General features: G+C 46.3%; 12 protein-coding genes, 1 long non-coding RNA gene and 2 other non-coding genes across 17 annotated transcripts in view; 9 read left to right on the forward strand and 6 right to left on the reverse strand.

Annotated features, from left to right (window-relative positions):
• The window catches only part of LOC135815255 (uncharacterized), a 13,109-nt gene extending 5,796 nt beyond the window's left edge, over positions 1-7,313 (reverse strand). For both annotated transcript variants that reach the window (XR_010553275.1, XM_065328531.1), the window contains exons 1-6: positions 7,080-7,313; positions 4,632-4,687; positions 2,463-2,547; positions 2,139-2,210; positions 1,531-1,641; positions 1,024-1,126 (exon numbers count right to left, since the gene is read on the reverse strand). Coding sequence is in view for 1 of the 2 variants with exons in the window: in XM_065328531.1 (XP_065184603.1) it covers positions 1,024-1,126; positions 1,531-1,641; positions 2,139-2,210; positions 2,463-2,547; positions 4,632-4,687; positions 7,080-7,135 (483 nt within the window). In the remaining variant the exon portion in view is untranslated. The remainder of the gene's footprint in view (positions 1-1,023; positions 1,127-1,530; positions 1,642-2,138; positions 2,211-2,462; positions 2,548-4,631; positions 4,688-7,079) is intronic.
• A 213-nt stretch (positions 7,314-7,526) lies between these two features.
• On the forward strand, positions 7,527-11,253 carry LOC135815257 (COMM domain-containing protein 5-like). Its single transcript, XM_065328533.1, has 6 exons — positions 7,527-7,812; positions 8,822-8,979; positions 9,213-9,241; positions 9,755-9,805; positions 10,207-10,302; positions 10,478-11,253. The coding sequence occupies exons 1-6, from the start codon at positions 7,659-7,661 to the stop codon at positions 10,653-10,655; spliced, it is 666 nt and encodes a 221-aa protein (XP_065184605.1). The 5' UTR covers positions 7,527-7,658; the 3' UTR covers positions 10,656-11,253.
• Positions 11,254-12,161: 908 nt separating this feature from the next.
• LOC135815258 (soluble calcium-activated nucleotidase 1-like) lies at positions 12,162-19,613 on the forward strand. Its single transcript, XM_065328534.1, has 11 exons — positions 12,162-12,695; positions 14,011-14,043; positions 14,699-14,760; positions 14,936-15,034; positions 15,322-15,427; positions 16,071-16,228; positions 16,723-16,844; positions 17,151-17,231; positions 17,657-17,856; positions 18,100-18,163; positions 19,255-19,613. Exons 1-11 carry the CDS (start codon positions 12,539-12,541, stop codon positions 19,277-19,279), a joined length of 1,107 nt encoding a protein of 368 aa, XP_065184606.1. The 5' UTR covers positions 12,162-12,538; the 3' UTR covers positions 19,280-19,613.
• LOC135815259 (U2 small nuclear ribonucleoprotein A'-like) lies at positions 19,390-27,570 on the reverse strand. Its single transcript, XM_065328535.1, has 9 exons — positions 27,352-27,570; positions 27,232-27,272; positions 25,480-25,586; positions 24,027-24,105; positions 23,764-23,810; positions 23,301-23,403; positions 22,468-22,526; positions 22,088-22,184; positions 19,390-20,014 (listed from the first exon to the last, which is right to left on the reverse strand). Exons 1-9 carry the CDS (start codon positions 27,431-27,433, stop codon positions 19,847-19,849), a joined length of 783 nt encoding a protein of 260 aa, XP_065184607.1. The 5' UTR covers positions 27,434-27,570; the 3' UTR covers positions 19,390-19,846.
• A 429-nt stretch (positions 27,571-27,999) lies between these two features.
• Positions 28,000-28,072, reverse strand: Trnar-acg (transfer RNA arginine (anticodon ACG)). Its single transcript has one exon. It is a non-coding gene; the product is annotated as a tRNA-Arg (tRNA).
• Positions 28,073-38,470: 10,398 nt separating this feature from the next.
• LOC135815261 (NCK-interacting protein with SH3 domain-like) lies at positions 38,471-60,678 on the forward strand. Its single transcript, XM_065328536.1, has 18 exons — positions 38,471-39,563; positions 41,292-41,381; positions 42,181-42,340; positions 45,453-45,594; positions 45,930-46,011; positions 46,164-46,279; positions 46,496-46,572; positions 48,645-49,231; positions 50,840-50,979; positions 55,065-55,188; positions 55,509-55,676; positions 56,232-56,318; positions 56,745-56,883; positions 57,104-57,184; positions 57,642-57,770; positions 58,255-58,353; positions 58,860-59,026; positions 59,741-60,678. Exons 1-18 carry the CDS (start codon positions 39,390-39,392, stop codon positions 59,927-59,929), a joined length of 2,751 nt encoding a protein of 916 aa, XP_065184608.1. The 5' UTR covers positions 38,471-39,389; the 3' UTR covers positions 59,930-60,678.
• Positions 60,679-62,041: 1,363 nt separating this feature from the next.
• On the forward strand, positions 62,042-76,741 carry LOC135815262 (DEP domain-containing protein 1B-like). Of its 2 annotated transcripts, none has more exons than XM_065328537.1 (12): positions 62,042-62,493; positions 64,914-65,075; positions 65,522-66,084; positions 66,966-67,574; positions 68,753-69,003; positions 70,294-70,347; positions 70,936-71,085; positions 71,671-71,840; positions 72,659-72,772; positions 73,445-73,495; positions 73,768-73,926; positions 75,141-76,741. In XM_065328537.1, the coding sequence occupies exons 1-12, from the start codon at positions 62,446-62,448 to the stop codon at positions 75,342-75,344; spliced, it is 2,535 nt and encodes an 844-aa protein (XP_065184609.1). In that variant the 5' UTR covers positions 62,042-62,445; the 3' UTR covers positions 75,345-76,741. The 2 variants fall into 2 exon arrangements, with proteins under 2 accessions (XP_065184609.1, XP_065184610.1); XM_065328538.1 differs by having other exon boundaries at positions 66,996-67,574.
• Positions 76,742-77,670: 929 nt separating this feature from the next.
• Positions 77,671-85,439, reverse strand: LOC135815263 (serine/threonine-protein kinase PLK1-like). Its single transcript, XM_065328539.1, has 12 exons — positions 85,240-85,439; positions 85,037-85,144; positions 84,417-84,533; positions 83,793-84,010; positions 83,175-83,270; positions 82,575-82,852; positions 82,122-82,268; positions 81,509-81,601; positions 80,868-81,021; positions 80,381-80,510; positions 79,727-79,840; positions 77,671-78,500 (listed from the first exon to the last, which is right to left on the reverse strand). Exons 1-12 carry the CDS (start codon positions 85,321-85,323, stop codon positions 78,219-78,221), a joined length of 1,821 nt encoding a protein of 606 aa, XP_065184611.1. The 5' UTR covers positions 85,324-85,439; the 3' UTR covers positions 77,671-78,218.
• Positions 85,440-85,687: 248 nt separating this feature from the next.
• On the forward strand, positions 85,688-100,660 carry LOC135815264 (general transcription factor IIE subunit 1-like). The gene is made up of 14 exons (XM_065328541.1): positions 85,688-85,960; positions 86,886-86,988; positions 89,777-89,825; positions 91,375-91,421; positions 92,705-92,780; positions 92,977-93,042; positions 93,302-93,399; positions 94,321-94,398; positions 94,731-94,836; positions 95,454-95,515; positions 95,845-95,917; positions 97,621-97,762; positions 98,429-98,769; positions 99,925-100,660. The coding sequence occupies exons 1-14, from the start codon at positions 85,912-85,914 to the stop codon at positions 100,048-100,050; spliced, it is 1,416 nt and encodes a 471-aa protein (XP_065184613.1). The 5' UTR covers positions 85,688-85,911; the 3' UTR covers positions 100,051-100,660.
• Trnar-acg (transfer RNA arginine (anticodon ACG)) lies at positions 87,891-87,963 on the forward strand. Its single transcript has one exon. It is a non-coding gene; the product is annotated as a tRNA-Arg (tRNA).
• Positions 100,661-100,778: 118 nt separating the features above from the next.
• LOC135815265 (uncharacterized) lies at positions 100,779-104,379 on the reverse strand. Its single transcript, XR_010553276.1, has 2 exons — positions 104,053-104,379; positions 100,779-101,967 (listed from the first exon to the last, which is right to left on the reverse strand). It is a non-coding gene; the product is annotated as an uncharacterized LOC135815265 (long non-coding RNA).
• A 4,055-nt stretch (positions 104,380-108,434) lies between these two features.
• Positions 108,435-116,460, forward strand: LOC135815266 (protein Aster-B-like). Its single transcript, XM_065328542.1, has 8 exons — positions 108,435-109,243; positions 111,565-111,762; positions 112,011-112,391; positions 113,145-113,288; positions 113,565-113,669; positions 113,941-114,093; positions 114,652-114,852; positions 115,287-116,460. Exons 1-8 carry the CDS (start codon positions 108,782-108,784, stop codon positions 115,710-115,712), a joined length of 2,070 nt encoding a protein of 689 aa, XP_065184614.1. The 5' UTR covers positions 108,435-108,781; the 3' UTR covers positions 115,713-116,460.
• Positions 116,461-117,128: 668 nt separating this feature from the next.
• On the forward strand, positions 117,129-121,131 carry LOC135815267 (SNARE-associated protein Snapin-like). The gene is made up of 3 exons (XM_065328543.1): positions 117,129-117,405; positions 119,930-120,048; positions 120,506-121,131. Exons 1-3 carry the CDS (start codon positions 117,231-117,233, stop codon positions 120,584-120,586), a joined length of 375 nt encoding a protein of 124 aa, XP_065184615.1. The 5' UTR covers positions 117,129-117,230; the 3' UTR covers positions 120,587-121,131.
• On the reverse strand, positions 120,719-126,398 carry LOC135815268 (NADH dehydrogenase [ubiquinone] 1 alpha subcomplex subunit 7-like). Its single transcript, XM_065328544.1, has 4 exons — positions 126,053-126,398; positions 125,873-125,922; positions 122,969-123,112; positions 120,719-121,417 (listed from the first exon to the last, which is right to left on the reverse strand). The coding sequence occupies exons 1-4, from the start codon at positions 126,128-126,130 to the stop codon at positions 121,369-121,371; spliced, it is 321 nt and encodes a 106-aa protein (XP_065184616.1). The 5' UTR covers positions 126,131-126,398; the 3' UTR covers positions 120,719-121,368.
• A 2,368-nt stretch (positions 126,399-128,766) lies between these two features.
• LOC135813479 (SRSF protein kinase 1-like) overlaps positions 128,767-135,000 on the forward strand; it is a 9,464-nt gene continuing 3,230 nt past the window's right edge. Inside the window, exons 1-6 of the mRNA XM_065326572.1 lie at positions 128,767-128,845; positions 130,870-130,978; positions 133,153-133,240; positions 133,442-133,526; positions 133,904-134,010; positions 134,406-134,544. Coding sequence (XP_065182644.1) covers positions 128,767-128,845; positions 130,870-130,978; positions 133,153-133,240; positions 133,442-133,526; positions 133,904-134,010; positions 134,406-134,544 — 607 coding nt within the window. The remainder of the gene's footprint in view (positions 128,846-130,869; positions 130,979-133,152; positions 133,241-133,441; positions 133,527-133,903; positions 134,011-134,405; positions 134,545-135,000) is intronic.

A 135,000-nucleotide genomic window follows, 5' to 3' on the forward strand; every position in this document is an offset into this window, starting at 1 on the left:
CGACATGCATGGTATGTAGAAAGCTATACGCAGATACATTATTGACACCAAATACAACCATGGTCATGAAGGCTGTGAGCTGACAGGTATTGTGGGTTGACTTTGCCACCCCTGATCCATAACAACAACAACAGCAGCAGCAGCAGCACCCAATCACCGCAAATAACACCAAAGCCCGTCACACTACACACGCACCTGTGCACACCAGGCCAGCTGTAAAAAAGAGACAAACACCCTTACAAAACACTCTACTTCAGCACCTACCACCGACCCCGCCCGGTCGTCTTTGCATACAATGCTAACGTATGCCTAAATTCTAAACAGGATTAAAGTGTGCAAGCCACTATTTCCATGCAATACGAGTCCATATTTGAGAGAAAGCAGCACTAGTACACTGTACATGGTATATACACAGAAGCCTTGCTTGGTAGTTTAAAACATGTTTTTCGATTTCGACAGCATGTTACAAGGCGAGGGTTATGGTTGTAGTCAGGAGCACTACGCGTCCTCGCCTTGTAACATGCCGTCAGAATACACTGTACATGTACTACTGTCACAAGTATAGCATAGACTATTGATAGTGTTCACAAGTATAGCATAGACTATTGATAGTGTTCACAAGTATAGCCTAGACTATTGATAGTGTTCACAAGTATAGCATAGACTATTGATAGTGTTCACAAGTATAGCCTAGACTATTGATAGTGTTCACAAGTATAGCCTAGACTATTGATAGTGTTCACAAGTATAGCCTAGACTATTGATAGTGTTCACAAGTATAGCATAGACTATTGATAGTGTTCACAAGTATAGCCTAGACTATTGATAGTGTTCACAAGTATAGCATAGACTATTGATAGTGTTCACAAGTATAGCATAGACTATTGATAGTGCTCGCACACCACCAAGATGTTGAGAAAGAAAACAGACTGCATGCAGCTTCTATTCTTTTTAAACATCCTAGACTTCTTGCAGCATGCGTCCGAAACAGTGTGTGAAAGAGTGGCTGCAAATAGCACTAACCAGTTCATGGCCTAGAAGGCATGATGAGAGCCTGGCTTGCTCTACAACTAACCGGCACATCTCCTTGGCAGTGGGCGAGGTGTACAGGTCGGTTAAATCGTTCCTGAAGTGGACAGCAAGCAGCAGATACAAGGATGAATAATTATGCCAGACTTGATAGCACGGATATGCACATCAAAAAGCTGTTTCATAGCCACAGAAATGCAGTGATGCTAGTCAACATTCCAGCGCATTTGACTTGCGTGGATTGGTGCGTTCCGGACGACCAGCATAAGCCAGTCAACTGACACGTAGGTGCTGCACGACAAGCGGGCCCAATCTGCTCAACTCGCCATTGTTACGCCTTCAAGCGTCCCATGCCATGCATAACAATGCTATCACGAGTCGACCTCCATAAAGAAGAACACATGTCATCACCAGTGCCAGAAGAGTACATCGTATGAACCTACACATCACAGAGTTGTATGTAAGAGACCATATGGGGGTGTTCATTTGAAAAGTAATTACAATTCAACAGTTCCGTTTCCCTTGTCGGCCACAGGCTTCTTTCTCCTTCCAAGTTCAGAGGATTCCGGAAGTGGAAGCAATTGGTTGTAGCCAGCTGTGCTCATCGATATCCTGAAGAATAAAACGAAAGAGACCAAGACTAAACGTTTCTTCAGAATTCCCAAACTCCATTGCAGCGTATTTCTTGCACTTGAATATACCGCCATTCCGGCAACAGGCTCTCAGCTGCACCAAAACCAGGGTATACCCTGATGATGCCCAATGGGCGAAATATTGGCAAAGTTATTTATTTTTTTGGTGCAGCTGAGAGCCTGTTGCAGGAATGGCGGTATTTTCAAGTGCGAGTCCAAGACTATGTTAGAATAAGGTCTGTGGAGTAATGTCGTCATGACACCAACATGTCTGCAACTCCACGCGCAGGCATAGAACGCTCCCCACAGAAAATTCTATAGCATTTTTTCTCTGTTTTTTTCGGCTTCGCAAAGATGATCGACCAGTGCTTTCATGTGGTGGTGTAACTGACAAAAAAAAAAATGTACTAGTTCTTCACTGAATTGAAATAGGAACTCCATTAAAACTATATTCACTGCAGTAGCACAGGCACATACGTATCTAGTGCTTGTTGTTTCAGCATGTGCTGTGAAACGGCTTCGTCCAGGTCCAACTTCAACTGCTTGATCCTACAGACGGCGGGTAACAAACAACAGGCCAAAGCAGAGTAAAATGATAGCAAGCACATGTGCAAGTATGCTGACAGCCACAGTAAATGGCTGCAGAACTGGTCAAGGCAAGACAGTGCATGGGCATAGCACTGACACGCTCACATTCACTCTGCTTCCTTCCGTATCAACACTGGATTGCTGTACTGATAGGCATCTGGCAGAAGTCTGATCAGCAGGCCCAGCTGCTGCATTCGCGGGACAATGTCTCACCTTGACTGGCTAGCCTCAATCCCTTGCTTGATCTCGGCCTCGCCGAGTCCCTCCACTTCACTCTCCAGCTTTGCAATGGCCGTGTCTAGCAGGCATTGTTATCGTAGAGGTGCGCGCACGTGTACACACACACACACACACACACACACACACACACACACACACACACACACACACACACACACACACACACACACACATACAAACACACACACACACATGCATGTACACACACACACACACACACACACACACACACACACACACACACACACACACACACACACACACACACACATGCATGTAAGCACACATGCGCACGCACGCACGCATGCACACACACATAACTCTCTTAGGCTGTATTCGTTTTGTCTCCTTGGTAGAGTAGAACAGATTATGGAAAAAAAGAAAGACAGTAGGCGGATGTTCTCGAACGCAGATTCACACATTTCGGTACATCAACGATGCAATGACCGTATTATACAGAATATCAACCATCTTTGCAACAATTTCAGTACGGTATACGACATTTTGATGAAAGCAGCTGTCGTGGTCATGCACGTACAAAACACTGTCCTTTACCAATTTCTACCGACTTTTACCAGCCTCAAACCTGGTAGAGTCGGCAGAGGAAAAGTAGAATCTGCCGTTTGGGGTAGAAAAAAAAGGAACACATCAACCGAAAGAAGTGGATTCGGTCAAAACCTGTACAGTCCATTCATAAAAAGATGGACTTCTAGCTTTTAGCCATAAACGGGTCAAACTTTGAGGATTTTTAGAATTTTTTCTGCAATTCCCTCTGGAATCCTCTTCCAATTATGTTTCTGAAGTCTTTTTCTCCAAAAAAGCAAGTCCTAGCCAGAATAAGATTTCGGGCAGGTTTTGCCCCAAAAAAGCACTGAATTGGGGGAAACCATCAAAAGTCCAGGCCGTTTGACCCGGCCTGCAACATGTGCATTGTGTAGTTCGAACCCGCCCAGTCCAGGTACCCTTTTTGGACTCTTTTTCAAATTTCGGAGAACTGCACTGTGTACGCCAAAATCGCAGAAAATCGCCAGCTCGCCAGAGCCAGGGGGCGTTCGCTTTTGATCTACAATCCATTCATAAAAAGATGGGAATGTTGCTGCATTACTGCGCTAATTCGCAGCACCCCTTTCGTTTGTGCCTTACCCGTTTGGGCACCCATTGCGTCCCCTCCGTAAAGAGGACGATACTACGCTTTTCCTTACACGTACGACTCACTTTGCACACCTTTCTCATAATCACACGACTCCCGGAAGTAATTCTGAGCTTGTGTCTGTTACGAGGGTTGTGAACCGGAGCACTGAGATCTCACCGAAACAGGTGCAATTGAAGTTCGTGTGGGCTATTATTTATTATTTGTTGTTGTATTTTGTTAATCCATACCTGCTGCAGGGTTTGCGCTGTCCTGGTCAATTTGCAACAGCCTCTTATCAAAGAAGTTGCTTCTACTTTGCTGTACCAGTCACGAACTGTTGACCCCGCTACGGCCGAGCCTGTTGCTACCCCTCATTGGTCTCTGGTTGAAGAAGAGCACAAGGACGAGTCAGAAACTTGTACCGCTCTGTCAGCGACTGAAGACAATCATGAAAATGAGTCTTCACCCCGTCGCTCCTCTACTGAAGCAGACCGCAAGAGATGTAAGTTGGATCCTACCGGTCAGCCAGCGACTAAATGCAGTTGTGAGGACAAGTCAACAGTTCGACCCTACCGCTCGTCGACTGAAGGCCAACACCATGATTACATTTACTCATCGACAGGTGACGGGCCAGGTCCGTAGTGTGTTACCTTACTCCACCGCCATTCGTGCCAGTCATTCATCAACGGCAGGCTACAGAGCAATGCGTGCACTGTTATCTCCGCTCTGAATGTCCTATATTATCTATTCACGGCTTCTGACTTCCCTGGCAGCTCATCTTCTGGCGCTGTGCCTGATTCAATGATCCGGAGTTTCCTCGAAGGTATCCTAGCTGGCAATGAGGTGTATGATAAAGCAGGTGTAGGGAATGAATTATTGTCGGTGTACGTAGTGGTACCATTGTTGTCATCTATCCTGGTACAAATGTGAGCTCGGTCACATCATTTAGCGAGGTTGAATTTGATAATGAAACCGTTTGTTCAGCTGCAACCACTTTCATTCATACTTACTGGCTTTGGCAGCAGTGCCTGCCTGCTGTATCCGTCGTTTCAGCCATTGATGGTGCCTGCAATTCCATATTCAAGCACCAAAAAATCAGAGTGAAACAATCTTTGCCTGCTTTAGCATAGTGTGCAAACTCAATGCAAACTCCACTCCACTGCTCTCAATAAGATTTTTTCAAAGCATCTCAGGGAAGGGGGGGGGGAGACACTCAGCGATACGCGAAGACCAGGCATATGAGAAACACCGTTTCAGCTGTCCAGATCCAGATCTCGTATCATGTCCTATAAGGCTATTGAATAAGCATGTAGGCTAATCGCATTGCTGCATTTCCGCCAGTAAATCTAGCAACAGTCAACATAAATCCTACAGATGCGCTCACTGAAACCCAGCCCAAAGTGAAGAACTGGCACCCTGGACCACTTCCGATTACATCACTTTACTTGCACATGGGTACGTCCAGCCGCATTCGTACCACGCTCAGGGCTTCACGGGCCGTGCAAGTCGAGGGCGCCAAATACGGCAAATATCCACTTTTGGTCAGACTTCACCGAGCACAACTGTACTAAAGTGGTACAGTAGAAGTCCGTAAATAAGTACGTACTTACTTTCGAATTTAGTGGTTACGCCCGTACTAACTTTCGGGCGGGGTACTGACTTTCGGGCACGAACTAATTTTCGGACCTGACTTGCGTGTAGTGCTGTAGAGAAGTCATTTTCCATGCAGATGTACGTGCTACACGCTGCTAGTGCGAACCGTAACGGTACTTATTTCGGGCAGTATGCTTATCGGGCTTGACTCGACTTCAACAGACAGAGTCGAAAGAATGAAGGGGGTATTTGTTTCGGGCGGGTACTTATTCGGCGGCGTCCATTTTACTTTCTTCTTTCGGGTACTTTAATATTTACGGACTTTTTACGGTGTTCCGTAAATCCAACGATTATTTACATTTCCTGACCCACAACTCGGATTCTGAAACCTGAAACACATGAGCAGGATCGGTGGCAGCAGTTTTGATTCGTCCGACCGTGGTTTTTGTTGTTGTATTTCGTGTGCGACAGCATAGATATCCTTGGTCGAAAGTTAGTCCGCCATGGCCCGACTAGCCGGACTGCTCCCCGGGCCTGATCGTCGAGGTGTCATACTATTACCGTAAAGTACTGTTGATCCGCCCCCTCTCTAATTCCCGCCCTCTGTCGATTTTCTACCTGTGAAGCGACTTCGGCGTATACAACGAAATACGATGTTGAACCGACGCATGCACTGCTGTACACAATGCCTGCCAATCCAGCACATCGAGTCTGATCCTCTACGCTGTTGTACATCGTACTGCACTTGACAGCCTTGATCTAATTCCCGCCCCCTGCCGAAAACCCAGCTGGGAAGCGAAATGGCGTGGGGGGGCGGATCAACGGTACTTTACGGTGAATGAAGTACTAGTGCCACAGGCGCGTGCCCCGTATGGGTTCCTGGGTGCCCGGAACCCCCCCCCCCCTTTTTTCCGCTCAAAATGCAGGATTTTGCTTCATTTTTTTGAAAATTTTCCCGGGGGGGGGGGGAGGGCCCCGGACCCCCCCCCCCCCTTGAAGGGCACTGGCGCACGCGCCTGTGCCAATACAGAAAAAAAACGGTAATTAGGCTGTGTTTACATGAGAGGTTTCGACCCGGGTCAGATTTCAACCCGCCATGTGCACAAAATGAATGGCGCGTTTACATGACACATTGAGCTCGACCCGGGTTGATTTCAACCCTCCCCCTAAGGGGAGGGTTGAAATCAACCCGGGTCAAAAATTGTACAAACGTACTTCTGTGCGTATCTCGCGCTAGGTTTGAACGGCACTGCAGATGCAAATTTTGCGCGAACGGATTCACGTGAACATACAGGACTGTAGAAGTGGACTTTTTGATGCATACAGTGGTCCCTCTATAATCCGGCACCATTTGTGCCACGGAAATTCTGCTGGATTAGGGAGGGTGCTGGATTAACAAATCGGATTTACTGCTGCAATGTGCATGATGCGGACATTTTGGCTACTGAAAATCAGTGTGCTGGTTTATCGAGGGTGCTGGATTATAAAGTGCTGGATTAGTGAGGGACGACTGTATCAGTATTCGACCCGGGTCAACTGACTTCATGTAAACGCTCACCTCTTTTGTCTATCGTACAGACTTTCAACCCGGGCTGAACTCGACCCGGGTTGAAATTTCTCATGTAAACACAGCCTTAGTACATGATAGTACTACTAGTACATTGTACTACAATGCAATTATGCTCACAAACTTGAGTTCTTTCACCGTTCTCCTTTCTGACTTCTTTCTGAACAAGACCAGTATGGTCAAAAGCGTTAATTTATTTGTTATCAGTTCTGTCTCCCTGTGGAATGGTCAAGTAACGCCCCTTTTGTATAGCAGTTCTTTCATGTATTGTTAGACCTGAATTCAAATGAGTACCCACCTTTCCAATTCCTCTATTGAAAATTCCTCGAAATTCACGTTGCGTCCTTCGTCCATATTCTCTGTTGTTGTGACTATCGCAAACCTATTGACTAGGAAGCATTAGCAGCCGCCATTAGTTGAGTTAAAGGGAATTCAAATAACGTTGAGTGACATGCTGAGTTCGAGTTTGGGAGAAGTGGAGCAAACCGAATGCAGTGTATACCTAGCTGCTACTTGCCCAGTGGCAATTTAAATTTTGTACGATTTGGTCATCGTGGTGTGTTCTCGCGTAGAACACCGAAAAAGGAATGGAGACCAGGTACGTTTTCATGCATAAATCTAATGTGATGTGCATGAATTGTGGTCTCTATTTCGGAAAACTACCTGCTAACCAGGGGGTTTACCAAAAGCGGCTAAACGTTTACCCACAATCGGGTGACATTTTCGGAGGAGTTCGATCGATATCCAAACATGAAAAAATAAGTCGTTTCGAATTTTGCGTTTCTTCCTTCAGCATCAGAAATCTGGAAAGAGAATCTGTGTGATCAGGAAGACCCCATTCCCTGGCCTGTCCCCTGGAGCACCAGAGAGCAGAACCATGTCGATGGTCCAAGTCATGTCCCAAACCCAATCGGGTGGGCCACGAGCTGACAGGACTCCTTTCTACGGAATGAGAATTCCTGAGGACCTGAAGAAAATGATCAAGCCTGCCAATAATTTGGACAAGGCTGTATTCCGGCAGCTTCTGCAGAGTAAGAGAGGCTCTAAGACTAGTTCTAATATTGAGAATTCCTTTCATGCCCACTATCTGTTCGTCTCGGCCTCGCTGAGCCTTGGTATTAAAAACATCCTTTTTTAAATCGTCAGTGGATTCCAACGCAGCCATTTACACATTGCTCACAACTCCCCCCCCCCCCCCCCCCCCCCTCTCTCTCTCTCTCTCTCTCTCTCTCTCCCTCCCCCCCCCCCCAAAATTCTCGTTGAGAACAGCTGGCTTTTCGAAGTTTTCATGTCACGGGTGAAATGCGAAGTCGGTTCTCAGTAAAGTGAAACAAAGAAAGGGAGAAAGAGAAAGAAGAAGAAAAATATGAGCCATACTGAGTATTCCCTGTAAGCTATGCTCACGTGACATTCACGATAGCATGACAGTGCTGGATGCTAAGGGTTGAGAGTGACTAAAGCCGTTAATGGGCCGGCTTGGTATTACTAAGTACGTGTACGATCGATCGGCTTGCAGAAGGCTTGGCTTACGTGCGAATGCCATCCGCCCATCCACAGTGAATGGATGCAAAAGGCTGCGTGGACAGCCGAATCGGAAATGCTTTCAAGCGCTAAGCTAAGCAAGGGGATTTGGGATGAAACCGGATACTAGTGACTGACGGCGAAGCCAGGACATTCCAGACCCCATGGCAGACATTGCGCGGATTGAACACTGGGAAATGTGCGGACGTTTTACATGCCGACACAGCCAGAATAATCACAGCTGGCCCACATGTGCAATGCACACACAGACCAGTGCGATTACGCAGGAGTTAGGCGGGCTATGGATGTTAATGTTCCAACACTGAACTGCATAGATCTTGTTTGAGTAATCCACTCTGCGTTATTCATATCCACACACACACACACACACAGAATTCCAATGGCCACGCCCTGTGTATTTGGAATACTTGTGCACAGTGTACCAGTATTTGCACTGTGAGTGTGCATTCACTGTATTGTTGGATAGTCATCGGTATGTGCTTTTTTTTTCTTCTGCAGTTGCTGTGAAGCATCTGGAAAGCGGTGAAGTCGCCGAGGAAGAGTTCCTATCTATATCTAGTGGTGCGGTTGCATTGGAAACACTCCGCTGTGTGTTCGCTGGGATCCTTACAGCCCTGAGGCTGGCAGTCCGGGCGCCATCATCACTCAAGTCTGATGTAAGTCTGATCATGGGGCACTGGAACAGAATGATGTTTATCCATGATAGTGATATTGCTGATCTGTGGAATTGTACTTCACGCATCCATGAGATGAGCTTACTGCGGGTTCCTATAGGATACAGATGGTTTTCTGGCTGCTTTGCCCGTGTGACTGCGTCCTGTTGTTCTATTCCAGCCATGATGATTGTTCCGCTATTTTCTTGTTGTCCTGCTTATTCGGTGTGCTTCAGGGATTCAAAGCTGATCTGCTTGAATTGAAGTAAGTTTGCTGATCAAGACATTGGCATGTGAATCTTGCCCGAGTTCCTAATGCCTCTAGTGTCAGCAATGTTATAGTGGGCATCTCTTCTTTTTCTTTCAAAATCAAGCAATGCCCCATGCTGACTTATTTACAGTCCACGGAAGACTCGCTTTACACGTGCATTCCAACAGCAGGTGCATGCATAGCAGATGAAATCTCAGATATGTATCAGGAGATGCCGTATACTGTAAATATACAAATTTTCGGCAGCTATTTAATTTCGGCTATATTCGGCACCGACCCAATACGCCTAAATTAAAATGCCGATGAAATTTTTCACAGCATCTGTCGCACTATACCATGCCCTCTACCCCACGCCGAAAATAAATGGCCGCCGAAATGTCAAAAATCGTGAAATGCCGAAATTTTGTATATTTACAGTACACTGTAGTAGGATAGGTTCTGAGCCATGCTGTGTGTTGCTGATTGTGTTGCTGATTGTGTTGCTGATTGTGTCCATCATGTGTACAGGCTGCTCCCAGAGCTATGCACAGACTTGGCCAAGGCAGCGTTTGGCTCAAGGTACGTACTACGGCACCACGCACACTGTGGGAGACTATTCTGATGATGCGTGAAAGCACCGATCGCAGTTGCTACCCGCGTATACTGGCTGGCAGTAACAGCACTTGGAATTCAGACTGCTAGCCAGTATAACACGCCTGAGCACATCGCTGTAGCTTCTACTGTACAGCACACACTCATACAGTGTGTGAGCTGTGTGCTGTATGGCCAGGGGGTGTGATACTAGTTTCCTGAAACTTTGAACATTGTATTGTCATGATACTTCATGAGGGCTATGGTTCACTCATTCATTCAGTATTAGTACATGAGGTGAGTTGCGGAAGTGAGAACACCTGCTGGAAATTAGGAATTGCAGTATCCACCATGCCATGCATACTCTTTTGTTTTATTGCTTCTATTAGACAAGAAGCCATCAACGAGAGTGCAGTGGCTTCTCGCGTTCGACTTCCGCATTTACGATCGCTCCGATGGCGCGTGGATGTGTCAATATCTACCAGGTGAGAAAGTCAGCGATCTCTTCACCTATTTATATTGGGCAAACGTTGTGTGTACACTGACATATCTATGTGTCGGGCCTGAGATGTCAGATCATCACTTATCCTATGGTGGCGTCTTTTCTGACAAAATTGGTGCTCGCTTGTGTACTAATTCTTGTTCTTTTTTTTCCTTTAGTGCACTAAATCGTATCATGGAACCAAGCATTCTGGCAGAGATGACGCTCAGTGATGGCAGTGTGAAGACATTTGAGGTGCCTGTGTCCAAGTTCCACGAGCTACGCTACAATGTGGCCTACGTGCTACGGGAAATGGACAATCTCGAGCAGCGGAACATCCTCAAGATCCAAGACTAGAACTGTCAGTGTGTGCGTGTGGTGTGTGTGTGTGTGTGTGTGTGTGTGTGTGTGTGTGTGTGTGTGTGTGTGTGTGTGTGTGTGTGTGTGTGTGTGTGTGGTGTGGTGTGTGTGTGTGTGTGTGTGGGTGTGTGTGTGTGTATGTGCATGTGTGTGTGTGCGTGCGTGTGTGTGTGTGTGTGTGTTTGTGTACATGTGTGCGGTTGTCTGTGTTGTCTGTCAATTTATCGTAAATCCTTCATATTCTACTTTGAAGTAGTTCATAAAACAAATCTTTCAAAGTTCCACACAAGTACCATTATCTTAAAGTGCTGTTTTTAAAAGTCAGAGGTTCATGAAAAATCATTTCCCCAACTACTCATCAGTCTTTTTCAATATTATCTTTATAGCGTGGACAATGTAGTCATCATTGAATAGAACCTCTTATACACATTGAACACATCAAATTAATATCTTTTGCTTATTTTTTTGTTATGGGCCGAGCATGGTTGATGTTAGGCATGCTCGCAATGCTTTGCCATTGGTTGATTCTAATGAACAAATTTGTTGAATTTTTAAGATAATAATTATGTCAGTGCTATAGTGCAGTGTCAGCGCAGTGTTGTCTTTGTTGATATTAATTTTGGGCAAAGGTACTGCCCTGTATGTGCGTGTGGTGTGCAGGTGAAGCCAATCAATTATGTGCTGCTGTGAACTCAAGTCTATGGTCGGGGAAACTACAGTGCTGCTCAATGAAATCCAGTCGTGTCATTCAAGTACGCGCCGGGCGTTGCGCAGCCCCAGACCTGCGAACACTGGGCTCCGAAATTGTGGAAGGCGCAAACTTGAGTGACGTTACTGGATTTCATTGAGCAGCACTGTACATTGTACTTGCTTGCGTCTGTCCTGCACTTCAGTGCACTGCACGCAAGACACTGCTCAACAGTCTATGCCTGATGAAAAGCTTGCTTGTCTTTGCAAGGCGTGGTGTTACATGTAGATCTACTGAGTCTGTCGGTTGCCAGTATGTAAGTGATCAGGTGTGGTGACTGTTTTAGTTAGTTTTGTAGTCATTGCAATGCTCAGTCTGATTTTCTGGTTTCCGCCATCCACTTATTGTAGTGACTTACTAGTATCTACTGACTGTGCATTGTCAAAGAGCTATGGTCCTTACAACAATACAAGTATGGATCCATGGAGCATGCATGATGCATACCTACAATTGTAGGCTATGTCCATGGATCCAGGGAGTTAGTATTTTTTGCATACGAGGATATTAGTAATGACTTCATACACCGACCGCGCCTCCACGTACGTGGATGCATGAATGGAGGGAGGGACTGCCATGACTACGACCTCGTGGCACTGACCTAGTACCTGGCCATGCATGCATGCGCAGTCTTCATGGTCTTGATCTTGCAGACTGACACTCAGATCAGATGCTGATAGTGTAGTGATACATCGCACCTGCACACTCGAACTCACACACGTAGACTACACATAATTATGCACAGTCGTCTTGATCGATTTGACTCCAAATCGACTCGATCGATTTCGACTTGTCCTTTGTCTTCATTAGTTTAGTTTTTCTTGTTTGATTTCAATGTTTAGCCATTGTATTTTGTAATCATCATCACGACACCAATTATTTTACTTTTCAGCTCGGAAAGGCTCCAGAGCATGCAGTGTGCATGGATCAATTCGTAGTCTAAAACACTAGTAATTTTGTTAACGTGGCATCTGTCATGTTTCAATGATATGAGTTTCTTGTATCATTGAATTCAAATTGAATTGAAACCAGTGCATGACCACTGGCCCTGACTGGGTCAGACCTGTAGACTGTTCTGGTCCAGAAAGGTATCCTGGCTTCGTTAAACATACGACCAGGGAGTGGGGACGCGACGATGAGGGATTCTTGGGCTGCAATAAAGCCTGTTGTTCGTCCAAATGGTGGTTATCAGCGCATACCGCCGAAGATTGGCGGCGCTCTCTTTCTGATGATGGCTGTAACACTGGTCTATTTGATCTTGCCCGACCATCAACGAACAGCACCTTCAGATGGTACGGCTGTTGCGTGCATGCTATGTGTGCTCTTGTTATACTTTTGGGGATATTATAATATGTATTCCCAAACGAACACGCTACACCCTAATGAGGCCACATACTGTAGTAGATGATTTTGACATTGTTGTATGACACGTGATAGCTTTATGCACCCAAACCTCTATGCAGCTATGAATTTGTTGTCGCATGGCATGCTTGTACGAACGGACAAGTGCGAAAATCACATAGTGCTATGTGGCCGGCCGATGCAAACACCACAGGCATGGCCATGCGGCTAATTAGAGATCAGTGTGGCCACTACAGTACCGGTGGGCGCCGAAGAACTGCGGGTCAGCCTCGTAGCCTAGGCCGTTCTTGTTTTCAAATACTAAAGGCAATGCACAGTCAAGTCACCATGTATACGGTATCGGTATGCTGTGCTTGGTGAAATCCTAGCCTGTTCGTTCTTCGGTACCCGACAGTACTATATTGCACAAAAAAAAGGCTTATGTACAGTGTCATGGCCCCACTCGGCAAATGGATCTGTGCCACCACCGATATGTGTGTGGTGAATGGTTTACTAGCGTTGGAAAGAGAAGAGCCTAAACTCCCCCGAAGCGAGATGCACAATATCACTTCTGCGACGCGGCAAGCGATGCGATCGAAGTTTTTTCTGCAAAATGTTGCATCGCATCGGTGTAACATATGGGCAGGAAGTTCAATTGGGCAAGGCAGTGTGTTGTACACTCGTGACAAAAGAAATCCGACCCACGTGCCACAAGCAGCACCAAGGCTCATGCGGTCCCTGCGGCCCTTGGATCGATTTTTGGAACATGCATTATGTATTGGCAAGAGTGTGCAACTCCACTATGGGTGCTGTCCCGACAGAATTTCAAGTTGACGTCATTTTGATGATGCAATGCACACTGTACACGGATTATCAGAAGAATCCGGAACCTGTGGTTGACCGAAGCCGATCGATCCTGTACAAATTATTGCAAAGAAAAACGTGTGATGCGTTGACACCCGTACACATGTTGTAAATCACTGCTGCAAGGAGCATTGCGTCATAAATAATGACGTAAACTTTAAATTCTGTCGGGACAAAAGGATATGTGGGAGTTGCACACTCTGGGGGGTTATGTACTCTCGGTATTGGAAATGGCAAAGCGGCGCTACTTTTGACCCGCAGTTCGGATTTCTTTGGCCACGACTGGAGTATTGTGAGGGGTTTGTTCATCTGGATTTACTTCAGGTACGTAGCTTCACGCGTACTTAGTCGCTATGTCTGTGTTGTGGTGTTGGCTGCTCATTGCACTTTGTGAACTGTTAGGTCATCCAAACTACCCACTGGTGTCCGGAAAACGTAAGTCTGGCTGTGCTGCTCAGGTGTCCGTAACCATGTTTTGCTGACATAGCTAATATAGAGTGTGATGGACTAGAACCTCCCTTGTACAGACATTCCAGCGACCAGATGCATTTTTCTGGTGAATGGAAACATCCTGATTGCAGGAATGCGTTCACATGACCGGTGACAAAAGCAGTATGTTGAAATATGGGACTGGGAAACATTGTCCTGAGTGTAGAGGTGCCTGTCGTAGATGGTAGCATCTTTGGAGGTTGTATTGCGTTTTAGCAGATCTCCTCACTCATTCTCTCTCCGCTGTCTCTGCCTGTCTCTCCGTCTCTCTCTCTCTCTCTCTTTCTCTCTCTCTCTCTCTCTCTCTCTCTCTCTCTCTCTCTCTCTCTCTCTCTCTCTCTCTCTGTCTCTCTGTCTCTCTCTCTGTCTCTCTCTGTCTCTCTCTGTCTCTGTCTCTCTCTCTGTCTCTGTCTGTCTGTCTGTCTCTCTATCTATCTCTATCTATCTATCTGTCTATTTACACTGCGGGAAAGCTGATTGCAATCTAGATTTACATGCCCAACCTTTGGTCATTGGGGCAGCGCACTGCAATACAAATTTCTCTAGCTTTACAGCTACATCATGGATAGCCTACTTTGTCCTGTTGCTTTCTTCTGACCAGGAACCAGTGACGGAGTCACGTTTCGCATTGCAACTGTTTCCGACTTGGACCAGCGATCCAAGGTAACTGGTAGCTCTGCACTGGCATCTGCGGACATTGTCTTGTTTAGCCGGGCAAGAAAGATCATTTGACCCATGTCTCTTTCGTTTCTGTATACAGTCCTGTGTAGGGTGCAAGTACACGAATGCCCTTAGGCCTTACACGTACCTGTGCGTGTCTTGCTGTATGTACATGTAGGTGGATGGCGACAAGAACTCCTGGGTTAGCTATTTGAAACTTGGTCAGCTGACACTGCTCAACACAGGAAAGGTGATCGTGGAGTTCGAAGATCAAGCGGTAAGCTACGCACTGCTTTGTAGACTTATGTCTTAGAATGACTTCTGCTCTCCTGTTTCTTGTCGGGGAGAAGGTCCTTTACTCTGCAGTGTTCTTCATTTTTGTGTTTTTGGCTGCTCTTACTGCTCCAAGTGGTAAGAAGTAAGACTGATCACTCTCCTATTCTTGATTGCTACTGTGGAGGACGTTGAAGTTTGTAAGCGGCAGCTCTCTTTACTTGCCGCACGTCACTCAGTAGTCGTTTGGGTGCTCTCTGTTTGTTTGTTGGTGGTATAATCATGATACAGGAGCGACTGGTGGGACACATATCTGAAAAGGGCCGTGCCATTGAGCTCTCCGAGCTGGTCCTGTTCAATCATCGTCTCTATACTGTTGATGACCGCACCGGCATTGGTACGTCTTTTTCTCTGTTGGTTGCTGTCACTTTGAATGCCTTTAAAAAGTCTGGTATAGAAGCAGCTGCTTTTCTGCTCTTTGTCATACCCATGACACGGTGTGACATGCCTTCTTATACATTGTATGCGTTGCTTACGGTAAGGCATGCTTGTGCAGCTATGTGAGACTACTGGTGTGCTGAATGGTAAAGTACATGCATCGCCACTGCTTCACCAGTAAGTCACTGCGTTAGTTCCCGTTCGAGCTCAGCAGCCCGTGCAGTATGAGTCACTAGTTCGCTTGCAGTTTTGACTTGTGCACATGTGAGAGTCCATGATCATGACTTTCGTGCTACCTTGGCAGTGTAGTCTCTCATGTTGAAGCTGCAGCTTCAACTCGTATTCAAAGGTGGCTTAAGTTATGTGCCATCCAAAGTGAAGTTTCTATCCAAGGTCGGCTGTTATACGAGACTTTATGGTATAAAACGTATGAATAATGTATATTTCAGATGCGCGAACACAGACGCGCACACGCGCGCGCGCAGGGTCGACGTATGACTTTGGAGACACCTTTTTAGTCCTTCTTGAGAACTGATACCTTTCAGAATGCTACCACAATGCATTAGTAGATTTTGTCATTGCTTTTTGTGTGTTATGTTCAGTGTATGAGATTGACAGTCAACACAATCTGGTTCCCTGGGTGATCTTGCGCAATGGCAATGGTCACTTGCCGGAAGCGTTTAAGGCCGAGTGGATGGCAGTGAAGGACGGTGACCTGTACGTGGGTGGCCTGGGAAAGGACTGGACCACTGGTGACGGGGTCAGTAGTTACCTCTGCTGTTGCCGCTGTCTGCAATGTTGGTCGCCTGTTGGCTGAAAACGTCGCTGTTATAGTGGCATGCTACTGACTAAGTTACATGTACTATGATGGTCGTCTTGTTCTTTCTTTGCATTGAAGTCCTTGTTCAAGTTGTTGCCTTCATGCGCTCTGGTGTTATGTAGTGGGTATCAAAACAGCGCACGTGTACGAATGGGGAAAGACATAAGAATACGGTAATTTACCAGGTATAAGTCGACCTTCTTTTACTTACTTGAAGTACATGTATAACCAAACTTCAATTTTTTTTATCCCCGTAAAACTGAGAAACCGAGTTCCCACGTTTGAGGAGGGTCGACTTATAACTGGTAAAATACAGTAGGTACTAGATATCCTGTCTCTGATTTGGTGGGATTATGTCAGAACTTTGAATTGATGCTCTCAAAGTGCACACGTGTAGGATGCGTAATCTGCATTTGCTTGTTCTTGTGTATCAGGTGCTACTCAACAAGAATCCTAAGTGGGTGAAGATTATCTCCCCGAATGGTGCAGTTCGCCATGAAAACTGGACGTTGCGCTACGAGGCACTTCAAGCTGCAGCTGGTATCCGCTGGCCGGGGTGAGGGATTGCTCTTTTTACATTGTAGCACCACCAGACTGTGTTAGATGCTCAAGCCAGGTTTCACCGGTCATCATTAAGAACAGGCGGTTGTTTTGCACACGTTCGGGTGGTGTCCACATGTATTGATGCAAGCATGGTTTGGTGCCTGTGCGAACATTCTCCAGAGATACGGTGTAGAGTTGCCATGGCACCTCGAGGTAGTGATGTTTTATGGCCAGCTATACTGACCTGTGTCCCATGGGTAGTTCGCAACAGGAGCGTATTGGAATGCCTGTGCTGTGTGCATTGTTGTGTGCATTGCAGCTATATCATCCATGAGTCTGCAGTGTGGAGTAAGATTCACCGCCGCTGGTACTTCTTGCCCAGGAGATCCAGCAATGAAAGGTACGAGTTGCCTATCCGTAAGACCCTGCAGATCATATCCCCTTCTGACCAGTCGTGTCTTGTGCTGAGCTATCACTTACTGACATACTGTGTCCATTGCTAGCCGCCAATTTGCTCTTGAGTTTGTTTGTTGATGAGGTACATCACTGATTTTCCTTCCTAATACCCTCTCTGTGTTGCTCAGGGCCTTTTCCATGAGAAAAATTACTCAATGAAGCCATGCACAATGTTTGAGAAGCTAGTTAAAACCATTAATTTAGTACACAATAGAACCTGAACTGATCATGCTTCCTACCTAATATCGTCTCCATGTATGTTGCTACTTGTAGTATTTCTAAGTGAACGTGAAGATATTTTAGGGTATAGCCAATGCACGTGTGTGTGTGGGTGCGTGGGTGTTTGTATGTTATGCTTTATGCTTACAGGTATAATGAAAAAGAGGATGAGCGTCGGGGCACCAATTTGATGATCTCGTGTCGGGATGACTTCACCGATATCCAGGTCAGCCATCTTGGTGACCTCAACCCAACGCATGGCTTCTCCTCCTTCAAGTTTGTACCCGGGACCCACGATGAAGTCATTGTTGCTCTGAAATCGGAGGAATTTGGTGAAACTCTAGCTTCCTGTATCCTTTCAGCCAAGTGCATTGTGTGTATTGTATTCGTGTTGAAAGTGAACTTCAACTTTTGCTGTCTTTCCGGGGGGGGGGGGGGGCTTTGTATGGGTATTGTTCTCTGCCTGGGGTACACATGAGCTGTAAGCAAGGGTAGCTGTGCATGGAGCATGAGATAGTGACTATTTTCAAAGTATTGTACATTGCACATGTCTTGTAGTTTGCAGGTGTTTCCTTGACGTTCCTTGGCACCAGATATCGTTGCATTCAACATCAATGGCAGGAAACTTATGCCCGAGAAAAAGTTTGCCGAAGCAAAGTAAGTGCTGATTCTCTGATCAGGCTCTATGGACACTGCAATTCTGGTGACGTTCTGTGACTGTTATCAATAGTGCGTAACTTCCAGCGTGTGCAACTGCCGATGGGTGGCTGCCACAGCGCATTTCCAGAATTCTGTCATTTCTCGTGTTGTAGTCGATTCTACCGAAAGAGTCCATAGCCCCAACCGTGTGTACTGTAAGACATGTATATATAACGAGAAAGCAAATCTAACGTTTTAACGGATGACATTTCTTCGTTATAATAAGATCCGTTGAGGCCGTACTGCTTCATATATGCTGTGTGTGGATATGGCAGAATACTGCAAGATCGTTAACATATCTTCTCGTTAACCTATGAATTTTGGACAATCGTTAAATTTGCGACTCGTTATAATAACATGTCTTACAGTAACTCTGATCTCCGAGCCATGGGTGCTCTTCGTTGGCGTGCTGCCTTCAGCACGCAGTGAAATGCCGATCAAGCAAACTGCCAGTGTGGAGTTGAGTTTCCGTACGGTTCAGGAGCATTGGTTTCATGCATACTGCGGGAGGCTGAAAAGCAATGCCTGTGCACGACGCACCACGTACAGCACTATCCGAAAGTCTCCAAGACAAACGTACACATGTACCGCCGGTACAGTACTTCGAAGCTAGGAACTGGAGCTGATTAATAATGATGGCTTTCCCCACCGCTATACGGGTACGGGGTTAGCCATACACGACCCGTACGCCAAGGGGGGGGGGGGGGGGGGGGGGAGAGTTTGGTGTTCGTTGTCTACTATATCCCTGCACGCTTGTCCAGTCCGTGTCCAATATTCAAAGGAAGACCAGTGCTGTCTTCGCTCCATCACCACGGAGTGATACCGAGTGCCTGGTTGCTCATCAGGGATCTTGTGCTTCTGTACAATGTGCAATTACTAATGTGCATACTTGCAATAAGTTAAGAACGCAGCCTCAGTCCAAGCCATTTCCCGACTCGCATCGAAAAAGCGTTGTGCGTAGTTTTGTACAAATGTAGGGATCACGATGTGGGGGCATTGCAAGGCAGTTACTAGTACCCTGATTATGATTGTTTCTGTGTTGCTTTCAGATTCGAGGGACTGGAGTTCTTATAGTACACGCATCATGCCTGCTGCCTGCCTGGCATTCGATCCCTTACTTCATTATTACAATTGCACATAGACCTTTTTTTAAAGATACTTATATCTTTTCAGACCACATGATGTAGCACCCAGACTCTGCTCATTTATTATTGTTTTTCTTCTTTTTTTAAAGCTTGAGTCTGAAACCTAACTTGAATAATACAAACATCAAATTATTGTACATATGTCAAAACTGAGGCGATGCATCAATAGCGCCTATTTGAGCTACAGCATAGACTCATGTCATGGAAATTTTGTACTAATTTATCTATTTCATAGGGCGATGAAAAATGCATTAAAACCAGAGTGTGGACTGCTTCTCCGAATGATCAGTAGTAGCCAGGGTGGGTCGTGCAAGTTAACAGAATTGACAAAGAAACTTGACAGCACGGAGAGAATAAAACACGTAAATGGAAAAGCACATACACGTCAGTATGCGGCTTGAAGAAAAGTCAACAGCACACTGCCACACGCACACACATCACACACACACACACACACACACACACACACATCGAGTCACGGAAGTGGACAAGAACATCATGATACTCCATTATGCGCATTCGTGTCCATGTCTTCATCTTCCTCCTCTTCGGCCTGTCCACGTCCCGATCTTTGCGTAGTGCCTTTGCCCGGCACGCCACCAGACTTGAGCAAAGCTTCTAAGCGCTGCATTTCATCAAGTGATGTCGCCTGAGCAATGGCAGCCTGAAAGAAACAAGAACGGACAAGTTGAAGTTGGCAGAACATCAGCAACATATACAAAATAGCAATTGTGATCCTGGACCAGTGCAGGGTGAGATGAACTGGTCTACATCACGCCATGCACTCAAATTTTAGTGGCGGCGAAAAGTGTTTTTTTGGAGATCGGCGAAAGTTTTTTACTGGCGAAAATTTGTTGATTTACAGTAATATTAAAATAGATTTATAAAAATAAATAAAAAGGACCCAGGATCTAGGAACTACACGTTAATACCAAGAGTCCATAAACAAGAGTATGCAACTGTGATCTCTTTTCTATGGGCCAGATGCGCGGCGCGCTGCCTTCATTACATCATGCAGCTGCAGTCCGCGCACTGCGGAAAATCAAACACCGCACTTTCCCTCTGGTTTGAAATGAACTTTCGTACAGAACTGGAGTTCACGCGCCAGAATTTAGAGATCGCGTAGGTACTGGAACGAATCGAGCAAAAACGGATGGGCTCGTACGAGAAATTATGAGTTTGAATTAGGGGTGAAACGAAGGTCTCAATTTGCCAAACAAACCTTCATGAAAACGAACGAAGGTGTCGAAGGATTCTTTTACCAGTTCACAGTTCCTCTTGAAGCACGCTCTGTGCATGTGCCCTACAAGTACATGACTGTGCACATGTTTGCTGTGCAGTCACCACAATTGGCACGCCCATAGCTTTTGCACTGCGCAGTTTGCACCCTAAACTGCCCAAGACTACTTCTGCACACCTTGGCCGTGAATGGCCACGCTCAAGCGCAGTCTGTGGCCTACTATGGACTTGCAGTGGCACCTACCGGGAGCCAAGTGGACACAAAACTAGTCGACTGTACAAACTACAGTACAGTACCTCCTGTATACAAGGAAGATCAGTGCATATATGTACAGAAATCGTGTGTTGACCTTCTTTTGAAGTGAAAACGAAGGTTTGTTTCAAATGAAAACGAAGGTTCTTCGAACCTTCGACACCTTTGTTTCACCCCTAGTTTGAATGCATGCTTTCAGAGCATGATGAAGGCAAGTTACGTAATGAAGGCAGCGCGCCGCGCACTGACCCATCACCACAGTTGCATACTCTTGTTTATGCACTCTTGACGTTACGCTATATTAGAGAGGTTCCGGGGTACGATTTTCCGTGCCAAAATCCGTATGGGTGCTACGGATTTTCGAGGCGTGCTGCATACGATTTTTCGGCACGGAGAATCCGTGTGGACTGGCTTTCATACGAACCATGTTTCGTACATCTAGATCGTATGGAGATTTTGAGTCATCGGGTGCAGAAAGATTTTTCGCGTGCAAATTTGGTACGAGAAACATCGATTTCGGTACAAATTTTCAAAATAAAAAGGCAGAGCGTGGGAATGTGACGTGTTTGCGATCGGAACCTAGGCAATGACGGCAAACACATAAGTTCCGTACTCCGGAACATTTCACTGCTCGAAAACGACGTATAAAATCCGTAGCGCCTCTACGGATTTTGGCACGAAAAAAAATCGTACTCCGGAACCTCTCTAATGTCCACTAACACCACCAGTTACTAAACAATCAGCTCATGCAATAACATTGCACGACACCGACCGACGGTACTGACGTTCTACAACTAACTGGCTAACAGTCTCGAGGACAGGGATATGTGCGTGCGCGCGCGAGGGTAACCGTGTGTAGTGTAGTCCGAGCATGTCTAAATATGTCTGAATCGCGAGTATATGTGGTGTCCAAACGTCTAATGTGATTATAGTTACGGCCACCACTGCCCGGCCTTGTAACGTTAACGTAGAAGTTTTAGGTTAATCATGTCAACCACGGCTCTGGGGCCTAACAGACGGGCCGCCGGGATACGACACATGCACACACACACACACACACACACACACATGCACCACACACACACACACACACACACACACACACACATGCACCACACACACACACACACACACACACACACACACACATGATGTACAGACACACATGCACAGACACACATGCACAGACACACATGAACAGACACACACGCACACAGTTACCAATCGAAGTTACTCGGCACCTACCCGAATGGCTTGAACATCTTTGTTCGGTGGAGGGGGTACAGCTGGTGCGGGTGCCTGGTCAAGCGCTCTTGCTGGTAGATTCTCACCAGGCTCAAACCTGAGGTGAAAAACACGCACACATCGTGAGTGACCACAAGCTGATCAACACATCTGTCAGGACATGGACGGCAGCTTTCGGCCAATGAATCCAACTTGTAAAGTAGTCTCCTTATCCGCCGAATGCCGAAGTGTTTACGACACTGATTGGGCTGTAATTTGCCCCTCGGACATAATTATATCGACTTAGAACACAGCTCTACATTATGAGAATGAGGGCAGGGAATGAGAACACTTCTGGGTATCTGTGCATTCCACATGTTGTCTACGAACAGATTACTTACGTGTTGCTTGTAGACGCTGCGTGCGAGTCTCCAAACATCTTTTGTGCCTCTTCTCTTTCCTAAAGAAACCCAAAGAGATCCAGAAATCAAGGTCCAAGACCACATGATCATAGTGACATTCTGAGCTGCATATTATGTAACCAAACAGTAGAAGTGACAAAAAGAGAGCACAGATGGAAATGTACAGAACAAAAGAACCAGTAGATTCCATGCAAAAGCTATTGCCAGTAGACCCACACTGCCCGGGCCTTACCAGGAATCTATGGCACGTTGCAACCCTAAAATGTACGCGAGCACACCATAAATCCCTTACACATTACAGTCGAGAGCCGATAATACGCACCCCTCGGGGAACAGGCTGTCTCGAGGAGATTCGGATGAGAAGAACGTTCGGATAAGGGAGCAGTCACACATCAATCTAAAACATGGATATTCCCGCATGTTTCATTTTTCATTCTTTTCGGCAGTACAACAGGAACTAGGCGCACTCCAGCCCCTCAAAACGACACTTATCGTTATACATTTTGACTCCAACCTGTTGTGATATCTTGTGCAACGCTTGAATGGTGCTCAGAGTGGAGAAAATCAGCAAAACCCTCGAAAAAGCTGCTTTTTTTGTATTGTCCAGGCGAACCGGATAATCGATCAACCGAATAGTTGACGTCTGGATAATTGGCGTTCTGCTGTACCAATTACGGCATACAACAGGTAGTACATGGAATGAGGTTACCTGCCAACATGGAACAAGCTTGCACCTTGCAGATAGACATGCACATTCTGTAACTTACGTTCGTTTCGTACTAAACACCAATCGTAAGAACAAGATGACGTACCTTCTCTTTGATCTTTCTGAAGTCCAATACTCGAAGCTGAGGAAGACGGCTGATGACGTACTGGCGGTAGCTGCTATTTGCTGCTACGGGGTTCTTGAGTAAACTGCAGATAAGGAAAGCCACAGTCGGGCCGTTACAAACGATCTATCCATAATATGAGCCCACAAAGGACGCTGTCCGCAGATTGAGTATCCATAATATTGAATGAAGGTGCACAAGAACATGTCGGGATGAGACAGTGAACCAGCTAACTGAAACATATTATGTCGCACTCAAAGGGCACAGGGGAAGTCTGCTCCAACTGAGCTTCAACTTGTTATGTAAGACTACCTGTGTGTATGTACAAGTATTTGTACACGAGCACTGCACCGCCCAAAGGATAATAGTGCCGCTGCAAGTAGCCCCACTACCCCACTACTACAGCGTCACACATACATGTACAGTCATGCACATGCACTCTTACCATAGTGTTGTTAATGTTTTGATTGTCTGCAAAGGATCAAGGTCAGTCTGAAGCAGCAAACACGCATACAAACAAAACACCGTGTAAGCACATAATATGCCTCGATCAGCAGTCAGGTATAATATACATGCCTCGCGCAATAGGATATATCATGCACGGGAAGAATGAAGAGTGTGGGCCATTCCTAAACATCGTTCTACACCCGTACCCTGTCTGGTCTGTAACACCCGCACCCACACACAAACATGCTGTAAATAACTCACAAGTTCTTGAAGGTTGTTATTCGTCAATATTAGCGTCTCAAGATGCGGCAGGTGGTGTTCAAGGTTGGACGCAATACGACTAGATGAAAAAAAGAAAAAGGAAACAGCACAGAAAACACAATGACACAAATCGCAAATACGAATACACATCACCGACAAATCACAGAACAAGTACAAGACTCCTACTTACTCATAGCACAAGAGGCAACACCGGGGCACAAACAAGCTCCGAGAAAACACGCCAAGAATCTTCGAAACGAGGAGGCAGAGCCCGGTTTTCGATGATAGTACAAACCCGACCCAACCAAGGAGTCCGCATACAAAGTTCCAACATCTGTACTAATAATTCCTTGTGTACAAGAATTGACTGGACATCAGACTGAAGAACAGAACTAGCTTCAGGCGTCTCACAAGCAACAGTTTCACACATTTCCACGAGTACTTTCATTGCTGTCTTGTCAGGTGAGTACAGGCAGAATAGCAACTGACCGGTACAATAACGAACATACAATGTAATGGTGATAAAAGCAGCAGTAAGAGGCATAGCAAGAACAAACACACAAAACACATGAAAAATGTTGATTTTCAAACATACCGGTACTGTAAGTCTACAAATTTTCAGCCCATTCAAATTTCGGCCTCCCAGGCCTAGCTAAAACACATTTCGGCCTGTATTGCAAAGCAAAATTTCGGCCAAAAATGCCCCGGCCGAAAATAGCCGAAAATAAATTTGCGCCGAATATTTGTTGACTTACAGTAGATAGACAAATAGCAAGACCTATAATCATGCACAAATAGTGCAGATGTGAAAAGGTCAGTGTAGGTGTGAATGATGCAATGTGTTTCTAGATCATTGCTTCTTAATCTTGTCACGTGAACATAATGCTAAGCTGTGGAGTGCTTTGAAACTATCTATTCACACAAAGAAGCCCAAACACACTAAACCTATGCAAACAGAACATTTTCACGCTTCGACTGATAGGTAGGACACCAACATATCGCTAGTTCTGTCCATTTGTTGTCTATTGTTATCACAATACTAGTACTGTATCACATCTACGCTGACCTCCTCAAAGTCTTTACACACACCACATGTGCACAAGTATAGGACTTGCTAAAATGTGTCTATTTCTACGTTTGAGAATCAACGCTTTCCATGTATTTATTCTTGCTCTTGCTCTATAATATCGCTGAAGTTGCTACCACCATTTCGTATTGCTCTTACCGCTGCTTTTATCACCGTCACATTGTATACTAGTTATTTTACTGGATACTTTCATTTCTGCTTGTATCCACCTGACGACAAGGCAATGAAACTATGTGAGTATCGGTGGCAATTTATTTGAAGTGTTGCTTGTGGGAAGCCTGAAGCTAGTTTGGTCCTGTAGTCTGCTTGCCGTGTTTTGTCTCTGCGAAAGATGATTTTTGCATCTGCGTGGGGAAAGCTACTTACAGAATCCTGTTGTTATTTAGCAAGATGCACTTCAGCCGAGGTAAGTGTGGGAATCCATCTATTTTTCGAATCTCGTTGTCCGACAGGTCGTAGGTGTCGAACTGATCCTGCAGATGTATGAACAGGCAAAACAAATCTCACTTTAAAAAATCTACAATATGCTGTATGTCCACAAATATTCAACTCGGATGGTGAGCCAATTAAATTATGGTGAAAAAGGAGAAGGAAAAAATGTTACAAGTTATGACTAACTGTCCACCAACGTTCGTTGCGCTTTCCTTCCCCTCTTGGACCTTTCCGAACTTGAGCCTTCCAAGTTGGAAGGTTGTTGGTTTGCGCCTTGGAGAAGTGTTGGAGCTAGGTGTCAGGTCTCCGAATGTCTCAGTACTCCTTGTCAGTTGTGTGCCATTTTGTCGCACTCGCTGACTGTATAAGATCTGGTTACGTTGGTGGACAGCTAGTCATAACTCGTAACATTTTTTCCTTCTCCTTGTCCACATATATCAATATCTTTTAGAGAAGATTTTCGTTCGTTTTTTTTTGGGGGGGGGGGGGGGGTGGTCTCTGTACGTCTCGACTTTGTTAAAAAAATATCGACCTCTAGATGTGGACGGGCAATGTATAAACTGACCCCCCCCCCCCCCCCCCGCATAAGCCTGTGTACGTTCGTTTTGAGGGGGGGGGGTCTGGGGAGAAATGAACAAATACCGTCTCGAAAAAATATCAGTAGTTACAGATGGCCCCTAACATGTAACTTTAGGTGTGTTACAATTTCAGTGACAGGGACCTGACAGGTTTCAATTGTAACGTAGAATTAGGTGATTCTGCATTCCCTTCACATCCGTGATTGTCGTTTAGGTGTAATCTAAATATAGGTGCCTGGTTTCTCTACAAACACCAAAATTAAACACCGAAAATAACGTGTTACACAGTACATGTATTGGTAGCAATCCTGGTGATAATTGTAGAAAAGGTCAGCTATTCCCCCCGAGCCTAAAGTGATCAAAAGTCCATACCCTATAGTACTGAAATACGTAACTGTGACCTCTATTCTATGGGCCAGCTGCGTGGCACACTGCCTTCATTGCACTGTGCAGCTGTTAAGCCTCTACCTGTATATGCGTGCCAAATATCACAATCTCCCATTTTCCTGTGGTTTGAAAGAGAGTTTCCGACGAAACTGAAGTTGGCAGACATCTACGATCTAGGGACCGTGTCGTGATTCGAACAAATCAAGCAAGACCAGGACTTTAAGTGCATGAGAATAGAGCGTGTTGGAGGCAATTTATGTAACGAACGCTGCACGCCACGCACTGACCCACGATCACAGTTTGCTGGTCTTGTTCAGAGCTTCAAGCACACCATGCAATCACCAGACAATATGGTGCATACTCCATTTCCGTGCCAGTGCTAAGAAGTAGCATTTGATCCTTTGGACCTAATCCAAATGGATCGCAAACGGGTGTTGGTATTAAATGGTGTGCAACTTTAAATTTTGTTTAAAATTAGGAGGGGGGGGGGGCTAAAAAAAGGATCGTGAGCAGAGAATGTAACAACACTGCACTGCTCACTGATCTCCACTGGGGCTGGGGTGATCCTCCACTATACATGTACATACTTTATGGAAAGAGAAGTGCCCTGGGTAGTTCGTGTACAGTCACTGTCCAAAAGGTTTGAGGGACATGAGAAGGGAAAAAGTCACCATGAAACGTCATTTTGAAACTATAAACACACAAATGGCTGAATACTAACCAAGGTAGCTCCCAAATTCTCAATCACGGGAATCTTGTTGCCTGAAAATGAGCACGAATACAATAGTTTAGAAATCGACTACATGTATGGGGGCCTACCCATCGTTCTCAGAGTGCGCACCTCGCAGGTCAATTTCACGATCTCCGAGAGCATTCACGAACTGTGCGGACGAAGCCACCAGATCAGCAGTGAGCTTGACCATTGCTTCAAAGAGTCGCAAGAGTCTTTCAAATCCAAACCTGAGCCATAAAACTCCTCCGAACACTCATTTACTAACTACTTCAGCAATTGTCCTAATTGCGAAGTACTTTTCCGAATCTCATAATCATTTTTCAGAGATATCTTTTGCAAACGAAACTGAAAAAAAGCAAAGTCGATCGTTCTTTTCTGCAAAATTTCTCTGGCGCCATATTGTCGACTTTTGCGCTTGCGTATTTTTTTATGCCAAAAATCATTCAAAGCCGCCGATCTTCCCGATCAAATCCGACTCACGGTTCTGTCACTGTCAGGCTAGCTGCGCGCAGTGCGCGGCCGGTGAGTGATGCCTGATGCATGATGGTCGAACCAGACTCTGCTGCCTTGACGTGACCTTCTACATGACCTGATGACTGTGATTGTATTCTGATAATAATAATAATAATAATATTATTATTATTATTGTAGTTCTTGGTCTTTGATACTGATAGTTTGAAAGAAGCAAAAATTAAATGCAAAGCAGATGCGAGAGTTGGAAGAGGGGAAGAAAATAAGTAGAGGAAAGAAAAAATTCGATCACGCCAGGATTCGAACCTGGAATCTCCTGATTCGTAGTCAGGCGCCTTATCCGTTGGGCCACGCGACCATCCGCAAAATCAGACGCTGGACTGGGTGATCATTACAATTGTAGACATTTGCAAAGGCCAAAGGAGGAGAAAAGAAAGGACAAAGTCGGAACTCGTGCCCCAGAGTCGTGGGTCGATCTTGTGTCCGGAAGTAACATTTAGAAAAGCGATCCTGTCAGCTTTTCTATTATTGTGTTCACATGGCAAGAAAAACGACATCGCTATGCTACGTAAGTTTCTACGTAAGGTGCTCGGTATTTCATTTAGGCTACGTAAGTCTCTACGTAAGGTGCTCGGTATTAGACCTACCAACGGGTGGTAGCCGCGTGCTGTGCACGTGCACGGCAGACATTGTGATGCAGTGCATGCAGTGCATTGTGATGCGTGTTCGGATGTGCATGCGCGAGGAACTTCCTCCTTTGGAACTGCTTCTTGTATGAGCTGTTTCGGATATTTCGTCTCCTGGCCTGGCTTGTTTCGTTTCGGCGCTGCTGAGACCTCCTTTCGCGGAATATTACTCAATGACAGGTGAGTTGACCAGTTCCCTTTGATTCTTTTGCTTGGGTTGACTCTTTCATTTACGAAAAGTGTGCTCATTTTGGGCGGAATGCAAGAAATAATGGAAAAGCTGACAGGATCTCTTTCTAAATTTAGCTTTTCCGCTGCCGAGGCCTCCTTTTACGGAATACTCGATGACAGGTGATCTCTGAGTTGACCGGTTTCCTTTGATTCATTTGCTTATGCTCACACTTTCATTTACGGAAACGTGTGCTGATTTTATTCGGATTTAGATCCATTTTTATCTCTTTGGCCTTGTCTACAGTGTGCGAAGAACGCGAGTTCACCTTCTTGACGGGAAGGCTTATGTTAGATGTGTTGTCGAAATACTCATATTCATTGTACATTGGTACGTTACAAGTAAGGCACTGGTCAGTGGCATACTATCGTTGGCTGTTCCCAATCTGGAGGGAAAGGTTCAAGGACCCCGGGCATTGACCGAGTTTGCAAAATAAATTCGCATATCAGGGAAAATCTCCATTGTGGAGAGGTTCAGTAAACTTGTTTGCTTCATACGAAACAAGTCAAAGGGTGCAGTCTCGTCTCGTGAAGATCTCGTACTTGTATGATTGGATTTGTTTACTCGAGTCTGGGCTGTTTGATTTATTATTTGTGAGTTCCGCCGAGATTGCACTGCCCCAAATGAAGTTTCGTGCCGCCAAAGCAAGAATTACGATCTGCAATCTGTTTGTAGTACCTGCAAGAATGTGCTGTGCATGTATCGTACTTTCTCTGTTGCTGTTTCAGTTGCCGTCATGTTGCTAAAGAAACGTTCAGTAGAGAGGTTCTGCAAAACGAAAATTCGAACGAAGTTTCGCGACAGTCCTTGCGAAAGTGTGTACGAATTTTTGCACGAACTTTGCGTTCTGCACATTTTCGTAGTTTGCGCGGGCCAAGTGCACGTACGTCATGACCCGATCTCACGAAAGTCAGGGCTCACAGTTGCGTAGAAAAGCGTCGATTAGATGGGGGCGGTGCACGTGCTCCAAAATGCCAGCTTGGCCAATCAGCAGTCAGCATTTCGTCGCATTTTTGCTCGAAGTAGGGGGTGTTTGAAGGAGTTAGCAGCACTTCAGCCTGGTTCTACGAAGCTGAGACTTGGCCCAGGCACAGTTGACAGGTGTTCCAAAAGATTTACCGAAACAAATTTTCATTACTCACACGGGTATGCCAGAGCATATGCGTAAACTTCGTGAGATATAGTACAGCATTCGAAAGGAATATCCAGAAACGTCTCGGTAAATTTCTTTGCCAGGGTCTCCTGAAAATTTTGAGCCATAGATTGTCCAAATCGACCAAGGGGGAGATGCTCTGTACTAATTTTAGTAACCCCGAGTCCCAGCGGCGCGCAACCGCTTGCGCGAAAATGTGTGAAGATCAAACAACAAGAAAAACGCATGCATGCAGCAGAACAGCAACGCGTGCCGTCGAAGAGAAAATCATTGTGCACAGATTGTTCAGTGTTCTCTCCTCAGTTCGCCCGCGGCGTTGGTTGCTGTGCTTTCATTCTCGCTGGAGTTCTTGTGGCAGCGCAGTTCGCCATCATGGAGGAACTGGCACCCTGGGAAACCTGGTCTTCAGTGGCCCTCGACAAACGCCCGGTGGATTTGCTGGTCCCGTTCACCTCCATCCGATCACCAGCTCCGTGTGGTATCATCATGTTCTCGGCGTTACCTGCCTGGCGAGCTCTGACTCGTTTGTTTGTCTTCTTACCTGTGGAATCATCACGATCGCTCATTGTAGGATCAGCTCTTGGTCGAACATGGCATGTTGTTTTTACTGGGACTAGCACAGGTTGCGTTTCGCCTTCTCCTCCAAAATATCGCGAACATCGGCTCTAAAACTACGAGAGCAGTACACATGGTAAAAGTACAACTCGGGTTCTTTCTCTTTTCTGTGTGGGATGTACACACGATCGGTACTCTCCCGGGGTCACGCGACTCACGTGCACCAAACCCGCCCTCGCACGACGCTTTTGTCGATCCTGCATGCCTACTGTGAGCCCTGAAAGTGTGTACGACTGTTCATTTCGCGTTCCCTGCAAGTTTAGCGTCCAAAGTTGCGAAAGTTCGTGCGAAGTTTCGCGCTTCATGACATGGAACGAAAGTTTGTACGCATTTTCGTTTTGCAGAACCTCTCTAGTGTTTCATACGAGACGAGTCAATGAGTCGGTGTGGCTTTGAATCTTTCACTGTAGAAGAAATCTATTCGTATGTCTATTGGAGAAATAATTGTATTCACTGGTTATAAAATTGGTTAAGGCAAACTCACAGAATAAATACCATCTGTCCCTTGGTGTTCGTCCTAAAGAGGTTCGACTGGATATCATTCATACTCACCAAAAGATGTGTAAGATTTTATTATTATGGAGTGCCTTGTTTATCTCTCAGTACCTCCAACCATAGCCCTGCCTAGGTGTTGGCGGATAATGCCGGCATTATATCGAGCATTATACACCACCTGGAGCATTACGAGCATTATAAAGCATTACGAGGCCACAAATGGCATTATACGACGTTCTACATGACTGCATAGTAGATCTACACACATCTTCATGTACAGATTCGTATCGGCTATAGCGTTGGTCTTTGATTGGCAACATTTATTACATACGCGATGTACTAGTATTACTACAAGCGATAGACCACCGCACACATCATGCATGGTACCAAACAGATCGTGGCACGCAGTGCCAGGCCCAGTATACCTGGTATACTGCATGCATGTAGTTGCGGTCCAGCACAGTGCTCTCAAAAACTTCCGGTCCCGGAAGTCTATCTTCGGCCAGCAACTAACGTGTTACTTTACTTTTGAAGATCCGGCCTGGTAACATGGTAACAACGCCGAACCAACGAAACAAATGTGAGCCAGCAGGCAGCATGGAACAGTGGAGGTGCGCACACGCACACATTCCAGATCTTACCCGGTTACCGTCCACAATGTTACAAAAAAAACATTTTTCATCGAAGCAAGAGTCCATGTCTTTGTCGAAGAGTAACGCTGGACTTTCACCGGACATTGACCATTGTGTAAGACCAGCTAACTAGCAGCCACTCGCCGCGATGCCGTTCTTTGGATTGGGAGGAAGCTGGGCTTTCTCCAGATGAGCGGCTTTTGGCGGAGTCCTCTGATGATAGTGACGTCGTCGAGTTGGAAACTGCAGATCCTGCCGCGATAGCGAGGAAGCGGTCTTTTCAGAAAACAGCTACATGTATTACCAAGTCTGAAAATGTTTCCAAAAGGACGCGAGTAGCTCATTGACAGAGCACTGAAGTGGCCATCAGTGCCGAAACACGGGTGCGGAGCCGCTCAAAAGCGACTGTGGCAAGTTAGTGTGCCTGGCATGCCATACAACATTATCAGGGAAGAAGAGTATAATTATGTCCCATATTGCTGCTGCGAGACACAAACAAGGAAAGTCCCGTTTGGAGAGGGAAACTCAGAGGCAGAAGCTGATCAAGGAGTCCTTCTTGGCGTATCAGAAACGACTTGGGAAGGCTCTAACCGGCACCGGTCTTACTGAGGCCGTTAGTTCAGCCGAGTCTCTGCGGCGGATCCAGATTGTGCGTTCTATGTGGCATAGCATGGGTGCAATATTATAGCGTTTTTCTTAGCCCAATACCGCAAGGTTCAGGAGTTTATATTCCATCCGGCAGAGCATTATCAGCATTATTTGGAGCATTATATGGCCTTTTGCGGAGCATTACTGAAAGCATTATATCCCATATTACGGAGCATTATCCGCCAACACCTAGCCCTGCCCCTTTTATCCTCAGGATCAGTGTAGTTGTTGGAACGAGGCGAAGGACTCAGCAATGTATTTGTTTACATTTTAATACATGTTTATTGTTCCTCCTTTGCTGTGTTGTTTTAGAAAATCGTGGACTAACAGTTTGAAGTACTTCCAAAAGTTGTATCGACATCAACAGGGTTACGATTTCAGTGCAATATGATGCAGGATGACCTTATCACGATAACCCATGATTATAAACCATTATAAACACAGAATCAACAACAACATCTGCGACACGCACCTGGTTACATTTCTCAAATAAATCTGATTGAGGGTGGGGAAATCTGAAATATCTGAAAGGCAAGACAATTTTATGACAGAGTCATGAAATTCTGCTACAGCAACATGCATAGAATGACCTCCGTATTAAAAAAAAATCACCACGGTCCACCACTACTCACATGTTTCCCCGCAGAAGAACATCATTGCGTATGTATGATTTACTGCACGAGTACAAGGGCAATACCGGCTGATACATGACCGAACGGCGCCAGCCGTGAGGTCATGTATCAAGCCGGTATTGCCCGTGTACGAGTGCGTACGAGGCGCAGTAAATCATTTATTGCATGCTTGACCCAAACTTTCCAGAAAATGGAGAGAAACCTTTCTCAGTCTCCCGACACACTTGTTCAGTGGTAAACGTCGTTTGTGGTTTTGAAATTCTCTATTTCTTTCCGATATCGATGGTGTTGTTGTTCGTGATTGAGCACTGCGTGTAGGAACAGGAACTGAAAGTGGTATGAGCTCCACAACTTCGTCTCGAACGCATTCAGTTCGTCTAGTTCGTCGGCTGCTCATCAACGCATCGATATCGATGTCAAGGTTGCATTCACCTTCTGAGGCGGCTGGTTCAGGTGGCTGGAACAAGTAAGTTATTGTCCGCTCAGTTACATGCGCGCGTGTGTGGTCTGTCATTCTCGTGCTTTGTAGTTTGTAGTCAGATCAAGTTGCTGTTTTGTGTTTCAAATTTGAAACTCCGAACAGTAGACACTTGATCTGATCACGAACCACAAAGTACAAGAATGACAGTCCGCATGCGCGTACATGTAACTGAGCGGGCAATAACTTGCCGGGCAATACCGAGAAATACAGACCGCTGAGCAAGAGCGCTCATTGGCTGTAGTACAGGCAACCCTCACGTGACATGCAATAAAATACGGTATTGATATGATGTGAAGGCCATCATTCATATCAAGAGTCCATAAACATGCACTCTTGTTCATATTGATATACATGTAGGGCATTCCATTGATTGGTGACAGAAAAAAACAAAAGAAATTATAGCAATAAAAACTGCTTTATGGCAGTTTTCTAAAAAAAGTTATTGTGTTCTAGTCCATGGACCCCGTCTAAAAAGTAAGAAATTAACGAAATGTGATAGCTGAAAATTAAAATTTCACACAAAACCTCACAATAATCACACCCAGAATGAAAAGCTACATGTAGAAGACCTTTTCCCCTCGTGATCCTCTTTCCTATGCATGCATGTTGCCAATTGTTGGTGCAGTACAAGTTTAGTGTTGAAAGCAGCATTTCAAGTGTTGTGATTATTGTGAGGTTTTGTGTGAAATTTTAATTTTCAGCTATCACATTTCGTTAATTTCTTACTTTTTAGACGGGGTCCATGGACTAGAACACAATAACTTTTTTTAGAAAACTGCCATAAAGCAGTTTTTATTGCTATAATTAGTAGTGCATCACCTGCTCTGGGTAGCTCTTGCCTTGGCAGTCCTGCCAACTAGTATTACTTTAGTTTTGACCTTGGGAATGCGGGTTGAGGGATCATTGTGATTTTGTGTAGCAGGGCCTATTGTAGGGGTCTGTAACTGCTACAGAGTAGATCTACAGTGTAGCAGTCTACTACGAGTCGTAGATCTACTCGTACAATGTTTTTTTTGTAGCTGTCTGGTCTACCATGGTCTACCGACGCGCGGGCTCAGGTTAGGATCGAGCCGCTGCTGTCATTCTACGACCACTCGGGACTCTGATTCTGAACAGCAGATGACCGGCTTGCGCGGCCACTTGATATCTTCGGAAAAGATAAAATGCTAGCCTGATCCTTGGAAGGCTAGTGACTGTATCAAAGCTGTCCGATGTACGTCTGGAGGCATATAATGCCTCATGCCTGAGTCATGGCCGCATAGGCATACTCCACACAAGTGCCAGCGCTGAGCGGTTGTATCGTGGTGGTTCTGAAAGAAAGCCCAACGCCAACGGTCCGCATCTGAGACACGCGAGTCGACGACCGTGATCGTCCCGGCTACATGAGCCGATGAGGCATAGTGATCGTGGTGCATATAGCCGTGGTTGGCTATAAAAACCCTGCTATCGCCACGCAAAGTGGTCATTGGCTGCCCCAGCCATGTACTGCAGTATCCGATGTATTGTTTGGAATAAAACTAAAACTGCACTCGTACTACATGCACCACTTAAAAGTCTTTGAGTCTTCGGCACTTGTCGACCTATCTTTTTTTCCGCGGGTCCCTGTCGCGTTCAGACTGCTGCGTGGTCGTAGATCGCTGGCTGAGCTGCCGGTATGTGACGGTGGACCTAAGTCCGTGTGCATCGCGATATCGGTCACCGTCCTTGCACATCGGTCACCATTCACCAAGTCCTTGGACATGTACATCGTCATCGGTCAAGCCGAAAGTGAAAACTGAAACTAATTACTTGGCCGTTCTCCTATGTATGCAAGAGTGTAAAGCCCTGATGTTGCGTATGATGTACACTACAGGAATCCTGTATGATTGTATCATGCTCGTTCGCTGGCCACCAAGGCAAAGGCAAGGATGCCGGCGTTTCATTTCATCGTCCGTGTGCATGGTATGCATGTACACTAGTCATGCCTGTACTACTGAGTCTGTAGTAGGTCACTCATTAGAAGTGTGGTTGTGGCAAAAGTACGATCCTCCCATGAGCTCTGTACAGGGTTGTCCTCAACTTGCACACTTACGACTCGTGTAAACATGCACATGTACGCACAGGCATTCCAGGCAGAGATCACTTCGAAGATGTTAATAATCGTCGAGAACCAACCAACTGACCTCAATGCAAACATTGAACTTTTTCAGGGCTCCATCACCGAAGCACTTGATCACCATTGCCCCGTGAGGATAGTTCCCTTTTCCCCCAAGTATAAACCCGCACCATGGGTCGACGACGAGCTACGTAAACTGCTCTACCGCAGAAAACGAGCTCATAGACTCCTGCTGAAACAGCCGGGTAACCAGCAACGAGTCCAGTCGTTCCGAGCGCTTCGGCGACAGTGCAAAATCACCATGCGCCGTAAGAAAGCCAATTACTTTCAGGCCGAGTTCATTACAACAGACGGAACCCTAGACGTCAGTGGAGCGCTATGAACAGCCTACTTGGCAGAACGAAAGTCAGCCGTGAGCCTGGAGCTAGTATTGCAGACATTATATCTGTATTCTCAGATATAGTTGGGCCTTTGCCGCCAACAGAGACTTCTGACGCCCTGACGCTGGCATCCGTGCCTGATCAACCATCCAACATTCTACCTGGTCTGCCGTGTGGCCCCCAGTCAGACGGCACTCTAGTTTATTTTCCCCGAATCACAGCGGGGGACGTTAAGTTCCATCTCCGTGCTAGCCTATGGACAGTCGCAAAGCAGGCGGTCCTGACGCCATCCGGGATTCCCCCCCCCCCCCCCCCCCCCGCTCGTTTACAAACTTGCGCCCGATCAAATTGCACCAACGTTAGCCTCTCTCTTGTCGTTCGTTATCCCTCGAAACTGGAGAATTTCCAACGCCCTACAAGCTAGCACACGTCCGTCCGATCCACAAACGTGGGGACGTTTCCGACCCTCGCAACTACAGACCCATCTCCCTCCTTCCTCTCATGTCCAAGCTTCTCGAGAGGTGTGCGCTAGAGCAACTTACGCATTACATGTTTAGCGCCAGTCACATGGAATCCCTCCCTGCAGTTCAGTTTGTGTACCGCAAAAACCACTCCTGCGACGATCTTCTCGCTCTGGTGGCAAATGATTGGAGTCAAAGTCTAGACCAGAACGAGTATGTGGCTGCAGCCCTTTCCTCGACATAAAAAGCCTTCGACACTGTCAACTACAGTTTGCTCCTCCAAGAACTGTTCGAGATTGGTGTGTGAGGGGTTGCACTGCGTTGGTTCGCATCATACCTCACTGACCGGCAGCAGAGAGTTGTCACCAAGTCTAGCAGAGGTGCCTGTTATTCTGTCTCCAGAGGTGTACCTCAAGGATCTATCCTTGGACCCGTCTTGTTCAATATTGCTGTCCGCAAACTGCCAGAGTGTGTTGCTAGTACCAAGGTCCGTCAGTTTGCTAACGATGTTTCTGTCTACAAATCCGGAAGGGATCCACAGAAGATCACTGCAGACTTGGCCAGAGACGTTCTGTCAATCCGCAACTTCCTCCGGGACCACGGCCTTAAACTCAACGCGGAAAAGACACAGTTCATCATATTCCGCCCAAAGTCCAAGGCGGTCCCAGCTAATCTCCAATTGTCAATTGACAGCACTTGCATACTGCCTTCAGCCACGATCAAACCGGGGCTCTGCCAACCATGGATGGTTGGTCACTGTTTCCGAACACAGTGTCCTCCACCTTGTTTCATGCTGTCAAACTAACAACATGTGTAAACTGTAAACTATAATAAGGTTTATCTAATACTAGTATTGAAGTAGTGGTAGCGACTCTTCGGCGCTGGTATTAATATATTGGGTTATATAATATTATAATACTACACTGTACTTGTAGTACACGTGCAGTGTGCACATGTGTAGACGTCAAACGCCCCGCCCGTGGCTGCGGCGTCTATACAATGTAAGACTAAGAGTATCTACTCGGGCAGCCAGTGCCATGGAATCAGTAGTAACTGTTACACGACTGTACTACCATCGGCAAATGTACCATCCATGGTGTACAATCGAGTCGTCTCCGAGATTAAGCCCCAACCGGGGCCAGACGGGCCAGAGTCCTGCAACTGGTTCAACCAAAACTGGCAAAACTGCCAAAGGCAAAGGCAAATAAAAGGTCCACCTTACTCACAAAAAATGATAATTATTTAATATATTATAATCATTCGCAGCATGCTAGCATGCAGTATGTAGACTGACTGTACATGTATGTCTGTATGTTCGGCTTCTGAACACGCCCTTGCCTTGGCATTGACCCTTTTGAGGTACCTTGAGTGTCACAGAACCGTCATTGCGTCAACTCTACGTAACCAGCGGGTCCAGACAGATGAAAGACAGATGAAAGATGCTGCCATGTACTACATGTATGTAGTACAGGATTGTCAGTCATACCATAGACAGTGCATTCTACTAGTACATAGTAGCGGTCGGCTGGCAGCCGCCTTGTTGCCTGTTGCAGTGTTGGGATCTGACACTGTGACAGGAGCCATGGCCTCTACAACTGCCAAGTTTGTCAACGCCCTGTCCATGTTTGTTTACACACTGAACCTCGAACTGCAAGTCAATGGAAGACAAACCCGATTTCATTCATTTTGTTGTCCTTTTCGGCTTTCGCCGTGCGTGCCCGGTAGTATCCTTGACCATGACCCAAATGGCTTGTTCCGGTATATCTGCAACTAAGTAAGTTACTTCAAGACGAGCGTCTGTCTGTCCTCCACGCTGTAGTTCCTCCACATCATGCATCAGGCCATATGGGACGGTGATTGCGCTGTCCCGTGCGCAGGTGCCTACCGCCAATGCAAATCGCTCTTCCTCGGCGCTTATCGTTTGCAGACCACACGAAGCTGCGAGTGTCAGTTTGGTTCCGAGGTTATGGGTTCACCAGTCACCTGGAGACTGTTATCTGGCTATCGTGCCTGGAGAGTGGAGTGGAGAGAACTTTAGCATACATTTCGTACAAGGCCGAATTAAAGATGAGCAGCTAAGCCCAAACTAGCTAAAGCTGTCTTCGTAGCTCCCACGGGACTCCTGAAACGCTGTCTCTCAACTATTATACTAGTTCGCATTCGATAATCCCGCGTCGCGTTTGATTTACACCATGCCACCAGATCAACGACGCTACATCAGTACATGTAGGGAGATCGACTCCGACGTCTAGAAGAAAAAGAGGAGCACTTATATTACTATGTAATAGCTGGCTCTGAGAGCCGATTCGCTCTTTGTTTCACTGTGCTGCAGATCAGTCTTGTATGAATTACCGGCTGTGTTAGTACTCATCGTCTCATGTTGGAAGTTTTCGAGTGTTCGTAGATCACCCTGTTCCTCCTGCGTGACATGACTGCACCATTCAGGTGAAAGAGAACGACGAGCGCAAGTAGGTAACTCACTCATTCATAGAGTTTTCGAGCTCAACGTTTCGAGATTCATCATCTCCGTCCACGTAGATAGTTGCGAGTGCTTGGCCCGGGGCTTGAACTTGAAGTTGAAGTAAGTAGTTTGTTGTCAATGTTGAACGACACAACATCACACGCTGCGCAGACCTAGCCGCAGACCGCCCGCCGGTGCAAGTGTGAGTGTGACTCGACTGGTCGGTCCATCGCGGCATCGGCTTCGATCGCTGGTGCTTTTTGTATGCAGATATGCAGATACAAACAGCACAATAGTTTCCAACACTCGGGCGCTGCAGCGTAGGCGAAGACCCAAGACTGCAAGAGCTACTTGTGGTAGTTGTGCCATTTCGGGGGAGGCAAGTTGCTTACAAAACTGGCCTGGTTCGCTGGTCCATTTCTTGGATCTGCCAAAAGCGGCATTGCTATTTTGCACCTTTGACTTGGGTACATCTCTCGCACGATGAAGGGATCGGCACGAACACGGAACAGATAACTGAGCTTGGTTGTGGCTCACTGATTGTCGAAGAAATATTTTATGCTGCAGCTCAGCCGGCTTGGCGAAGAGGAGTTAGATTATTTATGTCGCGACGAGTGGCATCGTCTGTTCCTCATCATTGATCGCTGACTTCCTTCTGTTCTTGTGCTGGTTGCTGCATTGCTGATTTCACTGGAGCCGCGATAGCTATGTATCGCACCGCGCGTCGCGTTTCTGCTGATGATGAAGGCGATGGAATATCGTTGCAAGAAGGAGACAAAGTTATTGTACTGGAGACGATTCGGCATGACGAACGATGGGTCAAAGTTCAACCCCTTCGTCGGGGTGGGAGAGTAGGAGTTGCTCCTCGAAGTTGCTTAGAGGTACGTACGTTAGTTGTTGAGGTCCCTACCCGTCACCTTTCTTATCATCGAGAACTTGCATTTAGAACTCTAAACTAATCTATCCCTTCAGTCTTTGGCTTATGACGTTATGTAATTAGCTACATGTAAGTACTTGGGGTTGATTGCCTTGATGAGTGTAGCCTATTGTTGCCAATATTGGCCTTGGAGCTGGTCGCGTGACAACGAACACCCTTTTTTATTACAGAATTTCAGATGATATCAGATGCTGTGAAAGTTTTAATTACTATTACTTCCACATCATCTGATTCTGAGTCTCTTGTTACTCCAACAACTGCCACAGTACAGCAGGTGACTTGAACTTTGTTGAAGTAATAGTTGACATGTATAATGCCATGCTGAACATGTGCGAATGGCAATGCGACCTATTAGGGAGGTTCTGCTCTACGTTTCGGGAACGCGATGCAAAGAATCACACGAACTCTCTTCGCATTCCCTTAACGTAAAGAAATCATGTTCTGCTCTACGTTCACGTAGAGAAGTCACGTGGAATGTGTACTGGGAATTTCCCCTTCCATATCTGGCAGTTTTCTGCCTGCACTCGAATGATACCCAGCAGATCCGCACGCATTTTCTCTGCGTGTGCCACAACGTAGAGAACCTCATCTACGCGTAGAAATCTGGACCCAAAACCCGCAAAGCCGTAGACTCTAACCCAGACACCTGCTCTCGCCGTGATTTCTCTACGTTTCACGTATAGCAGAACCTCTCTATTGATAAACATGTACCAGGGAATCCTAGCAGCTAGGGAGACGACACAAGACCATAGTACATCTGAATCCATGTACGCTTCGACCCTGGATTTGGAATTCTACGTGATCCATAGTCTATGCAAGTCGAAGTTGTGATCTCCGCCTAGACCTGCTGACCCCAGGTGCTGCCGAGACCCGTGATGCCATATGCGGGCGTGTATAAATCGGCCCTGCCCAAAGGGCGACTACAACGGGCAGCCCCGGGAGCAAAACCCATGTCGTTTCGCGTTCCGGTCGCCCATATCGTCCCGCTACATTCTATGACTCCCTGGTGTGTACTGAGATGCTGGCCTGTGGCTGTGGACTTTAATGTACACGTGTGCGACGATATTATACCAGCCTCCAGATCCGAAAAACGGTGGTTTTAACACTGTAGTTTTGCGCAGTGTTGAAAAAAGCGCATTTGAAAAGTCGAGTGTATTGCATTGAGAGCTGAAAATGCATGCAGTTATTCAAACAGCCATAAGTCGGTGATGGAGGCTCAATTATTATCATTATTATACTGGTGTGGGGTACGAAATTATAAACCATACGGAAGCTTCAATTTCCTCCAAGGTGCGCTGTTATGAATGCAGATTGTTATCGCATTTCACAATAATATTATTGTTCAGTGCCTAAACACTATTATAGAGGTTATGTGAATGATATCATGGTGGTGACAGTGAGTGGAACCGCTTATGGGCATGAGTGCAGCGGAACCGCTTATGGGCATGAGTGCAGCGGAACCGCTTATGGGCATACAACGTGAGTCGCCAGTGAATCGCTAGTGCATCGTTGTGCCGCGACTTTGTCATGTAATCGGATGAACCTCTTTTTTAAAAAGGAAAACGTTATCCACCATACTGTAGCATACGTACCATCATGACATTGGATGGGGAACAACCTTGTTCTAATGTCCTTGTCCATGATTTCCTTTCTTGCTCTTTGTCGGACCCAGGAGGAGGAGAGTGTACGTTTCCCACTGTATGTTGCCCGCAAGTTCGTTGCCAATGAAGATGGCACAGAATTTGCAGCAATGGGGGAGAAGGTGAGACCAAGTTTTTCAGTTTATCTTGATCCTGTCATGGAGAGGAATGCCGTTTTCTGTAGAGTTGGTTTGAAACCCATTTTTACCCAGCCAGGCCAGTTCAGGACTTGCACAGGATCAGTGATGTTAAACTGAACGAGCAGATCTGTGCCCCACAAAATGTTGCAACGGGTTGTTAGCCACAGAAAAACTCCTATATGCCAGATCCTACACTAATAGGCGTCTCAGAGATGAAAGTTTCAACATGGCTATAGTATATATACAAGTAGAACAATTGGCACCAACATACTACCATGAAGAAAATTGTTCCTGGATCTTAGCATTGTTGAAAATTTGGATACCGAGCCAATAATAAAATGTAGAAAGGAAGGAGACACATGGATATGAGTTGTGAGTAACTGACCACTAGTGTAACTAGGTGTTATACAGTCAGAAAGTCCTACAATTAGGCACCAAACGTAACGGTGTACTGAGACATCCAGCGACCTACACACCAGTTTTGTACAATACAGTACTCCTTCTGAATTTATCTTTGATAATTTACTTTCTTGGAAACAACGTTCTTGGGTGCGTGACTCTACTGTATGACCTACAGACATTACGCCATCTCCAAAACCAGCCCTTCGTCAAACACCTGCACAAATCTATGCTGATATACTTTGAAGTATGTTTTGTTGAATTGTGTGTGTGTGTGTGTGTGTATGTGTGTGTTGTGTGTGTGTGTGCGCGCACGCGTGTGTGTGTCTATCTGTCTGTCTGTGTGGTATTTACATGTGCATGTGGCTCCATGCACACGCAGGTCGAGCAGCTGCACAAAGTGTCCGAATATGGTTGGCTGGTGCGACATGTGGACAGTCGGGCGGTCAGTGCAGTGGACGGCCGTGACTTCCTACCTGTTACTGATGATGCCATTATCGATGGCCCAATCACCGACAAGCACTTGCAGACACATTTCTCCAGTAAGAGCTGCCGTCACATAGTACCACTGCTGTGTGTGTTGGGGGGGGGGGGGGGGGGGCGTACAAACGTTAATTATCGGCAAGCTTATAATATTTTTTAATAAGGGGTCGTCGCAAAAGTTTTTTGTCGTCCCTGGTCCGAACATTATTCATTGGGGGTGCGAGCCAAAATCACAAGTTGACCGACACTGTACATAATTATCCATATAAAAACGTATACTGGTGTAGTGCATGCGTGGACTACCCCGTCGTAAAAGTGTGAAATTAGAACTGGTTAGTCACACGGACTTCATTGAACTCCTTCACCCAAATAATGAATTACGTCATCCGAACGCACCAGTAGCACAAGGTTTATATGTATTCATTGACTTTGGCATATCAAGCGGTTGTGGCGGTGTTTGGCCGTCCACGTCACCTCTGTTATTTCCTCACATCCTCTCAGTTGGATCAGCCCGCAAGGCCAGCTCTACATATTCCATCCTGTCCAGCACTTTCACTTCGACATTTCCTGGTGCTTCCTCAGCGTATGCATCAGCGTCTTCGAGAACTAGCCGATTGTCTTTGCTCTCATTCGCTTCCTCCTTTTCTTCAGCGGTATCAGAGAGTTGTGCTATCCTTTGCACATGCGCATCTAAATCAAGGAGATGCAGGTGATTCGCAGTTACTTCCGCGAATGCCTCTGCATATGTTTCACCTTCAAACTTTAGTTCAGCGAAATCACGGAATGGCACATGGAGAAGCAACAGGGTCCAATAATACTTTTCACGCTGGTCTTCAGACCTGGTTGGATACCACACGCGGTAGTTCAGAACTTTGCTACCGGCACGTTTCCGCACGAATCCTTTGTCGTGTTGCAAGGAAGGGGTCATGAGCCTGGCAGCGTCAGCGGCAGACATGTCCAGCGCTTTTAAGTTCTGTGTCTGTTCTTGAGCAAGCACAAGAAACCAGGGCACATACAATGAGCAATGGAATGCATGGGATGTTGAGAGGATTCCCACCAACCACCCATCCTCACTACTGGAGCAGGACATCTGAAAATGCCTCCACGTACGGACGTCGTTGGGTGTTGGGTCCGACATATTTCCATGTTTCTGATGTGCACGGCGTATGGCATACTCTAATTTCAGACATTTTAGGTACAGAAACAGTTCCCTATAACTACCGTAATGTCGCGTGCATTAGCCGGGGCTTATATGCCTATAAGCCGGTGATGGAGTCAGGCTTGTACACAAGACAGGCTTATACATGAGACAGGCTTATGACAAGCACCACTCAATGACCAGGCTTGTATGCGCAAACTGCTGACTTTTGGACGTCAAAACCAACATTTTCCAACGGGATTTTTTTTCTTTTTTTTCGCAAGTGTACGGTACCATGCAAACATGAACATGTAAAAGGCGCGCTCACCAGTCTTGCGTAGTAGCCCGGCTTACGCACGCGACACGTGGCGCGTCTCGTGTACTGGCCCGGCTTATGCATGCGACAGGCTTGTACGCGAAAAGCTGTTGCAGATTTCATGCTTCTACACGAGACAGGCTTATGCACAAATCCGGCTTATGCACGCGACATTACGGTATTGGAATATGTGCGTTAGTGTTCGTTCGGTGTATTGAAATGTTAGGTATAAAACAGACACACCGAAAGTACCAAAAATAAAAGTACAGTAAAACCTGTGACTACCGACCACCCCTTGGTGCCGGCAAAAGCGGTCTTTAGTAGCAGGTGGTCTTTAGTTAGAGGTTTGCACCGCGTGACCATATATGGATCCCATTATATTATGTATGTCAAAATGCAGCTAATACATTTCCCCAGGACTTGCGCAATGTCATTCTTATTTCGAGTCAAACAACACTTGGAGAGACAGACGGAGAAATGGATAGGGACACAGAGAGAGAAGATTAATTGTTTGCAGACTTCAAATAATTTGAACGAAACTTCCCCAGGGAACGTTTGACTCCTGGCTTCAGAAGTAGCAGTCAAACGTTCCCTGGGGAAGTTTCGTTTTGCGCTGGGCTTCAAATTTCTTCATGCGATCAATCGTACCGACTCTCCTTGTTGTGACTCCTCGATTGCTTGAACGCGATCCTTCAGCATCAGGACCTTGTGGTGCTGCTTTGTTTCTGGATTCCTTGATGCCATCGTCGATCCGTCTGTATGACTGGGGTGACAGAGCCGCCCAGTCTTCGTTTCTCCTCCGAGAAGTAACATCGATCAGAGAGCGCTTTCGATGCACTCTCCAAGACGTTTCCTATCATGTTTATTCTTGACAGCGCTTGAAATTTTGACAGGTGTAGTGCAGTCCACACCGACTCCACGGTCACCAGCGTTCATTTGTTCAGCTGTAGTATCGAAAGATTCCTTTCAGGACCATGGAAAAACAGCAAAATTTCAAGAAGGAGCTTCGAGCAACATTTGATTTCCCACATCGCGGTTGCTAGTTACGGGTCAGAAATCGTCTTTGGGACAAGAAAAGGCGGTCGCTGGTCGCGTTCAGCAGGTAGTCGCTAGTCACAGTGCATTTTGAATGTGAGACCTTCCGTGCCTGGCGAAGTGGTCGGTAGTACCAGGCTGGTCGCTAGTCACGGTGGTCTTTCGTTACAGGTTTTACTGTACACCGAAAAATTATGAAATTACAGTACCTACACGTCAGCACTGCGTGAGTGCGTTCTACACAGGGGCGCGCACTGTACTGTTCCACAGTTGCTCCTGACGGTGGCAACTGGCACAAGGCAGGCCTGTAGTTGGTCACGTGTCGACCACGTGTCTTTAGCGCTACACTAATTTTGGTGTCACAAAACTGAAACATCGAGCACCAGTATGGAAAGGCTTTAGACGGAAAGCCTTTCCGATGTACATGAATGTGATTTTTGTCGTCCAGCACAGCAAGCTGCGTTCATTTCAGAGGGAAGGGGTCCCAGAACGAAATGAACGATGTTCATTTCAGGGACGAAAAAGCACTTTTGCGACGACCTCTAATTCATGCATGCGTTTACATGTGCACTTGTGAGCATGTGTGGCTTACGTGTGTAAAATCCTTTGAAAAAGCAGGAGTGCTGCTAAAGTAGTGTTAGTACCTCAAGGGCATGTCTGTTTCTCTGTGTCACTGTTTCAGACCGCTTTGTTGTGGACCGGATGAGTATCCGCAATGGCAGAAAATCACCAAGCGGTGTTAATTGTATAAGCCCAGGGGTGCCGGAGAATAGCCCAGCCGTATCACGCAGCAACGTATCAATACGTTGTAATGACACGCCAGAGTAAGCAACTGCATTCAAATGTGTGATGCTATGTACAATCTCCAGAGCCCAGGAGTTCCTTTACTCTTGCTGTATACTAATACCGGTATCACCTGAAGAGAAGGGCTTGAAAGTACACCATGTTTGGGCCCTCTTTCTAAGTGTTACACGTGTACGGTATAGCACTTTTGTCTGCGAGGAAAATGATTTTAACAGTAGACGTAATTTTCAAAGATTTGTGAGTGAACTGCACAAGTTGAGATATGGCAGTTAGCTGACTTACATGTAGCTCATGGCTAATGCGCTAAATATTTACAACGTTTGCAATGCTTTGTCCGCTGTTCTGCCTATCCCAGGGGTTCTCCTGCGTTTATTCGGAGAGGTGACACGAAAAAAAGTCTCAGGAAGAGGTTGTCAATTCGCAGGGACAGAAGCAAGGTGAGTGTCTCCTAGGCCTAGAGCATCTTGGCTATGAAGTGCTGCTTTTTATTTTTTTACACCCATTTGAGGTGCATGCACATTTATAGTGAAGTGGGCCTGTAGTTGCTGCCTACAGTAAGTGTTGCCATTTACATGTTATCGTCGCACAGAGTCAAGCCGACAAAGAGGAACGAAAGGAGATTCTCGAGGAGCTGGACAGCACCATCTCTGCACTGAAGGGCTCCAAGAACCTTCGGCAGAAGTCGGATGTTCGTGACCTACTTGTGTACGTAGTACATGCATGGTGGAGTGACAGTGCCTGACATATTCATGCACGCTTGTGAGCGCACAGTGCTCGCCCTCTTTCAGGATCTGCTGATGTATTTTCAAGTGTTGGGATCTGCTTTTGTGTCACTGTGAAATTTCACATCAAATGTGACCTTTCCAGATGCAGACGATAAGCAGTTAAGCACTTACTATCGCTCTGTGTTGCCACCTACAGCACTCTGCAGAAGCTTCGTAATGAGGTCAGCAGGGGCAGGGACCTGGACAATGCCAGGACGTTTCTCAACAAAAATGGTATGTCCTACTACCCCTACGATCTTGTCTTATTTCTCATTGCATGACTCACTATTTGGTGTGAGAGAGTGTGTGTGTGTGCATGCGCGCGCGCGTGTGTGTGTGTGTGTGTGTGTGTTGCAGTAAGGCCATCCAGAATTAATTCGTTGTTTCGGGTCACCCGACCGACCGTCCTTTTTCACCCGACCGCAATTTTTTAAATTTTTTATAGTGCATGCAAATGTACAGACTACACTATGTACAGGCGCGACCCTAATAATAGCAGTCCAGATATCGACCTCAGAAGCCGCCATGGCTAGCCAAATGACAGGATGCAGCGCTTGGTGACGACGTTGTCTTCTATCTCCGATCCGCAATCGGTCCTGAAACAGCATCAGCTCCGCCCACCTTGTCGCTATTTACAGAAGTTTTCAAGATGAGAGCTGCTCGTCAGACTCGTTTGCCAGCGAGGCCAAGATCTGGTCCTGGAGGGGACCTGGATCTGATGGGACAATGACTGCGCTGGATTATCTACACTAAAGTCAGATTTGATCGACTGGCTAGATGGACAAAAGCTATTCGATGTACATGTATGCACATGGACGTAAACCAAAATAAAAAATATAATATAATAAAAAATAAACCCGACCGACCGACCCTGGTACGGATGAGTGAAGTGACCCGAAACAACGAATTAATTCTAGGTGGCCTAATGAGGATAACTAAGGATGCATACTTCGAAGTACAGGTACAGAGAAGGAAACTATAGCTTCATTGCTGTTACTCCGAGTTTCATGTGTTAACACTAAAGCGGGATTCACAGAAGCTTTTTTGCGATGCGACGTAATCTGCGACGGATGCGTGCGATGCGAACTCGCGAAATACCATTCACAGAAGAAGTCAGCGATGCGACAACGCCTTGCTGATTTGGCGCGAAGTTCAATGCAGTTCAATTTGCGCTGTTTGGTACAACTTGTACACGTTTATAGGCAACTCTTGAACTTTTGTACAACTTTGCTGTAGAAAATGTCAAAATCGTACGCCAGATCGCTTGTCGCATCGCAAAAGTTGAGCCAAGCTCAACTTCTGCGATGGCCCAGTTGCGGGAGTTGCGTGGGTTGTGAGATGGCTGCGATTTGGGGATTTCCCGGTTTAAATATCCTGGAAAAGGCACGTGGGCGGGCGAAAAAAAACAAAAACAAAAAAAAAAACAGAAGAAAAACAAAACTCCATTCTATGTGTACTGAGCCATGTTGCACTACACTGTACTACACTCAGCTCAGTCTGTAAACTGTCACTTACCAAAAACGATAAAAAGTAGGCACAGCACAGCTGGCAGACTGGGCTGGAGCGATACCGCAACAGATTTCATGGATGGCTTCTTTGACACGAGTCGAATGGAATTCCTCTCCATCACGACGATCTTGGAAAAACCCGGAGTCCTTGTTGACACCTAGAATCTCCGCTCGCTTGGTGAGCAGGCCCTCCCGGACGGCTTGGAAAGAAGTTTCATAGCTCGCACTTTCTCCGTACCATCGCCTAGAATGCAAGATTATCGAGAAGCTGATCTGCCATACTGGCTAGAGAAAATTCGCCAGAACAGCCATCGATTGACTCGCTTGGGTACTTTTTTTCCTTGGCAACGATTCGAAAAGGTACACGGTGACGCGAAACATAGAAATAACTTGGTGTGGCTTACTAGTAACAGCAATAACGCTTTATTAGATTCCCTTCTCTGTGCCTGTATACAGCGCTGCACCTAGGTGCATCGAGGACGCTCTCTCTCGGCAGAACTAACTTACTTCACATCATGCGACGACTCCGTACACACAATCTGCATATTGTGCATGGCAGTTGTGCACAACCCTGCTTTGGGTACACATAACAGTTACAACTCTCCAGTGGTCGCTTTCCACGCACCATTACATACACATGTACACTTCGGCCCGTGACTCTACTGTACGCACAGTAAAAGATGTGGCCATTTCTGACGGACTAGATTTCACTTATACATACATAGTCGTATTGCACTAGTGTACGTGGTCCCTGCAACGCTATGCTCTCAATTTGTGTAATGCCCGTGTCTCTCTTAGGCACCAAGCAAGAAAATGGCACTGAGGCCATCTCGTCCAAGGCACCCCTGGAGAACTCCATCTCAGTACCCATCCCCGATGCTTCTGTTTCTTACGACGCGGCGAGCCGTTCCGAGTCACAGCCATTGGGTGATCTTCCAGCCCCTGGTTCGGTTCTAGATGATGACCCCCCTGACCCATACACAGCTGTTCCGAACGAAGACCAGAACCAAGCACCGCAGGATGGAGCAATCGAGAAGCTGGATGCAGCTGGCAATACCAATGGTGCATCTTCTTATTCAGCATGCGAAAAGCCAGCATCCTATGCATCCATAGATGGTATCCTGGGGTCAAGGGGGGAGGAGAAGACGTCAGAAGCACAAGCCGACGATTCTGACACTTATGCAATTCCCAGGAAGACATCCAAGACAAAGAAACCACCGAAACCCAAAGTGAAGCCCCCACCACCACCAGAATCAGCACCAAAGTGTGGCCAACAGTCCAGTGCAGCTGCATCAACCACTCGCCCAGTGAACGGGAGCTGGACAGCGACTGCAAGCAGTACTAGTCTGCCCACCGTCAAGAGAGGTCAACTCGGCAAAAATCTGGTATGTCCTGTTGGTATTGTCCCGTGTGACTGTATTCTCTATGATCCACACACAAGCAAGTCATGGCATGGCCGGGATTTCCCTACAAGTATTACAGTCATGCAGTAGTCTTCCATAAAATGGAAGTGTTCTGTGCTGTATCCATTACACAAATATAGTGGAAGCGTTCTGTGCTGTATCCATTACACGAATATAGCAGAACACAGCGCTCTATTACATGTACAACAACATTTGAAGACAGTTTACTCTTCCGCAACCAAGAGAGCTTCCTCTCAAGACCCTTCCTATGCTTGCCGCCACACGTAATCACATGGTAACGTGGTCTATGTGAACACAGTCTGACATTACACACACACACACACACACACACATGCAATAGGACTTGAAAGTGATAATGTCAAAAACACTATAATGACTTCTAGGGTCAATTCGGAACGGCTCTGACAATGGCGAAGTACAGTATCTTCTGGGTAGGCCCCTCGTGTCGCATCCTGATGTGACCTTTTTCTGTACCAGTACCAGCAGTGGATGTATCACCCCATTCTGAATCTGCAGTGACTGTGTATGCACTGTGGCCCTGTGTGGAATTATGCGGTACCTTTCATCATGTTCATTTAGCATACTATCACTGCTGTTTACAGGTACCTCTTTTTGGATGGTTGTGCATTGTGCACAAGGCCTTTGTGGCCGAAACAGCTTGCTGTCTACAGCATTGGGCACATACCACTTTTATACAAAGTGTGACATGAGTGGCCTATCCATCCTAGCAACCACTTGTTTATCTGCCTCTAGCTCTTGCTACCGCTGTGTACATGACTGTAGTTATGATGTAAGAGGAAGTGTGCACGCCAGCATGCAGCACCCCATGCCATGACCTACAAGTACAACATGCACAACATTCAGAATGATGCTCATGCCATGGCATACCGCGTACCGTCATACTCACTAGTTAGCTGGCTCAACAAGTGCTTGATCAATGATCAGTGATCTATCTCCAAGTGATGTAGAACCCAGGCATGCAGCACTACTACTACCGGTACTACTACTAGTATTAGTAAGCAGGCATAGCAGTATTGTTCAGATTTGTACAACTGAAATACTCGTCGGAGCCAAAGAGTTCCTTCCTGATCGCACATGGCCAGACGTAGAAACTGTCGCCAGTGCTGTACCTCCACTTGTTAGTCTCGGTGTTTAACGCCCGACGCCGACATTGTCCTACTCCTACTCCCAGCATCAAGGTGCGTTTCAGAACTAGCCAGACAGAACGACAGCAAGTAAAATGTCACTTGCGCTCTCCTGGCCCTCGAGGGCCTCCACGGCCACTGCATGCAGACTGCACTGCCTGTGCTGTACCAGTACTGCAGTGTAGTCTACTGCTGTATGCCTCCTGTTGTTGGTACATGTTCTTTTTGATTTTGCAAGCCTCGTGATCACGTACATGCAGGGTATTTTACGACTCCCTGCGTACATGCATATGCGCATGCTATGCGCGCGCGCGCGGTATTTCGTTTTCTATGATATTTTGATATTTTCGTGTAAAAAATTAATCAAAGGCATAGCAAGAAAGGTTTTTGAATGTAATTATTTCCCTGAACTATTCATTTGCAGAGTGGATCGTCGGGTATTTCTAGTCGTTCATCAGGACACATCAAGAGTCCCCTGTTGGCCCGCTTCGTAAGCAAAGTCATGAGTACTGGTACCAACCCCAAGGAAGTGGCCAAGCGCCTCGTCGAAGATGTGCGAGTCAAGTAAGTCTTATGCGTTTTGTTTGGAGGGTGGTGGTGGCTGGTGAAACGGCTTTAGAGTTGTACGTTGCTACTAGTATACTGGCGGTAGAGTCGATCAATTTTGTACTAGTAGTAGATGGGTTTGGTTCAACTGAGCGTGGGGTGTGTGGCACCATGTCGGGGATTGTGGATCAAGTCAAAAAAGTTATTTTTTATTTGGGGGTGCTCATCGTGGTGATTGTTCGACGTACAGTACATGTACAATAATGTGATGCATAATTACGAAGTAATCTGCAAAGTAATGGGCGAGTAACTGTCTTACTCTTCCACTGTAATCACATACTAATTATACAGTCAGAAAGTGTGACAACTAGGCACAAAACTGACAGGTTATACGACCTGATCTGCGCTCTTTGGTCTTGCTAGCACATGATTGTAGTACTTTGCAATCTTGCCACTCACATAGGAAACTCCTCCGCATGAATATGAACAAGAACAAGAAGGACCTCGGCCGGTACTGCACACTCTCAAGGCGCAGATATTTTCCGTGGAAAAAGGAGGGAATGGCTAGTTAATGGGGTAGGATAATGTACTCGGGCAGTTTTGTTGACTCTCATTCTCTATTTGAGACGCCTTGTTGGTAGCCTTCGTTGCCACCTTGGCGACCCGAGCTTGTTTTATTTATTCACACGCATTGTTGGGCTCCTTGGAAAGCACAGCCGTCAACTTCAGCACTGCTTTTCCATGCTGTGGAGTTTGAGTCTCAAGTATAAACAGAACTTTGAATGCTGTTCCGAGGAATCAAAATTTCCCTTTTGGGCAGGTTCAAGTTTAAACTTTACTTGATCCTTGAGCGTGGTGGTGCTCCTGCAGATGCGGAAAACTTAGTCTGACTGAGTCGCGCGCGCGAGCCGTGACATTTTTACTTAACTAAGGCTGTCATCACACTACGGAACAAAGCGCTGCGTCTACGTCCACGTAAGGAATTTTTGGTCGGTTGTGATGATCCATGTACTGGGCGAAAACGGGAGCAGAGGAAACGGGAAACGTAGACGCGGTAGGGCGAGAGAGAGGGGGGGGGGGGGGGGGGAGGTATACAACTAGGCCCATTGTCCTCGAAATCAGCTGTGTGCTTGGAATGATGGGCACAGCCAACCAGGCGAATAAACGCAAGAAACCCATCTTCTGATTCGGTGTCACACAGCTTCAGGGACACCTTCAGCTGCAGTGTTGCCAGTAATGAAGCTAGCGTACCTGCACAATGTGCTGAAGAAGGTTTTGCCCAGTGACCGGAAAAAAATGATACGTAGTCAGTACTTGTCGCAACCCGTGGCGATGAAGGTAACCTGAACTGTGAGTGCCTTCAGATTTTCCGGAATACATTGCAGGTCAGGATCGGTGGTGAAGCTACTGGACAAGCTCTTGACACTGGTGAAGCTGTGCTCTTGGCTGCCTGACATGTCTAGCTGCGCAAAGATGGTCTGATTAGTGAGAAGTGGCAAACCGATATGGAATGTATCTGTGTCAGGACTAACGACAAGGCACTGCTGGAAGTTGATCTCCACCATGGCTTTCAGAATCTCCATCCGCTCCTTTTGTTGCTTGCTAGGTCCATCGACGACAAGGCACTGCTGGAAGTTGATCTCCACCATGGCTTTCAGAATCTCCATCCGCTCCTTTTGTTGCTTGCTAGGTCCATCGACGACAAGGCACTGCTGGAAGTTGATCTCCACCATGGCTTTCAGAATCTCCATCCGCTCCTTTTGTTGCTTGCTAGGTCCATCGCTGTGGCTGGCTCTGCTGCTCCTTTTGTCTTCTGTTATCTCAGAAAACAACTCGAAAACAAACAAACAACTCCTCTTTAATGTTGTGCAGCACATGCTCACGATGCGGCAAATAACATGCAAGACGATCAATATATTTTGGACATGGGTGTACGATGGCTGCCTTCAAGTCTTTGTTTATGCACATTTCATGACATTCATCCAGGCCAATTGAGTTGAAAGCATTGATGACAGGCTCACTGAGAATGCACCAGCTTGGGACTGTGTTTTTATCGCCTCTGGCATGGATGCAACATGTGACAAGTGGTGAGGAAGCAGCCGCAAGTAATACGTCCTGTCTATGCGTGAAACAATGGGGCCGCTGCTTTGATCGCAGATATGCGCAGATCGCAATTTCCACTGCGAGCTGCTGCCCAAAGACTCATGTATGCCATCATATGATCGAAATAGAACTCCTTCCAGAACCTCCATATGTCATCACTCTCAGCCATTGATGTTGCAAATTCCTGCAATTGAGAATGTGTCACCTTTGGGTTCCCACATTGCTGGAGTATGATTCTTCCAATTTGCTTCATGGGCAAGGAGTAGGAACTCATGGTACTTGCGGAAGTTGCTGGCTTTCTCCAATACTGACAGCAAATCGCCACGGTAGCCCATTGCTGATGCCATTGACTTCAATCCTGCATCCCAGTAAATTTTCATGATTTAGTTGCCCCCAAGAGTGTGCAACTCCTGATACCCTCCCTGTCTATGGGGTTCGCTGACTGCGAAAACTCACATCACGTGGTACAGTGTTCCAGTTGTACTTCCTCCGCGTCATTAAAATTGTCGCTTCGCACATCGCAATATTTGAGACTTGGCTCGTCTTAGTCAGACTGTCGGAATCGCTGTTTTCTGTGTTCGAACACTGGTGCGACCCTTCCTGCGCAATGTCTACTTGTCACTGAAGCCGTGGTGGTCTCGGACTTTGTCGGAGCTCTCTTCCGCACCAAGCAAATTCATCGCGCTCCGCACTATTCCGCCCCAGAGCGCATTTCGTTTTCTGGAGTTTGTGCCGTCCCACATCGTTCGCATGGGCATATATCAAGACTGCACGCTTGGGTATAAGAACCCTGGTATCTTTCCTGAATACGAAATGCTGAAGTTGACGATGGCAAGAACAAAGCGGTCTCAAATTCCTAAAATGGGCTACTTGTGGCGCATGTGGCTGCGAAGGTAGCAGGTCTGAAAACACCAACAAAATCAGCGAAGCGCTTGCCAAGGAAAGAAGGTGCGAAACTGCTTACCCTATCCCGCTGGAAGGTCGTTACAGTGTACTTGAAAAATGCTAGCTTGCCTTCATCGCCTGCCACCGGGAGGCATGGATCGCTTGAAAACGAAGTTTCTTGACCTGAATTTGACCGCGCGTCTTGTTCAGCATATTGTTGAGTGCTGAAGGGTCTGTCTCAAACTCTGATGAAGACGTCAACCTTAGCTGCAAGTGCAGAGAAGCGGGGGGGGGGGGGGGGGGGGGCACAAACTAAAGCTTGGTCCGTCGACAATGCTCTGCCTCAATTTCTAGCTGATTTCTTTGCCCTTTGAGTGGACAAAATATATTCGAAAAATCGCTCTGGGAAGCGACAATTTTAATGACGCGGAGGAAGTACGTTTCCTACCAGTTTTTAGCGAGCAGCGGAGTAATAAAAAATGCACTCTATGTCGGAAACTCACTGTGCTTATGCAACTCGCCAGCATGATCATGGCAGATATTCGGATTGCGCGCACACTATCCTTCGTGTGTACAAACGTACCTAGGACACGTGATGTGCGTTTTCGCCCTCGGGGACCTCATATCCGACATATGCAGAGTTGCACACTCTTGGGGGCTTATATACTCTTGATCGTACATATACCATGTACATAGTAACCACCTTTGCTGTTGCAAACTCACTGCGTTCGTTCTTTCTTTTTTTACCCGTATGTCTGCGGCTTTAAAGTCACGGCTTAATTATATATTCGAAACACCACTGCTTTCCTGGACATTTTAGATTCGAAATTACCCACCTACTATGCCATGGCGTAAAAGTAAAAGTCCACTCAAAAACTTTAACCAGTGAATACAAAATTTAATCTTAATCGTAAAGCCTGTACATTGGCTTGAGCGTTAAATGCGGCTATAGAACATTGATCATTGCAGATGGCTGGTGCTTAGACAGCCTCTGCAAATGGACTCTCATTTTGCACTGCGTTGTCCCCGGCTTGTATTGCCAGAGCTGATCGGATGGGCTTTTTCACGAGTCATTTTTGTGATCAATATTGTTCTCCTCGCACCATGTGTTGCAGGACCGGGAGCAGCTTTGATAATTCGTTTGTAGCGGCCAAGACTGTGCTGGAGCACATGAAGGAGTTTATCCCGGATAAGACCAGTGAGATTGAGGAGCTCGAAGAAGCACTGGACCAGCTACAGGTAAGGCATCTGGCCTGAGTGGGGTTGAGCAAGAAACTTGTACAGGGCGGCTGTTCCTTTCTCTATGGTAGCAATCGATGTAGCTCATTTCAAGTGCTTTTGACTAAATTGCAATTACATGTATTTTTCAGCATCAATATCAGATTCTTTGTGATGAATAATTGGATTCTCTCCCATTTGTTTTGTATTAGTACTTTGGGGTAGGCTGAATGTGATATACAGAGCAGCGTATGCTGACTACTCAAGGCAATCCGATTGCGTTTGCAAAGTTTCAAGGCTAAACACAATGTGTGGTTGTGTGCATTGTGCTCCTATCCAAGAGCGGTAGTACGACTGACGGAAGCAAGGATACGCACGATGGAAATCGCCTGGACGTTATCTTCGCCGAGCTGACAACGATGCGTAATGACGGACAGCAGCGTAACTGGACCGTTCACGATGATGCCGACGTCATCACAGAATATCTCGAAGAGCTTCTCTCTATCCTGGTAGGTCACAGACTGTCTGCAAGGTGTTGGAAGGCTTACCTCACATACATCTGAATCGAGCGGTCCTAGTGTGGAAGTTGGGCCGTTCTTTTAGAGAAGTATTTTCTACGGTACATGTATACTGAGCTAGTACTGTGTCTGCCACCATTCTACCGGTTTGATAGCTTTTGTGTCTGTGACCATGGCCAACCTTCTGCCTGTGACGGGTCACCTGCAGTCGCCCAATGTTCACATTGCGTTCCTTTAGAGCCACAGCTTCGTTTCCTATAGTGTCTAACCCTGGTGCGGAATCTCTATTGAGTTTCCGAATGTATTAATATTTTTATATATATATTGTTTTTCATGGATGCAGTGAATGGGATTTCGGTCTTTGACCACTTTGTGGTGGGTCTGATCTACTCACCTCCCACCGCTTAGGAGCTGCATCTGCGCCTTGATCCAAGAGGGTGGTGGCGTTCCTGCGGATGCGGAAAACTGGGCCTTTGGCCGAGTCTCACGCGAACCGTGAAATTTTTTTTTAATTATATTGTTTTTCGTGTTTATCATGTTCTCCAGTCCGAGGCGGATCAAGTATTATGTGCACACAAAGTGGCGTATGATGATTATGCCATTGTCACCACTCTAACTGAGTACTACCAAATGGTAAGAGAAATAGCATTGTGCCACACAGTGCACCCTGCTCGTATTTCATGTTTGTTTGGATCTGGCTTTGTGTCATGTCATCCTCATACCAGTAGTATACGGCTTGTCAAAACTACTGCAAATTGAGGGGGTTCGACGTGTTTAATTGTCAACACTTTTCAGCTAAGCCAAACCAGTCCAGGGCCCAGGTGGCTGAATTTACTCTGCATATGCAAGGGCTATGGAAATTGAAATTTGAATTTTGCCGTACAACCCCAACAGATCTAAATTTGACTCAGCTGAGATTTGAATATTATTTCCACCGTGTGTTTCCTTTAATAATACCATTGTTGGTTTGTTTTGAATCGCTTGTCTGGGTGGTTTCTATTAAATTCTGTGCTTTTCGCGTTCTGAAACTATTTCCCTTGTTTCTCATTCATCCTTCAGGAAACTCGAGTGCCAATTCGACTGCTTCTGTTGAAATTCTTTGGAGGCCTGTGTAGTCTGGACACCAAAATCCCATCTGTTCTGCTTACGTCCAACCTACCACTTGAGTTGGCACGCGACATTAAAGCCGACACAGCCGGTACGGTTTCTATTGATGTGGTTTGCCTCTGTAATCGCAGATTGTTTCAGAGAATTTGATTCTCAATATGTGATTCTCCATGCTTACTACCTGTGTATTGTTTAGTTTGGTATCTCCTTTAGCTTGTAAGTTTCATGTCGTTGAGCACGTGCTCTCCATCTACTTCACACTGTGCTCTTTCTTCTTTTTTATTACTGTTTCATCCAATCTGCTCTTGCAGAATTCCAAAAGACGCTGTACTCCTGCTTGGTAGGCACGATGATGTTCTCCTCCGGTGAAAAGCCTCCATTCAACTACTATGGTGAGTTGTTTGGTAACTTAATTACTAATCAGGGATATCTATTTCTCTCTCTCTCGCTCTCGCTCTCTCTCTCTCTCTCTTCTGTGTGTGAGCAGGTCCTTGACATGAATTGTTATGATTTCTGTATGGTACTGTAAAAGCCATATATATAACGAAGTGCTAACTCTAACGAGTTAACGAGGAGAAATCTGTCGTTAAAATAGAAATCGTTATACAGAAATCGATACACATACTGTCCTATTGAGCGTTGAGAATGAGTGAGGATCGTTACCTTTGGTACACATAAACTAGTCAATTTTGGGAAATCGTTATATATGCGCCTCGTTAGAATAATGGCTTTTACAGTATGCACATCCACGAATCTTGACTTGCTCTCCTGTTTTAGTCTCTGTCTACTTGCATACAAAAATGGTGCACTATCTCAGATGTGTTGATTGCGCTGTTCCTCTGCTTGCAGAAACATGGAACACCGACTTCATGCTGTTCTTACTGGATCTTGTTGAGAACCCATTGGAAGAGGATGAAGAGGAGCGGTTACTCGACTGTGTTCTGGGTCTTGTGCTTGGCTTCAACTACCACTTCCTAGGTATGCGTCTATCAGATTTATAATGGTGATACTTACCAGTGTGTATTCTCCATGCTGTGCAGCGAATGCAGCGTTGGTTGTGATCATTTGCTGGCATAACCGTACTGATTTATCTCTTTGTCTTGGTGCTGTTTTTGCTTGCATTTCCTTGTGCCCGATTATGCTGTGCAGCGAAACGCATATAATCTGATTCTACCAGTTTGAGATCTCTTACTGCATTTGGCATGTCCTTGCCACCATAGACTGACTGCCGTAATACGGCCGCGTGGGGGGGGGGGGGGGGGGGTGGAGGTCGTACACACACACCAATTTCAGAAGTACGTTGTTTCTGTTTGAAGTAGCATACAATGTGAGGTGCAGGCATTTTCTCTTTTCCGAAGACGATCATCCCCCAGGCTTTGGCAAGTCAAAAGAGTGTTATCTAGAAGTTCTTGTTGTAACCTTCTTGGCTGTTCTGGTTGTTCCAACTTTGCACTGCTTGTAGATATTGATGTTGCAAACAACCACGTGATGAAGGCACTGCAGGCTATGCCAACAACACGCAACTTCTGTGAGAAGGTGCTGCTGATAGTAAACCGAGAAGGTGCGGTTTGTGTGTGTGTGTGTGTGTGTGTGTGTGTGTGTGTGTGTGTGTGTGTGTGTGTGTGCTCTGTTGAGTCGGAAAGCTGGGAAGGGGGGGGGGGGGGTCTAGCCAACTAGACACGGCACTTTGCTTTCTATGAATGTTGTATATCGTAGTGTTTGGACTCAGAATTGAATAGATAACAGAGCTGGTCACTGTTGTAAGAAAGTTCCCATGCTCGTATAAATGGGTGTAAACAGCGGGTATAACAACGACCTGGCGGCCGTTTGAATGCATACTTTCAACCTCACGAATAGCGACAACTCGGCGCGCATAACAGCACTTTTGTCACGCACGATCGAATGTCGTTATTTGCAAGGTTGACAGTAGACGATGATACTTGAACATCCTGGCTTGTATGTTTGTCTATGTTTGGCTCAAGTGGTCAATCAGCCGAAAGCTTTTTCATAGATTCCACCTTGTAACTCGGCCTGCCTTTCTTGCCATGTTCATGTCTATCTGTGCAGAGGATCCAGTGGCCCTGAGCAAGCCGCTTGTTCCTGACTCTGTTCTGAAGTTGCTGAAGGACATGTTTGCCGAGCGCAGCACGGCATCTCTCTTCTACACATCCGATACGCATGTGTTGATTGGCATCGTGGCACGGCAACTGAATGATCTACCGGAAGACAGTGAGGTAGGTGCAGAATGGTTCCAGCGGACTACTTGCTTACTTACTTGCTATGTGTTACAATTGTCTAACTAGCATTCTACAGTGAAACTTCAGTGTAAAGTACATAACATAATTATGAGATAACAAGCGAAAGCGGGAAAAAAGAAAGAAAGGAAAACATATGGGATATAACGCACTGTTTTTGACGGCCCTGCAATGTGCTATACTATACCAGCCCTTGCGTACACGGTGCCTCTGTTATCATAAGTACCGATTTGTACAGCCCTTGCAGGTGTGTTCTACTGAAGTTGCACTGTACATGTATGTTGTGTGCCTTGCACTCTGCTACAGTACGTGTAGCATACATGCTTGTGTAGCGGATTTTCTTGGACTCTTGCACTCGGCCCTTACTTGCAGCTTGTGCTTGCCGTTGTGCTGACCTGTTTCTGGCACACCTTTACTTCCCAAAGATCTAGTCTGCTGTGCGTGCAAGATACACACAGCAAGTGTGCAACTACATGTATGCATATCGGTTGACTGGACTGTGTACTGGGCACTTGCTTTTCTCAATAGGCGTTCACGCGTTGGTTGGCTAGAAAATGGAATAAGAGTGTTGACACGCGGCATCTGGGCGTCTGCAAGGGTAGTGGGCACTTATAAGGGCTGTTACGGTATCCTGACGTCAAAATGACATTCTGGTTTATATGCTCTTGATTTGTACTCGTCACCTCTGTTTAGCTCCGCTATCATTACTTGCTGCTGCTGGAAGAAATGGTGCAGACCACTGACTTCAACACTGATCAATATGGCAAAGAGGAAATTGCTACTGCTCTAGTGCGTATTGAAGAAGGAGAAGTGGTCGAGGCGCGGAACAAGGACACCATTACGCGGATACGGAGCCTTGCGCCGTCGCTAGCTGCAAGCTAAATGCCGCAGCGCTCACGTGAGTTGATCTTGATTGTTCCTCTGTGCTGTATCTATCGACTTGCTGTCTCATTACATTTGGTTACCTTGATTTCATCCCCTAGCTGTCTGCTGTGCCTTCACTTGTATATATTCTGTTTTCATAAAAGGTCGTATGTTTCCGGCCTTGAAACCCTGTCAATTTGATTTGTTTATCACTGCACATATTCTATGCTTTGATTTGTTTACCACTGCACATATTCTATGCTTTGCAGAGCGAAAGTTCCTGAGAAAAATTCTAGTTTTTAACCCAAACCGCCTCAAATTTATTTATATCACACCAATTTGCTACGTCCATAATGCCCTTGTTCGTCCCTTTCATGCGGAGCATACAACCATACTTCACCCCATAGTTCATTTGTTCGCCGTTGTATTTTGCTATCTTCTTGGTTGCTTGATTCCCATGGCACTTCTGACCCTTTTCCTGGTTGGTTTCAAGTTACCAGGACGGCTTGTGTGTTTATTTCTTTCGTGTGAGTTCTGTAATTGTGTTATTCATCCAGCTTCATGACCCTTTTATTCACTGACTTATGCATATCTATGAACTAGATAAATTTGCTGCAAATTCACAACACAGCCGTACACCATTTGACTCACTCCTCTAGTATGAAATTAGGTGATATTATCATTGTTGTTTAGCCTCCATAGCTTTCGTATTGATTCTGAAATTTCTATTCTGCCAGTCACGTGACAAATGCAAGTGTGTTCATGTATGGTACGGTGTGGTCACCGTGTGTGTGTGTGTCCGATGCGCTCCGTGTGATGTAGACAGGGTGTGCATTGGGAGTCGATTCACATGGCTTCGCTAGTTGTGTGTATTGGACAGTAATCTGGCGCTAGTCTTGATCTGTTTCATTCAATATCGGATCCGCTGTCGTTACTATAAAGAGAAAATCTGTGGGTGCACATCCAGTTATCCAGTGCATCTGCAGGTTTGCGTGCTTCTCTTGCGACAGGCGGACACATGGTGCGTGTGTGCACGGTTTGTGTGTGGGTGCGTGCATGTGTGTGTGTGTGTGTGTGCGTGCGTGCATGTGTGTGTGTGTGTGTGTGTGTGTGATCTGCTGCATTTTGATGCCATGCTGTGCATGCACGGATTCTTCAGGCCTGGATTGAATGCTCCTTTGCCCTTGCCTGCTTTGGTTGAGCTGGCGTGTCCACTTCAATAAAAAGTCCAATGTATGTGGATCTCCGGAGCTCCACTGTACTCTGAACCAGGGAGTAGTAAGGCCGAGTAAAAAAAATTACTAGATGATCGTCCTTTTTTTTGGAAAAATCGGGGAGGGCGGGAGGATTTTATTTTTATTTTTTTACTTTTTACCCTCTCATGCACACAGTGTACACCAGGGAGTCGTCAAATACAGGTATTTGACGACTCCCTGGTGTACACAACAACATCAAGGTTTTTTTTCTCTTTTTTTCTTTTTTTTTCTTTTTTTCTTTTTCTTTCTTCAGCAGATCGATACTGACGTTGTGATATACTAGTAGTATGTGGTCCATATAGTAAAGAAAGTATTAAACAAAGCGTGCACATGTTTCCTGCATCCGCGATCGGTAAAAAACCAACGATTTCGGCAAAAACTCACGATTTAAAAAATAAAATATTTCTTGGGGCGCTGACAAAAACTGGGGCGGACGGGGACGATCATCTAGCTTTTTTTTTTACTTGGCCTAAAATACATAATAATTATTAAATTTTGTATTTTACTACTCCCTGCTCTGAACCTTCTGCCAATGTCATTCAGCTGTTTTACAATGATTATGTAGATATACTACTATAAATAATAATATTTATAATGTATGCAGGCAAAGTACATGAAACCAGGGAGTCGTAAAATACCGGTATTTTACGACTCCCTGCATGAAACCTTTTCATCAGGGGGTCGTAAAATACTTACGACTCCCTGCTTTTCATGTCTTGATACAGGCCAGGGGGTAAGCTGCCATGTCAACAGTAAACACTGTCAATGTTGTCATGACAGTTCACCGCTTTTGCCGGGATTTTCAAAGCATTCAAAACTGCATCAGCTGATCGGTGCAGTGGAGCGTAAAATGCGTATGGACCCTCCACCCGTAAAGGCAACATGCACTTTTGAAAGGCGGCCACATGCCTTGGTTGATTCATGGACTTCGTTTCTGGACTTTTGTTTCTGTTCATCGTTGCCCAAATCATGTATCAGCTGATTGAGCTCATGAGGTCAAAAGTTGTAATTTGTCGTAAATGAGCACCGCGAACAAATTTTCTGGAGGTTCCAAAGTGTGTGAGCTACAAAAAAGAACGGCTTTGTTTAGTTGCCTGGAAGACGTACAGGCAGGATTAGTGTTGTAGTTTTGCTGCATGGTTAGTTTATCGATACTGCATTGGTCAATTCTCTGTATTTTATCAATATGGAGGAGCAATGGTAATATATTATTGATTTGGCAAGTGACGCGGGGACACGCTGAGATGCTGAGAACCCTCTGTCTACACTCGTATCAACATGAAGAGAACCCCGTCAAAACGTCCTCAGTTCCTTGCCACACGTCAAGTGAGTAAAATTTCTCTCTCAGCCATACTTTCATTTGCTTCAAGTCATCATGCATTTGCTGAGAAATCCCAATTATTGAACCACATTCTCAAATTATCACAAAGAGTATCATGCTAGCTTGTCAGTTTGAATTGAATTTTCATTACTTGTACCTGGAAATCGTTGTAGGCGGTCTGTTTGTCTAGCAATAGCAACACAACACATGATAGGCAGAGGAGTGTGATTCTCATTGAGCACTCTTCCACTCACTCTAATACATGTATACAGTGAAGCTGTTCAGAATCGAGTACACTGGATGCTAGTATAACATAACGTGTCTATGGGGTGTAAACTATAAACGGTACTATTTTTGAAGACCTTCATTATACTCCAAGAGTCCATAAACAAGAGTATGCAACTGTGATCTCTTTTCTATGGGCCAGATGCGCGGCGCGCTGCCTTCATTACATCATTCAGCTGCAGTCCGCGCACTGCGGGAAATCAAACACCGCACTCTCCCTCTGGTTTGAAATGAACTTTCCTACGGAACTGGAGTTCATGCGCCAAAATTTCAAGAAATTGTAGGTTTGAGTACATGCTTTCAGAGCGTGATGGAGGCAAATTACATAATAAAGGCAGCGCGCCGCACATCGACCCATAGCCACAGTTGCATACTCTTGTTTATGCACTCTTGATACTACTGATAGCAATCATTTGACCTCAGATATATAGTACCTCATCTATGAAACCTCACTCCTCAACTCCAATAACGGTTACTTTGCTGCGACTCAACTCAGTAATGTTTTTAAGTATTGAATTGAATCGCAGTAAAGAGGCTGTTGTTGGAGTTGAGGAGTGAGGTTTCATAAATGTGTAAGTGGCTGCGTTGGAGTTAGCGGACAATAAGAAAAATATACAGTACCAGAACTCACAGGTCGATCAAAGTCACCACGTTTTGGTTTCCGCCGCAACTGTCCGGAGGAAGTACTCAATAAGCTTCGCTTCATAGAAAAGTGAGTCTTGAAAACATGGCGCTTGGTTTGGTTGGCCTCAGTCTGTGAAGCCTCTACTAGCTACTAGCCTCGCCTGTATCATCCGACCTTTAGCATGTGTAGAGAAAGGGGGCAAAACAATGACACAGGCTCGAGTACAGGGCGGGTCAAGAACCACCTTTCCATCCCCACTAAACCGCCCAGAAACTGAGTACTTGTCCATCACTGGCTAAAGTCATCCTCAGCCGGAATCCAAAAGAATTTTGCTCTCGTTGAGTTTGGTGTGCCTCTATGCAGTGCGTGAAACACTGCTAAGATGTCCTTTAATAGAAGGGCATCTTGGCTGGGTTGCGTGCCAATATGTTGATGGTGTGCTAGTAATGATGTCATAAACATCACTGCATGCAATCTCCAGGGCAGTACTTCTACTGACGAAGAGTGCCACGACTGCCGCCACAGATTAGCACGTCCGGTGCTTCACCCCAGCGCAAGTTACACACCCACCCGGAAAATTGGCTGAATTGCTAGACATTTCTAGACTTATGCATGGAACACTCTTCATGGAAGTCATTTTACCATGTTTATACGTAGTAGATAAACTATTTGTTCAGAAACCAAATCCAATATAAGTGTAATTATTATGCATGCATAGGGTGTCCTGCTAACTGCACCTGTTAGAGGAATAGGCAAGTGTCCTGATTGTGAACTGTGTAACATCTCCGTTGAGAACTCGTGTGGTTGGGGCTGAGAAATCTGTCCTGAATGTGGGAATGTCTACTTGGGGAGGTTCAGCACGTGTATGGAAACTTCAGTATACCATACAAGTACGTCCAAGGCACATCAAAACCAGTACTGTAATAGCAGAAATTTTCGGTGGTGTTTTATTTTCGGTAACTTTGGTGGCGAAATTTTTACCGAAAATAAAACGCACCGAAAATGCCGGTATAGTACTAGTACAATTACCTGGAACGCGGGTTTACCGAAAATTTCCCTCCGCCGAACCGCCGATTTTGGAGAATACCGAAAATTTCTGCTTTTACAGTACTGTATTTTCCAGAGTGTAAGCCACAACCCCCAGTTTTTTTGCCTCGAAATACAGATATCTATCCTATTCATCACCGTTAATTTGATCATCGGAGTATAAGCTGCACCACCCTTTTTTTGGCTGAATTTTGAGTGTTCAAAGTGCGGCTTATACTCCGGAAAATACGGTACTTTTTAACCGAGATTCTCGATGTTTGAGGTAAAAGGATTGGAGCGGGATGTGGAGTGTCTTCAAAAAGTACTTTGTATGCGATGCATAGTAAAAACGTATGTTATATCCAGGGTCCTTTATGCTGACGTTTCTCTGTGTTACGTAGGGTCACTAGACACTGTGCGTGTGTTGGTTAGCAATCCCCAGTGCCCTGGCTCAGGTCGCTTTCTTGCCTTTCTCTTTTGCTGCTGCAGTGGAACCACATTGTCACCTCGTTCCAGGACCACGTACCCATCAAGCCCGTGCGCTATCGCCTGCGTCTCTACTACCATTGCTTCACGGGCGCGCAGGCCGTTGCCTGGCTCAAGCAGTTCTTCAATGAAAGCGGCGGCTATGGCACTGTAACAACCTCCCAGGTACGTGCACAAGCAGGGACTGAAGCAACGATAGCCCGGCATGTCAAACCAAATTTTGTAGTAAAAGTGACGAGCACCGTTGTCACTAGAGTTGTACTCACCAGTGGTTAAAATTAAATAATAAAAAGCTTACAGACCTGTTTAGTTGTTTGATACAGTACCCCAGTCACCGTTTCGTCATCGGTCTGGATGACTTGAGGGCGTCTATCATATCAATTGCACACACCGGTAGTAACTATTTACACCGAGGTAGGTGCAAGTGCAGCCAAGATTCTCCATACCGAAATGGTAGAGCCTGGTCAGATACATCAGCATACACCAATGGACAAGATCGGTTTGTCACAGCTCCAAGTTTCATGCACTGCACAGTCTTCAGGTGACTGATACAGCATGTTGTGCCTAAGTTTATATTTACTCTGTGTTTGTGCTGGGTGTGTGCATTCTAGGTGGAGAAGTTCTGCCAGAAACTGCTCGAAATGGGCATCATTGTGGATGCTGTCCGCGGTCTCAAAGGCAACCGTAAGTTTAGTGAATCTGGTGGCCGCACTTTCTCAGCTGGACCTCAGCCATACTGTCTTACCGAGTCGGTTTTGAAGGGCAGGATATCGCAGAAGAGCTCTCAGCAAAGCATTGGCAGTGCATCATTGAAGCGTAGTGACTCGGTGAAAAGCTCGCACTCCGTGCGCAGCAAGAAGTTGACGTGCAACAACCACATGGTCAATGTACAGTTGACGACATCTCAATCATCGGTGAATAGCCTTGGTGGGCTACCTATGCGACGCTCCTCTTCGCTGCCGTTCGCTGTTGAAAACCGCATCGACGACAAGACCATGGTGTCGGCACCAGTACTGCCAACTCAGCAAGCCCCAGCTCAACACACTACCAGTAACGGATCGGTTTTCCAAGAGGCGCAGCCAACTACTAATGAATCAATGCTCGCATCAGCGCTCCCTCCCCTATGCCGTGCAAGGGCCTTCTCTTCAGCACCCTCCTCAACTGTGGCCCGAGCGTAAGTACCCATAATGACAATCTAGATTGCAAATCTGACATGAAATGTTCTGCTTTTCTGACTTAGTCCCTTTGAAGTACAGTCGTGGCAAGTGAAATCCGACACTTGCCATAGGGGACAGTGCCACAAATGGACATCAATGATGTAATGCACTGTACCAAATGTGTACAATATATAGAGCCGTTTGCATCCCGCACAGGTTGAAAGGTCACAGCGTAGATACACACAGTCATGGTACACATAAAGAGTATTGGTATCTAGTCCCCATTCATTTTTGCGAGCACCTTTGAACCTTGGAGGTGAACCTTGACTGTGACGAGTACGATTACTGTCATGAGACAGATAAAAGTTGTATGTAACACATGTACTACGTATGCAGGGCTAGCTGCACACTGCATGGTGTAGTCCCTAATGCCAAGTGTCGGATTTCACTTGCCATGACCTGATGACTGTAGATATGCCGTGCAGTACACTCTCGCTTATCCGTGCTTCAGGTATCCTGGGCTGAACGTACCTGCACTGTCACGATGCCTGTAAATTTTGAGTCAACTTTACAATATTGGTACTTATTTCAGGTGTAGACTATGTGTCAAGACTTTTCTAGTGTGTGTAATCTGTATCTATAGAGAGCTATCACAATTTGCAGAGTGACAAGATCATTTCTGATCTGCTGTTAGATGCTGTATGTGTGTGTGTGTGTGTGTGTGTGTGTGTCTCTCTCTCTCTCTCTCTCTCTCTCTCTCTCTCTCTCTCTCTCTCTCTCTCTCTCTCTCTCTCTCTCTCTCTCTCTCTCTCTCTCTCCCTCTCTCCCTCTCTCTCTCTTTCTCTCTCTCCCTCTCTCCCTCTCTCTCTCTCTCTCTTTGTTTCTTTTGCTCCTAAAGCTGTGCCTTTTCCCCATGTTTGTGTTGTAGAAGTGTGGTGGCTGTTGGAAGTCTCGATGATGTATTGTCCTTGCTGGGAAATAGCCAAGATGAGGAGAATCTGTCGCCGACTGACGATCAAAGTGTTGGTTGGTTTGATGAGGGTGGCAGGCAGAACAGCATTGAGAGGACAAGGGCGTACATGGCTTTGTCCACACCGCTAATGGTCAGCAGCGTTCCGAACAGTGTGTGGGATCCGTGCTCCGGCAAGAATTGTGATACAATATCAATCCAATCTGGACACGGCAGTATACACTCGTCTCCGTCGTCATTGACATCTTGCAGACAGGATGCCACCGCCCTGAACCCGGCAGAGATATTGACGCGTAGACACACGATTGGCCGAACTCCAGTACGTGCTACCAAGTCCATGCCGCAGACGACGCCCATGCAGAGCAGTGTGGATAGCGGCGATTCGTATCAGTTACGCCGCGAGTCGCCTCTGCAGCGGACAAACAGTATCCACACCGTCAACAGCAACAGCATGCTGTCGGGCCACTCAAGGAGAACGGGCACCACCGATACATTCGCCCGGTGCTCAGATACATGGAAGGAGATTGTGCTCTCTAGGTAAGCTATCAGTATCTAGGCGTGTCAGTCAGCTGCAGTGTGGATTGCTGCAGTGTGGATTGCTGCAGTGTGGATTGCTGCAGTGTGGATTGCTGCAGTGTGGATTGCTGCAGTGTGGATTGCTGCAGTGTAGATTGCTGCAGTGTGGATTGCTGCAGTGTGGATTGCTGCAGTGTGGATTGCTGCAGTGTGGATTGCTGCAGTGTGGATTGCTGCAGTGTGGATTGCTGCAGTGTGGATTGCTGCAGTGTGGATTGCTGCAGTGTGGATGGCTGCAGTGTGGATGGCTGCAGTGTGGATTGCTGCAGTGTGGATTGCTGCAGTGTGGATGGCTGCAGTGTGGATTGCTGCAGTGTGGATTGCTGCAGTGTGGATTGCTGCAGTGTGGATTGCTGCAGTGTGGATTGCTGCAGTGTGGATTGCTGCAGTGTGGATTGCTGCAGTGTGGATTGCTGCAGTGTGGATTGCTGCAGTGTGGATGGCTGCAGTGTGGATTGCTGCAGTGTGGATTGCTGCAGTGTGGATTGCTGCAGTGTGGATTGCTGCAGTGTGGATTGCTGCAGTGTGGATTGCTGCAGTGTGGATTGCTGCAGTGTGGATTGCTGCAGTGTGGATTGCTGCAGTGTGGATTGCTGCAGTGTGGATTGCTGCAGTGTGGATTGCTGCAGTGTGGATTGCTGCAGTGTGGATGGCTGCAGTGTGGATTGCTGCAGTGTGGATTGCTGCAGTGTGGATTGCTGCAGTGTGGATTGCTGCAGTGTGGATTGCTGCAGTGTGGATTGCTGCAGTGTGGATTGCTGCAGTGTGGATTGCTGCAGTGTGGATTGCTGCAGTGTGGATTGCTGCAGTGTGGATTGCTGTAGTGTGGATTGCTGCAGTGTGGATTGCTGCATAAACACTGTCATTGTAGTCTGTGCACGTTGAGTGGTTATCACACTATTGTAAGCCGCCCACTGTTTGCGTCACTACTTTTTTTTGCAATCTCCCAGAACCAGCGAGTTTACGATGGCAAATGTTCACGGAGCCCTGTGGCCACACATATACACCCACTGTTGAAGTTTGATTTCACGGTGGTTAATATTTGCGTTATGCTCTTCTCGCAAAATAGCTTTAAAAATTTTAAAATATATGTGTGTGTGTGCCGTGTGCTGTGCTGTGCTGTGCCAATGAACTGACAGGTTGTTACAGTGTGTCGAGATACCCACACTGGAGGCGATCATCCACTGCGTCCTGGTCGACGGCAATCACATCGCCGCCAACTGCGGCTTCCCCGCCGATAGCCCGACCAGCGAGTTTGTGCCGCTGTCACAGGCGCTGGAAAAGCGCCGTCGCAGCTGGCCGTCTCGCGTGTACCCGCACGTCGTGCCGCCGCTGTTTGACTGCGAGTGGAGCGGCGTGCACGCCATGTGTCCCCGGTCTACCGGCGGAGGTGAGGCGGCGGTGGCTTGCATGTACACTGTATACATAGGTTTCTCTCACGTAGTGCGTGTACAGTAAAACCGGTGACTAACGACCACCCCTTGGGGCCAGAGAAAGCGGTCTTTAGTGGCAGGTGGTCCTTAGGTAAAGGTTTGTACCGCACAACCACATATGAATGTGAGACCGTCCGTGCCTGGCAAACTGGTCTGTAGTACAGGTGAAATCCTGATAATTCGAACCTCAAAATGCCAGGAAAAAACTTCTAATTATCCGGACATTCTAATTATCCAAACATGAACCCACAACACAATATGTATGTCAAAACGCTCTCATGGTCACGCAGAGTTGCGCTATGGTCCTTAGACACAAATTTTACGGACATTGAACTGATCGGCACAGCCTGCTCGTGCAAACTGAACTGACCAGTACAGTGTACAGTGAACTTCGAATTACACTTTGCTAACTTCGAATTATCAGCACAAATCCCACACATTTTCTATGTAAGTGGAATCTGTGGGACTTCTAATTAACCGGACATGTCCAGTTCGAGGTTCGAATTATCAGATATTTTTATGTGGGAATCGTATTGATAGAAATCGGTCCTGGAAAAACTTCTAAAATAAGCGGTATGTTCGAATTAAGCCATGTTCGAATTATCAGGATTCCACCTGTACCAGGCTGGTCGCTAGTCAGAAAAGTCCAAGGACAGGTACATGTATATGAAATTCAGCCAGGTTTTACAAAATTAGGACAGATATGCCATGACAAAATGTATTGAGCTGATCAAAACCCACATTTTTTCGACTTTTTGGATGAATGGACTGTAGAGTTGTCTACTTATCCAGTCACCTTACCAGCACCAGGATTTGAACATCTCCAAGAAGAATAGAGAGTTTGAGCTAGCAAGAAGCTGAGTCACCTCTACCGGATACCCTGCTACCAACTGTTTTTGCAAAGAGCACGTATCAATCAAACAACACCATTTGCTTCTCGAACTGTCTTCTCGTTATTCCTGCAACAAACCGACTGCCTGTTCATCCTCTGGCTTCATCCACCACCAGGTGTTTACTCTTGTCAACAGAAGTTGCGCCTCTCACCTTCTTTGTTGTTCACTTTCTGACGATGTAACACCAAAAATTATGAATTGGGGTTCAAGGCCATTGACCCTATCACAAATCCGGCCCGGCATATGCTGCTGTGGCATACCACTGCGTTACCGTTCCCCTCCTTTTTCTCTGACTCGTTTTGTGTGTTTTCTGTGTGTACATGTGTGTGCATGTGTGTGTGCGTGCGTGTGCAGTAAACATCAGCTACACTCCTCTGATTTGCTCCGCAATGGATCGCCTCGCCCACTGTTAGTTCTGCCGTATCTGTACTTCATAGCTTGTTGTGTCTTGGGAAAGGATGTGGCGTGTCGAGCAATGCGAGGCCAGTGTGTTGCCAGTCTGGCCATTGCTACATGCTGCTGTGTGTGTGCTTGCTTGTTAGATCTGCTACACCTCCATCGTCCCGGTCTTTCCGGATTTCCACTTAGAGCAATAGAAAGAGTAGGATATACGTCACACACATCCGTCACCGGGTGTGTGTGGGGGGGGGGGGGGGGCACATGAGTTACAGTAGTTCACTGCACACATTATGGGACCATGCTACCTGTGTGTGCTTGGGATTTTCTGGGGCATTGTCTGTGCTGCGCAGCGAAATGCAGCGCAACTGTAGCGAATTGCCACCACCAACATGTACAGTATTATATTGAGCCTGCATGAGTATGCAGATGAGTGAGCTCATGTCCAGTGAATATTAACGCAACATGTGCAACGCGTGTGGCATGTTGGCCTGCATACGCAGCTACATGCGTTCATGTTCACTCTGAGCGCACCTTCATCTCTCTAATGGCAACGCTGTACTGAGTCAGCACCTGCCTCCTTTCCCTTTCCATGTGTAGGGCCGCAGAAGGGACACCCGACGTGTTGCGACTTCTGGCTTGAGCGAGGTATCGAAGACATCATCCCCACCATTGCACAGCATTTCAGAAGAGTTGTGGATTGTCCAGTAATCCCAAGCGCATTCTACCCGCTCTTTGCTGCCGTTTACCGTGAGTTGCTGCTGACCGGACACACAGACATGTGTTACAGCGTGATGAAAGTAGCGCGGGTGCTGAACGTGCATACATTTCTTTTTAGGAGAACTGATACTGATGGTGTAGCAGTGCTGATGCTGATGGCGTAACTAGGTATGGGCAAGAGTGCATAAATCTCACAGAGTGTGCAGGTCCGAATAATAACATACGTATTGTCGCGACTTTTTCAGATTTACGTTAACTAACCTGATCGTGCAAGTTCATCTTGAATGCATGCATGAAACTGATTACGTCGCGAAACATGACTACTTACCATGTGAAGTTCAGTATCAATTTTCGTCTGATGATCAATTCAGTTCGTGAAACTCAGAGTTACGAAACAGCAACTGCTTGTTCTTCTGTCTGTGAAACATGACTTATTCTGAAAACGAGTCTTGCCAGCTACCCACTGACAGTTGCCCACTCTGGGGGATTGTGTACTTCTTACAGACTGATGTGGATGTGGGTGGCCGTAACAGCTCCTGTGTGTGGATGTGTGTGTGTGTGCGTGTGTGTGTGTGTGCATATGCGTGTGCGTGTGTGCATGTCATGCCTATGCAGCTCTCTTGGTGAGGAAGAAACACACGCGTGCCATCGAGGCATTGCAGCATTGCTTACTGCTGCTACCGCCAGAGCGTCGTGTTCTGCTCGAGCGCATCCTCTGCTTCTTATCCTCCTGCCACGCCAACCAGCAACTTGTCCTTGACCCGGCTTCGGAGAATATTGATGTTGTAAGTCTCACCACCGCAATAATATACACGACTGTCTAGTGTTGTAGTGTGGGACGCTTCTTTTTGCTGTACTGTAATTTAAAAATATATGGCTGCATGTTGTGTGAAACTGCGTCTTAGAAATCCACTGTGCTTGGTCTCTCACCCTTGTCCAAGTACCTTTGTCATTTGTCACCATCATCTCGATCCGTTTTTATGATTTGTTCCCTGTGTACATGTACATCTACTGTACAATGTCATGCCCTTCAGCTCGCTCAGTGCAATTGCAGCTGAACAGCAAAACATATATTTATTTTTTTCCGGTCATGATCGCTACCGTATCGCGGCGGATTCATGGTGGAAATGTGCCCGCAGTTTGTATTTGTATCAGTCCTCCCTTTTCTCTTCGACACGCTTACAGTGTAATAGGCTAAAAGAGGACCGGGTGCGAGATCTGAATGTGTGAGACTTTGCCTGCTCAACAATCAACAGGTACAGTCCATTCATCGGAAACTGGCCCGCTGGCTTTTGAAAGTCGGATTTCGCTAGCTATAGTGATGGCCAGTGTTGCAACTATCGGCCTCCACATACTGGTATCACATCACCTTGGCAAGTCAGCAAGACGTGCTGTGGTTTTTCTTTAGTGCGCTTCAAAGACAAAGTACACATGTGCAAGGACTGTCTCAAAAAAAAAACAGCCCGAAAATAAAGCCCTTGGCCAGATTGAGTGATGTAGTCTGAGTACAATAAATATTTCCTTTGCTGCAAGACCAGTGTCTTCTGAACTATAGTATTACTAACAGTAATCGTTCATCTGAACTCTTCTTTTGTTGTTTCAGCTATTGGACGCTCTGGTTCCATGCCTGCTACAGCTGAGATGTGATACTCCCTTGGCAATAGAGGCCAAGGACGTTGTTGGTTTCATGTCAATGCAAGTAGCTGACGTCTTCAAGGTATGCTAAGTCTCTTTTTTCCTGTTCCTGCTTTGTTTTGCATGTTCATGTCCCATTGTGAGAAGGATTTGTGATCCTTTTTTCCTGACGGTGACCTTGGCATTTGCTGCTACCACTGTGGAGTGTGGATGCACCATCACTCTTCTGTCTAGCCTAAAGTTAATGTCAAGGCAGTGCCTGTTAAAACTGTTGGTGTGGGACATGAATTATGCATAACATGCAACATTTTTCAATTTGGTCCGTTCCTTTAATTTTAATCCTTGGCTCTCCATCCGAGTCTTCGGTGCCTCTCTGTTTGCACATGCATGTGACGTTCCTGAAGCAAGCCGTCTGGAGATGGGGAAACCCACCTGTGTGGTTGTACAGCAGGCCCGGCGGAACCGGTCCGGTTGGTCAGGTCATGGTCGGACCAACTTTTTGACCGCCAACTTATGTTAACAGGCTGCTGAGGAGGTCATGTGTCTGTCCACCATCCATACCATACACAAACTGTATGAAAGGCTAGGGTATGGCCGGACCAATCAAAAACTGCTTCCGCCGGTCCTGTACAGTAATGGACAGCATTGCTCTTGCTGAGATGTTTCCATTTGATCAGTAGTATGTAATAGTATAAATTGTGTGTAATCTCGGTCCTGCAAGTGGAGATGTTGTTCTGTGCTCTACCCCTTGTAGGTGCCCAAAGGAATTGTAGAGGAGCTGCAGTGTCATTCTTCACCTGCTGATGTAAGCTATATTGCCATAGTCAGTGTGTGTGTGTGTGCGTGCGTGTGTGTGTGTGTGTGTGTGTGTGTGTGTGTGTATGTGTGTGTGCATATGTGTGTGCATATGTGTCTGTGTGTGTGCATATGTGTCCGTGTGTTGGTACGTGTGTTGGTACGTGTGTTCAGTATCTTTAGTACTGTTTACATGTGAAATATCTTCCTACAAAATGTTCACCGCACACTATATTCTTCTTCTCACCTCTTGCGACTATTTGTTGATGTTTGTGCACTCAGTTCGACACATCCAGTGAAGACAGTTGCAGCAGGGTGGGTGATGTAGATGTAACGTCCCAGACGACCAACATATCGGAGTTGTCGCTGCTGCAGCTGTTGGACATCCTGATAGCTGGTGTGAACATGACGGAGCGAGAGCAGAAGAGGCGCCTCAGAGAGGTGAGTGTTGCTGGGTTCGGCACTGCCACTGTAGAATTGAGAAACTTTCGCGGCGTACAAATTTTGTGCTTTCAAGAATAACACAGGTTAACGATAAGAAAATTTCGTAGTTATCTCTTGAGCTGGATCATGCTCTAAACAATCAATGCACAGAGCTAGAAGTTTGAATAAAATGTGCGAGTGGGTGATGGTCGCGATAATAGCGAAATTTAATCTCCCACGCAAGTTTCCCACTTTACACTATGCAGCTTTTGGATGTGAGTGGGAGGGAATGTGCATCTTCAAACTTCTTGCCTGTCGTAAGTAGTTTGTACTGCATTAGGAAGGAATGAAATTCTTTCCCCAGTCATAGCAGACGGCACTGTGTCCCGGTCCGTGCGTGTAGTCCAACGCATACGTGTACATGTACGTGTAGAGGCTTGTGGTGAACCGGTCCTGTTGTTGGTCTCATGTAGCCAGGCTGGGGGAACCGGTCCTGTTGTTGGTCTCATGTAGCCAGGCTGGGGGAACCGGTCCTGTTGTTGGTCTCGTGTAGCCAGGCTGGGGGCAATCGTTATATATGCGCCTCGTCAGAATAATGGCTTTTTCCAGTAGTGCATTGTACTTCAGTACACTGGGCACCGTGCTTGGATCATACATTACATGACCGAATGTCAGCCGCATGTGTACCATTAGCCTTATTCATACCACCAAGAGTACATACCCCCAAGAGTGTGCAATTGCCTGCACAATCTCCATGCAGTGCTGCGACGGCAGAACTTCACATCACGTGACATAGTTCAAAAGATTACGCTGGCAACAGTGCTGTAAATTGACCACAAGAGAGTTGACCCCAAAGCAGGGGTGCGTGCAACCCTGTATCTTTCATGCACAGGGTGCAAGTAATTTGTACGGGTTCATGGCGTGATGTGAAGTTCTGCCGTCGCAGACTCCTTAGCTGGAGTTGCACACTCTTGGGGGCTACGTACTCTTGATACCACTCAGTGCCACTACCAATATGTCGACCATATTTCATCTCCTGCAACAGTCCTGCTCTATTTGGAATAACATTCTCCAAGTATGTGCGTGGTCAATTCAAACCTCTCTGGCATGCTTCCTACTCGCCTGCAGACAGCTCCTTCATCCACATTGTATTTCTATTTCTCCTGCTGCGTACCACTCACTCTGCATGCACGGTGTGTGTGTGTGTCTGTGTCTGTGTGTGTTGTCTACAGTTCCGGCGTGTCTATCCAAATCTCTATCTCAAACGCTTTCCGGCAGCCGATAGTGCCGCGCCACGGGCTTTAAATCTGAAGCGTTCCTCTCAGCCGCTGAACAAGCGGCGACGGCCATCATTTGCCGCAGCCACGCTACAGAGAGTTGGCGTGCGCCTGCACAAGTCCTTCAAAACGGCATCGGCGTTTCCGAGGCCTCGTTGAGACAGGGATTTTACCAATGACTCCTGATCGAGTGTATCCTTTCTGAGGCGTGCGCCTTGCTGCCATGTGCTAAGTAGAACGTTCAGATTGTTCTATTGTACGACTTCAGTTTGTTCCGTGCCGTTGTCAATGCAGCAGGTATCGGCTGCTGTCGCTAACCAAACATAAAAATTAATATTGAATACAAAACCCTAAATATGAAACATGCATGGACGCACAGGCGTACACACACACGTGTGCGCGCGTGCACGCGCTCACACACACACACATACATGCATGCACGAGCACACACACGCACATGCACATGCACACACACATGCAGCGGTCTTTGAACAGCGTACCGTCATTCTGTTGAGACCATTGACCCGCCTGCGCCTGAGCACCCCTCACTGTGCAGTACGTGAGCTGATGATATAAAGCTCTTCGCCGCCTGCAAGAGTATTATGTACTCTTGCCGCCTGTTATCAGGTTTGTCAATCTTGCTGATCACCTTCTCACTGCATGTAGGTCTGTCTCCACATTGTTGAGATTATCGCACATGGGCCAGCTAGAGTAATCGCAGATGCCACCCTTTTTTTATTATTCTCCAGTGTGCATGTAACTGACGATTGTACCGGACTACGACTATGAAACATACTTTTGCACTCATGGTACATTATTTAGATTTATACAGCAACGCTCTTTTTTAAAAGCTTCTTTTTCTCTCTCTCTCTCTCTCTCGCTCTCTCTCTCTCTCTCTCTCTCTCTCTCGGTCGTCTTACTGTTTGTACACTGGGTTAAAGCTGGCTTGGCCAGTTCTACGGTTTTTCTGTTTCTGTGCGTGTATATGTGTAATTTTGTGTCTTCTGCACTCCTTGAGTGTTGTTTTCTTGTTGTTTTTTCACTGGCGCCATGAGCAGTGCGTTGCAACTGAGAGATGAGCACGTTGTAAGAAAAAGTGTTATTTATTTATTTTTGCTGAGGCCATGGGCAGTGAGTTGTGACTAAGCAGGTCTTAAAAGCTTTTTTTATTTCGCTGATGCTGTGAGCAGCAGCATAGCAAGTGCAACCGAGCACGTAATTTATATGCAGGCATTGTTTTCTGCAAGTTGTTCGGATGGGCAACTCGATGTTATCCACATTGTAGTTCGTTTCACCCAGTTTTCTTTCTCTCTGTTCTTTTTAAAAAGTAGTTTTGCCCCGTCCTCCTTTCCCTGTATACCTTCTTTTTTGTTACCGTTTTGGTGGTTCTTTTTTAAAGTGATAAAGTTGACCTTTTCCTTTTGTTATTTTTCCCTACTTTTCTGTGTACAAAATCTTCAAAATACATGTCTTGAGGCCTGTTCTCATCAGTGTTAGTGTCCGGTTCTGAGACTTGTTCATTCTTCCACAATTACTATCACCCCGTGACTCATCAAGGACTGAGAGGTGTTTGTTGCGCGCAGGGAATTGTCAAACATACTGTATAGCAGGAGATTTTCGGACGGAAATATTTTCGGACAAAGCCGAATTTCGACCTTTCGTACGGATTATATTTTCGCACAGTGCTAACTATGCTGCATGCTAAATACACGTGTTCGCAAGCAGTATGCATGCTATAATGTACATAATTTCACATGAACAAATTTTAGTACGGAATTAGTTTTAGTACAAAAGAGGCCGTGTACGAAATCGTACGAAAATTTCCTGCTATACAGTATAGTAAAAAGGACTAGTACAAACCAGGAAACGTTTGCGTGGGTTTATTTCGCGATTTGTGAGCACACACCATTTTGCACCGGGAAATGCGAATGTTCGCGATTGGGGTCAATTATTTCATTAGCACCAGGGAATCGTAAAATACCGGTATTTTACGACTCCCTGATTAGCACAATCATGTCCAGTCATTTGCCAGTTTTGACAGAATTATTTCTAATTAAAGTCTTTAAAACTAACAAAATCTGTGATTCCATGTCCATATAGCGAAAATCTCAAACACTTTCCGCTGTTTACAGTACAAGTACCTGGTTGTGAGTGTGAGGGACGATCAGTAGTCAGTGTCACGGTACATGTACTGTGTATACCACGGTATGTACCGGTATGCGCATGCTGTGACCCTGTTTCAACCCACAACTTCATGTAAAGCTGAGCAAACAATGGAAGCCGTGTTCAGCTGTACAGCACCAAAAGCACCGAAACTCGGAACTGTACTCGTACACAGTACAATGCTCAAGAAGTCTGCAACATGGATGTGGCTTTGGGAATTTGAGGCATCCTTTATGAGGCATGCTTCTTCAACAGAGGATGCAATGCCCCCCTTGCACCCTGTATGTCATAAATTACAAACTCACTACAGTGCAAACAAAGCTAGGGGCTGGCTGCGTGTGATTCAATCGCAGGAAGTATGTATCCAATCGTCAACGAGACCTCAATGAGTGGTACAGGAAATGAAAATGTTTGAAGGAGAAGGCAAAAACAGGAAATAGAATTAAACACAACTGTAGCAGTGTGAAAAGAAAAGAAAAGAGATTTTGTAAATGTGAAAACAAAAAAATCAGAATGACAAGTTTCTAGTCCTATGTTGTCGTGTCGATTGTCACTGAAGCGGTACGTATTATTAAATAGTTTTGGTTATCTAAGTCGTAGGTATGCGTAATTCAGCTAACTGTACGAACAATGTACAGCAAACACTACCTAATGGAAGAGAAGACGATAGGATTTGACAAGGCACCAAGTTACCGTAGCTTGATGCAGTCCGTCGCCTTGGAGAGTTGCACACGCAGGGACATAACTTACCAACAGGAGAGCGATTTCACAAACCGTTATCTTCCTCCACGATAAAAACCAGACACGTCATGAAGGATGACGTGCAAGGAGAGTGGCTACTCAATTGCAGCAGGGCTACCATCATTGCGATCATGCCATTGTGGAACCGGCCACGGTCGGTTCTGTCGATGTCGCCATACTAGGGCCCGATGACTGCTTCTTCGCAACGGGTGCTTTCTTGATGCCATCAGTCAGCATTCGCACCACAGTTGTGTGTGCATAAGCCATGTGCTCGGCAAGTGTCTCGCTGCATCCACATGCCTCGATGAGATGGAACGGAAATGTGCGGAAGTGCCGCTCTTCGTCGATGTACGTGACCGCTTGCATGCGTGGACACAGGATGATCTTATTATGGTCCTTGAAGAAGTTGATCTGGTTGGGAGACAGGAGAGAGAGAAAGAGCCAGAGAGGAGACAACAGCGTTACGAGACACACCTTGCCTTAGAAGAACTACAAGGCTGTATAAATGTTGCAGGCCCATTGGACAAATCACACTGCATAATATGATATGCGAAGAACAGCTAAGAGAACTCCCATTGCCATTACAAATGAACTGCAGCACCTTTATTGTTTTGCTCGAAATCAGTCTCCGACTGTAGATAGACCAGTAAAGTGTTTAGGAGGTCATGTAAACATTCCATTAGAACAGCTAGACTATAGCCCAGTGTTGCCTATTATTCATTGTCCAGGGGCAGGGCACCAATAAGCTTAGTAGTAGTAGTATTTATTATTTGACTAGGGGAGTCCCAACAGGCATGGCCTTGTTACAGGGAACCCTAGGTGAATCTTTGTGAGGTGAGCAAAAGTACCAGCAGATTGTTACTGTAGGTGTCTGCGGCACTGCATGTACATGTATTGTTACTGTAGGTGTCTGCGGCACTGCATGTACATGTAGGGCAAGCTGTACTACACACAGCCCCTGGTCTACACCATGTACACTGCATATACCGTAAAGTACCGCCAGAGCGCCCCATCATCTCGTCCTTTCGTGGCCGCCTTGTGGAGGTGGATTCCTGTCTGTAGGTCATACGACACGGACCTTGTACAAACATTGCACATTGTGCAGTCAATCCGTACCCAGTTTACCTTCGAGCTCCACATAAAAGCATACCAAGTGTGACCTTAGTACACAAAGGTTCTCAAATCGTACAAACTTAGTAGCATTCTGCCATACGATTTTCTTCCTTGGCTGTAAAATCAAGGTGGGGCGCTCTCGCGAGACGGGGCGCTCTGGCGGTACTTTACGGTACAGGTAGGGTCAGGAGTACTACACAGAGCCCCTGGTCTACAGCATGTACACTGCATATACAGGTAGGGTCAGGAGTACTACACAGAGACACTGCACTGATCTACAGCATGTACACTGTACTACACTAAAAACACTGGTCTACACCATGCATACTGTAAAGTTATGTAGTGGATACTCTTTCAATGCACTGATCAATGTCAGACTTGTGTGGGAATAGCTCATAGTTCACAGAGACTGGCCCTGACTCTTCAACAGGGGCTGGTAATCACAGGGCGGCAGGAGTTCAAGCAAGTACGGTACATGTCAGCCATACAGTAGCATGCATACCGTAAGCTAGTCTGTAGATTACCTGCAGGATGCCGTTGCTTAGCTGCAGAACGATGGCGTTCTTTGTCCGGAACCACGTTTGAAGCATAGGAAGGCGTCCGTTTTCATACCGATCCGGAGCCCTGGAGCCACCCGCCTGCATGGCAAGAGTTCGAGAAGGTCAGCAGATAGCAGAACACAGCACTGCTGTCACAAACACCAAACTAATAACCATGAGCAAGCTCACACGTATGCATGCATGCATGCATACATACAGACATACATACACATGTACATGCATTGAGAGTCTCCATCTGCGGGCAGCAATGTTCCATCTATGCAGATTACAACACTAAGTCAGATTTGTGAATCCAGCACCCTCCCCAAACCAGCAGAATACCTGTCGCCTAACTGGCGAGAGCTGTGAAACGTCAGTTACAGCGCAGCAATACAAACTTGTGTCCTACGGCCGAGGCTAAGTCACAAGTAAGTGACTGGGATAGGATCAGCAGGATCTACGATAACAGTACTTCGTATCCAATGGACAATTGTTTTCTTATGTCCAGGGTTCTTTATTGAAGTCACACCACACTTCTGCAGAATCTCAGATTGAGCACATCCTCACCACCACCTCCACCGTCGTAGCCACTGAGCTGTAGTTACACAGCAATAGCTGCGCAGCATCTGTTTTACTCACCCGGAGAAGATGTTGTGTCATGTAGCTGCGGAAGTACTTGAGTAGGGTCATCTTTTTCTGTAGCGAACTTGGGTAGTCTTCAGCCGTGAAGAAAGCTTCCGCCTTCTTGCCTTCCAGGTACTGCACATTTCTACATGTCACCAACACAGACGAGAGGGCAGCACAACAAGGGAATTACGCGCCGGGACAAGTAACACATAACAAACTAGAGACGTACAGCGAGAGAGAGAGAGAGAGAGAGAGAGAGAGAGAGAGAGAGAGAGACAGAGAGAGAGAGAGAGACAGAGAGAGAGAGAGAGACAGAGAGAGACAGAGAGCAGGATAGAGAGAGAGAGAGAGAGAGAGAGAGAGAGAGAGAGACAGAGAGCAGGATAGAGAGAGAGAGAGAGAGAGAGAGAGAGATAGATAGAGAGAGAGAGAGAGAGAGAGAGAGAGGGAGAGAGCACACAGAAGATGGGAATCTTCGCAGCTCAATTGCACAACTTACATACTATCTGCAGCCATCATCATCCGAGAACCATCATTGAAGAGAACGCCTGAACTACCATCACACAGCGAGTAACCGAAGCCGTACTTGTCACTGTAGTCTACCCACTTGCCTATCCAATAGACTGGGTTAGCGGCGGGGTCTTCAGCGTCATCTACACACATACATACACACGCACGTGCGCACACACACAGACACACACATGAACATTCAGCCAATAGCGAAGAATCGAGGAGGAAACCGACCATGCTTGGTAGAACATTGTCTGTCATTAGAGTTACTTTGTAAGGTTTCCAACATGGCCATCTCCTGCTAGTGGTATAGCATGTAGTGGGAAAGTCTTAGACAAAACGGTTTGCGCATCAGGATAAACTCTTGTGTAGCTTACTGCAGCAGATGGTTGGGAATAGTGACAGGCCAGTTACCACCGGCAGATGTGTTGCTAGAGCGACATGAAAGAAATAGCTTCAAATGTGCACGCACCCCAAAGTAAGTACTTTTGATCCTTCAATGCCGGTGACATAGGACTTTCAAGTGCCATTGCAAGGAGATTAATTGTAGTGCTCCCAAACACCATTGCAAAGAGAGCAGTCATAGCGCTTCCAAACGCCATCGCAAGGATTAGGCAATGAGCTACATACCATGAAATCGAATGGGCTTGGTGCCGGGCTTGGTTGCAATCACCTTCTCCAGCTGAGCGGAGAGTTCATTTAGATGGTCCATAGGGGATGGCTCTGTGAGTAGCGCAATGCAAACCAGACAAACACTAAGGTAAAGCATATCAGATATACCGTATTTCCCCGAATATCAGTCACACCGTTTTACACAAAAATTCAAGGGTGAGAAAGGGGGTGCGACTTACAATCGAGCATGACTTACTACTGAAGTGATCATATCGAAACAATATTGCTGAAACCTGAAAATGGGGGTGCGATTTATAATTGAGTGCGACCTATAATCGGGGAAATACGGTAGTCATTTGCCGAAAGCACATGCACGTACATACACACACGCGCACACACAGCGCAGCAAGCCAGGCGAGAATGTTCCGGTGCCATGTCTCTAAACTCAGCCGCAAATCCAAAAAGACCAGCCTGCCTTTGCAGGGCGTTGATCGTATGGCATCCAGTACATGTAGTGATGTATGCATTACAAGAGTCCCCTAGTGTGTGTAGCCTAGAGTTCAACTTGCCAGACCCGTTCATTGTAAGACACGTATGCAAATGTTACTCAGGAGCGAGTCGGCAAACCTACCAGCAGCAATGTCATCAAGCGGTGGCTCAGCCGTTGCTGCGGAAGCAGGCGTCGGGATAGCCTTGGTGGCAACCGTGCCTTGACGCGTGGGGACCGATGTGTTCCGTTCGGCCAGTGGGTGTCGCGATGATGCCGCACCGGAGTGAACTGCAAGAGAGAACGAAACAAGAAGCAACGATTAGCGATACACCGACACAACGTTTTGTACAGATAAACAAGGAGGACTGTAGAGAGAGAGGGAGTGCATACGTGTGCAGGCAATTGCACACTTGTGGGGGCAATGTACTCTTGGCATCACCAATAACTATGATGTCACAAGTGAGAATACAAGGGAAGAATGTGTCAAAGCATATCTACAACAGTGACTGGTTTTGATTGTCTAAAATCTGCGACTAGCCGCACAACAGTGCCACATAGTGTAGAGGCATACCGGTATCGACCCGGTAGACGTACCCGTACTGCTGGATGCACTGGTGAACCGCGGTGCAATCGACAGCACCGTCACTGGTAGTCGCTTGGGACATGTGCCGGTGGTGAAGAATGGGTCGCTCAGGATCTCAACTGGCTTCGGCCGATGGCTGGGATCTGGGTGTAACAGGCGCACGATGAGTGCCTGCGCTTCTTCGCTGATCTGTCGCGGCGGAACGTGGAAGTCGTTCTTGCGAATGCGACTGAAGACCTCGCGCAGCGTGGTGCCGACGAAGGGTGGATTGCCGATCAGCAGAGTGTACCTGTGAGAAAACCGATGAAAGGCATTGCTTTGACCGTGTACTTGCAAAGACAATTTGGATGGTGTTATCACAAAGCACACTGGCACACAGCCAATAAGGACACGGACAAGAAACATTGGGCTCCAGGTATGCCTGCAGGTCACTGACAACAACAGTATCTGCTCTGTTTATATTCAACATTCATGATGGAAAGATGGAACTGGCACTATAAAATCATCAACAAATCAACACCCAACTGGTGTCAGCTACCTGCTAGCACAGTAGCAGCTGCTCTTGTGTGTGTGTGTGTGAGTGGGCATAAAGCGGCAACAGCACTGCTTACATAATACATCCCAGTGACCAGACGTCCACCTCAAAGCTGTGCCCCTTCTTTGTAATGATCTCGGGAGCGGTGTAGTTAGGCGTTCCGCACACCGTCCTGGAAGAACACAGTAATTACAGTCATCATGGTCATCAGCAGCCACTCACAATACATGTATGTTTCTATCAGGAAACTGGGAGCAGTACACAGTAAAAAGCTCCACTGGATTCAGCGACCACTTGCGCTGTGCGGCCAGCGGCTGGCTTTTCGTGCACCAAACACAATGTCTGACCCGCATGCATTGACCATATGTACATGTACAGTCATATACAAAAGACTGCAACCGTGTCCAAAGTGACAGGTTGCAGTCCAAAATTGTCAGATCCCTGTCGAAAGTGGCAGGCTGCCACCCCCAAAGCAGCAGGCCCCATACATGTATGGAACCCTGTTTAAAAGACCACCTGCCAGCAGCATAGACAGCTTTTGCTTGCCAATGTAGCTCAAGTCTCCTCAGTCCTATGCCATAAACCACACAAGGCAAGCACTACCATAATCATGCATGCCAATGTGGCCACCGTTATTCACACACTTGTGTGTACGCATGCATCCACAGATATACACCGTTCCAAGCAAACTTACTTCTTCTTTTCACCATCGTAGTCGAGGACAGTTGCCAGTCCAAAGTCACCCATCTTGATTTCCAGGTCCTCGTTCAGAAACAGGTTTCCCAGCTTCACATCGCGGTGGATGATTTTCTGCTCGTGCAGATACACGAGGGCGGAGATGATCTGCTTCATAAAGTACCTGGTCTCAGGCTCTGTCAGTGTTTTCCGACGCTTGTGGAGCTCCTTCATGGACTGGACAACAAGAATCAGGGGAGAGAGAGAGAGAGAGAGAGGGATTGGGTTAGAAATGCAATGCTCGGAGACGCCAATACCGTGTATTTTGAGTTTATCATAAATGGTGGTGTTCAGTGCTGTAGCTGGCACCTGAGCTAACTTCCTAAGGCATGGAACCCAATGTGCTCTTTAAGGACCCTCAAGGGTACTAAGTATATCCGAGGCAGTCTCTGACTTGCTTACAGACTGGTCTAACTTGCATCCAGTAGCAGCTCGGCACGAACATGATCAGACCCAGATAGGACATGGGGTGGTTTAACGCTTGAGTTCATTTGCCAAAACTTGTATCATGGGACACAGTGCATGGCATTGCAGGAAAGCACTGGCTCTCTACAGCAGCTGCAAAGATTTGAACAATACTCACCTTGCTGCGGCACAACTCCAGAATGATATAGACATTGTTTGAGTCCTCGAAGCAGTCAACAAAGTCAACTATGTGCTGATGCTTGACGGATCGATGCACTTTGATTTCCATGGTCAGCTGAACACACACACACACACACACACACCGAGAGAAAAGAAAAAGAATTCAATTAAACCGCATGCTTGCACTCACTGTACACCTACCACACAACGTGTACCTGAGTTATATCCCCATGGCATTCCAGTCTTGCAATTGCACACGCATGCAGAGACACACACGCATAGACACATCTGCACACATACATACGCGTGCGCGCATGTACACACATACATACGCGTGCGCGCATGTACACACAATCCTCTCTGTTATGTGCATGTATTCAGATCAGTAGGGAAGTGAATGTGAGTAAGTCAGTAAGATCACTACATGGATTGGTTTTAGGCTCGTCTCTACTTCAAACAAGAAGCTTGATCCTGGATACAGTACGTTGAGACTTGCACAGCACAACACTACTACAGTACTCTGCTCACACAATCATGCGTGTGTGGACAGAAATCTCCACACGCAGCTCTGCACACTGTGCAGGCAGACAGAGTGACTCTTCCATCTTCAAATCGTACCTTGTCGCGATGATGTTGCTTGGTCAGTGAGGTTTTATCAACGATCTTGCCAGCGTACACCTGGTTGGTCTCCTGATCTGTCAGCTCATAACACTTGGCGAAGCCTCCCTATGGCCAGAACCCCAAGAGGATTTAAAAAGTCGAGTTATTTCTCAATACATGTACTCAATTTAAAATTGAACACCAAAATTAGGATTGCTCACCCTCCCTAGAAAGCGACCCTGGCGATACTTGCGCTTGGTCCGGGAGTCGACAATGATCGTGCCTTCTGGCTGTGAGGTAGCCATCTTGAAATAAAGTAAGTGAAAGCACCAGTTTTCGTTGAGGATGAAGACAGAAGATTTGAGCAAGGAAAGGATGCTTGATGTAGACTGCAGTGAAACTCAACTCAACACGACGTCAGGTCTGCACTGCGCCTGGCTACGCACCACAGCTAGCTATCATGCACTTTCCGGATTTTTGAATTTGGTGCAGCGACAGTTGACCAATCATCACCCGGTATTTGAGTTGATTTGTCTAGCCTGGCCAGGAGCACGTGCATCAGCTGTTTTCGGGCATGCATGTGGTTTCCCTGGCCTGAGTCACACGGGTGACGTCAGAAGAACTCAAAAGCAGTCTTTTCAAATCAAAGACTCAACAATAGAATTTTTAGTTGCATGTTGAAGTGAAAGAAAGACAGTGCTTTCTGGTTTTGTTTCTTGTTCTATTCACTAGTTCCAGCCCTAAAGCAACTTTAGTGCATAGCTTCTTTGTGCTGGGGTCGGCCTGCAACATTGTGCTCGCCCCGAGCGTCAGCCATGCACAGGTAGGACTCACTGAGAGGAGCCTTGAGGCCCCGAAGATACTAGCAGACTTGCAGAGCTAGAGTGACCACCATGGCGACATCATCAGCGTCATTCGCTGTCGACGATGCTGATCTCCTCAGTAAGCAGAGAAGGACAAGCACTGTGGCATGTTCATTTGAGTGTCTTTTCCTGCTACCCCTCCCACGTATCCCTGGGCCAATTGAACGTATATAATCGGACTCGTTCACCAGTCTGTCGATTGCTAAAATTAAACCATTATTTTGTGTACGAATCTGCGTAGCAACTCGACAGATACTGGTGCCAAACACTTGACATAGTGTACACCGTCGTTCACTGGATACACAATACCTGCCCCTATTATACTTGGCTGGCTAGCAAGGCAGTTTCCACATCTATTTCCGATAGAAGAGAACTGTTGTGACATACCGCAGAATCCGGCGGATACGCCCGTGGGATTATCTGTTTCACAAGGACATTTCGGTGGGCTTACCGGTATGCAAGAACATGGGCTTATACGCCGACACCAAATTGTGCTATTGAAAAGTATCAAGGAAGTGAGAAGTACATTGCTGACAACCACTGTGCAAACAAAAACAACCGATGATTGTCTTGAAATGTACAAGAAAAACTACATGTACATGTACTACGTACATGGTGCGACCTAGGCCCATGGGCTTGAACAACGAAGCTTCGCGATGTTCGAACTTGGCCTGGGCTTATGCGGGAGCATGGCCTTATATGTGAGTGGGCTTATCCGCGGGATTCTGCGGTGCCTCGAATATCCAGGTTTGAATATCTCAAGGCCTTTCTTTATCTTAGGTTCATAATGATTGGCTGTGTGGCATGGGGGAATAAACTGTCCCATGTGTGTGTGTGTGTGTGTGTGTGTGTGTGTGTGTGTGTGTGTGTGTGTGTGTGTGTGTGTGTGTGTGTGTGTGTGTGCATGTGTGTGTCCGTGTGTGTGTGTGACTGTGTGTGTGTGTGACTGTGTGTGTGTGTGTTTTTCGCATTTGTGTTTGTGTCTTGTGATTTTTCATTTTCAGCCGAGGTGCCTCCCTACTTGAAGAAACTAGCGCGGATGGTTGCCAGGGGATTCTACAACACGGCTCAGATTCTTGTTGTTGATGCTCTTGTTCGGGATCCCTGGTAAGGAGATAGGCAGACAATCTTGGAGTTTTGATTGTTCACCCAGCTTAGCCAGGTCATCTGCTCATACTCTGCTACTCTGTTACTATTAGCATGAAGTACAGTAGCGTGTCAGTTATCCGACACCCTCGCGACTGGGTCCTGTTGGTTAAATGAATATTCCCGATAGCTGAAGCTAAATTGTAAATATCCATCCCAACGAGATTATTATGCATGTACATGGTCGCAAATGTCCGTATCCACGGACATGTACCTTCATTTTGAGATTCTTTTCGTATCCGGCACGCGTGTTAATTTTGCACATCGGTATGAACTCATCTCTATAACAATAAGTCAATGTTCAGGGTGTTAATTGCATGGGACACACTGGAAAACTTGAGCTGCCAGCATGCTGTCGGATAACCGGCATGCTGGATGATTGATCACTGGATAAGTGACAAGCTGCTATGTGGCCATGGTGCTCAGCAAAATCTGATCTCTGCAGTAGGCTAGCACCCTGCACCAGTGCACAGCCCAGTGATTGCAGGTCTGGAGCTGTGCCTCGCCCTGTACCAGTGCACAGGCCAGTGTTTGCAGGTACTAGGTCTGTGGATGCCTAGTGCCTTGCACCAATGACTGACTGACAGTGACTGTACAGCCCGGTGTTGGCAGGTCTGGGACTACACAACGCCACACACCAGCGCACAATACTATGCATCAGCGCACAAGGTGGTGCACCAGTGGACAGCTGGTGCTTCCACTGTACCTAGTTCCAGGTCTGGGGTTTCACCAAGTGCAACTGTACATTGGCCTGGATTTCACTTATCAGAACTTTACGAGTACTGGCAAGAGTTCATAACCCCCAGGGCAGGGGGTTATGAACTCTTGGTACTGGGATGGTTCAGTGTAACTGTACATAGCGAGGTCGCGTGGCCCAACGGATAAGGCGCCTGACTACGAATCAGGAGATTCCAGGTTCGAATCCTGGCGTGATCGAATTTTTCCAAGTTTTTTTGGAAGTCGATTCAGATCATGTCAATGACTCCCTGGTTCTTAGCATCCCGAACATCTAGCTCTCCATATGAGAGCAAGAGTACATAACCCCTAAGAGTGTGCAACTGCCTGCACAACCTCTATGCTGTGCTGCGATGGCAGAACTTCACATCACGTGACATCAAGAGTTCATAACCCCCAAGAGTGTGCAACTCCTGATCAGTCCCTGTATGGAAGCCCGCTTGGCGGAATTCCTTCATTGCGTCATTTTTGGTGCAGTGCGATGAATCACGCCGATGAATTCTTCTAAAATTTACAGTCAAACCAGGATGCTTCCCCAGGGTAAACTGCCTAAACTGCGATTCTAGTCTGAGTCTGAGCCTCAACTTCAAGAAGCAAAAGTGAAACAAACAAAAGCACATGATCCTAAAGACAAAATTATTTATTTTTCGATGCAATGGCGACTCTTCATCGCCTTCTTCTTTCACCAGTGCAGTCAGTCTCTTCAAGAACAATTTCTTCCCCAGGCCATCTGCATATTTTCGGTGCTTTCCTCGAAGATGATTTCAAATGGTTGAGGAACTTGAGAGAATACGTCGAAGGAGCATTTTTCGGCTCTCGGAGTTGCACAGCTATCAGAATGATTGTCCTCGACGGCAATGCAATATTTTTAAGAGCGTCCTCACTTCTTCCTGTCGCGATGTCCATGGATTCTTGGAGAAAGAGTTTGCTTTTGAGAAAGTACGACTACGTCCGAAATGTCTTTAAAAAAAACGGCTTCGAAAAGTCGAGGCTACAGCCTTGAGTTAGGAGCAGTTCAGGGTATAGTTTCCAGAAATCGCGAAGAACCCAAATTTACCTCGGATCACAGCTGCGCATGACGTAATGTAGGAATTTCGCCGAGCGCTGGGTCTATGCCTGTTGCACACTCTTGGGGATTATGAACTCTTGGTGACATGGTTCAAAAGGTTATGCTGGCAAACAGTGCAAAGTGACCACAAGAGAGTTGTACCCAAAGCTGGGTTGCGTACAACCCTGTAGCTATCATGCACAGAGTGCAATTAATGTGTACGGGTTCATCACGTGATGTGAAGTTCTGCCGTCGCAGACCCCATAGCTGGAGTTGCACACTCTTGGGGGTTATGTACTCTTGATGAGAGAAAGTGAACTGAAATCTCTATTACTTCAAGTAGATCTACATGGTAGATTGCGTGCACGCTGATCTTTACTGTACATTGTACGTAGTCAGCGCTGTGTGGTAAGCCGTTGGTGGAACACATGGTGTTAGTTTTTTGTCATCTGAAAACGGAACCAAAATATGTACCCGTAGCTATAATGTAGGAACACACAATAACCTTGAAGTTGATTGTTCCAACTAGGAACACACGCTTCTTGCTGAACTTGACACTTGACTGACTCACGACTGCCATCCGGAGCACACGAGGAGCACGTCGCACCTTCCACTCGGCAAACCTGCCAGAAAGCACCACTCCCTGCTCAACTAAGTTCACACAATAACCTGTGGGCTAAACTTAATACTGGTGAATGAATGTGGCCAGAGTTGGGACGTCTGGATAAGGGAGTTTGTGTGTGCATGCACTAGCTACACTGTTTTGAGTCAGTGTACTGTGCATTGTATGTGCGTGTGCTCCCTTGTGTTGTGCTGTATGCTGTGTGCTGGTGTGCATGTACTAGCCATAGTGGCAAGAGTTCATAACCCCCCGGATTATGAATTCTTGCCATTATGGTGTAAGTGCGTATGTGACCATGTGCTCACATGTGCTGTGCTGTGCTGTGCTGTGCTGTGCTGGTCCAGCGTAAAGGAGGAGGATCTGTCTGAGCTTCTACACATGGACAAGAAGATGGTATGTTTATGTAATAATTATGTGTGCCTACTGGTGATGGTGTATGTGAACCAACACACAGTGCGGGTTAATTGCATGCCACTTGCAGCCTCCATTGCATGCATCATTTGCCTATGCAAGTGTGTGGGTATCAGGGATTTGCTGGTCAGAATATAGCCACTTTTATAGCTTTGTAGTGAGGGCCAGACTTAGTTAGTACAGTGGATCCTCGGGGATTTGGGCACCCAGGAGCACGTGACCGCTTCTTCAACCATGTTCGATTGGGAATAAAGGAGGAACGCTGCATCACAGCCTTTTCGGACCAAAACCAGTCGACTCAGCGTCCAAAAGACTACAACATATGGGCCAATCGCGGTCATCCATGCTTTTATAAGAATGAAATGGCGCTTTTAGTGACATTTTGCATACAAATCCCCATCTAGTAGGGCGCAGTCACCCAGTTTCGGTGGAAGTGCGCGAGTTCGATTGGGATTCAAGTAGGAAGGGAGCGTCTCAGCTTTCTCGGACCAAGACCATTCGACTCAGCACCCCGAAGACTACAACTGGTGAAATTTTAATTTTTGCCTTAACTTCCCCTTTAATTGAGTGAGGTGGTCGGAAATCGAGGTTCCACTGTACAGTCAGTATCGCCTATAGCGTTGGTGTTTGATTTTGAGCATTTTATCACTATAAGCGATATATTACTATGACCGATACTGCATGCAATGTATGCGAGTGGGGTGTCAAACGACTCAGCGCGCCGTGCACATACGCACTACATACATGTACAATGTCATGTAGCTGGCTGTAGCTCCGGACACACAAAATCAGGATTTCCTCATGATGGAGGCATATTTTGGCAACTTGTACAAGCAAAACTCACCAAACAACACTCATTGGACAAGTTCTTCACGAAGAAGTAACACCCTGTTCTCCTCTGACATCGCTTGATTTCACATCAATCACTATAACCGATGCAAAAATAGTGTAATAAACGTCTTTTGAAATATGAATTTGATCACTATAGGCGATATATTACTATAGACGATTATTACTATACGCGATAACTTTGTATACTTAGTTATGGCAAATGAAAATGAATTTGAGAAATTGATCACTATATCCGGTATATTACTATAGCCGCCAACCTTATAGGCGATACGGACTGTAGTTGTTGATTTTTTAACCTTTACTGGCCTTGGAATGGTACAATTCCGGCACAAGTTCTTATCCCTACTTCTGTAGCAACTATTTGCTACCATCACCTTCTGAGATGGGTATCCGAGGCTTCAATACATTTTGCCACTTCCAAAAGCTGCAAGTATCATACCATACTATTTTTTGTCTATTTCCTACCTTTTTTTGACTTGATTTCAATACTGATTTGGGCAGTATGACTCTCTGAGTTGTAGTTTAATGTGCGCTCGTGTTTAAACAGTTCATGTACATGTATTTATGGAGAGGACCTCATGACCGAATTCCTCATGCTGTTGATGGCTCACTCTGTTCAGTACAAGTTAAATCCCACCAATGACCTCTTTGCTTTTGTGCTCTCGTGTTCTTCATGCAGCTGCGACAAGCACTGATCATCTTGCGCCGAGACCGCCTCATCAAATCGTAAGTACGCACTGTGTTTTCTGTCAGCATGATGCAGTGATCCACTTTCTAACTTACAAGCCGAAGTGGTCTGGTAATGCTACAGTGTGTTTCGAAAGTCCAGACCTCTATACTTTCAAATACACGCATACCTCGGTTATCCGGACCCCGAAGTATTGGGCACTTTGGTCTACTTGAAGTACCCCCCCCCCCCCCCCCCCCCCAGGTGAGTTACAGTGGAAGTATTACTACTCTTTTGTCACTTTTTGTGGAAATAGTGACACTATAATAATATGCCATATCTATGGCCTTTCCCCATCAAAATGTATGTGATTCGGAGTTACGGACATTTCACAGTTACGGGCAGTGTCCGGTTCCAGACCGCCCGGATAAACGAGGTATGGTTTTAATTCAATTTGTTTTGAGATTTTTGGGAAATTTCTTCGGGATATTGCTCAGGCAGTCCCCAATTTTACTCATGAAGATTTTCAAACGATTGGATAATCAAAGCCCAATTTCGGAATTTTATGCACTACAGTCCATTCATAAAAAGATGGGCCCTGGCTCTGGCTAGCTCCCGTATTTGGCGATTATTCGTGATTTCATCGTACACAGTGCAGTGCAGCTGTGCTGCGAAATTTGAAATTTGAAAAAGAGTCCAAAAAGGGTACCTGAACTGGGGTTCGAACCGCACCATGCACTGTTGCAGGCGGGGTCAAACGGCCGGGATTTTTATTGTTTTTCCCAATTCAGTGCTTTTGGGTCAAAACCTGGCCGAAATCCTATTCTTGTTATGGCTGGCTTTTTGGACAAAATAACTTCAGAAACATAATTGGAAGAGGATTCCATAGGGGATTGCAGAAAAAAATTCTAAAAAACCTCAAAGTTTGACCCATTTATCACCAAAAGCTAGAAGTCCATCTTTTTCTGAATGGACTGTAAAATGATCACAGATTTTATTTGGTATACATGTAGATGCTGTCCTAACAGTTAAAAAACCCCAGATGTCTCTACTTTTCGAATACACTGTAGCACTACAGTTGCACTCGGGTGAAATCCGACCAACAGTGCATATCTGGTGCCCTCAACTTGCACGCCCTTGACGCCGTGGAAGTAGCACGAATGCGGCTGGACGTACACCTGTACAAATACAATGATGTAATCGGAACTGGTCCAGGGCGCTAGCTTTGTACCTTGGGTCGGATTTCACCGAGCGCAACTGTAGTAGGTAGGCGGCCTTTGCAATTGTTTTCATGCAGTACTGTAGCGAATTTAATATTATTTACTGTGTGTTTGCCATGCAGGGTGGCACACACTGAGAAAGTAGAGGGCTTTGATCAGCCGAAGAAGTTTGACTACTACTTCATCAATTTCAAATCGGTAAGTCAGAATGCAACTCTACTGGGACGTAGTGGCATATTTTGATTGTTTTCACTTCCACGGTCAATGCACATCTTCACCTATAAGGCTATATGTGTACCAAGTCGACAGTCTATTGTTGCCTGTTGGTTTCTGTTGCTGATACTGTGCGTGTGTTGACGATTCTACCCTGTGTGTTCCTCCGTGCCGCTACCAGTTTGTCAATGTGCTCAAGTACAAGCTGGATCACATGAGAAAGAAGATCGAAGCCGACGAGAAGATTGTGAGTTCTCTTTTGACATGTAACGATGGTGCCTAGCTCGATTCCTGGTGGTTGGCAGTCTAGTGCTCTGCTGACATGGTTTTTTCATTTACAACGTCCACACTCTTATGAATTGCCTTTTTTATTCCTTATATACGAAGGCTAGGTGATCAGGACTGCAACTCTGACCCGAATCTTGTGGCCATGTTTCTGGACCTCTCTCTTCAGATCAAGATGGATTGTTGCTTCTTCTTTTTTTTGCTTTTTTCCTTGCTGCCAGGCGAAAAACCGACAGTTCTACAAGTGCCCGCGCTGTGGCAAAGAGTATGGAGACCTGGATATCAATCAGCTGTTTGATCCATTTGAGCACATCCTCAAGTAAGTGTCTGCCAGTGTTCCCACAGACCACGGGTCTGTAGTGGACTCAGGGCGCGAAATAACGGTCGGACAATTTCCGACCGTTTACGGTCAGTTTCCGGATGTTTTGTACACATCCGGACAAAGTGTACGCGCACTTTTTTGCAAAGTACAAAAAATAAAAGGCACTTCAATCCTTTGTCTCATAGTCATTACTAGTGATGTCGTCTGGCAAGAGAAAGCCAAGCACCGCTGATGCGGGTGCTCCTCTTGGAAAGAAGCCCAGAGGAGTCAAGAGGACCACTTGTGACAAGTGGGTCGCCGAGTATGATAGGGAGCTTTCAACTTCTGTTTGCCTGAGCTATGAGCGCAGTCCCTCAGATCGTAGCGTTGTCGAAAATTTGAAGTGTAAGATTTGTTCCCGTTTTGTTGATAAAATTCGCAACAGCAATAATTTTTCTGACACCTTCGTCGTTGGCTCAAGGAACCTGAAAACGTCAGCCTTCAAAGATCATGCTGCTTCTCAACATTGTGTGATTTGATGTGAAAATTTGCACGTCCGGACATGTCCGGCCATTTTTGCAACTGGCAGGACATTGTGTCAGAGCACATTTTAATCCTTGGCGCATGTCCTGGGACTATTCTGAATTGTCGCGTAATGCTGTACTAATGGGAGCCTGCACCAAGTCGACCGGCATGTGAAGCGGAATAGATGTCCGTTTTCTAGCCAGTATGTGTCCTGAGCAGCAGTAGCCTTGTTGATCCCTCAGTTACCGTGTAGCCTCTGTAGTGTGCTCCATCGGCACACTACACCACTGGGCACCGGGCATATAACCGTTGGAGTATGATCTGATCCAGTGCAGTATTACAGTATAGGGGACATGATGAGAAAGGCCGATTCGAATCGGGGCTGATCATGCCATGTTATGTATGTTCCTGCAGGTGCACGTATTGCGGTGGTGAAGTAGAAGAGGATCACTCACTCTCAGACCTGAAGCAGAGTACGATATCAGTGGCAGAGTAAGTGCATATCTCCGCTGTTACTCTAGCTGATGACTTGGTGTGTGATTATTACTTCTACATACCGTTGCTGAATAGAGGCCGATTGAGCCCATGTGTCGTCATTATGCACTGCTTTCTGCATCTGATCACCTCTTTCCTGGCCAATCTATGGGGTCATCAAGTGTGTGTACTTTCCACAATATTGTGTTGCATTGTATTTTTAAAATAAAATAACAAAAAAATTCAAGTGCAACGCACTCACTGGGGTCTTCAATTGTATTGAAAGCTCTTGTACTTTGCTGCTGGTTATATGGCGGATATGGCGTTGTGTGTACGCTTGTTGTGTGCAGGCTGAACCAGCTGACGGAGCCTCTCCTCACCTTGATTCGCCAATGCGAGAATGTCAAGCTCGCGCCGACTGTACTAGAACCCGAGCCCAAGCCTATTAAACAGCTGGTAAGTCGCAGGTGGCTGTTTATGAAGAAATACCACTTGCCTATCCTGTGTTGGAATAACAGTTTAAACGCTTCAGTATGTCTTGTAAGTATTAGTTGGTATTGTACGGCTAGCTACTGTATAAGCAGAAATATTCGTCTGGAATTTAATTCCGTCTTTTTCGTCCAAGGAGTTTTGGACTAAATTAAATGCCGGACTAATGTCGATTTGTCCAGCTTTTCTATACACTCCTATGATCCATGGACGAAATTTTCAACCGCACGAACTCCCTTTCTTTGAAGTTGGACGAAATTATTGACCAACGAAATTTTCTGCCTCTACAGTACAGTGAAGCTACAGTGAAACTTAGTATAAAGTCCCTTGGATATAACATACTTTTCTCTTTGCATTGGATCTAATGTACTTTTTGAAGACCCTGAGTTTCCTCTGCCAGTCATTTGACCTTGGATGTAGAGTTCCCCGGCTATATTAAAAGTCCGGATGGCTATGTCCCTTGGAGGTATAATTATTATACCAAGGTTTCACTGTACCACAGAAATCAGTGCACATGTACACATGCATGGTACTACTACTTCAGTAGTATTGCTCTTTTCTATCCATGGCTTTGTTCTATGCAGGTTGAGAAACGAGGTGAAGTGGCCAACAAATCGAAAAAGGGCCCTTGGACCTCTGGCGACCGGTATGCACCCCTATGTTGTGTGTTGTGTGGATCCTGATTCACACACCTGTATGATTGTGTACTTATGGCCAGCGGTTCTTCTTATCTGCTGTGGCTACCAGTCTACCACACATGTACAGTATTTGTTCTTCATGCTTGCTTTCAACTCTGGGTTCTCTCTCTATCTCTCGATCTCTCTCTCTCTCTCTCTCTCTCTCTCTCTCTCTCTCTCTCTCTCTCTCTCTCTCTCTCTCTCTCTCTCTCTCTGTCTCTCTTTTCTCGCTCTTGATATTCTGGAACGATTGCAAAGTGCTCATGCATGTACACATGTTTATTTCTTGTTCAATCAGCTCAATCAATCCCTTTGAGAACTCCACTGGCATTCAGATCACCCTCAACCAGGACAATGAACAGCAGAAAGTGGTGAGTTTGGTCAGCTATCATTACACCAACAGCTGCTCTGGTAGTGGGACATTTGGGCAAAATCGCAGGTTTTCTCACTTCTTTCATCCCAGCTGTGTTATGGTCGTTATTGATACCCCAGGGACCAGAAAAAGGTGTCCTGTGTATGGGCTAGGGAGTGCTCCTTATTACAGAGTCCATGAAAAACTTGATTGAGAATGTTTGGGACTAGAAGAATGTGTCTGGATTGTGCAGGTGTCCTTTGCTGAGAAAATAATGTCCATACAGGGTCTGCTGAATGGTGCTGATCACTATCTCTTATTCACCAATACTGGCATCTGCCCCCCCATACTGGCATCTGCTGTGCTCGACTCGACTGCATGCAGTAGGCAGGGTGCAGCGTGGACTGTTTTAGTTCAGTGCTCTGCTGGTAGACCCTCTACTCACTCGGACTGTAGATGCATGCATGCGACAGGCACCATGCCACTGTACATCTATCCATGGCATTGGCCGGATGTTTTTTGGCGACGACTGTACGTCTACACTCCCTGCACTGATGTGTAGATCTACCACGCATGGTGCACCATGCAATGCGTACATTTACATGTACTAGCACTGTGCAACGCTGTCGCGGGTGTGTGGTCGTCGGTCGCGTTGAGCGAGTGATCGCCTTATCCGAGCTGTTTTGAATGTGAATGCGTCCGTGACCAGGAAAAGTGGCCGCCATGGTCGAGTGGTCGCCATGGTCGAGTGGTCGCCATTACAGGTTTTACTGTAATTGTTTAGACCTTGCATATACAAAGGAACGCCGTCAACAGGTTAAAGTGCTCAATGCAAGTTAAGTACCAACTACAGTCCATTCACAAAAAGATGGGCCCTGGCTCTGGCGAGCTCCCGTATTTGGCGATTTTTCAAGATTTTATCGTACACAGTGCAGTGCTTCGAAATTTGAAATTTGAAAAAGGGTCCAAAAGGGTACCTGAACTAAGGTATGAACCGCACCAGGGAGTCGTAAAATACCGGTATTTTATCGACTCCCTGAACCGCACAATGCACTGTTGCAGGCAGGGTCAAACGGCCTGGATTTTGATGGTATTCCCAATTCAGTGCCCTTGGGGCAAAACCTGGCCGAAATCTTATTCTTGCTACGGCTTGCTTTTTGGAGAAATAGACTTCAGAAACAGGAAGAGGATTCCATAGGGGATTGCAGAAAAATTCTTTAAAAAAACTCAACGTTTGACCCATTTATGGCCAAAAGCTATAAGTCCATATTTTTCTGAATGGACTGTAGTCAGCACTGCGGAGCCTTTGCACACATGGCCCTGCGTATTACTGCTGTCGTGGACATGGACATCTGTACTACTATACGGGAGGTTAAGCGGCCCCAGGGTGCTGGCCATGTAGCTGTGTATGCGCATACGATCAACATGTGCACGTGCACTGCATGCAACGTTCTGTACGCACTGAGGGCACCGGCCCCGGTAATTCGACTGGGTTTCCATATCCACAACAATATAATATAGGTTTTTAGAAAAGATAAAGGACCAAGGAACTACAAGTTACGCTATAATGTCCACTAACACCACCGGTTACTAAACAATTGGCTCATGCAATAACATTGCCAAGTCATCCGAGTCTATATCATAGATGTTGCTGAGACAGCAGGAGTGGTGTGATCTTGCATGTGTCGTTGTTTGCTTTGTGCCATCCTTGTTGTTTTGCAGGTGGCAACTAGAGAGCAGCCAAGCTGGCTGGCAAAAAGCACTGTCCACGTTGAAGAGGATACTCCTGTCTCAGGGTCACCGAGTGCAGCACCATCTCCGGATGGTTCGGGTGTGAAATCTTCTGCAGCCGCTTCAAAGAAGGGTATGGGATTTACGGTGCACGGTTGTTGCGCTCTTGTGCGGCTGTAGCATGCAATACTCCACCGTTGTGTAGTTCACTATCGGGTAGTTCTGTGCCGCACATAGGATGATCAGGTGACGTTGGTAAACAATTGAGCCATTATCCTACGATGTTCAAGTCAAGAGTGACCAGAACTGCGTGGTATTGCATATGCATGTGGGTAGCAACGGGGGTTCAGCTGACAGGCATGTCCATGTAGTAGCAAGTACAGTTGTGACGAATCAACAGCATGTACAATTATGATAGTACTCACTGCTAGACTAATATCGCTGCACCACTTTGCCACTGCCCCTAAAGGCTTGCCTATGGAACTAGTCATAGTTGCATAAAGCCAAGTTGTTTTGTTGCTACTGGCTTTCTTCCTTGTCCGCGGGGTTTTGCTAGCTCTGTGCTAAAACATTGGATTTTGGAAGTATTCTAACAATTCTGTACTCACTTTGCCAGGGTTGACTGGCCTGGTAGTAGAATTGGTTTCTTTGGGACCAGATTATGTGGTCGTGAAACCCAACCTGTGTGTGTGTGTGTGTGTGTGTGTGTGTGTGTGTGTGTGTGTGTGTGTGTGTGTGTGTGTGTGTGTGTGTGTGTGTGTGTGTGTGAACGTGTATGCTGGCACTCCTCCACTTGCAGGCGGCTCCAATCACATCCTCACCGACTTGCTGATACACGAGTCGCGCGCGAGCGGCAACGTTCCTCTACCGCCCGGCGTCACGTCCACGGTCGGCAAACGAACCATTGCTCAGCGTCAAGAAGAGGACGACAGCAGCAGTGAGGATGACGAGGCAGCCGCTAAGAGGCAAGCGCAGGCGCTGGGTAGCCGCTCGCACTTGCTGGAGAGTGCCGCTGCTGCCGCCGCTGCTGCTGCTGCAGTGGCCAGCAGTCAGCCGACGTCGTCGGGCAAGTCCAGTCCAGCAGACGAGGTGGAGATGATGGAGGATGACGACGACAATGAAGAGGAGCTGACAGTCAAGGTACGGTATAATATTCTGTATTCTATGACAGTAGTGTCGGGTGCCGAAGAACGGACAGGCTAGAATTTCACCACGCACAGCATACCGATATATGCAAGATGACTCTACTGCGCATAGACTGCTATACATGAAAATAAGAACTGTACGTATATGTACAGTGAAACCTGGAAGAACACCAATAAGACAAACTTTCGCTTTAGAAGAACTAGTATTCTTTTAAGGCTATTGGATAAATCACTGAGTGTTTACTGGGGCATAAAATATGGATATTAAAAGAAGCAGTCCCGCGCCGCTATTGCGAACAAATGCAATCAGTCCCTTGGTGTTCATCCTAAAGAGAGACTGTACATGTACTTGGTCTAACGACCAAGGCAATGGTATCTGTCAAAGGGCGCTTTCGATTACACGTTTACACAATTCTGGAACTGTTTTTTTAAATTCTGGAATGACCAGAACGAGCGGATTCCGACCTTGTAAACGAACGACTGGAATTCACAACGCATTTTATTCATGTCATGTCGCAAACAAAATAAGAATCGTAAAAAGAGATCACGTACACCCTTGGTCGCACGTGGACCCAGCATCGCACACACGCCGGCCAGGGAGGCTCTTCGCGTGCTTGAGTCATGACCAGACCGGTGACACACCGACTGTGCAATTCTGGCGCCAGAATTAGAGAAATTCCGCCCTCTCTTCGGAATTGACGGAATTGGATAAAATCAATTCTAACAACGGAATTTGTCACTTTTTGTGTAATCAAGCTGTGCATCACCAATAACTAATTCTAGAATTGACCGAAATGCGTGTAATCGAAAGCGCCCAAAATCAGTGTGTTCACATAGCCAAGAGTGTACATGAAAATCAGAGTGTGCACCTCGACGGTATTGCTGCCACGGCAAAATTCCGGGATTGCTTAATTGTAGCCATGCAGTGTGTACAAGCATGTCTGCGTGCAGATAGACCGATGATAGAACTGATCGATCTTGACAAGGCCCTTCCGAATGGGAGTTCAGCATTCAGATCCATGCAGGAGGATGGAGTTGACACAGGCAGTATATGGGTGCTGTTTCCTGGAACATCATACAGGTATATGGGTGCGTTGAAGGGGCACCCGTAAGTGGCTTTCTTTTTTTGTTGGCGTGTGTATTCCTGCAGGTTGGCGGCAAATCATACCCACTCAGTGAGGTCACTGGTGATCTCCTTGCCCAGATGACCGAGGAGGAGAAGACCGAATACACCCGCCTTGCTCACCAGGCCTATACAGACCAGTTTGATATTTAATACTACTGTTGCTGCTGCTAGTGCTGCTGCTGCTGCTGCACATCGCCAGCAACTGGCCAAGATTCTATTGTTGGCAGCCAAAATGAAGTCGGCATTGTATCCTGTCCTGGTCTACCTGCAGTAAAAACACACACATGACTGTGCAGGTAATTTGCGGTCATGGTTCAACTCGTCACAAGGTGCACTGCTACGTGAGTAGAGCACAAGTTCACAACAACAACAAAATAGTTGTGCACCGGTCTGTGTCCTTTTTAACCACTTCAAAAGCTACATGATTGTACAGTTCTTCGGCAGCCATGTTGACGTAAAATTTTAGACCAGTTGAAAATTCACAGAGCGTGCCTCCTTTCCTGCTGTTGCACCTTGAATACCCGAATCATTGTTGCTCATACTCTGCTCATACTCTGGATATCAAGTATTGTATTTTCTCTCAAGTAGTACACTGTACAGTACACAGAGACAGTGCTCTTTTTTTCTAGACCTGGTAAGAATTATTATAGTGCTGTTTAGACTGTATGTGGCATCATACAATTTCCTCACTGGACCGCGGGTGACGTTCCTCTCGCCGTTTATCCTCTTGACACATAGAAACGTTTGCTATCGGCCTTTCTTTCGTCAGTGTTCTTCCGTGCATTTCGTTGATACTGTTTGATAGTTTTGGACATTTCCTACTGACAGCTTGCTAGATGGAGAAGCAAATACACTGAACCGCCTTTCCAAAACAGAACTCTGGATCGTGCCCAAGTACTTCAAGTACATGGTGCAATATTCTTTGTTAAAGAGGACAGCAATGGATATTGAAAAACCATGATACAGTACTTCAAAAAGCAGACGGTTACTACGTTATACGCACCTAAAACCTAAAAAGCAAAGATATTACTATCAAGGATAAACTCTGATGCATTTCATGGGTAGAAAGATAGATATACATGACATACATGTAGCACAATCACTGACTGTTACTATACTAAGACACAACATGCATGGCAAGAGGGGGGGGGGGGGGGGGGGGTTAGGTACTCTTGCTGCTAGAAAATGGAATCATTGATGCATGATGGGTTCAAACCGAAGCTTATTCACAGTCCTAGGCAGATCAGTATGAGGAGATCTGTGCAGTGTTTGTTTGAGTCAAGCTGTTGTTATTAATAATTATTATTAATGAAGCTGGTGTCAGTCTGGAGTATGAAGGATTATTTAAGGTGGGTTGAAAATAGTATACTCATTAGAGCTGCTGGAGGTTGTGATCACTTCATGAGGAGAGACGAGAGAGTATATGTTCCGTACAGCCATCATCTATTTTAACTTCCAGATATGAAGTATTAGTAGGCAGGTAGTGTCTGTCAGCTTGCAAGTATGTTCTGTTATTCATGAAGGTGTGCAAGGCGATGGCGGAATGGCTTTGTGTTGTGTGTCAGCAGCACGGGGTCGCAGGCGCCGCAGTGCATGTTGTCCGTGGCCATGCGGAGTCTCCGCAACAAGAACGGACCGCGGGTCAGCATCCTCCTTACCAACATTAGGACACTGCCGGACATCCCGTAGCCAGTCTGGGCGCACTCTTTTGTGTAGCGGGAGATTACCAGTGTGGTCTGATGTGCAGTTAGCGCTACGCTCAGACAGTGGTGAGAGTACATGATCTTCAACTGCTGACGGCACACACTCAGTGAACTGAGAGGCTACTTGCAAGTCTCTGGCACAACGATGTGATCTAGCGCCTAGCTTGGTGCTGACTAGGGTTAAAGCGGGCTTACGGGACACTGTTTGCTGTCGCTGGCTGCGACGTAACGAAGACACTGTCGAAACCGCTGCCGGTTTTTGAGACTTCTTGGCCGATTTATGATCGTGTCTGCGAAGACGGCTTTTGGTCGCCTCCTTGCGCTTCCTGCGAGGTGTGGCGGTGTTGTCGAACTGTGGGGATACCTACATCAAGAAATGAAAAAAATGCATTACCATAATGTACATGTAATGTTAAACAAATACTTGTGATCCAGAGTCAAGATTCCGGAACCTGAGAGCGCGATCCACACACTGCACTTATCACACCACCCTTGTACTGTATGTACAGTTGCGCTATTTGCAGGTGGGAATCCAACCCAAAGTGCAAAGGTGACGATAGGACCGGTTCCCATTACATCACTGTATTTTACGTGCATACAACCAGCAGCATTCATTTCATGCCACTTTCAGGGCACGAAGGGCCGTGCAGGTTTGGGGCACCAAATACAGTCAACTTTGCGAATAAAGACTGTCGATCGGACACGAGAAAAGCGTTGTTATTCGCGAGTTGTCGTCATTCCTGTGGTTGAAAGTATGCAATGTAACGGTGGATCTGAAGGTGGGTCTGAAGGCAGTGTCGTTATTCGTGGGTGGTTGTCATGCCTGAGGTTATTCACGAAGTTGACTGGATGCACTTCAGGTATAGGATTTCACCGCAACAGTAAATATCAGGATTACGTTGCACATGTATCAGTAAGCAAGAATCGATAAACCTGGCCAAACGTGGTTATGGACTTTGCATAACACTAGTACCGTAAAATCCCGCCATAACGCCCCGTCTCTCCTGTCCGCCCCTCCCTGACTTCTTGTCAGGGATGTATCCTCGTATGACTCTGTCGCAGTCTGTGATGCCGTACTGTACTGCAGACGCGTGCTCGACCCCGTTGGAAATGTACGCAACAGTGCCCACCCTAGGTACCCTCTTGACCAGGGATCGCACAAACCCTGAGTTGTGACGGGTCTGTACGACTCCTGGCTCTTGACCTTTGGTCGGTGTACGAGATGCACGAACAGTTTTCGTAGGGTGAGTACTTTTTCATGTTGCACTGAATGCGGCAAGGAGGATTCGCCCATCCGCCTCTCCCCACCTGAAGCGACGAGGAGGTAGGGGCGCTCTGGCGGGATTTTACGGTAATAGAGAGGTTCCGCATAACGTAATTGTGTTCGTAAAAACGTAGTCGATCTACGGAAAGTCTTCCACTGCATGCGGATCTGTGTTCCGCCATACGGAGTTTTTGAATCACGTAGCTGCCCTTGGCAACTCGGAATGCGACAATGTACGACCGGGTCGACCTGGGAGGAGAATCATAAATTTGTACCCCGATCCACTTACGGAGCACCTCTGTTTTCAGAGCCCTACCTACGTACTCTACGTAGACAATTTTCCGTATTAAAATGGAATGCAAAACTCACGAATTCACGGGTTTTCCCGCCCACTTGCTCAACTTTACGCAGTGCGGAACCTCTCTAAATACTACTGCGTTACCTAACTGTTGAGTGTGATCGAATGTACAGAAAACCAACACCACCGTTCTTAGCTTTAGGCTGTGGCGTTCTTAGAATTTCAGGCTGGACGTTCTTGGGCTCCACGTTCTTCAGCGCGGGACTCTACTGTAGATGTATGTCGCGGCGAAATTCCACGATTACATTATATTTTGTGCACATCTGAGGCGGGAAGTGGCGTAGTGCGTACAACTGAGCTGCAGTTGTGCAGAAAGAGACCTGCTTGAACGCACTACATCACTAAAATGATGTCCAGTCAACTTCGCGTATAACGACACTCGGCGTGGCATCAGAAAAGTGTCGTTATTCGCGAAGTGTCGTTATTCGCGAAGTGTCGTTATACCCGAAGTCCCATTATAATTATGTATTACAGTTGGATGTGACTTTGCTCTGGGCATGGATATTCTGTCGTTATTCGCGAATTGTCGTTATATCCGCAGTCGTTATTAGCGAAGTTGACTGTAATCCCGGAATTTCGCCGTGACACCAACCCATCCTAGCGGCACACTCTGGGTTTCCTGTACTCTTGATTGTATCAAGAGTACAGGAAATCATGTATAATTATACCAGCCTCCATTCAACTCCTATTAAAACATGTTTATATTCAGGTTTTTATTGAAAAAATAAACTTGAACCCACTGTGGAAGTTCAATGGGAGTTTATATAAGAGGGTGGTATAAACTAGTATTTTGCCAGGTTGTTGTCTTTACTGCCTGTGTACCTTACCCACTTGTCAGCTTTGGGGGACCGTAGCTCCGGACCAGCAGCTGGTCTGTGCGGAACATCACAATATCCATGGCTTTTCCCTGAGTGTGGACTCTCCAGGAAGTGCAGCGGTAATTTCGTTGCACAGAAACCAGGAGGCAATGACGACTGCATCCTCCCTACGGGTTCGGCATAACTTTGTTACGAGGAATAGGAGAGCAGTATCCAATCTGCTCCATCGCGTCACCACTATCCCACGATCAGATTGCCAGTGGCATGGCAATCGTGATTATCTAGCTTCCCAAAGTTTAAAGTTTTATGATCTGTTTCAAAAAGTGCTTTCATTTCCCGCTATCTTGCGCAAAAATGGAATTAAGGAGGTTCGCGACGGTTAGCGCCATGTTGGATTTCCGAATTTTTTTCTGAAAAATTATGCCTTTCGGAGTGGAAAAATGGGACGCGATCATGCAAGCAGTTTGACCATGGCTTCCCAGCGCGTGCTCGAGTCGAGACCAGATTTGAGGAAGAAGCTCAGCCGCTAGTGGACTTGCGGATTTGTTTTGACATCGGCGGTTTTTGGATAGCTTGGTTCTCCTGCCGACGTGTCGTGGAGATGAAGACGCGGGAGAGTAATCTGTCACCCACGACGCGGCCTCGCATTCTGCGTACTGGACGATTCAAGAAGCCGAGAAGGGGGACGCTTCGCAAGCTCGAACGATCGATCGAGTTCCTGAAAAACGGAAAGGGCGATCTCCACCACCAACGCCACTGGATTCGACTCCCGCGAAGAGGTCGTTCAGTGCCCCTCTTCACGGTCGACGAATCGTTCATCTCAGGTATCTGGCTGTGGGATTGTCTGCTTGCCAGAATCCTGGATGTGGCAAACCTCTGGCGCTCATTGATTGCGTTGAAGAGAAGAGCCTGGGCAGCGTACTTGTCATTCCGTGTCAGCAGTGTGGGATGGAGAATTTTATAGATACAGATAGCCCTGTAACTGCTCAGCACCCTGGCCCCCGTGCTTCCACAAGCAACACCAAAGCTGCTTTGGGTAAGTGTGTTTTTCAATCTCATCAAATTTATTCATGATATTTGCGAGTCATTGCCACCCTATGGCTATGGAAATGTATGAGCACACTGTATGCGCGGCGAGCGTGTGTGTGTTTGCATAGACCTGCATGTTTGTGCATGTGTGCACCATACGCATGTATGAACATGCATATGCGCTCATGTGGACGTGCCCTCGCACATATACTATACACACGTGCATGACCGCCCCAAGGGCATGTTGGTGTGACATGATTGTGTATGCGGGCATCTCCACTCATGCACATGAGTGTGCACATGCATGTGGGTGGGTGTGTACACGTGCGTGAATGTATATGTGTGCACGCGCACGCGCGCATGTGTGTTCTATTGCGTGTGAGAGCATGCGCGCGTGTGTGTGTGTGTGTGTGTGTGTGTGTATTACCGTGGGCCTGCGTTTTGTAGTGCGTTCAATGATGAGTGTTTTCAATTCTGATTGCCGGTACTTTTATCCCATTATTGCGGTTCTATAATTTTTTGTGTTACATGTGTGTGTGTGTGTGTGTGTGTGTGTCTGTGTGTGTGTGTGTATGTGTGCACGCATGTGTGTGTCGATGGTGTGCATTTTGGTGCTGGGTGAACACTGTGATCCCTAAACCGCGATACCGGAGCTCCCAAGCTACAGCCTCAGATTGATTTATAGTTCATCGTTGGGAATGAGTTCGCTGCTCATGATGCTGTTGCGGATATTGCGGCCCTAGTCGAAGCTCGCCCTGATGCCAGTATCCTGTAGCACTCTGTCACTTTTGCATCAGCATGTTCGGCGATGGGGTTTGCAGAACATCAGCAAAAGCGGCTGGCCACCCTTCAACCGTTGGTCCAAGCAACGTGCTGCTCTAAATCAGTTGCAGTGCGGGCAGCTGCTAGTGGGTTGGTGATGAAGGAGCAAGTCGGAGGTAAGAAGCGGGTGACAGCCTCAAGGAAGATTATATTAGCGGTGGCTGAACACCTAGCCAAGAACCAGCAGCAACCCAACTGTAAGCAACGCCCTGTGGCACAGCGCTTCACTTGTTTGTGCGCACCGTAAAATACCATCATTTTGCCAGTGTGGGAACACGTTCTAGCTCGCATAGTTGAAGAACAAGAGGACTCAATGTTGTCTGATTCGTTCCAACATGTCAGCTTTCATTGTAGTTTGATATAAGGCTGTGGTAAGCGCTATCACAGCTACATGTGTAATGTATCCACTCCAAACCCCATGCCCGGGATATTTCCGTCAAATTTGTGTAAATCGCAACTTGTACCCTTGACCCTTCCTTACTTTTGGTCCCGTATATCCATAATCACTCTACTCTAGTTTCTGCCGATCCCGCGTACCCGCACGCGGTGTTCTCACGCACCGTATTGCGTGGTACGATAATGTTGTACTTTCCTGTGCCGCGTACCCATTTTTGGCTTTCTTCTCCCTTTTTATGTATTCTCCCTTCGACAAGAAGTGCTTCTCTTCCCTTGGTAGTTAGAAGACGGCTGTCGTTTTTTCTCTCTGAACTTCAGTTTATCCATGTAATTCTGGTGCCCCTGGCTTGCTGTGTCGTGTGGTGTTGGATGTGAGGAATCTGCATGCTTTCCCAAGATTCCGACACATGTACATGTATCAAAACCAAGTACCAACAGGAGAGTAATCATGGAGAAAAGTACCTATCGATAATGCGTGCACCCAGGGTTTTCCGGCAAATTCACTAGTTCAGCTATTCCATCCTTGTATTGTTCTGAACGCCGAGGGCTCTAGCGAGTTTATGCAACACCTAACAGCCAAAAATCCAATAAGTTATGACCAAAGCAGCAGCAGCGAAGTACAAGCAATATAGATACGTGAATTTACCAATTTTAGGCAAATTTTGACAGTTTTTTGGATTTTTCTCCAGAATATGCACGGTGACCCCTATTTTCGCCACGGTAAACCTGTTCCAACCCACTTATAGAATGTATTTGAAGTATCCAAATTTGGGGCAAACTCAAAAATAAGCTGCAAAAAATATTCAAAGTTTCATTTTTTGCGTCTTTTTGTTCTTCTCAAGGAAATGACGACCTGGATCCCATCGTCAACCAAAGTGTACATTTTTCGGTGTTGATACCATCTTAGTCAATACCTCGAACAGTCTGTATAATTTTATGTCATATTTTCTGTCCTAACTAGTGTTATGGACGATTTCTCATCAATTTTCGGATTTTGCGATATTTTGTGTTATCAAGGAAAATTGTGTTTTTGGCAAGACCTATTCAGGCAATTGAAAAACTGATGACATCAGTTTAACATTGTTACTAAGCGAAAATATAAGGCTGTACCTATTCAAACCTGATGTCAGATTGGGCTGATGTTGAAATTAATTTTTTGGGCCTAACTGTCCCGAACCCCCTTAATGTTTTTATAGACGCGGCTGGGTACGCGCGCGCGCGCGTGCACGTGTACGTGCACGCGTGTGTAGATCGGTACGCGGTACAGTCAAGAGTTCATAACCCCCCGGCCCCCGGGGCAAGAGTGCATAAACTGTTTATGGACTCTTGCCCGGGGGTTATGAACTCTTGGTACAGTACATTCAGTTTTTTGCTTTTTGTTATCTGTTGTTGTTGTAGAGAACACAGTGTACAGCTCATTCGACTGTATACAATTCATGTACTAATTTTATAATTAATATTATAATATTTGTAGTCATTGCATAATCATTATCTTACGTCTTGTGAGCCTGAGAGGCGAAATGAGTGATCTTGAGAAAAACTAATTACTTAGAAGGTCAGACTCAGGTCGTGAAATAATTCCCAACGATAATTTTAACACTGGTTGGGCAATGATCTATCATTACTGAGTCTGTATCAGGGAAAACTTAGTACAGTCCAGGAGTCCCTGATTAGAACAGAAAATCCTGATGACATGACGATACACAGGTAATGGTACGATCACCCGACTGCACGATCATCTCTAGTTGTCGATCTCACGAGACAGGCAAAATCAAGTTCTAACGAAGACATGTCAGCTCGAATGGAGAAAATCATACAAGAGATGAAACCCACGAGCCGATGACTCCCTGCGTCCTGGCATCATATCATGTCAACAAAATCTTCAGAAGCTGTCACCATGCCCCTCGTCAGATAAGACCAGCGCCTACAACACACGTCTGCCAAGATCTGACCATCACAACCACACACACACACACGGTAGATCTACATGTACATGTACAACGACAACTCAATGTAAAACCTGAAAACAGAACAAAAAAGTGCCTCACACGAGTCACGTAGCTACGTAGATCTACTACGCAGTTCTACGTAGCTCCACGCACATCGTACGACGATCTTGCACACTCGATTTGAAATAATTCAGAAGCCCGTGCAGATCATCCTATCCTACTCGTAGATCTACTCCTGATCCTGGCTTTTTTCGAAGTAGCATTACATCTATTGTAGCTGTATCCTGTATCGTCGAAAAAGAAAGACGAGGTAGACGATTGCGGTAGTAAAAGAACTGCCACAGTGCCAGGCTGTGCCAGCCAGTATTGCCATCAGTTCTAAACAAAGACTGTGAAGTGTGATGCCTGTATCTGTGGCGTGATTGTGCTTCACCCACTCACGTACTCGCTGGATCAACTATAGTATAGTATGATCCACTTGATTTGTTGAGGTCAGAGGATAGCACAAGTGAGTTTCCTAAGACCTACTAACTAGGTCATCGATGTCTTCGTATATCATGCCTAGTCCAATTGACTCAGAAAATTACTTCCACGAAGAAGAAGGAGCCATGGACTCGCCAAGTCAGCAGCGCCGAAGGTCGGGTTCATCATCTCAGAGGAAAAGTGGTGGTGTCGTTCGTGCTTTGCGTGAACTGGGAAAGAGACCATGGTTGCCCTCACCACTAGATGCTGCGACCAAATGGCTGACACCTTCATACGAGACCAAGAACGAGGACTTCAGACGTCTGTTCAAGTCTTTGCCACCCAATGCTATGCTCTTAGACGACTATTCTTGCGCACTACAGAGAGATATCCTAGTCCATGGTAGAATGTACGTGTCTCAGGATCACGTCAGCTTTTACGCCAATATTTTTGGATGGGAGACCATTGTTGTCATACCTCTGAAGCGGATTACCAGTGTGACACGCGAGAAGACTGCTCACGTGTTTCCAAATGCTATTCAGGTATGTATCTTGTTGTGTCGGTCCAAATTTTGCTGAGCTTTAGTGTGTGGAGAGTGAAAGGGATATGAGTTATGCATAATTATTTGAATTTTTGGATTTCATGTATCCTATTTGGACATGATTTAAATATCAAAGTGTCAAAGTGCAAGACCTGTTTAATTTAGATCCTGAACGATTGTAGTGGGTGGGAAGGTGCTGTACAACTTACGCACAGTGTATGGATCAGGGCCGGCGGAACCGGTCCGTTTGGTCCGGTTGTCACTGGACCAACTCTGGCTCAGGTCACCCCCTGGGATTCGTCTAAAACCGGGTAGAAAAAAATTCTGGATACACATGTATTATCGATCATGCATACCAGGGATGAATTTATCCGGTATCGCATCACAGTTTGCTATGCAAAATCGATCTACTGCTACTCAAAAATCACCGCGACTAGCAGAAAACTGCGATACATACAGGCTATCCATGCTTAGCTTGCGCCGTCAAGTAACAAAAACTGCTATGCAAAAAAATAACAGTAAATTCAACCCTGCATACGTACATGTACTCAGTATGTGCAATGCACTCATAGTAGGTCGTACATTGTACATTGATATCCATGCAAAATTATTTCCTGTAGTGGGCTCTGAAAACTTGTGAAAGGGCCAAATTCTGCTATTTCTGACCCGATTTTTCAAAAAAATGTCTGGCGCAGATCCCCGGACCCCCTCAAACCGGACCAACTTCGCCTGCTTTCTGGCGGGCCTGTGGATATATGGCCTGGTATGGTATTAAAAAAGTAGGGCTCAAGCGGTTAGTTTAACCGGTTGCAGACCGGTCACGAAGAATTAACGGTTAACCGATAAAGATAACGGGTACGCAGTAACTTTTCAGTAAAAAAAAAGTATCAGGTCGTTGCAAAGTATGCACTTTCGCAGGCTGTCGCACGCATACGCAATTTCTGGGCTGTCAACTCGGTCATATCTGGTCTCTTGGTGTGAGAGTATGTATGAATGAGCATGCAAGAGAATGTGCATGTGTGTGTTGTACTGAATAGGGTACATTTTTTTGAATGAGTATAGTCAAATATACGGTTAAAAAAGAGTCCGCAGGATTGCCGTGGCTTATAGGTTATAACCGTTAAACCGACCGTTAGCTTAGCAGTTAACCGTTAGGGGTAAAACCGTGACCATTTGAGCCCTATTAAAAAGCGTACACTGATTATGGATACGTATACTTCTTCGAAGTACGGGATAGTTGATTACTTGATTTATTTATTTTGTATGAAATGAATGATAATTATATTTTTAAATTCTGGATGTAGTGCATCCTTGAAATCAGCATCATTCAGAGTGTGTAAAAGCATCAGAAGTGTGCAACTGCTGAGCTAAATTGCAGCTTGGGTCTGCAACACCGAAAACAAAACGAAAAGGAGAAAAGAGTGCCAGTGCAAGGTGAGCTTTGTGATTCCCACATGTGCACGGCTTAGAGAGTGCGAACTGTGGGCCTCCGTCACAATTTGACTTTTTGCTGCCGCACACATTTACATCTTCAGTTGGCCAACCATGCTGCTTAGGGCCGGGTTCCACTGCGGCTCCGCTGCTCGTCTTTCGCGGCTTGAAACGTCATCATTACCATAGTGATCGCGGCTCGAGCTGGAGCAGCGAGGCCGCGGCTCACCGCGAGCTTTCGCTACAATTCTTGACCAAAAACTGCGAGCCGCGGTCGCGGCTCGACCTGTTTCCCGTACTTTGCATTGTTTTGTACGCCAGAATTTTAAAATTCAAATTTTAATTCGTTGCTCAGGCCAGAACACGAGGATTTTCTGATTTCGCGCGCGCGCGCGCGAGCGCGTATGCAGGTGAAACGTCATCAAAAAGTGTGGACCACGACCGCGGTACCGCGAGTGTCAGTGGAACCGCGCTGCTCCGCTGCATGCAGCCAAGTGCCGCGGAGCCGCAGTGGAACCCGGCCCTTACGTACTGTGAGCTGTCACTCGGCATCACTAACACAGTGTCATAGCCATGATGTATGGTATTGTGTTCGTGCATGCTCTTTGCATGCTCTGTGAGGTAGCAATTGTGTTCCATTGGATCCCCTGATCCTTACATAGCATGGTCTATTCCGTGATGGTCCAATTCCAAAGTGCAGACAGTGCATTTGGCGAAGCGACTTACAGGTATTGTTTACTGGTATGCCAAGACCCATCGTGTGTGTGTGTGTGTGTGTGTGTGTGTATGTGTGTGTGTGTGTGTGTGTGTGTGTGTGTGTGTGTGTGTGTGTGTGTGTGTGTGTGTGTGTGTGTGCATGCGTGTGTGTGTGTGTTCGGGTGGGTGTTTCAGATTTTACTCAGTGATGGTGTAGAAATCAATGGGACATTTTCCAGTGACCCGAAGCCTCATTCAAGCACTGGGGCTACTGGAGCCACTGCACCAGCACCAGTGGAAACGTCAGGGGAAACTGATCGCACAACTCGGCACAACAAGCTCTGGTTTACGTCTTTTGTTTCCCGTGACACGACACACACAGTTCTTATGAAGGTATAGCCTCTCTCTCATCCTGTCTCTCTTTCTCTCTCTCTCTCTCTCTCTCTCTCTCTCTCTCTCTCTCTCTCTCTCTCTCTCTCTCTCTCTCTCTCTCTCTCTCTCTCTCGTGCTATGTCTGTTTTATCTGCATGTATCATTGAATAGCCTTCTATCATCCAATGAACTCTGTCATTTTAGTACAATACAGTGATAGCATCTAAGATCATCCTGGTGTGTTTGTACCTTTTATTTCATGTGCCCAGGCCTGGCAAAATGTTCTTGTGGATAGTCCTCTTTCGCCTGTACAGCTGCGCAACTTTGCGTGTCGTTGCTGGGGAGAGAAGCCTGACGTTACACCAGCCATGGCGCGTGCCATCATGAGTGATGCATCGATCGTTGCGGGTGACACTGGCAGCGCTAGCACTGGCAGTGACTTCGCGTCATCCGGCAGTGTGTGCGGGGACGCTACGGTGGCAGCGGATACTGGTGACTTTGAACTAGTTCAACAATCCAGCGAGGCAAAAGACAAGCAAGAGAGTGTGGATATGGAGAGCTGTGAGCCAGTGGTGGAGGACACAATGCCTGAACCGGATGAGCCTGTACAGTGTGGCTGCACTGTTCACAAGGAGACTTATCTCAACCAGGTAGGCCTCATCATGATTGTAACTTCCACTAGTCCATAGACTACTACTGACTGAGCGGTGAAGTATAAAATCTGCTTCGGGCTCGACGCCCAGCTCCCTGAAGCCGTGTGTATGTTTGGGTGTGTGCCATCGTTGCGCAAAGATCATAGTGCTGTGTCAGAGGTTGGCTTCTGATGCGTCATCTCGTATATGTACACCTTGCACGGTATGCTGGAGTGATCGACTACCCCCACACATGTATCAATGTGCAGTTTACTATCGTCTGTAGTGATATTAATGCGACAATCTCTCCTCCTCCATGCGCTCTCAGCGTACACATGGCTACCCTCGACAACCATCACACACACACCAGTAATTCTGAATAACGAAGGGCTGCGGGCACTTCAAATATTGTTACTGATAATATTGCTTCTGACAGCTGTTTTCTCCACCAACGGCTCGTCAGAGAAGGTGATTCTGAATAGGATGTTGTAATTGACATGGCAAATATTTATATGGTATATCACGGGTGCAAAAAAACTAGGCAAGGTTAACACTGAGAAATTACAAGAAAATTCTCAACGCAGCTCACCGTGCCCAGGGTTCTGGAATAATATACTACGTACACTGCAGCATCTGTACAACTTACAGGGTGTCAACATGGTCATGGGCCATGCAAGTCCTCAGTGCCAAGTACCATTATTGTCTTCTTTTTTTTAATTAACCGGTCTCATAATCAAAGTGGCCGGCCTGTATGCCGTGTGTTTTGTGCAGACATTCAACTGCTCGGTAGATATCCTGTTTCAGCTTCTCTTTACCAACTCTGAATTCTACAAAGTGTTCTGCCGGGAGCACAAGACAATAGATCTTCGAATGCAGGAGTGGACACCTACTGATGGTGATGGCCAACGTCGTGAGGTAAGACTTGTTGCCACTTACAAAATTATCTCAACAATGTGTCATTCATTACAGCCTTTTGCTATATAGGGCATATGCTATATGGCACTGGCGTTGCATGGCCACTGTGTTTGTCCTTTCTACAAGCAGTATGTATCAATACAAGTGTTGGTGATGTAGTCACTGGTGACGTAGCACTGAAACAGAAATTAAACTTGTACTGTCTATCACTTCGGCAAATCTCTCTTTCTCTCTCTCTCTCTCTCTCTCTCTCTCTCTCTCTCTGCTACACCTCAGGTTACGTATACCTTAACGCTGAACAAGACGATGGGTCCGAAGTTCTCACCAACCACCGAGACGCAGCACTGCTTGGAAGGAAGTTCTCCTGGAAAGATGTATCGAGTAAGTTTGATGGTAAAGAGTTTGCCTAGTGTGCCCTGACATTGAATTTTTTGCCCTTTTTTGTTTTTATGTCTTGCTCCAGTCTGAAGGGCATGAATGAGAAAGGATGAAAGAGCGCTTTTTAGCAGCCATGTTCGTATGCTGCTGCTTACTGCCGCATGTATAACATTTCTCTTATTATTATTGTGCCTTTTGTGTGTAACATTTCTCTTATTAATTTCTGACCTATTTCTGCCTCTGTGTGCGTGTGTGCGTGTGTGTGTGTGTGTAGGTTGATGTTGAGGTGTGCAATGGTGGCATTCCATACGGCGACGTCTTCTGCACGGAGCATCGCTACTGTCTGACGTATCTCTCTCGGTTCCAGTCTCACTTGCACGTCGGAGCTGATATTCACTACCGGAAGTCTTGCTGGGGTCTTGTCAAGGTAATCAAGTTGGCTTTCTCATGAGGGCCATACTACATGTCTATGATCGGGCCGTGTTGTGACCTTCTATGGAGGAAGAAGTCACTGTATGACCAAGTATATTTCAGTACGTATTCTTCGAAGTAGAGGACAAGAAACAACTCTGGATCAGTTGCTACGCAGAGTGTCATGCATGCTCAGGCAACTGGTGATCACGTTAGTGAAGGCTGTGCACTCAGTACACAGAGCACTATTTCCTCAGCTGCTGCTGTTCTACGTCTCAGTGCATGCCGGACCCTGCGTAATGGAATTCCGAATATGGCGTTGCCTGCCGTGGCTTATACCCTTCAAACAACCTGCTGGGTGCTAGCTGTTTTGTCTCAGCATTGTGCATGTGGTGTGTGTGTGTGTGTGTGTGTGTGTGTGTGTGCTACTGTGCATCATACATGTGCATTGGGTGTGTGTAACTGTATAATTATCATACATGCATACAGGGTGTACGACGATCCCGAACAATCCCTTGAGGCTTGACCCTGCTCCGTCTGTCTATCTTGGTCACACTCTCTTTTTGATGTCCAGACATTCATTGAACGCCACTGCTTTCAAGGAATGGAGAGCTACTACAAGGACCTGGCAAACAGTCTGGACGAGGAATGCCTCAAGCTACCGACTCCGGCTGGTGTCAACTCGCATCGGCCATCTCGCTCGCCCAGTCTGTCTGGCAGCTTAGCATCGCTTCCCAGTGATAAAGCATCCTCTGCAAGTGTGCAACAAGACCAGGTTAGTTATCAGTGGTCTGCATGCTGTGACTGTCATTCGTGAAGTGCGCATTGCATCGGCAGCAAGCATTAGGTACTTGTCCCAATGCTAGTGATGATTTGTGTCTGCATGGGCGTTGTAGCTTGAAAAGTCGATTTTATGCATTTGCTTGTCTGAACTTTCAGGCATGTGCATGAAATGGCTTGGTACAAGCAAGCCTGTTGAAGAAGCCAACGCCAAAGTTGAAGGAGCAGAGTGCGAGTGTGGCTTATCCATAGCATAGCGTGAAAGCATTTCGGAATATTCCTGTTTGTGGTACTGGAGAACCATTCCGTCATGCCTACTAGTACTCCACCAGTGCTCGCGTTGATGTCTAATATTTGTGCAGCACATTGTGTCCTGCTTCGTGTCACATGTGTTCTCTCTGTCTTGTCTGTATGTGTGTGTTAACTCAGCTGAGTGAGAGCAGCACCCCTGCAGCTGACAATGTAAACGCTGTGTGTCGGTGCGGGGCTTCCATCTCATCTGGCAAGCGTTCCGGCAGCTCTCGTTCAACGAGCCCCGCTCAGTTGTCCTCCGCAGCCTCGGCACCAGCGTTATCCGAGCCCGTGTGGACGTTTTCAAACATCCTCATGGTTTGCCTGCTGGTTGCTCTCATCTTGAATATCCTACTTCTGCTTCGCCTCACCTTCCATACTCCGGTCATGTTAAACCAAGCACAATCGTTTGGCTCCGCTGAGGACGTCTTTGCAGCGCAGCTGGACCAGTGGAAGGCCGCTATGTTCCGGCGGCAGCAAGCACTTCAAACGTCGTTCGATGCATTTCCGCAGCTCTCACAGGGCGTAGCTGATTACCTCGTGCCCCCGTTGGAGGACAAATAGTGACGCAGGCTCATTGCGTCACTTCTTGTCATGTCTTGTGCGGTATGTGAAGATCGTCCACGTGTAGTTTCCATGCAGGTGCTTGGCTTTATAAACAGTTCTTGAGAATGTTCAGTGTTCTAACCTCTCTCTCTCTCTATCATTTCAGCTTCCTATATTGATCTCTTTTTTTAATTACATCAAAGCGTGCAGAATTTTCTCATTTTTATCCAACCAATGGTTGTCATGAAATCATTTACACTTGTCCACTTTCATACAAATTAGGCAGCCGTTCCCCCATTGCAACCTGGACCGTTTTGTCCTGTTTTGTTTCATTTTGACTTGATGTTGCATGCCATTGCACGAAACTTCTCACAAAATCACATCGCTTCACTAGCATCTGGCTTTGGCTTTTTATAGTCCATCGTCCATTACTGGCATTAGTCACCCGCCTCGCTACTGTGCTTAACCATTGCATTGCTCGCCAACGACACTTGCGGTCACTTTTCAACTTGTTTGTGTGTAGGCAACATGCAGCTGGCTTTGCTGTTACCTACTTTGTTTTATTATCGAAATGGTGATAGTCCTGGTGTTTTAAATGTTCTTTTCAGATTTAATCATCTCATTATTTTTTAATCACAACCTTGTCGAAGTCATTATCGGAACAAAGTGCTAATTTGCGCTTCTTCTTCTTCTCTTTTGATATCCATCCAATCGTTGTGTGTAGTGGCCAGTGATCTAGTTCTAGTTTGTATCCATATAGAATCTACTTCAGAATCAACTGAACCCTGTGACCTGTGATCAGTATGTGCCGAAGAAGGCTATTACCAAGTGAAGTAAAGAGTTTTCATGTACAGTACTGTAAATCAACTAATTAATAATTATTTTCGCTGGCGATTTAATTTCGCTGATTTCGCCGCTGGGTACCAACCGGCCAAAGTAAATCGCCGGCCAAAATTTGTCATAGAGGCAATTATTGAGCCATGGCTGCATGTGAGGGCAACAAATACCAATCGATTTCTTTTTTGAAAACCCAAATCGGCCAAAGTGAAATGATGGCCAAAAGTTTCATTTCGAGATCGGCCAAAGTTAGTTTCTCACTGGCCAAAATTTGTTGATTTACAGTACTCTGCTATTACATTAATAGTATCAAGAGTACATGAAAACCATGTACTCTTGATACTACTCGTAGTACCGGTAATACTTATTACTATACTATTATTGCAGGCCAGCAGGTTGAAGAGCAGGGAGTCGTAGATCTACGACTCCCTGTTGAAGAGCTTGTTTTGTTGCTACGAGTACTTTTATGACATCAAAGTGTAGACCTACTCCTGAATCATGAATGAGTCATGAGACGATACAGAATGATCAAAGTGACGTAGCTAGCTACATACGGTACGTAAAAAAATGAAGCTTTCCTGCAAAAACAATGTCAATAGGCTACAATGTAGTTTCAGATGTTTTACTTTTTTTAGCAAGAGAAATTTTGGTATTTTTGTGAAGAAACTGATAGATAGCCTTACTTCGAGTGCAAGCGACATGGCGGAAGAAGAACCTAGTGCAATGACCATTGGTGATTCGTCCCAGAGGGATGCTCTGGCGGAAGGGATACTGGGCTTGCTGAGGCCTGCAGTGGCCGAGATGGACACGCGAGTAGCAACAGTTCGCGAAAGCCAGCAGGAGCTAAGATCATACATTGATACTTTAGCTGAAGGTTAGCTGGACCCTGCAATATATGTTGCTGCTCAATGCCATGTCCACAATTATTATTTGGGCAGTTGGGCAAGTCGAAATCCAACAAATATTACCAGTGCATATTAACACTATAGTGACTATACCCATACATCTTCACGACACTTTCCAAACGGTCTCTGGGCTACACCAATCACTAAAAGGAAAAAAAGAGATACCAGTAATCTATAGAAAAGAAAAAAAGGACCAAGGAACTACAAGTTACGCTATAATGTCCGCTAACACCACCAGTTACTAAACAATCAGCTAAACAATCAGCTCATGCGATAACATTGCATTACACTGACCGACGGTACTGACGTTCTACAACTAACTGGCTGACAGCTCGTTATACATTATAGCATAACTTGTAGTTCCTTGGTCCTTTTTCTTTTCTATAAAAGAGACAATCATTCGAATTTTCAGGCAAGGCCCATCTTCAGGAGTGTTAATGCTCACAGCAATTTTACCACTGAAGTTTGATTTCAGCTTTACAATTACCGTACAGAAAAAAAAGAACAACAAAAATTCAAGGTTCGCATTAGACTCGGCTGGAGGCCGAGTTTTCCGCATCCATAGGAACGCCATCACCCTCTATGGATCAAGACACAGGAACGCCATCACCCTCTGTGGATCAAGGTGCAGATGCAGCTCCTAAAGCGGTGGGAGGTGAGTAGACCAGACCCACCACAAAGTGGTCAAAGACCGAAAATCCCATTCGCTGCATCAATAATTACAGAAATTGTGAAAAAAGGAGAAAGTGTTGTGTACAGTCGCAAGAATTTGCACGAAACTTCCAAGCGCCTTTCACTCCCGTTCGCGTTTACACTTGCCTTTTTGCAATTTGGTTCAATTGTCCAAGCAAATTGTTACATCTTAGCTGGTCCGGAAATATTTTGCATCATACGTTATTTCCTGTTCGTAGCTAACAAACAATGATGCAGGCCCAGCTGCACTGCAGTGTACAGTGCATCAATTTCTCAAGTTCCATGCTTCAGAATGTGTGCCATTTTGTGGGGTACTACAGTCCATTTCAAAACTATAGACGCGTACCTAGGCAAAAACCGTTATGCCAGCATCTATACCACATAAAATCTGTGATCACTTTGTGCATAAATTTTTCCAAATTGGGCGTCTGTTATCCAATCGTTTAGAAACTATAATGAGAGTAATTGTGGAGCGGTCCTGAGCAATATTCCGAAAACTATTCTCAAAACGTTCCAGCCAAATTTGAAATATTTCAAAAACCCTACGCGTCTATAGTTTTGAAATGCACTGTAGTATATCATCAAGAGTACATAACCCCCCAGAGTGTGCAACGCCTGATCCAGCTCTGCATAGGGTCTTGGTCGAGCGGAATCGGATCTTTGCGTCATAATACCGTACACATCTGAGGGGAACCCGGTGAGTCGCGGGTACTCTTGGATCAAAAACAATGGTGCCCTGCCTCGAGACCGGCCTTGCGCTGGTGTGGAGTGTACGCATGACATCAGAAGATCCGATTCCGCTCGACCAAGACCCTATGCAGAGCTGGATCGGCGTTGCACACTCTGGGGGGTTATGTACTCTTGATATCATGCCACATCCGTACTGCCGACTTTAAAACTTTAACTTTTTGTGAAAGTGTCATGGCCCGTACGTTTCTCGTTGGTTCTAGATATATGCCCATGTTCCACGCTCCACGTATCATAGTCTTGTACATGCCGCCAGGTTCTTGACCAAATAATCTCAAGAAATGAGACTACCCCACAGTTTTGGTCCTAGCCTCCATTCCTCACCATACACGCGATCACAACGCAAACAGGTTCAGGTATAAACCACTTTTATTGAATCAACACATATCAATGTAGTTGATTGTTCCAACTAGAAACACACGCTTCTTGCCGAACTTGACACTTGACTGACTCACGACTGCCATCGGGAGCACACGAGGAGCACGTCGCACCTTCCACTCGGCAAACCTGCAAGAAAGCACCACCCCCTGCTCAATACACAGTGTTTTGGGGGAATTCGCCCCTCATCACTGCTCTTCACTGCTTATCCCCTCTTTTGCTTATCTCTGATAACATGAGCCTCCCAAGTTGTTGGTTGGGTGGTCGTTGTTTCGCGTTTTTGAAGTGAGCTGTGGCCGTCCTGTGCCGTGGTCCTTCGTCCTTCGTCATCATCTTGCCACAGCTAACATTCTTAGTGAGCTGTGATGTTTAGTTTGTTTTCGTCTAGAGTGCGCTCACCTCCCCCTTTCTTAAGTTACTTCATAACTAACTTAGAACCTTCCAAGTTGGAAGGCTTGTGGTTTGCGCAAACCAGAGGTGATGCAGCTTAGCATCAGGTCGTTGAATATCAGTATCAGATTCACATCAGTCAGTTTTGTGCTAATTGTTTCCTGTGCCGGCTCTACCCGGTTTGAGTCTGAGGTACGGAATTTCTGTACATTGTGTGTGTGTGTGCGTGTGTGTGCATGTGTGTGTGTGTGTGTGTGCGTGTGTGTTTTGTCCTACATGTATTAGAACTGAAGCAGCTGTCTGCAATGCAAGCGTTACCTGTAGACCTCGAGCCGTATGTCAAAAAACTGGCGAACGCCAGGAGGCGCGTTGCACTTATCGTCAGTCTCATGCAGACAGTGCAGGTACGGAACATATTGTTGTGCACCCGTAGTACATGGTGTGTCGGCCATGGATACATGTGCATATGTGCACGCTTGTGTCCGTCAAGAATTCAGGGGGTTGTCATCCGTATCACACTGTCTGTATCGGACAATTTTCATACGGAATTTAAATTCTGTACGCTATGCCCGATGTCCTATTTTTTTCCGTATGAAAATGTCTCACTGTACTACAGCATCAGCACATAGTAGAAGTATCCTTGATTGCCAAGTGTATAAAATTTCCTGCTGTACAGTATCAAGTTTTGTCAGATGGGTTCACAATCCACGTGTACTAGTAGTTTGGATAACATGGCCGTTGAATGCTACTGTGCTACCTGTGTGCTAACGTTAGAGCATCTGGACAGTGAGTGCAAATGATTCTGCAGTTCCTAACAGTCATCACACCTGTATTCATTTGCTCCGGGTATGTCTTTTGCAGGACCGCCTTACCCGTGTCCAGCAGGGTGTTGCTAAGGAAACATCGCGTCGAAAAGCGCTCGCCGCAGTACAGCCTTCGTAACATCTTTTTGGCGTATTCTAAGTGAAGAATCTCCTTTTGCAAAGAACTACCCCTCCCCATTGTACAGATTTTGATTTTCTTCCCTTTCTTTGCACACGAGTAGTCTTGATGATTCACATTCCACAGTCAAAATCAACTGAGAACGTTTTGAACAAACATACTCATCAAAAATGAAATGAAACAGTATGAAACGCTATAAATATGCTGAAATCACGCTTCCTATTCAATTTATGAAACACATTGTGGCAGGCCATGCAGTTTTTCCACTAGCTTAAATCAATTCACTAAGGACAAGTAAATGTGGTATGTCATGCAGGCATGATCATATTGTACACGAAGCAAGACTACAAAATGGCCAAAACATGGCACATACACACACACACACACACACACACACACACACACACACACAACACACACACACACACACACACACACGTATGCTGACTTCTTCATTCCGTATTCCGCTTTTGTGTTACTTGCATAGCATTGATTTCTATCATACAATAGCAGGGTTGTGATAGCACTTCAAGTACCACCGTTAACCTGGCAGCGATTCGTGAGTTCAGTATGTACGGCATGGCGTGTTCACGGGTATTGTATGTGTCAGATGGCCATAATACACATGTACATCATGGTTTTCAGTGTGTGTGTGCGTGTGTGTGTGTGCGTGTGCGTGTGTGTGTGTGTGTGTGTGTGTGGCACCACATCAGCATGACTGTGCACTTATATAGACATTTCAACACAATGGCGATCGATATTGAGCTGCACCTCCGAAGCGCTCACTGGGATGCCTTCCACCAGTCTCGGTTCTGTGCTGCAGAAGTAGTGCTGTAAACAAAACAATCAGGTGAACACACACACACATACACATACACACACACACACACACACACACACACACACACACACATTGCTTGCACAGTGCGCTACTTCGTTTTTATTGCAGTTGGGCAAATTCGGTTTGGTCTGAGAATGTAAATTAGTAATTACTAATAGTCCATAGATGTGTGATTAGTAGCATCAAGAGTTCATAACCCCCAAGAGTGTGCAACTCCTGATCAGTCCCTGTATGGAAGCCCGCTCGGCGGAATTCCTTCATTGCGTCATTTTGGTGCAGTGCGATGAGTCACGCCGATGAATTCTTCTAAAATTTACAGTCAAACCAGGATGCTTCCCCAGGTCAAACTGCCTAAGCTGCGATTCTAGTCTGAGCCTCAAGAAGCAAAAGTGAAACAAAGCAAAGCACACGATCCGAGCACATATTTTTTCGATGCAATGGTGACTCTTCATCGCCTTCTTCTTTCACCAGTGCAGTCAGTCTCTTCAAGAACAATTTCTTCCCCAGGCCATCGGCATATTTCCGGTGCTTTCCTCGAAGATGATTTCAAATGGTTGAGGAACTTGAGAGAATACGTCGAAGGAGCATTTTTCGGCTGAGTTGCACAGCCATCAGAATGACTGTCCTCGACGGCAATGCAATATTTTTTAACAGCGTCCTCACTTCTTCCTGTCGCGATGTTCATGGATTCTTGGAGAAAGAGTTCAAGTTGTTTTTGAGAAAGTACGACTTGTACGTCCGAAATGTCTACGAAAAAAAGCTTCGAAAAGTCAAGGCTACAGCCTTGAGTTAGGAGCGGTTCAGGGTATAGTTTCCAGAAATCGCAAAGAACCCAAATTTACCTGGGATGACAAGCTGAGCATGACGTAATGTAGGAATTTCGCCGAGCGCTGGGTCTATGCCCGTTGCACACTCTTGGGGGTTATGAACTCTTGGTAGCATCAGTGGCTGCCATTGTGTTGGTGGAAACTTGTTGGAGTTTTACTTGGATCCTTTTGAAATTGGTACAAATACACGACCTCATTGAGCCTATGCTAGGGATTGAGTTCATGTTTGCCTCTCGGGTGCAATGCTTGAATGCTTTTCTTTCTGTTCATCATCATTAATTTTTATGCGGTCAATAAAAACACGCTTCCAACAGTAGCATCACATTGAACCACTAATTTCAAGAAGGAGTTCATGGTGATGTGTCCCTGGTGGTCATTGGAAAGCCCAAGATGGCAAACTTTGCTTGGGCCCTTTCCCCCGGCCACGGCTTTGTTTCTTTCCGGCTCCCAAGAGCATCATGTTGGCGGCAAGGTATGAGTGTGAAACCCGGCCCTACAAAGAACAGCAGTGACTCTGGCAGCCTGTCTTGTCACCGGCTGACTGGGGTCTCCAGCCTCCTGGGTGCTGGGCACGATGCAGCATTGCCCTACATGCTGTCATGCGATTGCCATGACTCATACATAATGGTATTGGCAGACAAAGATACAGACTCTGGTACGTTTGAAATGGATTGCCCAATCTCCGCTGTAATGTATACAGTATGCAAAACTTACCCATCTGCTGCTCCAGACAATGCTTTGATGTCGCTGTGCAGTGACTTGGGTGGCGTCATGCTGCGCCGCGTGTCACGGCTCAGATAATAATTCGTGTGTATCCTTGTCGCCTCACCAGGTTTGGGGTTGCATGGTGGGTAGTCCCTGCACGTACCACGGAAGAAATGGAAAGCGAAGAAAGCTCACCATCAGGTCAACAGCAGCCAAAAATGCAACTACAAGTGAAAACCTCTTGTCAGGCTCTTGACATGTTGAGCAATATAGCTACGGTATTTCACCGAAGTTACAAGTCACACTTGATTATAAGTCGCAACCCCATTTTCAGGTCTGAACCAAATTGTTTCAATACGTTCACATCAGTAGGAAGGCACACTCGGTTGTAAGTCGGCACTCCCTTCTTTCCTCTTGAAGGTTAGTGTAAAAAGGTGCGACTTACATTCGGGGGAAATACGGCGGAATGTTTATGTTTTCTCCACGGAATGCAATGACAAAAGGATTTCCAGGATTTCCAGCACACAGGTCACATTGCAATTATCTACTGAGTTTAAGCACATGATGTAGCTGGCTTGCATGTGACATGCTTGGACTTGAGCGCATACGTCTTCTATCTTGTCTCTTGCTGCACCCTGCATGCCGTGTCCACGGGTTCTTCGTGTGTTACACGCGACACGTGTTTCTTCGTTGTAGCCTTGTCTCGTGACAGGGCTCTATACTTGTACATTCAGGATGCAGTTCACCCACTTCCAGTCTGTCCAACCTTGCCACCACTCCAAAGCAGGACACCCACCGTATTATGTATACAAAGGCAATTGTGTCCCATGTAAATGTATACAAACGTTTCGGTCCAAAGCAGGACGGTTGGACAGCCTGCACTTCTGATTTCATGCATTCGGTGCATAGCGCCAAGAGTACACAAGCCAGACTTCGCATCTCCGGGAGAATGAAACAAAGGCAACCTTTTCTGTTTATGTCGTAGTGACGCACGGCTATGCTGCATCTCATACCAGTTCACATGGTCATTCTACTGTATCACCAAGGTAACTTCTGTTGCACAAATGCTACACAATCTACATCTGGTTTATGGCACTTTATGCACCCTTGATAGTGCACCACTAAATACAGGTACAGTAACCGCGCTTCATGCTGTCCAGTTGTTCGTTTGATTTGAAATCCAAAGTTTTTTTGCATGTGGAGCAATTATTTATTGTCTCCACTTGAGCTTTCCCGCCACACTGAGCGCCACGTTGGCTATAGTCTATAGGAAGATACGTGTTGTACATGTACCCGGCTGTAAATCCAATAGGTGCAAGAATGATACAGTTGCAAATGACAACCAAAAGATCCCACTATGCTGCAAGCAACCCATGACAACCGAGTGCGGCTTAGTATCCGTTGCCTACACACTTACACACACCACTGTTCACAGAAAATCTGCCATACACCCCATTCCTCAGTTTTCATGCACTACAGTCTGCATGCTTGTTGGTGATTATTTGCACTTGCTCATTTTAATTGTTTACTCCCACAACTACGCCACAAGTTTTGAATGCATCTCATTCCAGATCGTTCATCGTATACAGTCAACTTCGTTTATAACGACATTCGGCGGGGCATCAAAAAAGTGTCCTTTTTCGCGAAGTGTCCTTATACCCGAAGTCTCATTATTATGTATTACAGTTGGATGGAACTTTGCTCTGGGCATGGAAATTCTGTCGTTATTCGCGAATTGTCGTTATATCCGCAGTCGTTATTAGCGAAGTTTACTGTATGTATGTGTCCTATCCGGTCTCCATGAACGCATGCGTGGGGCAGGGGATAGAGCCGACATAAACCGTTTTATATGTCCTACTAGCAGCACCCCCGCCAGCGTTGCCTGGCCGAATGTGGCATGCGGGTGAAGCAATTCGCAAGTACATGAACAGCACACGTGCTCAGCACGTGGTGGTGGCCAGACCGCTGAAGTCCTGGTGAGGGAGGTTCTTCATCGTTGGAAGGAGAAGGAGGGACGTCTGTTACGCCTTCGGGAGGCTGGTCAGGGTTGTCCATCACCTGGTGGCGGATGAAGCGGCTCAAAAAATTCATAAACTTACGAACAAAAGTGCGATGCGCTCTTCACTGCAGATCAGATGCAGAGTGCAGTCAGTGCAGATCTTTTGTATCCTTTTGTTGCAGATGTTTCTATTTGCAGAGAACGGTTCACGTGGTCCGCAGCGCTTGTGCGGCTGCTAGTGCTACCTATGCCTATGGCCTAGGCTAGGTGGCTACATGATTCGCACGCTTCGCGTGCTCAGTGCTTCTGCGCGCGGCTGCTACTGCTAGTGCTACTCGTAGAGATCTACTGATCGTGTCTGCTAAATAAGTATAAGCGCTACCACCGTACCTACACTGTTCGCACGCTTCGCGTGCTCAGCACGTGGTGGTGGCTACACGATTCGAACGCTTCGCGTGCTCAGTGCAACTAGTGCTTCTGTGGCTGCTTCCGCTAGCTACACGATTCGCACGCTTCGCGTGCTCAGTGCTTCTGCGGCCGCTAGCTACACTGTGCTACACTGTTCGCACGCTTCGCGTGCTCAGGGCAGCGTGACACAAAAACACACGTCACGGCCTCACAGGTGCCTCTTCTTTATAAGGAGCGTGACACACACACACACACACACACACAGACACACGTCACAGGTGCCTCTCTTTTATAAGTAAAGATGTATACAGCCGCACGAGAGAGAGATTTTGGTAGTTGAGTAAAACATAATCATACATGTGCCTAGCACACATACACACATGCACACAAACATACACACGGAGCACACACACGTGCACACACGGAGCACACACGCATGCACACACGGAGCACACGCGCGTGCACACACGGAGCACAATCACGTTTGAAAGTCACTGCATACATACCTGGGCATAACGCCATAACCCGGGTATCTTTGTCCAATATCCAAGTCTTTCTGCAAAAGAACAATGTTCCCATTTGCAAAAGAAAACTCCAGCTCAGTTCTGCCTACAATGCTACTGTCATGTAGCTCGGAAGAGGAGTAGGTTACAGGCGAATGCTCTAAACCTGTTCATGAAGCTTACCCCGCTAAATATTTGTAGAATCCTGCGGGTGATTCTCAAATAGTATCCAGGGGGCACAGCTAGTTTGCCTGGCGCCATACCTCAGTGTTGGCAGTGTCACCTAGGTCGCTCCTTCGCCTTTGAATTATTTGATGTCGACTCGACAAGCTTTGATTGTGTGCACAATAAAGTCTATGCGGAATCTTCTACCCCGGCAAAAGAACTCGCAGAGGATACCATCTGATCTATGAGCTATAACAGTGTTTCTACGTGGTGTTTGATATGCTAAACTCCTCTCTCACCAGCCGTGATCAGGACAAAGTTTTGTAGCTCAGCAAACTATTCCTTGGTAAAGTCGCTTGGACTTGGTAATACTAATAGCAGCTACTGCATGTATGACGGTTTCCCGTTCGAGCTTCGTTTTGATTTTCTCTTTTTTTGTTGTTGCAAAAGTCAGTTCGATATTAATTTTCAGTGTTTAGCGCCGTGTTTCTGCGCCGTGTACGAGACCACTCGCGTGTATGTACCGCGGTCAGTGCATGCAGTGACGTGCAAGTGAGTTGTGTATCTAGCTCGCTAGCGCGGGCCATACACGATAATCGATGCAGAACGCAAGATGTGCCTGACATTTTTTCTTCATTTTTAGCACAGGAAAGAAACCAAAAAACGTCAGACTCAAGAGGCAAAGGCTGGTGAGTCTGCACTTCATGATAATTCAGACTTCATTGGAGACTAGGTTGTTGGTACTTTTTTTTAGCTTCAAACAGTGTCCGTGTTCGTGACAAGTGGAGGAGAAGGGATAACACCTCCATCTCAGAATGAAACGACGAGGTTAGAATGAGTAGATTTGTGCCAGTGAAGTTGCTTACTGTCTGTATTAGTAGTATTAAAATTTGCAATTGCAGTCGTTGGTGGTGGCTCTGAGTATCTAGATCGTCCACCTCACATTGAATTCTAGCTGGAATATATTTGCATTGCCTTGCCCTGATTTGCAGTTGCTGTAGCCCAGGCGAAACGCAAGATTGCGAAACAGAAAGCAAAGGCGAAAGAAACCCAGCGCAGAGAGTAAGTGTCGAACACTCCCAACAGCTACCGTGATGTGCCTCTTGATGGACTTTCATTGCAGCCCTTTGCAAAAATAATTGGAATAGTTGTTTCGAATACTCGATTTGTTTTGTGACTTGTTTTTTTTGTATGCCTTGCCCTGTACCTGTATTCTTGTGTCACATCGTACTGTCCCTACATGTAATCGTGAAAACTCCTGACCAGCTGGTATATTTCCAGATGGCGTCCAATCCATTGATTTTCAAATAAACAAAACTGTTTTGCCGCTATCTGATCTGAGTATTTGGCCAAGTTTGGTCCCTTTTTACACGCATGCACGTGGGCACAGTCACAATGTAGCTTCCCTCCAAGCCTTCTGACCGAGTTCTGTCCTGTTTCTTCGATGGTGGTCAGCGTGAGAAGTCTAACGTTTTAGACTTCCGGTGACTGATACTGGTGATAGTATTGTTCTTTTGTGGTCTGGTCAGCAAAAAAATGTGCGGTGAACTGAATGCTTAGCATGTATGGGCTAGCTCGAAGTGAAAATCCCTACTGGGATCTTCTTCCTGTGGTTGCAGGGACTAATTTACTTCAAAAAAATTGCATAGCAATAATTGCTACACACCTCGATGTTTGCATAGCAACGCAACAATTTTGCATAGCAGTTTTTTTCCGTCGACAATGCAGTCTTCAGTGCACTTCCACTTATACCGTCAACAAACGCCATGCTGCCTCAAACCACGAAGCGAGGACGCCTTCTCCCTGCACATCTTGCAAAATATCTTGGTCACAGCTCCACCACTCGACTCTGCGCGAATCCATTCTTTTTTGGGATCAAATTCAGCAATCCACTTGTCCACAGTACCTTGCTTCACAGACATGCCGGCAGTGAAGAGGCTTCATCAATAAGGCTAGCAGAATTTTACAAAGATAAGTCCTGAACGGTCGAGACGCCTACTGCTAGTGAAGCAACGCGGTCTAAATCTCAAAAGCAGGTGAAGTACTTGTCGACACTCGCCTCGTGCTTCCTGGGCTGCACTTCAAGTAAATATTAGTTAGTTTCCAAGTGCACGTGCTGCGGTGCGCGTGCGGAGATAGTGTGACATATGGCCATGGACCATGGTCCCGCGGCCCGCGCGCGTGCGTATGGTGTAAAATCTACCTGCAGTGCAGGCTGGACAACCACACACACACAGTCTAATCTAGTCACAGTGCATGGCGCGCCATCTCGTGGCGCCAAACCAGCCACACACACTGTAAAGCTACACATGTGCATGCGCTACGCGTGCACTACAAGTCTATGTCCAGGGCCATACTTAGCTGTATGTTGTGTCGCAGTTTACCGCGACTCACTACGAACTTCGAATCGCAGACACTGTGTTTTGCGTCGCAAATTGCGATGCGATACCGGTTAAATTAGTCCCTGGGTTGTACTGTATTGGACACCACGGCTTTGTCTGGTCGACGATGGTAGTCATGGTACACACATTGAATGTGCTCTGCGCAGTACTAATAAGAGCTTTGTATGCGGCCACCTGTAGTATGTAGAGTGGTTGGTGGGTTGCGTGCGCACGCGTGCGTGTGTGTGAACACGTATTGCACACATGTTGTGTACCGGTAACTGAATATTCGCCGGTGGTTGGTCTTATCCTGTGACTGCTGTTCACATGTTTTTCCCACCCAGAGAGCGGATGAATTCTACACCTGCTGACGACGAGGACTACTCCTCTTCGGACGAAAGTCAGGAGGATGAAAGCGACTACTGCAAAGGTATTATGAATGCAGGGAAAGCAGTCATATGAATGCCAGCTTGCTATCAAATGCTTGTGTAACGTGGACGTCAACGTGCTGATCACCTTGAACTGTTTCTTAGGCAGCTTTCCGTATTGGCAGTGAAAACTGTCAAGACGACCACTCTGGTGTAGTAAGGCGATAAGCTAGCGTAGAGGACCACTGGAGCCAGGGCGAATTGGTGTTGTTACCAGTCACTTGACCTTGGATGAGGAGATCCCCGAGTGCAACGACCTTATTCTGGGGTCCCGTGAACTGAACACTTGCCGTGGACGGGCTTTGCTGTGCAGGTTTGAGCTGTTAAGCTCTAAATGTAGGAAACGTCAGCTCAATCGCTGGGCGACGTTTGTGAGAAACGCGGTATCTTGTATAGGAGTATCTATATACTAGTAGTAGTATAGAAAGGTGACACACCTTCGGGTACCCTTGGGTCGCTGGCTTCTTCATTTTATGTATGCACCCACTAGTCCAGTACAGCTGTATTTGACAATTATTTTTGTACAGCAGCATGTACTATGATCGGGTACATGAGCTGTGTCATTTGCACACCGGCTTATAAATGGCCATTGGTAGTGGTCGCCTTTTTTCTATGGTAAGTAAGAGGAGAGCAATTCTTTACTGTATGCTGGGCCAGTACTGTGCATAGCTAGCATGCGCTTGCAAGTAGTTGTGCAGTCATCCAGTCTTGCTGGATTGCTTGCCACTTCGCTGCATGTTATAATTATGTCCTAGCTATTCCGAATTTGATCCTAGAGGGTGGTGGCGTTCCCACGGCGGATGCGGAAAACTCGGCTTTCAGCCGAGTCTCACGCGAACCGTGAAATTTATTTATTTATTCCGAATCCTGCCTCCACTGGCTGCTTACAGTAGCTGCTTGGTACTACGCGTGCAGTGGGTACACCGCCATGGAGGGTGTTCTCTGGGTTGCTTTGGAATGAGTTACATGTATATGCAGTGGGGGAGTTTAGGAGAGCCCCGACACAAGCAAAACACATATTCTTTGATTGTTGGTATACTACTAACCGGTTTCACTGTTTTTTAACAGATCATCAGAGTGTAATGAAAAAGTAATCAAAGTAACACAATTTATACTGGAAAGGCGGTTACCCGCAAATGTAACTATAGAGGTTATGCGATAATGTCAAATCCGCCATATATGGGAGCCAGTTGGGGTGGCAAAATGCCCAAACCGGGTACAGAAACCCCTTATATAGAAGAATTTGGGGTCGCAAACGTACTATATGACGTGTATCGCATAACCTCTATACTATAGTACAAGTGGGCCACCAAAAAGCTAGGGGCCCCAAGTGCGCGGGGGGGGGGGGGGGGGGGGTCCTATGCTATGACTTGTACATGTAGTAGAAAATGTGTATGTGTAATTGGAATTTCTCAGAAATCTACAACTGTGTACATGCCATGCAAAACGTTGTATTATGCCAAAAATGGATAATTTTGTTGTATTATGCCAAGAATGGATAATCATGTTTGTCTGGCTAGTTGCATGCAAGTTAAATAGTACAAATGGTACGAATTATTTGTACAAGTCAATATTTGGTAGTGACAACTAATTTGTTGGCACTACCAAAATGTTTCACACCAGTGTTGCCCTGCAGTCACCTGCCTGCTTCGGTTTATATATAAACGGCAGTGTCCCACTGGTGAAAAAAATACATGTCCCTACGTGCTTACACATATGTGTGTGTGTGCGCGTGTGTGTGCGCGTTGATTGCAAAAGACGGTTGTCGAGGCCACAGAACTTGCAACGCCATGCCTAATTCTGTTTACTTTCGATTTCTCTCTCTTTTCTTGGCGTGTCCCACTTCTGGGTGTGTCATTGCCCGATAGGGTAGCTGTACATAGTAGTAGTAGTAGTAGCAATAGGGTGTTGATCTGTGTGTGTATGTGTATTGCTCTGTGTGTGCATTGCTCTGTGTGTGCATTGCTCTGTGTGTGCATTGCTCTGTGTGTGCATTGCCCTGTGTGTGCATTGCTGGCGTACGTAGGTGGGTATCATCCTGTGCAGATCAGCGACATGTACAATGAGCGTTACGTTGTCGTTCGCAAGCTCGGCTGGGGTCACTTTTCCACCGTTTGGCTCGCTTGGGATGTCCGGTTAGTCAATGCACCTCCCATGTACTGTATGTGTGTAGGCGCATAATTATGGTTGTTCATCTGTATCATTGACATTGCACCTCCCATGTACTGTATGTGTGCGCCTACACACATAAGGCCTAAACAAAAAATAGGCTTGTTTCCGGTCGGCAACCCCTCAAAAAGGAGACTCGGTCGGCCGGAATGAAACTTTTTTTGGATACTTTTTTTTTGGTTCCTCAATCGTTGTGGTATTGATGGACAAGAGCACCTACACATGTACATTGTCATGGCAAGGATCAATGTCAAAGTTGACTGACTCACTGTTCTTGTACAGCATGGGGTGTATTCCTGTTTTCGTACATTCTGAGAAATCAAGCAAACAGTTCGAGTCCTTCCAGCTCTGTTTATCTAGCTCGTATCGACCCCGGAGGTTTTCGAGCCGACAGCTGAGAATCTCTGCTACCTTGTAGGTGTTTCGATTCTGGAATTCGGTTGAGATATGACTGAGTTATGACTCGTTGAGTGCACTTGCACACATGGCATTGCCACCGTTTGTATACATTTGGGACCAAAAAAAGTTTCAGAATTTGGGAAAAAGTGGCCTGGTCGGGCGACCGGAAACAAGGTCATTATTTGTTTTGGCCTAATTATTATGATTGTTCATCTGTATCATTGCAGTGCTATACAAGCATTCCGACAGTGACCCTGTGTAGGTGACAGTTTTCATGTAATGTCATTGTCACTCTTAGTATAGAGCAGAGGGACACGGTGCTGGTGCTGGGTATGACGAGCCAGACCAGTCTCCACAGTATTTTGTTAGCACTGTAGTGTGTTGTTGTTTGGAAGACGGAATGCCATGACGTTGTAGCAGAGTAACACTAACACAGCCTGGCTGTGTAACCCGATACGGAGTAACACCTGTGGTCATGATAACATAACTCCTTTATCATCTCCTTGTTTGGGAGTACATGAAGCCTTGTTCTGACACCCTACTCTAAACACAGAGTTTGTTAGTATTATTCAGATAGTAAAAAAGGAGAAGGACCAAATGTTACGAGTTATGACTAACTGTCCACCAATGTACCCAGATCCTTTTTTACCATAATTAACCCTTTACCTTCTGACCATAATTCCCAGGCAGTTCCACATGCGATATTTCTCACCTCATTCTGAGAATATCTTTGGTTATAATTAACCGATTTTCACACTCTTGGGCATTCTGGAAAGCTCTCCACGAGCTGCGTACAATGAGCTCAAACTGGACACTACTGAGATCACATATCCAACGCCAGGGTGCTTCAAATACTCCCCATCGCTGGGTATCCAAAAAAATTCTCTCCTCTTCAGCCATTTCTCACTCCTTCATCGTAAACATTTCAAATTTGTTGTCCTGGGTTTCTTTTTATGCTGCCCACGCGCTCAAAACATGCACAGGTGACTCAGCATGTCAGGAGAGGGAAAATCCCCAGCTCAAGGCCAGTCACTCAGAAAAAAATCGACTTTTGCCGTGGCTGAAATGTCGAGCGCGATATCTCTGGATTGCGGCATCGCAGCTCTTCGCCGATTGTTGCAACGAACAGCTGGGCTCTTCGGCTTCTTCCTACATATTTAGGTTTTGAGATTCCGTCAAGAATTGATCGAGTTACGAATGTTTTAGTGCATGCATGTCCATCGACCAAATTCTGTCGATTCATGTACACACAGAAGGTAAAGGGTTAAATTGGCTCACCATCCGTATGCAGATAGTGTTCTCTGTTCTTTTATTGACCGCGAATCACCCAGTGGTAGTTCTACATTTCTACTCTTGGTGTCCTCAGTCTCATTAGTACTGCTCCTATCAATATTAGCAGGAGTACATAACCCCCCAGAGTGCACAACGCCTGATCCAGCTCTGCATAGGGTCTTGGTCGAGCGGAATCGGATCTTTGCGTCATAATACCGTACACATCTGAGGGGAACCCGGGGAGTCGCGGGTACTCTTGGATCAAAAACAATGGTGCCCTGCCTCGAGACCGGCCTTGCGCTGGTGTGGAGTGTACGCATGACATCAGAAGATCCGATTCCGCTCGACCAAGACCCTATGCAGAGCTGGATCGGTGTTGCACACTCTGGGGGGTTATGTACTCTTGATATTAGTATAAGGGCTATACTGTCGTGAATTCTGATGCTTTAAGTTTGATGTTCTGCCACAGAGGGAAAACCCACGTTGCCATCAAGGTTGTAAAAAGTGATGAACGGTATACCGAAGCAGCTGCTGACGAAATTCAGCTTCTTGAGAAGGTAAGTGAGCTTGCCACACTGCAACTACTCTGCTGCTTATCTGGCCAGTTTGCATTCAGGTTTGTTGCTTGTTGCCACAAGTAAGTAGGCAACATTTTCTTGGGGTGGAGCCCATTGCACATTGTAATTTGTAGCCTCCAGGCGCTACTGTGATTGTAGCAAACCACTGGGTATTGTCTGCTTTGCTATCGGCCCGTGCAGGTGCGTAGTCTGAAGGGAGCGCAGTCGTCCGAATATGTCATGCAGATGACTGATTCCTTCCGGCTCTTTGGGCCGAACGGAACCCGTATCCATTCTTAGCTTACTCACTGCAGTCTGCGCTGCCATTGGCTTGTTTTTTGCCAAACCTCTACTAGTGATCCTGTGTATGTGTGTGTGCATGCGTGTGTGTGTGTGTGTGTGTGTGTGTGTGTGTGTGTGTGTGTGTGTGTGTGTGTGTGTGTGTGTGTGTGTGTGTGTGTGTGTGTACTGTGCATGTGCAGTGCGTGCGTTCATGTGTCCGCGTTGGCTTTTTTGTGCTTCAAAGCCGTGTGTACATGACTGTATAGTTAAATACATGTAGCTGGCTTTCTGTTCATATTGGCATATGCATGTATGGGAAAATAATATATAAATGCACAAAAATATTTTGGTCAAATTCCTTGACACTATGACATCACCTAGATTATTGCATGGTCTTTGAGGTACTCGGTAACAATCTACTAAAGCTAATATCACGTCATGAATACCAGGGTCTGCCCATTATCTGTGTCAAGCGCATTATCAAGCAGGTAAGCTTTTCGGTCTGCTGCCCCTCGTCTTACTTGATGCTGTTTGGTGCAGTTGTGTGAGTAAGCGATATCTGTGAATCTGCTCGTGCATTGTTGTGTTTGAAGTGGTGCAGTGCGGTGTATTGCAACAATTTGGAAATGGCAGGTACATCAGAGAGTGCTGGCCTGGCTCAGATACAGCTTTGCACTATTTGCTATTCTGTGTCGGCCCCACTACGTCTTTTGTTTGCTGCAACGTGAGAACATATTGCACAACACCATGTGTCTAGCTTTGTGTTCTTACTGCTTAAGCCGCTGTTGTTGGTTTTCTCTGCAGTCAACCTTTTGGTCTATAAAATGTGGTCTTTCTTTTCGTATTTGATGTTTTCTTGTCTTGGTGTCATTGTCTTTTTTAGGTGCTTCTTGGCCTCGAGTTTTTACATGATAAATGTCACATCATACATACAGACATAAAGCCAGAGAACGTTCTGCTTTGCGTTGACCGCAAGCATGTTCAAACCTTAGCGAAGCTCCCGCTGAATCGTCGGTCAGATGGTAAGCTATGTGTCCTGCTGTCTGTTGTTACTTCACGTGAATTTTACTGCAGGCACACGTGTGTGCACACACATACACACGTGCGTGCATTCACGCACACTTGTACTTGTTCACTGTCAGGAACTGTTTTAAAGGTGTCCCGGGGGGGGGGGAGACATTCGACATCAAGGTATCACCTTCTCTCCACTGTCCTGCGTACTTGTGTTCATATTGCTTATTTATACTCATGCCAAGTGTACGTAACCAATTGTGCCGTGGGTGAGCTTATCACGGCTTGCGATAGGAGTTGCTCGCTCTTGGTTATGTACTCTTGCTAATGCCTATTGCATCGTCTTTGTTGTGTCATCAGTTTGCTGGTGCTTTCCCTCCTTTTGCCCCTTCTCTTCCTTCTGGATGCTGCTTTGAGTACCTGTGGGTTTTTTGCAATGGACCATGTCTGCTATTAGCAGGTTTGCC

The sequence above is a fragment of the Sycon ciliatum genome, chromosome 4, assembly GCF_964019385.1.
Source record: "Sycon ciliatum chromosome 4, ocSycCili1.1, whole genome shotgun sequence".
NCBI lineage: Eukaryota > Metazoa > Porifera > Calcarea > Leucosolenida > Sycettidae > Sycon > Sycon ciliatum.

Bases quoted from the DNA above. Each gene is read 5' to 3' on its own strand.
- LOC135815267 (XM_065328543.1), top strand. From the start codon at position 117,231: ATGGCGGAAGAAGAACCTAGTGCAATGACCATTGGTGATTCGTCCCAG. The intron at 117,406-119,929 runs GTTAGCTGGACC...TACATGTATTAG, and splicing joins CATTGATACTTTAGCTGAAG to AACTGAAGCAGCTGTCTGCA. The intron at 120,049-120,505 runs GTACGGAACATA...TGTCTTTTGCAG, and splicing joins GTCTCATGCAGACAGTGCAG to GACCGCCTTACCCGTGTCCA.
- LOC135815263 (XM_065328539.1), bottom strand. From the start codon at position 85,323: ATGGCTACCTCACAGCCAGAAGGCACGATCATTGTCGACTCCCGGACC. The intron at 84,534-85,036 runs GTACGATTTGAA...GTGTGTGTTCAG, and splicing joins AGCAACATCATCGCGACAAG to CTGACCATGGAAATCAAAGT. The intron at 81,602-82,121 runs GTAGGTTTGCCG...CGCTACTCACAG, and splicing joins GCTTGATGACATTGCTGCTG to AGCCATCCCCTATGGACCAT.
- LOC135815268 (XM_065328544.1), bottom strand. From the start codon at position 126,130: ATGGCGCCAGGCAAACTAGCTGTGCCCCCTGGATACTATTTGAGAATC. The intron at 123,113-125,872 runs GTATGTATGCAG...TGGTACGTGCAG, and splicing joins GGTTATGGCGTTATGCCCAG to GGACTACCCACCATGCAACC. The intron at 121,418-122,968 runs GTAAGTTTTGCA...TTTTGTTTACAG, and splicing joins TTGTCTGGAGCAGCAGATGG to CACTACTTCTGCAGCACAGA.
- LOC135815261 (XM_065328536.1), top strand. From the start codon at position 39,390: ATGTATCGCACCGCGCGTCGCGTTTCTGCTGATGATGAAGGCGATGGA. The intron at 55,189-55,508 runs GTAAGGCATCTG...CTCCTATCCAAG, and splicing joins AAGCACTGGACCAGCTACAG to AGCGGTAGTACGACTGACGG. The intron at 57,771-58,254 runs GTATGCGTCTAT...CACTGCTTGTAG, and splicing joins CTTCAACTACCACTTCCTAG to ATATTGATGTTGCAAACAAC.
- LOC135815264 (XM_065328541.1), top strand. From the start codon at position 85,912: ATGGCGACATCATCAGCGTCATTCGCTGTCGACGATGCTGATCTCCTC. The intron at 94,399-94,730 runs GTAAGTGCATAT...TGTTGTGTGCAG, and splicing joins AGTACGATATCAGTGGCAGA to GCTGAACCAGCTGACGGAGC. The intron at 94,837-95,453 runs GTAAGTCGCAGG...TGTTCTATGCAG, and splicing joins CCAAGCCTATTAAACAGCTG to GTTGAGAAACGAGGTGAAGT.
- LOC135815258 (XM_065328534.1), top strand. From the start codon at position 12,539: ATGAGGGATTCTTGGGCTGCAATAAAGCCTGTTGTTCGTCCAAATGGT. The intron at 12,696-14,010 runs GTACGGCTGTTG...GTGAACTGTTAG, and splicing joins ACGAACAGCACCTTCAGATG to GTCATCCAAACTACCCACTG. The intron at 14,761-14,935 runs GTAACTGGTAGC...ATGTACATGTAG, and splicing joins ACTTGGACCAGCGATCCAAG to GTGGATGGCGACAAGAACTC.
- LOC135815259 (XM_065328535.1), bottom strand. From the start codon at position 27,433: ATGGTCAAGCTCACTGCTGATCTGGTGGCTTCGTCCGCACAGTTCGTG. The intron at 27,273-27,351 runs GTGCGCACTCTG...GCTCATTTTCAG, and splicing joins TCGTGAAATTGACCTGCGAG to GCAACAAGATTCCCGTGATT. The intron at 22,527-23,300 runs GTACGTCATCTT...GGGTTTCTTTAG, and splicing joins TCAGAAAGATCAAAGAGAAG to GAAAGAGAAGAGGCACAAAA.
- LOC135815257 (XM_065328533.1), top strand. From the start codon at position 7,659: ATGTCGATGGTCCAAGTCATGTCCCAAACCCAATCGGGTGGGCCACGA. The intron at 7,813-8,821 runs GTAAGAGAGGCT...TTTCTTCTGCAG, and splicing joins ATTCCGGCAGCTTCTGCAGA to TTGCTGTGAAGCATCTGGAA. The intron at 10,303-10,477 runs GTGAGAAAGTCA...TTTTTCCTTTAG, and splicing joins GATGTGTCAATATCTACCAG to TGCACTAAATCGTATCATGG.
- LOC135815262 (XM_065328537.1), top strand. From the start codon at position 62,446: ATGAAGAGAACCCCGTCAAAACGTCCTCAGTTCCTTGCCACACGTCAA. The intron at 71,086-71,670 runs GTGAGTTGCTGC...ATGCCTATGCAG, and splicing joins GCTCTTTGCTGCCGTTTACC to CTCTCTTGGTGAGGAAGAAA. The intron at 73,927-75,140 runs GTGAGTGTTGCT...TGTTGTCTACAG, and splicing joins AGAAGAGGCGCCTCAGAGAG to TTCCGGCGTGTCTATCCAAA.
- LOC135815266 (XM_065328542.1), top strand. From the start codon at position 108,782: ATGTCTTCGTATATCATGCCTAGTCCAATTGACTCAGAAAATTACTTC. The intron at 109,244-111,564 runs GTATGTATCTTG...TGGGTGTTTCAG, and splicing joins TGTTTCCAAATGCTATTCAG to ATTTTACTCAGTGATGGTGT. The intron at 114,094-114,651 runs GTAATCAAGTTG...TTTGATGTCCAG, and splicing joins CTTGCTGGGGTCTTGTCAAG to ACATTCATTGAACGCCACTG.